Source organism: Macaca nemestrina, chromosome 6, assembly GCF_043159975.1.
Source record: "Macaca nemestrina isolate mMacNem1 chromosome 6, mMacNem.hap1, whole genome shotgun sequence".
NCBI lineage: Eukaryota > Metazoa > Chordata > Mammalia > Primates > Cercopithecidae > Macaca > Macaca nemestrina.
In genome coordinates, this window is record NC_092130.1 from 62,722,797 (window position 1) to 62,866,975 (window position 144,179).

At 35.0% G+C, this 144,179-nt stretch overlaps 1 protein-coding gene across 9 annotated transcripts; it reads right to left on the minus strand.

Annotated features, from left to right (window-relative positions):
• Positions 1-28,963: 28,963 nt before the first annotated feature.
• On the minus strand, positions 28,964-78,182 carry LOC139363791 (uncharacterized). 9 transcript variants are annotated; one of them, XR_011624759.1, is made up of 4 exons: positions 78,078-78,182; positions 77,537-77,749; positions 53,227-53,302; positions 49,072-52,373 (listed from the first exon to the last, which is right to left on the minus strand). XR_011624759.1 is itself a non-coding variant. In XM_071098572.1 (4 exons), exons 1-3 carry the CDS (start codon positions 78,003-78,005, stop codon positions 53,272-53,274), a joined length of 327 nt encoding a protein of 108 aa, XP_070954673.1. In that variant the 5' UTR covers positions 78,006-78,035; the 3' UTR covers positions 49,072-52,373; positions 53,227-53,271. The 9 variants fall into 9 exon arrangements, 8 of the variants coding, with proteins under 8 accessions (XP_070954675.1, XP_070954672.1, XP_070954673.1 ...); XM_071098572.1 differs by lacking the exon at positions 78,078-78,182 and adding an exon at positions 77,923-78,035; XM_071098574.1 differs by lacking the exons at positions 49,072-52,373; positions 53,227-53,302 and adding an exon at positions 28,964-29,226 and having other exon boundaries at positions 78,078-78,181.
• Positions 78,183-144,179: the final 65,997 nt, after the last annotated feature.

Here is a 144,179-nt window from a genome sequence, read left to right on the forward strand (position 1 = left end):
TTCCCAACATAGGCAGTTTTTAAAGACTGATCATATATCTGCTTTCATTAAAAAAAAAAAAAATTAAAAAAACTTTTAATTTTTAATTTTTTAATTTTTTTTTTTTTTTGAGACGGAGTTTTGCTTTTGTTGCCCAGCTGGAGTGCAATGGCGTGCTATTCTCTGCCTCCCAAGTTCAAGCGATTCTCCTGCCTCAGCCTCCCGAGTAGCCAGGATTACAGGCATGCGCCATCACGCCCGGCTAATTTTGTATATTTAGTAGAGAGGAGGTTTCTCCATGTTGGTCAGGCTGGTCTCAAACTCCTGACCTCAGGGAATCCGACCACCTCGGCCTCCCAAAGTGCTGGGATTACAGGTGTGAGCCACTGTGCCTGGTCCACAAAATATTTTAGAGGTAACGACTCAGAAAATAGTTGTGAGGAACTAGAAAATAGCAATGCATTTCACTATCACACTTTCATGTATTTTAATAGTTCAAGTATCTTTACTTTGTATTACCTCCTACATGTTATAATCATTTACTGGAAAACCTCTTTCTTTTTTTCACTAGGAGTCTATTTTCCTTGAAGCTGAACAAATGTGTTTAATCCACTTGAATACCATCAAATGGGATCTCCTAAATACTGGATCTAGGAAAAACTTAACGAAAAAATGCATTACTATTTTGTGTATTATTACTATCATAATTGCCATCCAAATTGTAAAAAAAAAGTCAGCATCTAAAGAAATTTCTCCATTTACTTTGCCTTATGTTAATCTTTTATTCATTTTTAAGGCTTTCTATCAACCCACATCTGCATATCTATTATTTCTTTCCAGCTTGCAATTCTTCATTTTTCCTCTCCCCAGTTTGTCTTCCTTTTCTTAATCCTCTCATTCTGTATTTTTAACTTTTCACAAGTTCCAGTGCCTGAGATAGAATCTGTTATGTCGTTAAAGCAAAAAATGTCAATATCATTGTTAAAGAAAATCCCACTAACACAATGTTACCAGTTTGACATTTTTAATCTGTTGGATACTCCCTGAAATTAGCATTCAGGGTATTGTGTAATTTAGTAATTTCTTTTTCTTTCTTCTGTCTCCTATTTTTTTGAGGTGATCATATTTAAAGTTACAAACAAGTAGCACTAAAAGACCTGATAAATGTAAATATTGTTGAATTAGAAGACCATATATGCTATTTATAGTGAGAATATGGAATATACCAAAAAAAAAAGTAATGGCAAGAAATGAAAGTTTCAAAGGCAAAGCAATATCAAATTAGGAAAGGATTTTTTTGGCATGAAATAATTCATTCTTACATGACAAATTAAGCTATTTATTGATATTGGCTTCCATTTCATCTTTGACTTAATTCTGCATCCAAGAAATTTAGCATCTGCAGCCCCAGTCCTCTAGTACAATTGCTAGTATAAATCACAAAGAAGCAAAACAGTTTCTTGAAGAAAATCTACCACAAATCTGCAGCTATGTGTTGTAATTGACAAGAAGAGATAAAGAAAAGGGATATTTTCCTATTGAATTGCATTGCTCTACTGAAGATATTTTAACTGTGCCTAGCTAAATCAGGAGTAGCAGAGGATTAAAAACCTAAAATGTTATCTCACATTATTACTCTTGATTCTCTGATGGGAAAAGATAACTTCAAAGGTAATGTTTCCTAGGGACACAAACACTTCTCTAAAATCTGTTAATGTTAAAGCAAATATATATATATACACTGTCACGTGCCACATAATGTTTCCATCAATGATGAACTGCATATATCATGATGCTCCCATAATATAATGGAGCGAATAGATTTCTGTTGTCTAGTGATACCTTGATGATCCTGACCCTGTAAAAGCCTACGCTTATGTGTGTGTGTCTTAGTTACAGCATTGTTCTAAGTCTAAAAGTTATACATCTTTAATGTATTAAAGTTTGTTTAGAGTCAAGATTGTATCCTTTACATTTTATACTTCCCACTTCCAACTTGACAAATGCAATAACCTTACAATGGTAGGATTCCATTAACCCATTTCCTGAACCCTTGTGCTATTGTTTTCATATCTTGATATTTATAATATTAAATATTTGTTGCTCTAAAATAAGTTGTATTTTATGGAAGTTATGAAAAGAAAAAAAAGTTATTTATATTTACCCATTTATGTATAATTTCTAGAGCTCTTCATTCTTTCCCATATAGTCATATTTTCAACAAACATCAAATCTTTCATCCTGAAGCACATCATCTAGCATTTCTTAACTTGCAAATTTTATTTTATTTTGAGACAGAGTCTTGCTCTGTCACCCAGGCTGGAGTGCAGTGGTGCTATCTTGGCTCACTACAACCTCCACCTCTTGAGTTCAAGCAATTCTCCAATCTTAACCTCCCAATTAGCTGGAAAAACAGGTGTGCACCACCATGCTCAGTTAATTTTTTGCATTTTTAGTACAGACAAGATTTCTCCATGTTGCCCAGGCTGTTCTCAAACTCCTAGCCTCAGGTGATAACACCCATCTGGGACTCCCAAAGTGCTGGGATTACAGGCATGAGCCACCGTGCCTGGCTTTGACTGGTAGATTTATTGGAAAGTATTTCTCCCAGCTTCTATCTCAAAATGTCTTTATTTTACTGTTGGTATTGAAGTATAACTTTGATGTGTGTGGAATTCTCAATTGATTCTTTCATCACTTCAAAGATGTTTCCTTTTCTTCAGGCCTTCCAGTTTCTTACATAAAGTCATTCATCATGCATGCCATTGTTCCTTTCTTTATAGTGTTTTTTCTTTGTTTCATTGGGTTTCTTTTTTCTTTGCATGCTTTAAAGATTTTTCCTTTTTCTTTGGTATGTAGAAGTTCAACTATAATGTTTCCAAACACGGTTTCCTATCTGTTTATCTTGCTTGAATTTCTCTTACAGGAAAGTAAGAGTAACTCAGAAAGTAAGTAACAAATCATTTCATTAAACTGGGAACATTTTAACCATTTCTTTTTTCGATATTTGTTCTACTATATTCTCATGCTTTTCTCTTTTGGGGTATAAATTTACATGAATACTAGATTGCTTGATATTGTGCCATACAGCTCTGTAACTTGATTTATTTTTCTTCAGTTTTTATTCTTATTCCTTCGTTTTGGATATTTTTGATGATCTGTCAAATATACTGAGCCTCTTTTCTGCCATTCCCAATAAGCTGGTAAGTGCTTTTTCAGTGATTATTTATTTATTTATTTACTTATTTTAGAGACGGTGTCTTGCTCTGTCACCTAACCTGGAGTGCAGTGATGTTAATCATGGCTCACTGGAGCTCCAAACTCCTGGGCTCAGGCTATCCTCCCACCTCAGTCTCTTCTATAGCTGGAACTACAGGTGTAGGCCACCATGCCTGGCTAATTTTTTTTTTTATTTTTATTTTTGTAGAGACAGAGTCTCACTATGTTGCTCAGGCCAGATTCAAACTCCTGGGCTCATGTGATTCTCCCACCTTGGCCTGCTAAAGCACTGGGATTACAGCTGTGCCTGGCCCAGTTATTGTGATTTTAAATCTAGAATTTCCATTTGTTTTCTTTTCATAATTTTCATTTTTCTGCTGAGGTTTTCTGTCTGTTCACATATTAAGACTTATTAAGGCTTCCTTAAGTACTTTATCATAGAAAACAGTTATTATATTTTATTATGTTATATCTGACATCTGGGAGATGTCAGGGTTATTTTATATTAATTGCATTTTTCCATGGATATGGATCACATTTTCCTATTTCTTTGATCATCTAGTACTTTTTATTGTATGGTGAACATACGAGGAAAGAATTGTGAAGAATCTACATTCCATTATTGTCCTCTAGAGAATGTTAATTTTTATTTATTTAGTTTGCTCATGTAAAAGTTGATCACCTTATTTAGGCTTGTTTTTATGTTTTTTTAAGGCAGAATGATGGCAAGCCCAGGGAGTCCTCCTTTCTCTCTAACTTGGCAGATTCAATCTCTGGTTCTCTCATGGGATCTTACCAGGGCTTGGTTTCAGGGATTTTAGGGGGAGTTCAGGGTTTGTTTGTTTGTTTGTTTGCTTTTTGCTAGATGTTGGGGGTTATTAGGTCAAGACTAGATCTTATTCCAGTACATGGACTGGCAAACTACAGCCTGTATAGTGCCAAATCAAGCCTGACTCTTGATTTTGTAAATGTGGTTTCAATGAAACAAAGTCTCATATTTGTTAATGTATTATCTATGACTATTTTGTTCTACAGAGCAGAGTTGAGTAAACACAGCACAGACCACATGGCCTACAAAGCTTAAAATGTTTACTCTCTCACCATATCCTGAAAAATTGCTGGCTCTTTTATAGGACATTTTTCTTACACCTAAGTTGGGTATTTTATTGCTTCAGATGGATCTCCAGAACTTTCAGAAAATTCTGTCCTCTTTGGCTGAACTGGAGCTCCAATGTCTCTCACCACTATTAATATCTCTGTTCAGCTCTCAACTGTGAAGCAGCTACTCCCTGGTAAACCTACCAGTCTTATTCTGTACTTGTGCGCCCAAGCCTACAGTCAACGACTTAGAAAAAAGACTCCCATAAGTATCTGAGTACTGTATCTGTTTAGTTTCCTCCTCTCCGGTGCCCGTTTCTGAATTCTGATCTCTGCCCCTTCATTCAATAAGATCATCATACTTTGTGTTAGAGCTCCTTCAGTGTGTTAGAGCACTCTGGTCAGGAGGTATTACCCAAGCAAAGAGTGACATTGTCTGTGGATAAATCTTTCTAAGGTTTCCAATGCCAAATAATTATAATTTTTAATGGCTGTTGTTTATTGCCTGAAAACCAACACCTAATGTATTTGTCAAGTTTTATAGCTGACAGAAAGAGAGCAAGTTCAGAACCAGTTACTTCTTCATGATCTGAAGTGGGATTCCTACCATTCATTTAAATATTGATAATTCTGAAATCAATATATCTTGATAAATCCTCTTTGCTAGGTTTTTAGTACATATAGCCACCTTTCTTTTGGTCAACTATATGATATCCCATATTGAGTTAGCACAAATTCAAAATGCCATACAAAAATTCATTCCCTTTTACTTCACCCTTCTTTCCCTTCATTATTTGTATCAGTAAATACTATTACCAACTTCTGAGACAAATATGTGAATTTTAATCTACAACTCAATCTTTCCTTTATCATGGTGGTAGACAGAATAATTCTCCCCCACCAAATGTCACATTCTAACCTCTGGAACCTATGAATACATTATCTTACATGGCATGAGGGATTAGGTTAAGGATCTTGAGTTGAAGCGATTATCCTGGATTATAAAGGTGGGCCCAGTGGAATCACAGAATTCTTACAAGAGAGAGGCAAAGTCGGGAAGCAGAGTTCAGAGGGAAAGAGTTTGGAAGGCAATATGCTGCTAGCTTTGAAGATGGAGGAAGGATCTACAGGCCAAGGCATGCAGGTGATCTCTAGAAACTGGAAAAAGCAAGAAAAAAGATTATTCTTAGAGCCTGTAGAAGAAACCCTTGCTGTCACTTCGATTTATCTCAATGAAACTGATTTCAGATGTCTAATCTGCAGAAGTGTAACATAGCAAATTTATATTATTTTAAGCCAGTAAGCTTGTAATTATTTGTCACAGCAGCAAAAGGAAACTAATGCAATCATCAGAAACCCAGTTCTGTGAGAACTCCCTCATCTTGTTCATTGCTGGTCATTCCTTATCCCATGTCACTGACTTTTATGTGCTTCATCTCCAGGCCTGCTTGACTATCCTCCCATCTTGTCCTCCTATTTTCAACCAACAGTTTACTTCAAAATAACCCTACTCAATAAGTCTTCTCCTATCTGAGCTTCATGATGGTGCTAGAGTAATAGTTCTCAGACAATAATCAATTTATGATTTTTAAATGGATTACAATACTTTCAGGGCAAAATCATATCTTCAGACATTGGCACACAAGGCCCTTCAGCTTTCCACTGCTTCCTATTCACTGTTCTCAGTGCCCACAGTGCACTTTCACCACTCAATTCCTCTCCTATCTGGACTAGCATCGCTGTATGTCACATCTCATAATTTGCCCATAAATGAGCTATCCTTTCCTCTCCTCCTCTATTTGGGACATTCAGTATGTATCTGTTGAGTGAATGACTAAATACGATTTCTGTATCAACATGAGCACCAAATTAATTTAATCTTATGAGCTTGATATTCCGACTAATGCACATAAATAGATTTGCTTTTTTAAACCACATATTTCTTTACACAAGGCAAAATTATTGTTTACCCACACTTAGCATTCTAATACATTCTCCTCAGCATTCTAATGCATATTTTCATTGGATAAAAAGAGCATGTTTTCAAAATGAAATAAATAATCATGTAAGATTCTTTTATAGCAGTGTTCATTTGCAGACCTGCTCCGGAAATATTTATTAACTTAACTACATGCTACCAAGCTGGAAGTGTGAGAGTATGGCCCTTGTCACTGCCTACATACTGACTTGACTTAAACCCTTTCAAAAATGTAGCTGCTGGTTCTTTCATTAAAATCTAAAAAATTGATGATTTCCTAGTCTTCTTTAAAATTATATCCTGAAAATTCTTACATTGTATGTGATATATAAAGAAAATAAAATCAACAATTACTAGTCCTATAAAAATTATGCAAACACACAGAGAGAGAGATAACTCAGACTAGGATAAGGGTAAGAAGAATGTGGGAAAGAATGCATAAAGCAACAAGACATGAATTTAGTTTGTAGTTGGATTAAGAAAAAATCCTATGGCAATCACAACAAAGGGAATTTAAATAAATAAGTGTATATAAACATGAAACACTAATATGCATTCAGAGACCTTTCCTTCTGTTTAAGCAGCAAGAGAAAACAGAGACCTTTCCATTGTTTAATTTTACTGGAGCGTGGTGTGTGTGTGTGTGTGTGTGTGTGTGTGTGTGTGTGTGTGTGCCTGTGTGCAAAGGATGAAGATAGTCTGGGCAAATAAGAAACTAGTGAAGGAAGGAGGCATTTGGAAGTGCCTTATGAATGTATGAAACTGTATTTATCTTGTAATAAACAGTTGTGATTGTTCACAAGGGTATGGCATAATCAAATGTGCCCTTTAGATAATAGTCAACAGGATATGGATGGATGAGAGTATGAGAATTTTGACACTAAAAACAATAAAATCTGCTAAAAAAAACATTTTGTACTAATGGAGATGAGATGATGAGATGACTGAGGGATATGGCACTGGGGATGGAAAAGATGGGTTACACTGCAGAGATACTTAATAATCAATATAGTATGGTATAGTGGAAAGAGTGTGGGCCAATCCCCAGTTCGGTCACTTACTAACAATGTAATCTAAACAAATTAATGCAACTTGATGAATCTTAGATGGGGATAATAATACCCACCTAAAATTGTGTTCATGAAATGAGATACCCAAGAATCAGAGATCAAGTAACTTGCACAGTTTATAACCACAGATGCTCAGTAAATGATAGCTGTTTGAATGATTCGTATTGTAAACCTGTAAGATTTGGTCATCTGGAAGTATAAAAGTAGTAGAAATCTAGGATGAGTCTATGTTCTCTGGCCTGTATTAGAAGATTATTATTGGTCACATTTACTAAGATAGGTAATAAGAGGTAGAAGCAGCATTTTTTTTTTGCAAGAAAAAAAGTTTATAAAAATATTTCATTTTAACTAAATCGATATTGATTTAGGATTTCTTCATAGTCACCTTTTTACAGCCTTGGTTTACTTTTCAGTAGCAATATGGTTAGCAACCAAAAATATAAATTCTGCAGTTAAAATGCCTGGGTTCAAATCTCAAATTCTTTGTTTACTATATGAGCCGTGTGATCTTGGTCAAGTTTCTAAACTTCATTGTGATTCGAATTTCTCATTTGTAAAATGGGAATACTGTAATAATGTGTACATCTCAGAGAGTGGCGGTGAAAATAAAGGAACATTTTGTAAATTGCTTAAAACAGTGTCTCCTTCTAAGAGCTATAGAAGTGTAAGATATTTTCTTATTTTCATTAGTTGTTTGTTACCCCATAAGGCAAGTTTTCTCAATTCCCTTCCTCTTTTTACATCTTTCTCTAATCCTTTTGATAAAAAAAAAAAAAAAAAAAGCAAAAGCTCAGTTGGGAACTTAAAAGTCCCTGACATTAAGTTAATATAACAGGTCAAGAGACGTGATTATTTTACTAAGTAGACTAGATCCAATGTGTGCAGAGCATCATACATTCACTGTGAGGGTGTTGTAGCCTCTACTCTTGACAAATGAAATCTCCTCATATGCACAGGAAATTTACAAGGTAAATGTTGCTGAGATTTACAACTGTCAAAAGCCTCAAAAATAAAACTTTCTCTTCCAGAAGTTTGTCTTTACTTTATTTAAAATATCTAATAAAAGGAAATTTTTGTATGCCTAAATCAAAATGTCAGCACATTAACAAAGGTCTGTAAATGATGTAGGTTGGCAAAGAAGCATCTATATAAATTTTTCAACACCTAAATATATAATATTTTAACTTTGGGTAAGTACAGTTGCATTAGTGAAGAGAGTTGTATGTTTTTAAAAATTATGATAGCTAGTAGTTTTAGAAACCCTGTAATTCACTGCTTCACAGAATATAACTTTTAAAGAATACTACCTACTATAGTTTATGTGGAGAAAAAGCAGATTTGGAGGTCAATTTTGTAATTTATAGTAAGAGAGTAAATTACTTATTATCATAAGATTTCTCCTTTTAATTCTAAGCATACCTTTTCTAGACACCTGGGGACAGAATTATAGTTCAGAGAGAGCCATGGTTAATTACACCTCTCTGCTCTCAGCAAGAATGTTCACATTTTGACAATAGAATAACCTGTAATATATTCCAAAGCCCAGCTCCTACATCTTTGGCACAAAAATTTTCCCAAATATATCCGTTGAACTGCATGAGGTTCTCTAGAGCACATTTTATAGGTGGTATAAAGTTTAATATTTTAATTATGTATCACAATTACCATTAGTAGAGCAGTTTGAAATGAGAATGTGCACAAGTAGAAACTTCCATTTTTTAGATATTTACAAGAAAAAAACATGAACCTAAAAAATTATATATATACCTGTGTGCGCTGCTAAGAATAAAAGAATCATAAGACTTTCCTCAAATCTGATTTACAGAAGAAATCGAACATTACAAATAAAGTCAATCTTTTTCTCCCTTTGTCTATCCTATTGTTTCTCTTCTGCCCAGAGGGGTTTCTACAATAAAAAAAAATTCCATATGGAAACTTCTGAGTCACTTTAAAAATTTTAGACATATGCATACACACATTCAATATAGTTTGTTTCAAAAGTATTACGTGTATGTAAATTCTGTTAGAACACATATAGTTTTTCACTGTTGGATTGCTTTTCATGTCAACAGTGCGTTCCTGAGAACTATTCAAACTGATATATATCTCATTCATTTAAACTCCTATAATGTTGTTTCTTTTAAAACATCTACGCATTACCTACAAAGGATTGACAATTTGGATAACAGATTTTTTCATCTGAAGCCATACAGGCCACAAGGATGCAGCATATGTTTATCAAATACTGAAGGAAAATAACTGTCAAAAATCATTATTTGTAATGTCTACCCATAGTTCATGATTTTATCACATAAGTGGATGTGTTTCTGAATTCTATGTCATCTATCTGTCATTTTTTCTGTTTTAATATAGCACAAGTTTAATTACCTTGTTTTAGAAAAAGAGCTGATATCTAGAAATCAGTATTTCCTTCCTTGTTTTTAACAAGGGATATTTTGGGCATTTATGCCTTCACATAAGTTTTATAACCAATTTCTTAATTTCTACCAATGCTTGTTGGAGCTTAAACAGTTATCTCTTTAAGACAGTGAGTCTTCATTTGGATGAAAATATCATCTTCCCTTTAATTGAGGATACTTTTGTGGGATTCAATAATCTTTATTTTTAAAGAGTTTTATACTTATTTATTTAAATTTATTTCTAGAAACCATAAATCTGTTGTTTTTCCAATGAGCCTCAGTTTGTAATTTCTTTCATTATATGAATATCTCTTACATATTAAATATGATTTCAATATTTTAAGATGTGTATATTTCACACAAAACAAACCCTCGCTGCCAGAAAAGTAGATCACCTACCTCTCCATCAAAAAAGCAGGGTTTTATTACAATGCACAGGAAAAATGAGCAACAATGCACCAGTATTCACTATAGAACCTTCATAAGGATCAAGAAATGTTTGAGGGTTATTTTTATTGTACCGATGATATTAGCCCTAGAAATATAACCCAGTCTTAAATGTGACTTCATTGTATTAAATCTAGGATTAATATATATTTTATCTAAGAATTTAATTATGAAAAGAGCATCTTGCCTAATTTTAAAGTAATGGAGGAAGTGAGGAAACAATTGTAAAATTCTCACGTGAATACTTTAATATTTAGTGCAATAGTGTTGTGGGGCTTTTTGGCGACCTTCGAAAAAGTGTGTTATACTCACATTCTTCAAATTTCCAAATGTATGCAGCCGTCAATGGGGAAGACTTACTTCAACTATAGCAAATAAAAGACCTTTTTACCATTTGAGAACATGGAAGAAATAGTTTCAGCTTTTCCAAAGAATAATCCCAGTAGTTTTTAGGCCATCAATCAAGATTTCCTAATCAACTTATGTAGAAGAAACTGGCATTGCTATACTCTGCTTTGTACCCCTTTAAATCTGTGAATTTTTAACAAGACAAAATTGACTTAATATCTCCTTTCCTAACCCACTGTACACATAAATTAAAAACTACCTTAATGTATTTCTAGTAGCTGGGTGTGTGGGGTTACTTATCCAAGCCATTTTTTTTTTTTTTTGACATTGCTATTTCAAAAAATCTGACTCTAATGATATTATCTATGTCCTGTGGAGAGGTGCCATTTACATAGCCTGGGTCTTTGTTCCAAGTACAGTGTTTAATTTATTTTACTAGTTTAAGAGCTAAAGAAAGAGTTAGTATTTAGGTATAGGAGTTACCAAATTGACTGCTACAACCATCTCTTTTTTTAGAAAAACAAGTGTAACCAATTTTATCCTTCAATATTTTTCCACATGGTTGCCAATATCTTCTCCTATACTGGATTAGAGTCTATTTTTGATGTTTAATTTCCCCTCTTGGTGATAACCTCTTATGAAATAAAGATGCTGGGAAGAATAATGTACAGTAATATGGAAAGAAAAACAGAAGCAAAGAGAAATAAGTAACTACTTGGGAGTATTTATTCAGTGCCTAGTAACCTCATTAATCGTTAAAAGAAATCCTGGAACACTGTTTCTGTTTTGCAGAAGAGTAAATTAAGACCTTGAATTAATTTTATCAGGTCCACACAACCAAGAGGGATAGGATAAGGGATTAAAACCAAGACTCTCTAACTCAAAGATCTAAGTTCATTTCATTTTAAGAGTGTTTTTTATAACCCTGTTGCAAATGGCCCTAGGGACATTTTTAGAAATCTGTGAGGGCATTTTTGATTATCCAAATGTTTGTGATTCACTGCTGGCATTTAGTGTAGTGTCCAGGGATAGTGTCTCAAATAATATTGAGATGATTTTAGGCATAAATTACTTGTGTGCTATGAGACTTTTGAAATTTTCACTAGAGATTATCAAAGAAAGCTACCTGTTAATAATTTCACAAGCCTCAAATCTAATTCTTCTTTCCATATAAAAAGAAGGATTTGTGTAAGTTTTAATATATGTTGATTTTTCCAGAAATAGAACACTGGGTAAGTCAATAGAAGATTATAATTTGTTTTGTTTGGAAATTTTTCCAAAGTTGTTCACCATTTCAAAGATCTCTTTGCTCAAGGCATTGCTACTCATGGTATTTAACTTGCCATAACCATTTAAGTCATCTGTGTCAATCTTCAATCGTAGCTGACATAGTCATGTGCTTATACAGTCCTCATAATAAAATGTCAACTATAAAGAAAAGAAGTCAAAATATTCTATTGGTTATTCTTTTTCTTCCCCTAAAAACAACTTTATTCATCATAAAATGCTGTCAAGCATCTGGCTACTTCATTATGTCAACTAGGGTAGTTATTCCTATATGTTTGAAAAATAAAACATTATTTTACTATAAATTATTTTTCTTCAATTATTAGAAAATTATATTGAAACTTTAAACTGATATAAGAAGGTGGGATAAAGAATTGTAGATTTCATTCAAGACATTGAAGGGATCATTGGTTCTGAAGGAATCGAGAATCACTGCTTTATATCATGATGTAAACTGTGATATGGTTTGTGCTGAGAAATTTCTAGATGTAAAAATGTGACTTTAAGTATGGACCACAAGTTAACAGTATCCACCGGAAAGCACCAAAATGGCTTGGGTGTTGAAAGTGATTCTCTAACATCTATTCTATCCTCCCTGCATTGTTAAATAGCTTAAAGGTTGAAGACTACTCCATTCTGGCCTATTACTTGAACTGGAATTAAGAAAATATCATTTCCTTAATAGAATAAGCATGAAGACACTTCTGACAAATAATATAAAAGGATAAAATAGCTGTAGAGTTGTGAGAATGTCTTCTTCAATCCTTAAAGAGAGAATTGAGAAAACTCTCTCTTGTGCTGGTCATTTTTTTTAGTTTATTTTTATTTTTATTCATTTTCAATGGCTTATTAGGATATAATTGACATATAAAATGGCGTATGTGTAAAGTGTACAACTTTTTGTTTTGATATATGTATACATTATAAAATGATCACCATATTCCACCTAATTAACATACCTATCATCTCTGCATAGTTACCATTTATGTGTGTGTATGTGTATGTGTGTATGTGTGTGGTGAGACTTAAGATGTATCCTCTTAATAAATTTCAAGTATACAATACAGTATTTTTAACTATTGTCACCATGCACAGCATTACATATCCAGAAATTATTCACCTTGCATAACTAAAGCTTTACATCCTTTGGCCAATATCAGTCTATTCCTCTCCACCCCTTAACCTGGAAACCATAATTCTACTTTCTTCTTTATTACTATACTCTTTTAGATTCCATATATTAAGTGAGATTGTACAGTATTTCCTCCCATGTCTTACCTTTTCTGTTTAGCATAATGTCCTCCCGCTCCATCTATACTGTTGCAAATGGCAGGATTTCCACCCGTTTTAAAGGCTGAATAATATATATATACATATACACACACACACACAGTTTTTTTCTTTGTTTGTTTTGTTTTGTTTTTTTTCTGCATTCATCCATCAGAGGATATTTAGAATGTTTCCATATCTTGGCTATTGTGAATAATGATGCAACAAACATGAAAATGCAGATAACTCTTTCAGATAGTGCCATTACTTCCATTGGATATACCCAGAAGTGGAATTGCTAAATCATATGGTAGTTCTATTTATAATTTTTTGAGGACACTTCATATTTTTTTCATAAATGCTGTACTAATTTACATTCTCATCAACAGTATGCAAGGGTTCCCTTTTCTCTGCATCCTCACCAACACTTGATACATTTGTTTTGTAATAGTGATTCTAACAGCTATGAGGTGACATCTCATTATGGATTTGGTTTGCATTTCCATGATGATTAGAGATATTAAGTACCTTTCAGTATGCCAGTTGTCCATCTAAATTTCTTCTTTTAAGAAGCCTGTGTAGGTCATTTGCACATGTTTAAGTTGGGTTATTTGTATTATCTGTATTAAGTTGTATGAGTTCTTATATATTTGGATATTAGTCCCTTACCAGATATATTATTTGCAAATACTTTTTGCAAATATTCAGTATGTTGTCTTTTCATTTTGTTGATTTCCTTTGCTATTCAGAAGATTTTTAACATAATCCCATTTGTCTAGTTTTGCTTTTGTTACCTGTGCTTTCGGTGTCATATCCAAATGGTGATTACCAAGACTAATGTCAAGAAAGTTTATCCTAATTTTTTTTGTTTGTTTGTTTTTGGAATTCTACAGTTTCAAGTTTTATATGTAAGTGTTCAATCCATTTTAAGTTGATTTTTGTATATAGTGTGAGATAGAGTCCAATTTCATATTTCAGCATGTGGATATCCAGTTGTCCCAACACCATTTGTTGAAGAGACTATTCTTTCTTCTATTGTGTGTTCTTGGCAACCTGTGAATGATCAATGTGGATATTTTGATAATATTAATTGTGTTCAATTCATGAACATGAAATGTCTTTTCACTTATTTGTATCTTTAAAAAATGTGTAAATGTTTTATAATTTCATTTATAAATGTCTACTTTTTGAGAATATTTTTTCATTAAACAATGTTGAATTTTGTCAAATGCTCTTTGTGCATCTTTGAGATAATCATGTGGTTTTTGTCTTTCATTCTGTTACTATGGTATATCATATTGATTGATTTTCTCATGTTGAAACAACCTTGCATCCCAATGATGAATCCCACTTAAACATAATGCCTCATTCTTTTGACGTGCTGTTGAATTTGGTTTGCTAGGATTTTTGCATCTTTATTCATCAAGGATATTTACCAACAGTTTTTATGTGTGTCGTTTCTGTCTGGCTTCAGAATCAGCATGGTGCTGTTCTCATAAAATGAGTTGGAAGTGTTCTCTCTTTATCTATTTTGTTGGAAATGTTTAAGGAGGGTTGATATTAATTATCCTTTGAATATTTGGTGGAATTCAGGGGGGAAGCTATCTGGTCTTGGAATTTTCTTTGTTGGGAGGATTTTTATTACTGATTCAACTCCTTGCTTGTTTTGGTCTATTCAGGCTTTCTGTTTCTACTTGATTTATTCGTGATAGGTTGTATGTTTTTTAGGATTTGTCATTTTTTAAATTTGCCTAATATTTTGGCGTATGGTTGTTTATGATATTCTCTTATTATTCTTTTCATTTCTCTGTCATTAATTGTAATATCTTTTTATTTCTGATTTTAAATAATTAATTTGTTTTCTTTATAGCCTATCTAATGGTTTGTCAATATTATTTTTTTTTAAACTACACTTAGTTTTATTGATTTTTTCTATTGCTTTTCTAGCCTCTATTTCATTTATTTTTGCTCTAATCTTCAATATTTCTTTAACGTGTTCTTTTTCTAGTTCTTTAAGTTATAAAGTTAGTTTTTTTTTAATTTAGATTTTTTCTCTTTATTAATCTAGTTCTTAACACTATAAACTTCCCTCTTAGTACTGCTTTTGCTGCACCCCATAAGTTTTGGTAAGCTGTATTTTTATTTTAGAATCAAGGGTTTTTTTTGGATATTCTTTTTATTTTTTCATTTATCCAGTGGTTGTTCAAGAGTGTGTTGTTTAGTTTCTACATGTTTTTAAATTTTTCTGTTTTATTTCTGTTACAGATATGTGAAGATAGTTGGTACAATATCTTATAGTTAAGACTTGTGATATAACATGTAATCTATCCTGGAGAATGTGCCATATGAAATTGAGAAGAATGTGTATTCTGCTGATGTTGGCTGGAAATTTCTTTATGTATCTGTTAGGTCCATTTGGATATGTGAACATTCTTGTTGAGTATATATCTAACGGAATTTCTAGGTCATGGTTTTTCATATGTGTGGTGGCTTTATAAAGTCCTGCCATGTGAGTTGTACAAATTTACACTTTTATCAGTTGGGTATAAAAGTTGTAGTTGCTCCACAATGCCACCAACATTTAGATTTTTCAATTTATTTATTTTATCCATTCCAATGCATTTATATTTGTATCTCACTATGATTTTAATTTACATTTTCCTAATGACTGATGAAGTATAACATATTTTCATACTTTTTGATCACATATATACATTTTTGCAAGGTTTGGGCCTTCTGCCTATTTTTCTGTTTGGGTGTCTATCATTTTTTCTATTGACTTATAGAGATTTTTGCATATTCTTGATACCAGTTTTTTTATTAGTTGTACGTATTACAAATATTTTTAATTTAAAAAAATTTACTTGTATAAATTTATGGGGTACAAATGTAATTTTGTTACATGACTGTAGTGCGTAGTGGTGATGTCAGGACTTTTTGTGTGTCCAACACCAGAATAATTTCTTTACGCAAAAACATGAAACTGGACTCTTATCTCTCACCATATACAAAACCCAACTCAAGATGCATTAATGACTTAACTGTAAGACCTGAAACTATAAAAATATTAGAGGAAACTCATTTGGATAATAGTCTAGGCAAGGAATTCATGAGTAAGACCTCAAAAGCACAGGCAGATGTCTTTGATTTTTGATGTCATTGTTGAAACACTGTATGTAGCAGTGTTGTGCTATAAATACTTAACAATTGGCTCTATAGATGTAAAGGAAGCCCTAATTTACATTGTTTGATAATTTTTGTGGTGGAAATACTCCCTGCATGGCTGATTTAAGGTAACAACCTTGATGTCACTAAGCAGAGTTGGGCAAAGATGTGGAGTAGAACATTATATGGTATTTTCATCATAGAACTTAGATGTAAATAACCTCAAGAATATAAACAATAGTATACTAATTAGAAAATAATGAGTTATATTTATGACCCTTAATTTTAACATAATTTTATATAATTTGATTTTTGGCAATGACTGCGTTTAACAGCCAGCTTACAAAACTCCAGAAGATTAGCTGTTAATTCTCACAAGCCCGTGCAAGCCATCTTTAACACACCACTGGAGTCTACTTACCATGAAGCCATCCTTTCTGTGAATTTCCTCCTAAGTAAGCAAGTATATCTTCTTCTTATTATTGTATTAAATAATATTTTATTGATGCATAACACACAACTTAAATGTGTACATTCACTGTGTACAGCTGAATGTATTTTCGCAAAGTAAACACAGTCATGTAACTACTACCCAGACTGAGATATAGAATATTACCACCCCCCACTGCAGAAGTATCCTGCATTTCTGCTGTCACGAACTAACCCACAAAAGTAATCACTAATTTGACTCCTATTACCATGATTAGAGTGTTTTTGAACTTCACATAAGTGGACTTCCTTTTACCTTTTTTTACTGTATAAAAAAGTTACTGTCTATATTTTATATCATATTGTATACTTTACAGATGACATAATACTGCACATCAGCAAGGCAGAAGGTCCCCAAATATGTGACTTACTACAGCGATGGTACATTGACTGTAGTCAGTAATACAAGTACATTACTAAAAAATGGTGAAAAGGTTACTCCTTTTTAATTTTTGTTCTTTCTAAGAATTCTTTGTAAGTATTAAGATTGCTTTTTTATTCTCTCAGTTTACATCAGAGGCAAGTCTACGCCTGTTACTATTAAGTCGTTAACATTTAACACTTGCTTATGTGCTTTCTGACAATTGGGAATCAGGCATTAAATTAGCTTCAGCTGGCGAAGGTTTCAAGCTGAAATTTAATTACATTATTTTGTTTTTATTATTGTTTTACCTTTATATTTATCTTTCATTTGTGAAAAATACTAATTTCAGATGTATAGTAGTAATTAAAATGTCCCTTTTAAATAAATGACTTAAATACAAAAATTAGCCAATTTTGTGAAATTTATAACATATTACAATTGATAACTTGAATATGGTAAACATTTGGCAGTACACTAATGAGTAAGTTTGAGACACTGTGATTGTAACATCTACTGTCTCAAGAGCAATGACACAGAATAATTACTTTCTGGAAAATCAGAAGGAGTAAATGAAGCATTTTGATTTTGTAAAGCCACATTTAGAGGGACCACGAAGACAGAGGATTTGTGGAATTTCTATGTCAAGGGCTTCAGCATCACTCGAATTAATTGAGGAAAGTTTCCTGGAGGAAGTAGGTTTCAAGACTATCTGACAGGCTAAGTGCAGTGGTTCATGTCTGTAATCCCAGCATTTTGGAAGGCCACGGCAGGCAGATTGCTTGAGGCCAGGAGTTCAAGACCAGCCTGGCCAACATGGCTAACCCCCGTCTCTACTAAAAACACAAAAATTCACTGAGTGTTTTGGTGTGTGCCTGTAATCCCAGAAACGTGGGAGGCTGAGGCATGAGAATTGCTTGAACCCAGGAGGCAGAGGTTGCAGTGAGTCTAGATCACACCACTACATCCCAGACTGGGCGAAAGAGTGAGACTCTGTCTCAGAACAAAAACAAAAACAAAAACAAAGAGGAGTGTCTGACAGATTTGGTGGTCCCGATAAGTTCTGGAAAGATTTGCAAACAGAATATCACCTGTCAACACTGTTACTGTCATTAGAAATATTTAACTAGGTTATATTTCCAATAGCATGTATAAAGCTGTCCCGTATTTTAAATATATGTGCAATATGTTTTATTGAGTATATCTAACAAATATGTAGAAAATATATTGGATTCATTCCCATAAGGAATACACAATGCCAACTTACTCAATCTATACCATAATTACAGCATAGGGATGAGATTATGACTGTGGGGTATGTGTTAACTATCTGAATTTATAAGAAAATTTCTCCCAGAATAAATCCTCTGGTGCATCTGTTATGTATTTAGGCTTTTAAAAATGTAGTTTAGTGTGAGCCAAGCAGGTGTGCAGTTCTCTTTCCCATGAGATCACATAAAATGAAAAGATCATGACTGTCCACAAGCTCGGAAAAACAAGGATCAAGGACAGGTACACCTCTTCACTCACGCCAACTGAGTTTCAAATCCTTGGCTCTTGTAAGGAATTAACAAGTGGACTAGTGAACCTGAAACAAGAAAGCACAATTTGGCACAACAGTTCTGTTTTATCTCGCAATATTTTGACATTGAAAACACAATCAGAGCACTAATTTTGGTTATTGATAGTGAAGTAAAAACATTTAAAAGTAACTGACATTCCCTCATTGGGAATGTGAGCCTGAATGTTTGTGTGCCTCTATGTGTGCGTAAGTGTGTGTATCACAAATGTGTGGGCTAAATCCAGCTTTGATTAATCAAGTAGAGGCATTGTTTCATTTTCCTCAAATATTTGTATTTTTCTCCACTTTTTGATCCCTTCCTTACTGTTCTAAAAATTACATGCTACTATTTCATTGTGACCAAGGCTTTTACTCTCTTCCTCCTCTCATGTTGATGTCTGTTCTCCTATCTCCAGCTCAGCAATTTGCTTATAAATTCAGTCACTTCAATCAGCACAAACACTGCTCTCCCAAGAGAACAGAAGTTCCAAGCCATTGGAGTCTAGAAAGAAGAAACACCCCCCTAAAATTTGAAATTTCTTGTCACTTTTTCCTGACTCTGTGCTTTTAGTATCCTCATCACAAAAGTGGAAATTTCCAGGATAACAGTATAATTAGAAAAGAGTATATGTCTGTGTTTGTAAGTGTATATGTACAAGAAAAATGCATCTCAGAATATAGGAGTAAAAGAGTGAATCCCTAATGCACTCCCAGCCATAATAATGACCTACATAGCCAGCAGAAAATAGCTACTAAGGGGCTTAGGGGGTTGCAGGGAAACACAGAGGAAATCAAGGGTCGCCCCTTCTTTGTGCCTTTGCTCCACTCTCCTCTATTTAGACTGCTTTCTGAGTTGTTATCTGCTCAATAAATCTTTTGCCAGAAACTGTCTTATTTTCTCTTCTAAGAAGAGAGATGTCTATTTAAATTATTTTAATACATGACAGTTGTTAGATACAGAACTGCTTTGTGACCTCTTAAGTGCTAAACTCAATTGTTAAAGCAATGGTAGGAAATGGTAAAATTGGTTGTTCTGCTGTTTTGACTTAGCGTAATCTACAGCTGGTTTTTCTTCTTCCTAATAGCTACGTGTGGGATGAATAACACCCAGTTTGCTTTTACTTTGCAGTCACCATTGGCTCATTAGGCTTCCGGTATGTGAAATAACAGTCTCTGATTTACTTGAGGCAGCATATAAGTAAACACCCTCTATTACACCAACTCCCAGAGCACTTTCCAAACATCTGTAAAGAAATGTTTTAAACAGTGACTCATGTAGCTATATCTGGGGAAGACCTCAGTCAAAGTTTAATAGTATATAATCATCACAGGCAAATTCATTTGGAAACTGGGATAAGAACTAGAGAGAAATATCAAATTTTATATCTTTGTAGAAATTAAAAGTATGTGCTATGTTTTAAAATCAAGATTACCACAATCATATTTATCTGGAAATCAAGAATCTCTGATTGATTCTGGTATCTGAAGAAGATCCAATGTGATAAAAAGAGAGCAGTCATCTCTAGTAATTTTGGGCTATTGGTTTTATTTGTTGGGAAGAATATGTTCAGCAGGTACTCCTATTGCCTTCACATTTGTAATCCTGGCTTCAGAATTAGATTTCAAAGCTATAGACATATTTATGTATAATTGTTAAAGAAACATAAGATAAAGGAACTTCAGAGATAACTCACTCACTTTGCCTCTTACCATACTGACCATTTGCTACCATAAGTAAAAGGAAAATGGCAAAACCAGTTAATATTTGATTATTATTTTAATTACCAGAAAAATGTATCTTTTGTTTCTATTTAGCATAATGTTCTTTACATGATGATTTAAACAGAGTCTTTCCCTTCAGAGGATTAACAATTAAAAAACACTGGAACATTCAACAAATATTTTAAAAAGCAATGGAAATAAATTTTTTTAAAAAATTTAAACATGCCAGTTATTCGTTATTTGAGAATCTGGGTTTCAAGAATGCCTTCAAAAATAATTTAAACACCAAATAACATACTAAAAGCCCTTAGATTTATATCATTTTAATTCACATTTCTTATATTTGTCTCTCTATTTTCTCTTATTTATTTCTTCATTCATAAATTGAGATAGTAAGATTGACCCCCATACAACAATAAATAGCCCTGACTTTAAGGGCTTTTAAACTGGACTAAGAATAGGAGACATTCAGAGAAGAACAAAAAGAAAGCAAACAATTTACATAGGGTAGGAGGGCAAAGTTGCATGAAAATTTAAAAAAATAAAAAAAAGAACACACAGCACGACATCAACAATTGAATTTTTATGTTTTCCATGATCAGAAGTTGAAATGTTTCCTAATAAGGAAAGAGATGGACAGGGAGTGAAAGAGAGAGAGAGGCAGAGAGAGAGGAGCAGACTATTGACAAAACAAAGTGAAAGTGTCCCTTTCACACAGAAGAGGATGGAAGGGGAAAAAAAAAGAAAAAGGCTGCTATATATATATATATATATATATATTTTTTTTTTATATATAATAATATATATAAATATATATATTTTATATAATAATATATATATTTATTTATTATATATTTATATATTCTTATATATAAATATATATGTTTATATATATTTATTATATATAATTATATATATATATATATATTTTTTTTTTCTTTGAGATGGGAGTTTCACTCTTGTTGCCCAAGCTGGAGTACAATGGCACGATGTCAGCTCACTGCAACCTCCGCCTCTCGGGTTCAAGCAATTTTCACGCCCGGCTAATTTTTTTGTATTTTTAGCAAAAACTAGGTTTCAGCATGTTGGCCAGGCTGGTCTTGAACTCCTGGCCTCAGGTGATCCACTCACCTTGGCCTCTCAAAGTGCTGGGATTACAGGTGTGAGCCACCTTGCCTGGCCAGCTGCATTATATCTTAAACCAGATAGCTGTTGGTTATAAAGTTAGCTCCTAGGAAAATGTTCAGTGAAAATGACTGAAGATGGAAGACTAAGAGCTTTTTGGGTCTTGCCTGGTCGTGATTACTATACAGCACTTTGGAAGAAAAATATTGTGTAAATTGACAAAATAAATAAAACTTTGGCAGTATACTTAAATTGTGTTGAAAACCAAAGCACTTCAGGACACTGAGTAGTATTAAATCCATAAAGTGAACTTTTCTACGTAAAAATATATTCTATTCACATCGGTCATTACCCATACTGCACAATGATATTCTGATTAATATTGCGTGGAGTAGATCTCCCAGATGCCCGCCAGATGTTCAAAGAAAACTAATGTTGTTTGACTTAAAGAAAAAAGTATAAATCACATGTACTTTGACATACATAGTGGAACAAATGGAAAGCCTCCCCATGTGAATTCCATACTTATTTCATAAGTGTATTTCAATTAAAAATGAAAGAGAAAATGCTAAGTAGATTCTAGGCCCACATATAAAATAGAAGAGAAAAAATGCTAGGCAAGTATAGTAAACAAACATACATGGCTAAATATACCTGTTACAATTTAACACTAGTACTAGTTTTTGTTGTTTCGTTAATACTTTCATTCTAAAAGGTAATCATATTATGCATTCCATCACTGTTTGAAGACTACTCCAAAAGTTCAATTTAACAAGGAGGGAATAATAGAAAGACAAATTCAATCTCCAAATGAAATGAGTCTACAAGCCCAGATAGGAAGGAATGTTTTCCAAATTTCCCATTATCAAAGGCTGTAAAGTTCATCAGAGTTTGGGTATGAAAATACAATGTATCAAAATATATACTTGAATTGGGTATTAAAACTAACATGTTTTCCTCTTACTTACAGTTACTACAAATGGTAAGAAATAAAGATGTTTCGTTTCCAAAATAAATCTGTAAATCTCCATTTTTGCAGGCCTGCTGGATCCCATGATTATTTGTGGCTTAGAGTTTATAACAGAAGTAGTTAAAACATCACCATGTTTTGTTGTTGTTGTTGTTGTTTCTTCAGTAAAAATGGGAAGCAATAGAAAAGACAATACGGATCACCAGGTCAGGATATCGAGACCATCCTGGCTAACACAGTGAAACCCCCACTCTACTAAAAATACAAAAACAAAATTAGCCGGGCGTGGCGGCGGGCGCCTCTAGTCCCAGTTACTAGGGAGGCTGAGGCAGGAGAATGGCGTGAACCCGGGAAGGCGGAGCTTGCAGTGAGCCGAGATTGCGCCACTGCACTCCAGTCTGGGCGACAGAGCAAGATTCTGTCTCAAAAAAAAAAAAAGGCCGGGCGCGGTGGCTCAAGCCTGTAATCCCAGCACTTTGGGAGGCCGAGACGGGCGGATCACGAGGTCAGGAGATCGAGACCATCCTGGCTAACACGGTGAAACCCCGTCTCTACTAAAAAAAATACAAAAAACTAGCCGGGCGCGGTGGCGGGCGCCTGTAGTCCCAACTACTCGGGAGGCTGAGGCAGGAGAATGGCGTGAACCCGGGAGGCGGAGCTTGCAGTGAGCTGAGATCCGGCCACTGCACTCCAGCCTGGGCGGCAGAGCGAGACTCCGTCTCAAAAAAAAAAAAAAAAAAAAAAAAAAAAAAAAAAAAAAAAAAGAAGAAGAAGAAGAAAGAGAGAAAAAGAAAGGAAAACCGGTGGTAGACTGGTATACTTAACATGCTTGGCTATCACAGGAGCCGAGGGCGGGGCGGGGGAGGAGAGAAAAAAAGCCTGATTCATGGGGTTTGCCAATTTCCATAGTATAAATATTTCCTCCACGGTCAATTTCAAGCTACCAGTGTTGTGTCAGTTAACATAGAGTGTGAAAAAGTTGTGCAAAACTTGGCTCTTGTGAACACCGTCTCTAGAACGCTACTGAAAAACCATCTTGGTTGCCCACAGAATAGAGCTAGCAATCTTTTAAGGGTCAAGATTTCTTGCAGATAGCAGGGTGAGTAGGTAGCTGGAACATATGTATATAATCAAGTGTGATGTGCTTCATTTGATTCTAAAACAATGAATATTGTAGGGCATAATGTTACCATGATTGTGATGAGGAAATATGTTGTAGTGTGCTAACGAAAAATGAAAGGCTGAATAAAAACATGCCTCAGTGTTGAAAAAGTTTTATCATCTGGCCCAAAAAGTAGAATTTAGCAGACTGATGTTAGGTTTGCAGATAAATTGATCAGAATCAGTCATTAATTTAGTGAGCCTAAATTTTCATTTTTTAAAATATTTCTGTAGTTACAAGCAATAATGTAAGGTAGGACAGTGTTTATGCTATTAAATATAGATGGATTTAACTGAAAGTGTTTGAGAAGGTCTTGTGATCTACTCAATTTTACACTATACTGTGCTGTGCTATTCTATATGTATATACTGTGAGTCTAATGATGTGTCCAAATTTTTCTATTCAGTATGGAGTATGAAACATAGATACTGTCACTTTCTTCTAAAAACTTACAATAAATTATTATGTAATAAGTACTCAAAGAAACAAATAGGGTAGTTTTCATTAAACTTTAAAATATCATGTCATATTTTATCTATTAAATGAAACTAGATCTTATTTCTCTTCTTCATGGTGACTGTATGCTCACCACTTGGGTCATAAATTGAAATACAAGGTTGTAAGGTTTGAATATTTTCAAATAATTTTAAAAATTATACATCCCTCTATTGACATTTTTTAACTAAGCCTTATATATCATAACATTTTCTCAGTTACATTTAGCATGAAAATTAGACTTTCAATAAGTGAAAAACAAATATGGCTTACCTTCAATTATATCTTTTGACAGATATCATGGCTTTTTACCGTAAAGCTAGATTTAATAGGTAAAAGAGAAGGAAATAAGTGTAAAATCTGGGATAGTCATCATTTTGCTCTAACATTAGTTTCTGCAGAATGAACTCCTCAGGCTTAGCCCCTTTTCTTCCTGAAGATTTATAACATTTCATACCACGGTATGAATTACAAATCAAGATGTACTACAGAGACAGCACAGTATTGATTTCCTAAAACTATAAGCATCAATCTCACTCACAACGACTTTCAGAAATAACCTGATTCTTTTCCTCTAGCCTGTTTAAATGTGAATGAACTCGTGTCATGACCTCTCTTTATAACTGTTTGTATATTTTTCCTCACAATACACCAGTGTTATTTGATTTAACCTATCTCATCACAAAACACTGCATTATTGTAATATTTCTCGTCGCTGTCTTGAAGGTTCCTTTGGCTCACATATTTTGCCACAAAGTGCAATAAATCTGTGTCAAGGATGTCTAGCTATAATACACAAAGCTGACATTAAAAATTACTCGTGAATTTTATTTTCATAATAACAAACTAATTTGCTATATTAAATGATGAAGTCACAGGTGAACTAGGTACTGGATTCAGATCTCCATAGAACAATAGTTCCTGTGGCTAAAATACAATGCTTTCAATAGAAGAGGCCCATTAAGAAAGTTGTGAAGGCAAAAATTAAGGCATATAGTTAAAAATATGTATCTGGGGAAGACCTCAGATAGTAACTGTATCCAAGCCACCATTTTTACATTGTAGATTTGGGGATTTGCTCCTAAGACGAATAGTCAAGGTGGAGGCGTTCAGCCTCCCTAACCCAAACATTGTTCTCTGGACTGTATTGACTCTCTCATACTCTCCTTGCAACGTCTGAGTAGCTATACAGGAGACACACCTTGAAGAAGCCAAGGATTTCTTTACTCACTTCTAGAAATCGTATGCTTACAGAGTTAGCTGAGCCTACCTAGTACTTCTTAGACTGGAAAACAGAAATGCAAGTGGGATTTTTTTACTCTCTTGGGGTTACTTCTCTGTTCCTTTCGACTTAGTACTGACTCCCAAAATGTTTAGTATTTTTAGAGAAAATGTTTTTAATTTGACCATCACATTGGTTTCTTGTTCTCACACACAAAAAATTGAGATTATCAAGGATCACTGATAATCTGATCATCACTGATTATCAAAGCATTCACAAAATAGACAAAATTCTACATTTTGATTTGAATCTTCCTATTGGCTATTTATGGTACTGGAAATTACCTTGTGCACAACTTGGAAATTTTGGGTATGACCTTGGGCCTGTTACTTAAACTTTCTCAGACTCTTTTGTTTCTCATTCATAATATGTAGCCATAAAAAAATAGCCACTTTACAGGGTTATTGTATATATTAAATGAGATAAAGTGTATAAAGCTATATAAAGAGTTCCAGGAACACATCTACTTTCATACATACCTCAGTGATTATGATAATAAAGACAGATATGCCAATACCTGAAATAAAGTGTACATAATGAAATGGTCTTAATTCCCACATATAACGGGGATCATGTTTGTCAATAAATTTCCATGATTGGGTTTTCTATGACTATCTGTGTTAATATACACAAAGAGTTGAACTAGGCTAACTTTTAAAAGTGAAATTGTGCAACTAAATGTTTATGTCAATTAGCCCTTCCTGCACCCTAATAATTATATTGATAAATAAAAGTATCAATAACTTTTTCTCTGCGTATATTACTGCTAACTTATAAATCAATTATGTTTTGTTTTTGAGGGCGGAATTTGTCCCACAGCAGGTAATACAACTCCTTTTCCCAAAGCTCTTAAACACATTAAACACAGAATGCAAAGGAGAAAACATGTCTCAAAAGCAGCCTACACCTAGTCAATTTTCTGTGCTTCTTCCCCACCCCTCGAGCAACCTGGCCCTGACCCAGTGAAAAATTTAGCAAAGCAACTCAAAATTGATAGTCAAATGAGACAAAAAAACAAACTTATGTTCGCAATAGGAAACTAAAGTTTTGAAAAGGTTACCAGTAAATTATTTCATTCTCTATTGCTCTGAGTTTCTGAAAACATATTTATTGTTCTCAATAGCAGCAGCCTTGGCCAGAAACTTGAAAGTTTCTTCAGGGATTTAGATTACCATGTGCAAATATTTCAAGCCAGACCAACAATCTTGCATTCCTTCTCAAAGATCCAAATCATATCCCAAGAGACAAAGCAAACTATGTAGTTGAAAGGATAGTTGTGATTCCTAAAGAATGGATGCAGTAATAAAGCTATTTCTTCCCAGTATACACGTAATACTTCCTGCTCAAAGGGACACCCTCAAGGTTGTTAGGCTTAAAAATGGACTTGCCTTACACAGTGGTCTCTGTGGTCTTGTGTCCTGATTTTAAGCAATGTGCTTTATTTTAAAACTATTCTTGTCATAAAAGAGAAAAAGCAATGTATCCCAGTAGAAATTCTCAAATCAGGTCAACAGGTACTCCTAAGCACTTATTAAATACACAGGGCTCTACCAAGAGCTATTATCTGTAGTGAGATGCTGTACTCACATAACTCCTTTTAATTCACCAAATTGCCCAATCTGGTGGAACAACCAAGGGTCATGATTTAATATACCTTTAATAAAATGTAAACTGTATCAAAGAAAACTGATAATTTGCTTAACACACTTTTAAGTAGTTTCTATTTTAAAGCATTTTTCACTTTTTTTTTTCCCTCATTTGCCCTTTCAATCATTTTCAGATCTCAACTCTTTTTTTGGCCAGTGTATTTAAAGTTCTACCTCTCTTTAAACCTGTCATTTTCTAATTTTTTCAATGGAAGTTATACTCATATAAAATTACCTTATTTAATTATTTTGATCTTAACTTCCTTTCTTTTTCTGTATTTGCTTTTTCTTTTTTTTTTCAATGTTTAAAACTCCATAAGCACCATGAAAACAGTTGAGCTTTTTTTCACCGCTATATCTCAGCATCCAGAAGAGTGTCTAGCAGATGCTGAATAACTACATATTTGCAGTCCTCCTGAGATTACTTGGGTTCAGTATGCATGTCTACTAAATTCAGCTTCCCAAGATTATTTTCTGCTTTTTCCAGGATATACAGACAAATTCAAGATCTTAGAATAAAAACAAAAGGTGTTTAATATTCTAATAAAACTGCAAATTTTTATTCTAATGCATAAAACCAGTTCAAATAAGTTCTTGCCATTTATATTTGTGTTCACTGCCACAGCAAATTTACTACTATAGAAAAAGAGAAGTCATAACAGCAAATCCCACAGTAAAGAGATTTTCTTTAAAAATAATAACTTTTTTCAAGTATGTCAAGCATGTTTACTGACGTCTGTCAGAGAGAAAAAAAAATGAAGAAAAGAAATAGCTGTAAAACATTATTTGGAGGACTAAAGTTCTGAATTTTGGTTGTCTGATGAAAAATATCTGTTGCATTTATAATTGATTTGTAGCAGAATCAGAGACAAACTGTAGTATCTTAGTTTTCAAGATCTTCCACCAATCTGATTTTGTATCATTATCATCAACATATCAGTAAACATGTATTTAAAGCCTATCCTGCTATCCACTCTGCTAAGGTTTGGAATTGCCAAGAGAGTCCCTATCCTTGCACATAAAGATTAAACTACTTCCTAAAATAAATATGGTAACTTATGACAAAAGGTAAAAAACAAAAAACAAAAAAAAAAAAAACAAACTGGAAACATATAAAGGGTAACAATTAACTCTGCTTTTAAAAGAGAGATAATTCATTTGTATGTTAAATTACTTGTAAATATTTATTGTGTCAACACCATATATTAGACACTGTATTACCCGGTAAGATCTCAGTCTTAAAGAATATATATTGAAATTACAGGCTAGAAAGGAACTGAGAATTTACAGTATAGTTATTATAAGTACTAATACACAGACATACAGGAGAATACTTAAGAATAATTCTTCATCCATACCGGAAAAACAGGAAAGCTTCTGAAAACGGTATGATTTCTAATCTGAGAGAAGAAGAATGAGTTAGAATTACAAAATAATAATGAGATACGGGATGAGATGTGGTGGAAAAAGAACGCATTGTAGACAGAGGAAACAGTAATTTCAATTATACAGAAAAGAGAATTTAGCATGTTTTAGAAACATAAGTAAGTTCAGCATACATGGAGCATATCATATCACTGAGACGTTGATGAGAATGAAGTTGGGAAATGAGCAGAGGCTATATGATAAAGCACTTTGAAAGTCATGTTAAGATGACAAAGAGCGAATCTGAGTTTAGAAAGAGAGAATGGGTGAGAATGCATTGTGCAAACACACAGAACTATGAAAACCTTATTTAGAAAATAACAATAGGATAATGGTCTGGAGTTTAGTGACTGATGAATAAGCATGGAAAGGACAAGAGACATAAGCACTAAGTCTTACCTACTACTTCAGGTCTAAAAGAACTCTCACATGTGAACACCTTTATCATTTATTGTCAAATATTTGTTACACATTAAAATCATATAACCTTTCTTTCTGTGTTGCCCTTTATGTGAATCTTCTCATTTATTATAACGTGTCGGCAGTCCTTAGAGACAGGGATTGCCTAATATTGGGCCATGCCACCTAATGTATATTTACTGATTTTCTGACATAGTAGATGGTGAAAATCTAATATTGAAGATAGTATTCTTGAACTTCTCTGATAATTTTCAGTTGTTGGTATTTCTTAAAAACAACAGACACAACCTAGGGAAAAGTAAAAAAAAAATAAAATTATAACCACCAGATAACTGTCCTTGTGAAGAACACCCATTAAGAAATAAATATTAAGAATAGAGTTTTATTCCATTACTGAATTTCCAATGATGTGCATGTGAGTATAACTAAAATTTCCCATGCAGCATGTCTATACATTTTACACTATTGAATATTGAGAGATGGGCTAAAGTGAAGCAAAGAGGAACATGTAAAGTATTTATTATCTAGTTAATTCCATCTTCTAACTACATAGTAAATAGTGTCTCTATTTCATAAATTGTTTTACATATTGCACTGCATCTTTAAGGTGACTGCATTTACTGTCTATACCTGTTTTACTTGAGATCTGTGTACCTAAAATGTATGAAGGATGGTTTTTAAAAATCACTTTTATTATCTTGAATTAATATAAATTATTACAAGATCAATTTGTCATAGTTGTTGCTGTTACTCTTAGCAGAGGCCAAAATAATCTGAATTACCAGGCTTCATTCCTTATCGGTGACCACATATAGACTTCATCCTTTCCTCATCTTAATTAAAACTATTTTCCCTTTCTCTTTTCAAATTTCTCAATGATATTCTAATCCAATTTACATAAAACATTTCTCATCTGTTAAAGATACCTCAGCCAACAGATGGTGCTATGTATAACATTTTTATGATAGTGCATAGTATTTAAAGATATATATTACTGAGCTTCAAGTTTAATTACATTGTTAGGATATATATATATAAATACATATATATAAAATTTTCTGAAAATATGTGTTTCATAAAGTGTGAAAGACTTGAGAAAAAATTGCAAAGTCACTGAAGAATGTTAAAGTTGAGTCAGGGGTCACAAGTTACTCAATTATGCATGCAAACTTGTCAGAGTTTGAGAAGGTTCATGTTTATAAAAATGAAGTTTAACATTTTATTTGATGTGGGGAATCTGGAAGTGATCAACAGGCCTCCTCTGATGCCAAATCTCTGTTCTGAAAATATCTTTTTCTGAAATCTTATTTCTGCCTCCAACACACTGCGTCTCCAATCTATCCTAATGTGAGTACCATACTGATCTTTCCAGGCTCTCTGTTCACATTTAGCAACGGGGAACAATTAATGATTTTTGAGCAGTTGAGTGCAAGAATTCAAAGTTTTGATATCTTAGTCTGGGCTTCAATTCTTTAACTCCATCCTACTTTTCAAGCCTTTGGTTCATCAGTTCCCTGAAAAAAAAAAAAAAAAAAAAAAAAAAAAAAATGATTGTATAGCTCAATCATATTGATCTTATAAGATGCTGTGGCTAACTCACTTTGTTGAGAGTCTTCCTTATACAATCTGGATATGCAGCCAATAATCCACAGCAGCCTTTTATGCAACTTTTTATTTGATGGTTTTCTGATCACAAAGGCCATAGGTATTTTTGTCCAATTATGAACTCTTCCAACACTTAATATTACTGTATTTAATTTGATCTCACATTGCTTTTTGCTATATTATTCCTTAAAAGAAACAATTGAATTTATTCTGTTTCTGGGTTATTGAGTGAACTGGAAACTTGGTAGGAAGTACAGCTGGTAACACCAACACGTGAAATTGATGGACTCTAGTAACCATTTTCAATTAGGTTTTGTTCTTTTAGCAGCAAACTGATACACATCCATCAATGGAGTATCAATCTTATCCTGAAAAAATGCATAACATATTAATTTTATCTTTTCTTTTTTACTTGGATTGAGTGAAAACTTGTTACATTTGCTTTCATTAGTCTTTTTTTTTTCCTCCAAAATTTGCCAGGATGAGTTACTTATTGCTCTTGAGCAAGTGAGTATTGTATTGGGTGGAGGAGGAAAAAAGGGATCAGAAAATTCCAGGACCTATTTTTTCAGAAAGAAAGCACCAACTTTTGTTAAATGCTATACACAGCATTAGACACCTATTGAGAAAAAAATATATATGTATCTAAAATGAATTCAAGTTGTAACATCCGGAGAACTTGAAAATGTCTGAATTCACACACTTTGAGCTTTTCAATAGTTATGCTAACCTTGATAATCACATTGTGAGCACTCCCATTGGGTTCATTTTTATAATTTGTTTCTCTTTGTGGATATTACTTATTTGTTGAGTTATTATTGTCATACTTTCCTTTAAATCTTTAAATATCATTGTTTTTAGCTCTTTGAAAATACTAGCTCATTTGCAGTCATTACTAAATCTAGTATCTGTGGACAATTAATGGTAGTTTCTATTGACTGGTTTTGTTTTCAGTTTTGCTGAATGTCACGTTTCTTTCTTTTTTTTCAGGTCTCTTAAGATTTTGTGGAATATTGGACATTTTTTACTATAGGTTTTAGTAGCTTTGGATTCTGATATTTTTATTAAGGATTGTTATTGTGTTTTGCTTGTTTGCTTGCTTAGTAACTTCCCTGGATTAAATCTGTGAAATTTCTTTTCCCTACAGTGTGAACTTGCAGTTTTTGTTTTCTTTTTGTTGCAGTTTTTATTTTTAATTCTGGCTCCTCAGGGGTTTCTCCTGTGTCTGAATATCTTGGTGTTAAGCAAAACATTTGTCAAAAGTCATGTTTAGCCAGGTTCCCTTCCATTCTCTGCTGATAAATCTCTGTGTGGCCTGGGGAACACACTCAAATTTTAGGCCATTTTCAAGTCTGCTTTGGTTCTTACTTTATGCCAGGCCCTTTTTTTTTTTTTTTTTTTTTTTTTTTTTGAGACGGAGTCTCGCTCTGTCACCCAAGCTGGAGTGCAGTGGCCTGATCTCAGCTCACTGCAAGCTCCGCCGCCCGGGTTCACGCCATTCTCCTGCCTCAGCCTCCCGAGTAGCTGGGACTACAGGCGCCCGCCACCTTGCCCGGCTAGTTTTTTTGTATTTTTTAGTAGAGACGGGGTTTCACCGTGTTAGCCAGGATGGTCTTGATCTCCTGACCTCGTGATCCGCCCGTCTCGGCCTCCCAAAGTGCTGGGATTACAGGCTTGAGCCACCGCGCCCGGCCTATGCCAGGCCCTTTCACATATCCTCTGCATGTGTTTTTATCTTCCCTTAGCCAGTGATATATGGGGAGCTTGGGTCTCCTTCAGTCTCTGTTGTGCATGAGCTGAGCCTTGGGCCAACCCAGGATACATAGAGATTTGATCAAGCCTGCTACAGCTACCTTACATCCTGGAACTCCCTGGAAATTCCCTGGCTGTCAACTTGCTGTGTGTCCCAAACAGGATTTCAATCTCAGGCTAATATAGCTGCTGACCCCTCATGTTCATGTGTCACTGAGATCATCACTTTTACTGACAGTGCTTTACATCAGTGAGCCCCCACTAGCAGCAGCAATCAGACTGTTAATTTTCAAGGTTGGCTCTTCCTGGTTGAACTCCTTTGCCAAAAAAGATGAGGTGTGGATAGGAATATCACCAATAAAAATGCCACATGCTCTCACTATTATTATTCAAAGTTTAGCCATTTTTATGAATAAACACTCCTTGATTTGTTATGTGCATCTTTTATAATTCCCAAATGTTTAAATGATTGTTTTTTACAGTTTCATACAGCTTTGTAGCCACTTTTTATAGTGTGAATTTCTCAGCCTCCCCCTTCATCATGGCAAAAGTGAATCAGTTTCACTTTATTTTCCTTAAGAACCATGCCTATAAAATTCATCAATAGGCAGTTTGTCTAATAACTGACTTAGTATTTTTTCTTTCAGTTTTGCCATGGAATTCTACACATAGAGTATTTTCACTGTTGAGATAAAATCATTGACATAGTGTTTAAGAATTTTTGATCATTATCCGTGGTTCTGTATTTGATTTTAAGCAAGGAATATTCACACATTTGCTGCTTTGAAATTTATATTTCTCTTTTCTGAGCTCATTTATAATTTATATAAACTTTTCTCCTGGTTAGAAATATAATAATCCAAATCTTTTATATGTTTCTATCATCACAATTTGCAAAAAGAAATTAAAATATATTACATACCATCTCACACCAGTTAGAATGGCAATATTAAAAAGTCAGGAAACAACAGGTGCTGGAGAGGATGTGGAGAAATAGGAACACTTTTACACTGTTGGTGGGATTGTAAACTAGTTCAACCATTATAGAAAACAGTATGGCGATTCCTCAAGGATCTAGAACTAGATGTACCATATGACACAGCCATCCCATTACTGGGTATATACCCAAAGGATTATAAATCATGCTGCTCTAAAGACACACGCACACGTATGTTTATTGCGGCACTATTCACAATAGCAAAGACTTGGAATCAACCCAAATGTCCATCAGTGACAGACTGGATTAAGAAAATGTGGCACATATACACCATGGAATACTATGCAGCCATAAAAAAGGATGAGTTTGTGTCCTTTGTAGGGACATGGATGCAGCTGGAAACCATCATTCTCAGCAAACTATCGCAAGAACAGAAAACCAAACACCGCATGTTCTCACTCATAGGTGGGAACTGAACAATGAGATCACTTGGACTTGGGAAGGGGACCATCACACACCAGGGCCTATCACAGGGAGTGGGGAGGGGGGAGGGATTGCATTGGGAGTTATACCTGATGTAAATGACGAGTTGATGGGTGCTGACGAGTTGATGGGTGCAGCACGCCAACATGGCACAAATATACATATGTAACAAACCTGCACGTTATCCACATGTACCCTAGAACTTAAAGTATAGTAAAAAAAAAAAAAAAAAAAAAAAAAAAAGAAAGCAAATGGGAGACCATAGTACTTTAGGAAGCATTATAATTTATCACTCTGCCCTTTCCCTTTCTGAGGTTTAAAATTTATAGAGGTTTTCTATTATTTTTTCCTTTTTAAGGAGGGGAGTGAAGGATAGTCAGAATATTTTTGGGTATAGATTGAAGGTAATTTATTCAAGTCTTTACATCATTTCTTGAGACAGAAAATTGTATGGTGACAACTACCACCGCTGAAATTAGTGTACCATTCTGCTTACATCTACTAAAATCAATTTTATTGGAGTCAGAGGCTCCAAATGTAATTTCAATAATACTGTATAGTCATTCAGAGTTCTAGCTAATTTTTAATTTTTAATTTCGGGTTTGTGCATATTTTTAAAGTAGTTAGATAATAACTATAGCAATTTAAGAGGAATTGCATGAAAAAAGATCTGTTTATTAAATAAGTGCTTTTTATTACTATTATCTTAATGCAAAACAATATATGTTTTCTAATGACATAATTCACTAATTGCTACTTAACCTACTTCATAGCAAAAGATTAGGAAGAGAAATAAAAAAATGAGAAACATTTCTTAAATTATATACAATAATTTTTATTGATTTAGAGTAAAAAGTTATTTTATTCAAAATAAGAATGTGAAAGGCCAAATAATATTCTTGCAAACTTCAATTTTAATTTTTTAAAAAACTTTATAATAGATTGTGTCAAATAATACAAGTAGAATTCTGATTTACTTTAACTAAAATAGTTAAGTATATTATGCATTGAAATTTATTAAAAATATATATTATTATTTTTATTCAATAATTTCAATATATTCAATAACACATTATTGAAAATATATGTATATTAACAAATAATGTTATATATTAATGTATACAATGTATATGGTATAAAAATATGTATATACACACATAATTAGTAGCTCAGTACAGGGTTGACATGTGTCTTTCAAATGACATCAAATTATGATTTTAAAAATGAGAGAGATTTTATGACATAGCAAATAGTTTTGGCTGAGATGTCAATGATAACCTTTCTGATTCAATATAAATCACCATTTACCCATTAGATTTTGTTTTTTCCTCAGGATTTTTATAAACATTTGCTCTAGAATAGGATTTTTACAGGAAATTATAATCCTGCTGGCTATCCAGCATATTTGAAGCATTTATTCCACTGATCTTAAATTTGCACTTTTCACCAAGTCAGATTTACACGTCAAACTTTACAAATACCTCTATAAAAATTTTCTTTTAACTTAAAATAGTAGCACTACATGAGTTGTTTAAAAATAAATGACTTGTGAATTTACTAACAAAGAAAAAGTGGACTTAATATTTTATAAGTGCAATTATTTCTAATAAAGCCAGTTCATACTCCTTTTGCACTGAACTTGGCTCCCAGAGCCCTTTGGACAATTGGAAGTGTTAAATCTACCATCAGAGGACAAAGAGCTAGAATCATTAAGGATATTCAAAAGCATATGCCAAGACACTAAAGCCAATTCAATACAAATTTCAAAACCTTAGACATTGGTATTGCTTTGGTTCTGCAACACTCTTTCAGATATGTACATATAATACATTTTTAATGAACCCATTTCTACATTTTAATGTCCTGCATTTAAGGTGTAAGAATTAATCAGCATGAAATACTTGGAAAGTAAATGGTGGCTGGAATATTTGATACTTGAGTCCATGGCAATATGTGTCCGGGAAGAATTTTATAATATAGAGCAAGCGATGTACCATCTGTCTTTAAAAACAAAATTTTTCTTTTACATGTCAAAAGTAAATGGAGTATTAGGAAGTGATTATTATGTATTTTTTTGTGTTACTGTTGTTTCTTTTCGAAAGAGGAAAGAAGGTCTGGAAAAAAATGCTGATGCTAACGAATATTTGACAATTAAAAGTATACACAATATAGTGTCTGAAAATGAAAAGATACTTGCTACAACCACTTTACCATTAACAAACTATTGCTTTCATCACCCCAAAGCATCAACATAAAACTGAGCATCAACAAAAAGTGGAATAAAAGCTGCCCAAAGATTATTCTAATTCCCCAACTGTTAATTCATTGTTGCCATTTATTCTTCAGTAATTTGCTCTGCTGTGCGTTTTTATCACTAGTATGAGTTTGAAATGAGCTTCAAAGTACAATTTAATAATCTATTAACTTAAAGTTTGAAATAAAAGTCATAGGATGAAATAAACTAATATAAAAAGATATTGCAGCATAGCAAAAACTTTTAAAAGGCTTCACTTTTAGGGTTGTGCCTATAAGAATTTATTAGCAAATATTCTATACCATATGGTAACTTTGATTTATAAACTGCAGGTGTTTAATTCCTTTTTTCCAATTATTTAATAAAAATATTTTTATAGCAAGGATTTTCCCTTGTTCTCTCCCAGCGCATTTTACCTAACTGGTCGTTACCTCATGTAGCCACTTTTGTTCAAATGAGTTTTGAAAAATCGTCTGCAGAGATGTTCATTCAGTCCTGTTTAGAAGTGGGGAGAGAGGCCTGAATAGAGGGCTTTCTTCAGTGTAGTGGTTCTATAAACTTATCCATTTGTGTGGATCTATATAAATACTCTTGAAGAAAATGTCTAAGCAGAAGCCCTTTAGTACATTTCTTGGTCATTTTCTCATGGATTATTATTACAAGAGGAGCTTCTTGCCCAAGCACTCCTCTGCCCTCCCACCACCTTTCTCTCCTTGGTGCTGGCAAAGGCAAGCCTGCCTTGTTTTCTGGAGGGTGTGCTATCCTGTTTCTCTGATGTTAGACGGAAGTGGCAGAAAGTTAGCTGAGCTCAGTGAAAGAGACAGGAGAGTTTTGCCAGCTGCTCTCTTGCTCCACACCAAAAGCCATAATTTCATAATTTCTTTTTTTTTTTTTTTTTTTTTTTTTTTTTTTTTTTTTTTTTGAGACGGAGTCTCGCTCTGTCGCCCAGGCTGGAGTGCAGTGGCCTGATCTCAGCTCACTGCAAGCTCCACCTCCCGGGTTCACGCCATTCTCCGGCCTCAGCCTCCCGAGTAGCTGGGACTACAGGCGCCCGCCACCGCGCCCGGCTAGTTTTTTGTATTTCTTAATAGAGACGGGGTTTCACCGTGTTAGCCAGGATGGTTTCGATCTCCTGACCTCGTGATCCGCCCGTCTCGGCCTCCCAAAGTGCTGGGATTACAGGCTTGAGCCACCGCGCCCGGCCCAAAAGCCATAATTTCTTTATTGACATAACCATCACTTCAAGAGGATGACTGTTCAAGAGCCAACTAGAGACAGTAGATGGAAGAGGTTTTTAAACTGCAACTTTGAAGCTACTCATGGAATTATAGCTTGCAACAGTCTGGAAGTGGCCCAAACCAGAAGGAATTTCTGGACACAAATTGCCAGTACACACAGCCTCACAGAGCCTTGAGGGGTGGAGGAGAACAACACTACGTCTTTTAGACAACAAGTTGGCCAGGTCCCTGTAAAGCTCTATTAAAGGATACTCTCTTTAGAGTTGCAACTTGGATTCAAAACATGTATTGGGAGTGAAAGAAAGCTCATATCTCTTCTGTCTACAGAAGATTAGACCAAATAGACCCAGTATTCTCGGCCTACAAAAGCAAGATCTGAGGCTGGGCTGCATTAGGGTGGCTTATTGAGGAGAAAGTATAGGGTGTTAATGATATCAATTACATGCAGAGACGTCGGTGCGAGTTGTGAATTTTTACCTTAACATGATATTAAAATGGTGACAGGTAACATTTATTGAGCACTAAATATGTGTCAGCCATTATGTTAACAGCTTATTGTGTTACTTAAGAAAATGCCATATGGCCAGATGTTGGCACTTTCCTCTGGTTCGGCACAATTTATTATTTCATTTAATGTTCACAATAATTTTGTGAGTAAATATCATACCAGTCTTACATATAAAGATATGAGTATTTGTTAACTTATGTTGAACAGACATTGTTTTAAGCACTTGATAAGAATTAAGTCATTTAATTATCTCAATGACCCAATAAGGTAGATGATCTCCAGTCAAAATCTAAATTCAGATGGGGAAGCAGAAGCACAGAGAAGTAAAGTACATCGTCTAAGTTTGCATGGGTAGTAAGGGGATAAAGCTAGAATGTGAACCCAGGCAATAGAAATCCAGAATTAATACATTCAGATGCAGAAAGATCAGGTGACTTTTATAGCATCATACAGTTGGGAAGGTATATAGCCAGAATTCAGCCCAGACTTTTCTGATTTTTACCGATTATACTCTTTTTTTTTTTTTTTTTTTTTTTTTTTTTTTGAGATGGAGTCTCGCTCTGTCGCCCAGGCTGGAGTGCAGTGGTGCGATCTCAGCTCACTGCAAGCTCTACCTCCCGGGTTCACGCCATTCTCCTGCCTCAGCCTCCCGAGTAGCTGGGACTACAGGTGCCTGCCACTAAGCCTGGCTAATTTTTTTTTTTTTTGTACTTTTAGTAGAGATGGGGTTTCACTGTGTTAGCCAGGATGGTCTCGATCTCCTGACCTTGTGATCCACCAATGTCGGCCTCCCAAAGTGCTGGGATTAAGGCGTGAGCCACCGCTCCCAGCCCACAGATTATACTCTTAACCACATGATTCTATGCTGTGATTGAGAATTTAACAAAGTTGGCTAATGCTTTGCAGGCATTTGATAATAGGGATGAATTATTCGGACTTCATTTCATGACAGAAACTAACATTTGTTAAATGTTTATTACATAATAGACACTAGGATAGTAATTAACATAACTTATCTACTTCCATCTTCCTGAATGGAATTATTATCCCAGTTTTAATGATAAAAAAATACATTGAGAGAAGTTAAGTAACTTGTTCATATTGGCAAAATAGGTGTTCAAACCCAAGTCTGTCTCATTCTAATATTTTGATGCGGTGGTAAGAGCAGGAGCTCGGACAGCTGTTGAAATATTGAATCTGAAATTGTGCTGATAGAGCTCGCTTAGAACTTGCTTAGAGCTACAGTGGAGACAGAAGATCGTCAGGAGTCTGCACATGCCTGGAGAGTTAGACATTTCGGTATTTTGCAAGATGAAGCAAGGAGTGATCCAAAGCTTACTCATCATTTCAAGCTGTGCAAAGGTTAGAGTCACAACTTTCGTAAAGCCTCTAGTGCCCTCTCTTCTGGAGGAATCTTTGCCTTGCCATACCAGGATCAAAGGTGGTCTCCACAGGCTTTTCTACACAGATTGTTATCAAGAAAGTAAATAATCTAAAGTCACAAACACTGATCTGGAGGAGGGAAGAAAGATAAGAGACTTGACTGCCCTTGCTTATTGCAAGCAAGACAGGTTGGGCTACAGCTGGTGCATGGGAAACTCATTACGGTCACTTGAAGCCTTGGCAAGTACAGTGGGTAACCTGAGAGCCCAGCAAGGAGTCTCTTGGCCCAGTAGTCAATCAATCTGCTGTCAGGTTGAAGCAGACAGTGTAAACCAAAGCAAGGCAGCAGATTAGGCCTCAGTAGTGCACGTGGTCAGCTAAGTGGGAAAACAGGACTGGATCATGATCAGCAGTGAAGGTAAAAGCAGCTCAGAATAGAATTTTTTTCTTTCCCTAAAGTGAAAAGAGGGTTTGACAAATGACTGCTGAGAGAAGGGTGGCTCTATTATTATTAATATTAGTCAGGACCCTGCCAATAAACAGAATCTCGATCAGGTGAATTCGCTGAAGTTATTTTAATGAAGGGACAGCATAGAGTAGTGAGATCAGGTTTCTGAAAACCCAAAGAATACTGTGGAGTTATCCAAAGTTTAGTAACAGCCTAAAAGGGAAAGGGGAGAATATTAAGCTGCTAGAGACCAGTAATAGTTCAGGGGAGCTGTTATTACAGAGGGATGCAGCCACTTTCACAGCTGTGATGCTGAAACTGGGAGAGAGTGGAGAAAATATTCCCCAACTTGTTTTTCCTCCTGCCCTCTGATTTCTTGCCAATGGCTCCCATTGGTGAGAACAACCTGAAGCCACAGTGGAAAAGGTGCCCAAGAGATGCCATCTGTGCACATCAGCTGCTCAGGGCACAGAGCAGAATAGAGATGGGCAAATGATGTTTCCAATTACGCAAACACATTAACCATCTACCTTGGGAAGGGGTCCCGGTCTTTAGAATTATGGTCTCACATACAAATATCTGCGGCGGACAGACAAGTATGCAAATAGAAAGAGGGAGCAACATGAGTGAATGAGAGACTGTTGACTATGTCCCCATCTAAAAAGGGTATGAACACCACACATGTAACTTCCTTCCAGCCTTGAGGTAATGTGAATCCATCAAGGATAGAAGATTCATTTTAGGAAGTGAAGCAAATCAGCTACTTGGGAGGCTGAGGTGGAAGGACCACTAGAGCCCAGGAGTTTGAGTTTTGCAGTGATCTATAATCCAGATAGCTATGTGACATCACCTTCATTTTAGAGATTAAAACTTAATTGGCAAAACAATTGGATTTCATGATGGCTAAACAAAACACATCTATGAGAGACTCGTCTCATTTTTGGAGGTGAAGCACAACATTTGGGTTATTATATGAATTCTACTGATTTTTAAATATTGACAATTAACTGGAAAAAAAATTCCTGCAACAACCAAACAAAATACATCTGCCAGAGGTGTTCATTCCCCCACCACCTGGCTGAGTGTATTGGATAGCTCTTGCTTTTCAACTTACATCGTCTACACCCTACAATATTCTGGATGTTGCTGAGGAAATCAACCCCTCTGAGGGGAACCTGATGTACTTCTGTTCAGCAACACTGAGTAGATTTCACTTTTTCATCGAGGGCTTTTCTGAACCCTCAGCAAGCTACACTTAAGCAGTCACCCAGTGTCAGAGTCTGTGTAGTTGGAAATGCAAGTGGAGCACACATTGGCCATTGCGGTACCTAAGCTACTCAATAATCACTCTCCTTTCTGTGTCGTTGGTGGAATGATCTCAAAGCTCACATACATGGATCATGTACAAACAACCACAGTGGTGGAAAAAGGCTGAGAACACATCCTTATATTGGCTTTCTCTCCCTTCTGATTTAATTTTCCTGAGCTTCACTGCTGTAAAGAAATCGGAAAAACAAAACAAAACAACAACAACAACAAAAAACAAAATCTTCCTTGGGCTCTGCTTTCAAAAGAGATTCCTCCTAAGGTTCTACCATTTTGCAAATTCTGCTTTTAGGAAAATATTTAAAAGGCCTCTCTAATTTTTCTGAGGGATATTTTATGTTCACATAAGACTGAATATTTATAGCAGAAGATCCCAACCAACTCTAACTTTTTTTTTTTTTTTTTTTTTTAGACGGAGTTTTGCTCTTGTTGCCCAGGCTGGAGTGCAATGGCGCCATCTCGGCTCGCAATCTCCACCTCCAGGGTTCAAGCAATTCTCCTGCTTCAGTCTCCTAAGTAGCTGGGATTACAGGCATGTGCCACCATGCCTGGCTAATTTTTTGTATTTTTAGTAGAGACGAGGTGTCTCCATGTTGGTCAGGCTGGTCTCAAACTCTCAACCTCAGGTGATCCACCCACCTCGGCCTCCCAAAGTGCTGAGATTACAGGCCAACTCTGATTTTTAAATATCTAAATGAATACACTAAAGCTGGGAGAGAGGGCAGGAGAAAACATTGTACATTTGTGGCCAGGGATTGCCCCAAGTTAGAAAATACTCTCTGTGAATAAACATGAATTTTTGGTTACATGTTGACATCTAACCCCTTAGAAAATCAATAGAAAGTGATCTTTAAATATTTAGTTTTTAAATGTATTTAACTGTTGCTTCTTAAAGTGGTTTTGAACTTTTTTAGAGAAGGCAGCATACATATACATATTAATATCCCTCATAATAACATATATGAGGTTACAGTGTAGAATCTGGCAAATATGCATGTGAGTCATGAAAATAAGACACAATGTCAAGTTATTTATATTTATAAGCCATATATTAATTAGGCAAATCAATTCATCTAATTACTCATCTAGTGAATACATATTTATTATGTGTTTTGTATATGCCAGGCACTTGTACACCCTCAGGTTACCACAGTGAAGCCAAAACGTCTATCCCTGGTCTCCAAAGTTCACAGGCCACTTGGTAGGAAAATAAATTAAACATGTACAAATAGTACATTAGTAAATATATAAGCTTGTCATAGAAGTACAAAGCATTCTGGGATTGCATCAGATGTACTCCTAACCCCAAATTTAGGGGATGAAGAAGAAAATTAATTTTCAGCTGAGATCATAAGGACCAGTCAGAGTTAACTGACTGAGGTGTAAAAGAAGAGAAAGACTGTTTATAGCAGAAGAAACAAAGGGGCTATGAGAGAGCATTCTGGAATGAAAGGATTATGGGGGAGAGTGATGCAGGTTTTTCACAGGACAGGCAGGAAGCAGGTCATGATGGCCATATAATGAGTGTTAAAGAAATGGCATCTGACTTTGAGGTGGGAAGGAGCAGGAACTCCCAGGTCCTCTGAGCTGTCTGCATGGGAAGCCATGGCAAAACACAGCATCCACAGTTGGCCCTCTGCAGAGAGAGGCAGAGACTAGCTGCTAGAAACCAAAGCACACAGACAGTATAATGAACTGGGAAGACAGAATAGTTGAGAGTGGGTGGTTACACCGTAAGAATACAAAGGAACCCAAAGGTATCTGGATGAAATAGACATTATTTACATCACTGGCACTCACCAAGTACAAATATGTTAGTCATTATAGCTCTATCAATAAACTAAAATTATTTTGCAATGACTTATAAACAATGTCATCTAATGATTTACATTTATTTACAATTATTTAAAAATATTTAAAAATAATGAAAGTTCTTCCTTCCATAGAACAAACCTGGAATTCCCACAGTAAGATAGTCCATAGTTACTCAAAGTTGAAAGTTTAGACCAACCACCATGGGAATCTCTGTCTTCGTATTTCAGGTCTCCTTAAAAGACAACATGAATTAATCCCCTCTAGATTTCATTGTCTCCCTCACCTTCTCTGCCCCGGTAGCAAAGATCTTTCCTGAACTACAACTGTGGGATACCTAAACACACAGACAAACAAGCTGCTAACCAACCAGTTAAATTTACTGAGCAGCCTGCTTGCACCAGTGCATAGTAGGGCCTGTGACAACATACAGAAGGAAAACATGCACCTGCAAGCCTCTCCCTGTCTTTCAAAACTGTCATATTCTCTTTCCATCTCCACATCAGCTTTTCACTTCCATTTACAGTGTGCCCTAGACTCATTCATTATTAGCTCCAGTGCTGCCCTTTTATATTGTAGGCTCAGGGGGAAAAAGGTGCCTAGGGTGCAAACATTAGGAAGCCTTTACTTTTAGGTCCATGTCTGTGCTAACTCTGTCTTTGCACTAGCCTCAGAGTGAGTGTCTGAACTCTGCACTCTAGATGTCTCATTCCTCTACCCCTGGGCAGAGTGCCAGCTCCGCTTAGGCACATTCAAGAAATAGTACAAAAAAAAAAAAGAATACTGTCTCCATTTTGGCCAGAAAGAATTGATCCTTCCTCCCATTCCTTTTCACATCCAACGATGTGTTTTGGATTATCAACACATTCAAATTCAAATGCATAAACTCCAAAGATAAAACAACATAGAGTACAATCACAGTGTCATGAACAGTGCAGAAGTGTGGTAGAATTCACACCTAGTCATAACACAGGCACACATGTAAAGAGCAGGAGGATTCAGTTCTTTGCCTTCCTGTGATGTTACACCATTAATTTGGACACCTTAGAAGGTCTTTAGAAAAGTACTCAGCAGTGTTTGTGCCATTCCTTTCTTCATTCACATAGCAAAAATTTTTTAGCCCTTACCACATGCTAAGCACTATACCTTGTGCTGGGGACACAGAGGTGAATGAGATACAGTGTGGATCTCATTTCCAACAAATTTCATCCATTCTCCAGTCACTGTAGAGATAACAGACTGCTGTGACAGAGGGTTCATAAAGGAGGGGAAAAGACTCTTTCTCTAATACAATCCATGTTTTAACTGACCTTTTGGCATCACAACTCTGAGAACTGAACTGACTAAAGAGCAATTTTCAAGTGGCACATTGAAAACGAGACATGACATGTATAGTTTGAATGCAAAAGTACTGATAACCACTTGCTAAGTTTTAATAATAACTAGCAGTAGGAACAATTAAATCAGTTCCGGGGGAATTTGTAGGTAGCATAATAAACTTTTCTTGAAGGAATTGAAAGAATTCTTCCACTTGTACATGGGCATTCCCTGGCTTCAGTGTGATCATTAAATTTCAAGTAATTTAAATGCAAAATGTCAAAATGGCCAAACTTAGTGGTTAGGAGCAGAAACTCTGGAAACAGACTGGAATTGCTGCTCAGCTTGACCACCTGCTGCTTACTGCACCTGGAACATGTTACTTAACCCTCTACCTCTCAGTTTCCTCATCTGTAAAATGGCTAAAGTAATAATAATTACTCTTTCATAGGATTCTTATGAGTAGGAAATAGTTAAGAATGGTAAAGTTCTTAAATCAGTGCCTGGAAATGTGTAGCACTAAATAAAATTTCTTGACATGTTTAGTACTGCTTGGAAAATATAAATAATATATTCTTCAATTTTCTTGTAGAATTACCACATTTAATCAAGTAGATATAAAGTTTTTATATAAAGAAAGATATAAGTTAAAATGAACTAAGTATAAAATTTTTTAAATTTTTAAAATATGTTTTATTGTGGTTATATATATTGTAAAATGCCACTTAAAACATTTTTAAGCATACAATTTGGTGGTATTACATTCACAGTGTTATTCAACCATCACCATTATCTATTTTCAAAATGTTTTCATCACCTGTAACAGAAACTGTAACCATTAAGAAATTATTCCTTGTTCCCCACCTCCTCCCTAACCCTGGTAACCTCTAACTTACTTTCTGTCTTTACATGTACCTACTCTAGATATTTCATTTAAGTGCAATCACACAATATTGTCCTATTGTGCCCAGCTTATTCCACTTAATATAATGATTTCAAGATCCATCTATATTATAGCATGTATCAGAACTTCAATCCTTTTAATGGGTGAATAATATTTCATTGTATGGATACATACTACATTTTGTTTATGCATTAATCTGTTGATAGACACTGGGCTTTTTACCTTTTGACTATTGTGAATAATTCTGCAATAAACATTAGTATAAAAGTATCTGTTTGAGTCCCTGTTTTCAATTACAGTGGGCATTATACCTAGTAGTGATATTGCTATGTCACATGGTAATTCTGTTTAGCTTTGTTTTAGTTCTTACTACTGTAATAAAAATACCATAAACTTGATGACCTAAAAAATAAACATTTATTTCTTACAGTTCTAGAGTCTGTGAAGTCCAAGATCAAGGCTCTGGTAGATTAGGTACCTGGTGAGGCACCACTTCCTGATTTGTAGATAGCTGTCTTTGCACTGCGCCCTTACATGGTAAGGGGCTTCCCTGGGGTCTCTTTGATAAGGGCACTAATCCCATTAATGAGGGCTTTAACCTCCTAGCCTAATGACCTCCCAAACGCCCTACCTCCAAATACCATCACAGTGAGTGTGAACTTGGCAGTGGATGCAGGTGGACACATCAAGTCCATAACAAGCTTTTTGAAGAACTCATACTGCTTGTCCCAGTGGTGGTGCCATTTTGCCTTCCTATCAGCCATTTCTCCATATCCTCACCAACATTTGTTATTTTTCTGATTATTAGTATTCTTATTATTCTTTTGTTTTGTTTTGAGAAGGAGTCTCACTGTGTCACCCAGGCTGGAATGCAGTGGCATGATCTCGGCTCACTCCAACCTCTGCCTCCTGGGTTCAAGCAATTCTCCTGCCTCGGTCTCCTGAGCAGCTGGGATTACAGGTGCCCACCACAACGCCCAGCCAATATTTGTATTTTTAGTAGAGACAAGGTTTCACCATGTTGGTCAGGCTGGTCTGGAACTCCTGACCTCAGGTGATCCACCTGCCTTGGCCTCCCAAAGTGATGGGATTACAGACGTGGGCCACCGTGCCCACCCTATTATTATTATTATTACTATATTAATATATTTGAACTGGTATTTCATTATGGTTTTGATCTGTATTTACCTTATGATTAATGATTTTGAGTATATTTTCATGTGCTTGTTGGCTGTTTGTATATCTTTTCTAGAGAAATATCTACTCAAGTCCTCTACCAACTTTTTAATTGGGTTGTCTGTCTTTTTGTTGCTGAGTTGTAGGAAATCTTTACATATTATGGATCCTGCTCCCCCACCAAACATATGATTTGCAAATATCTTCTCCCATTCTTCCAGAGACCCTTTCAATTTCTTGATAATGTTCTTTGATGCACTGAAGTTTTTAATATTTGTGAAGACATTTTTTTTTTTTACTTTTTCTTTTGTTGCCAAGATCATTAAAATTTATCCCTATGGTTTATTCTAATGATTTTATGATTTTAGTTTGAATTAAATATAGTAAATTGTTTTTAAATTAAAACATATTACATTCTATTACTAGTAAGCTTTTCACCCAGAACTGTCCATGTCATAATTCTCAGCTCTCATGAGTTGGCACAGGGATACTGTATGTAGCTGTAGCCTCCATTTTGACCTTTAATTACTTTTGCAGCTCTCCCAGAGACTCATGCAGATATAGTTGATCAGCTTTTGATAAAATAAGGCTACAACAAAGAATTGGTGCTTCTGATATCAAATGTTAATGATAAGCAGACTTCAACCCTGAAGATGCATTTGAGAAAAATTTAACTAAATCTTTGATTTAAAAAAACAAAAAATGGCTATAATTCCATAGTATTTATAATTCAATATAGAAATTTTCAAAGTCATGCAAAAACTTAATAATTTAGTATTTCCTTTTGTTAAATAAGCCTTTAGTTACCAATAAATTTATGCTAGAGGTCTATTTAAATAAAAATTTATTTAATGAATTTTAAAATATCTTGGTGTTAAAATAATTATCAGTACAAGCATATCTCAGATATATTTAGTTCCAGATCAGCACAATAAGACAAATATTGCAATAAAGTAAGTCACACAAATTTTCTGGTTTCCCCAGTGTATATAAAAGTTGTGTTTACACTTTACTGTATTCTGAATGTGCAAAAACATTGTCTAAAACAACAATGTATATAGTTTAATTTAAAAATGTTTTATTGCTAAAAAAATGCTAAAATCATTTGAGCCTTCATTGAGTTGGGATCTTTTTGCTGGTGTACAGTCTTGTCTCCATGTTGATGACTACCGTTTGGTGGTTGCTGAAGGTTGAACTGGCTGTTGCAATTTCTGAAAACTAGACAATAATGAAGTCTGCTGTATCAATTGACTTTTCCTTTCACGAAATATTTTTCTGTAAGTTGTAATACTGGTTTATGCCATTTTACCCACAGAATTTCGTTTTTCAAAATTGGAGTCACTGTTATCAAACTGCCACTGCTTTATCAACTAAGTTTGCATAATATTTTGAATCCTTTGTCTTTATTCCAACAATGTTCACAACATATCCACTGAGTGTATTCCAACTCAGGAAACCACTTTCTTTGCTCATCTCTAAGAAGCAACTCCTCATCCATTCAAGTTTTACCATGAGATTGCAGCTATTCAGTCTCTTCTTTAGAATCTACTTATAATTATAGCTGTCTTACTATTTCCACCACATGCAGTTACTTCCTCCACTGATGTATTGAATTCCACAAATGCATCTATGAGGCTTCGGATCTACTTCTTCCAAATTCCTATTAGTGTTGATATTTTGGCCTCCTCTCATGAATTGTGAATGTTCTTAGTGGTAGGTAGAAGAGTGAATCCTTTCGAGAAGGTTTTTTTAATTTACTTTGCCTAGATCCATCAGCTATAGCCTTACAAAATATATTTCTTAAATAATAAGACTTGAAAGTGGAATGTATTCCTTGACCCAAGGGCTGCAGAATGGAAGCTGTCTTAGCAGGTATGAAAGTAACATTAACTACCTGGTACATCTCCATCAGTCTTCTTGGTTAAGCATGTGCATTGTCAATGGGCAGTAATATTTTAAAAGAAATATTTCTTTTCCTGAGTAGTAGGTCTCAACAGTGGGCTTAAAATATTTCAGTAAACCATGCTGTAAACAGATATGGTGTGATTCAGGCTTTGTTGTTCCACTTACAGAACACAGGCAGAGTAGATTTAGCCTAATTCTTAGCAGTCCTAACATTGTCAGAATGGTAAATGACCATTGGCTTCAACTTAAAGTCACCAGCTGCATTTGTTCCTAACAAGAGAGTCAGTCTGTCCTTTAAAGCTTTGAAGCCAGGCATTCATTTCTCCTCTCTCACTATCAAAGTCCTAGATGGCATCTTCTTCCAATAGAAGAATGTTTCATCTACATTGAAAATCTGTTTTTTAGTGTAGCCACCTTCATCAGTTATCTTAGCTAGATCTTCTGGATAACTTGTAGCCACTGTATCAGCAGCTATTGTTTCACTTTGCACTTTTATGTTATGGAGATGGCTTCTTTTCTTAACCCTCATGAACCAACCTGTGCTAGCTTCAGACTTTTCTTCTGCAGCTTCATCACCTCTCTCAGCCTTCATAGAATTCAAGAGAATTAGGATCTTGCTCTGGATTAGGCTTTGGCTTGAAGACATTTTGTGACTGGTTTGATCTTCTATTCAGACTACTCAAATTTTGTCCCATGTCAGCAGTAAGGCTGTTTTGCATTCTTATGATTAATGTTTTCACTAGAGTAGCACTTTTAACTTACTTCACAAATTTTTCCTTTGCATCACAACTCGGCTAAATGGCACAAGAAGCCCAGTTTTCAGCCTGTCCTGACTTTCGACGTGACTTCCCCACTAAGCTTAATCATTTCTAGCTTTTAATTAAAATTAAAGATGTGCAATTCTTTCTTTCGGTTGAAGACTTAGAGGTTGTTGTGGTGTTATTAATTGTCCCAATTTCAATATTGCTATATTTCAGGAAATAAAGAGCCTCTCCTTAAAGGAGAAGGGGCAAGATGGGAAAACAGCAAGTCAATGGAGCAGTGAGAACACACAAAACGTGTATTGATTAAGTTTGAGATCTTACATGGATGCAGTTTATGGCATACAGAAGCAATTACAACAGTAACATAAAAGATCATGGATTACAGATCCCCAGAACAGATATAATAATAATACTAATAATGTTTCAACTATTGCAGTAATTAACAAATGTGACGCAGAGACAAAGAGGGCATATGCTGTTGGAAAATGGCACCAATAGACGTGCTGGATACAGATTGCTACAAACTTTCAATTTGTAAAAACATAGAATCTAGAAGGTACAATAAACTGAAGCACAATAAAGTGAGATATGCCTATAAGGCTGTTAGGAATTAAAATGTTTCGCAAAATCAGGTACAATTGCATTAGAAAAAAATACTTTAATTTATCCAACTTAAAGCAAGGTATAACATAACTATATTCTAAGTGCTATCAGTTTAATTATCAAAATGAGTAATGTGCACAAAATGAGCTACTAGAGTTTGTCTCATAATATTTCCTTGGTGACGGTAATGAAGGTCTTAAAATTACACAATGACTTTTAATGTTGAATAGCATTTGGCTTTTTAGCTCTTTATAAGCATTTGGAGGATAAGACCATCAAAAACATATGTTTTTATACCTGAATTTTACAGTATAATTCCTTTCACACACTAGGCATTCAAGAAGCATTTGTTGAACAAAATATATTGCCATAGTTATAGTTGGCAGTTAATAAATATTTGAGGATTGAATTAAAAAGCATATTAAAACAAATACATTGTAGGAAACAGAAGTAACAACCAATTAAAAAGCTCAGGAAAAGAGGATAAAATGACACTAATTTCATTGAGATTTTAATATATGTTAATGGTCTGTGCATTAATGTAAAGTTATTTTCTATATATTAGCTAGAGAAATGAAGATAATGTAGCCATGAAAAAAGTGATGCAACTTAGGTAAAACTCATCAAAGGCATGTACTAAGTTTTTTACATGGTATCTTGTATTTACTGTATAGTTTGCTTAAACTCCTAAGAAGGAATGGTAATCTGGGTGAGGAAAAAATAAAAGCTTTGCAGAACTGTCATTATAACCTCAACCTCAGAGAATGAGCTTTGGAATCATACAGAGTTAGTCCCATGAAAGTGGAACAGGCAAAGTTCAAAGCTCAAAGACTGGAACTGGTGTTGAGTCTCAAAAGATACTGCCTCTTTCCTCCACCGGATTATTTTTTCAAAGTGTATTTTACCTACACTATGAAGATTTATACTTATTTCATAATTATCCACAGCAGCACTATCTTTTGTCAGATAAACAAGTAAATCTATGACTGGAATTAGAATAAAAGTGAGACAATGGACAAAATATTTTAGTTTAACCAGTTATTTCAACAAAACATCAATCCCTTCAATGTAGTAAATGGTTTCACTTAATTCTATTATTATCTTTTTAGTAAAAGGTTAATCATTCCTTTCATTTAACAGATATTATGGGATGTATGTTCTTGAGCTTCTTTAGAAAACCCTGGGACAAGAAAGTAGTCCACTACTTTGGCACGTAAGGGAAAGAGAAAAAACATCTCTTTGAGTTGATTTTATTTTTCTGTAAGACAGAATCTCTTATCATATTGAGTCTATCAACCTTATTCCTTCTTTAAGAAATAAGTATCTTTTAAAGATGACAAAAGCTGTCTCTTCAACACCTTTAACAGGCTTAACTATGTTGAAGCAGTGTCCCCAGTTACTACTACGAAAATGGAGAGGAAGTTTCAGATTGTAACGGGAGTTTTTATTGAATTACATCCTTCCTGAACTGGTAAAATACATTGAAAAATGAAAATAAGGAATAACAGTACCAGTTATTCAACACTTTAGAGATGTATTTTTAAAATATCCATAAAAGTCTATATGGTTCAGAAACTATTCTCATTTTAACAATATTATGCCTCTGTAGACCTCATAATAGAAATAAATATTTGCAATGAAAGCTCACTTTGTATAGTATGGAACAATTAGATTTTTAAAATATTGTGTCTTAATGTCACTTTTGCCTTGCCTCAGTGAGTGACTTGGATTACATTGTATATACAGTGCATACTTGAATAATGAAATTTCCCATCAGTTTTCTTTAAAATCTTGACATGAACTGCAACTACAAAATAATTGTGTGCATGGCAAGTGATCTTTAAAGTCATTTTCCAAGACTGTTCTGCTTTTAGCAGAACCTTTTCACTTTTGATTAATACTCTTTCCTGCTTTCTGGTTCAGAACATTGCTTCCTAGACTTACAAATTCAGTTTATGGAATGCCTTTGACTTGCACTCTATTGGGTAAAAATAAGTGTTAATCCAATGAAATCTGAGTTTCTGTTTCTTCAGCATCTTCAGGTTATCATGGACAATGCAGGGGAGCTGTAAAGTTACATTTGTGTGTGCATGCACAAAGTGCCAATAAAGAGAGTTAAAATAACATTTTATAAATCTTACTGTGTTTCCTCTAATTCAGCCCATAGGATAGTTTTGGAAGAAATACACATAATGACAAGAGCTCAAGGGTTCACCCCAAGTTCTTCATAAAATAAAACAACCTGCAAATTCATTATAAAGGCCTATAGATTTATGTTCATTTATGTAACCCTTTATGGTTATTACTTAGATTTTAATAACATCAAAAATACTTTATCTTTTCTCCCTCACTCCTTTCCTTAATATTTCCTTACCATATTATAAATTGGTGTTAAAAGAAACAATTAGAGCCAAAAGATTCCAGTTTATGAGTGATAGTCATCGATACTGAGAAACACACCACTTTCATAGTCACAGAACACATGTGACAAAATCAGAAGTTAGAAAACGGAATCAAGTTTCTTTATTTTTTCAAATCCACTACTTGTATTCAGTTCTGTGACTCCTTCCTCATACAAATGCCATGACTCCCTGCCCAGCCACCCATGTACAACCCTGCACACTGTACAAAATTATTTCTCAGAGCTGGGTTAAGAAAAGTAATTGGAAAGACAGGAGTGGATGAGCTGTGGGAAATACTGTAGGATAGTTTTCAAAACCTAAAATGCATGGTATGAATTTAAATTGTTCAGAAACATAAAATAAGATCATATTTTCCTATCTCTGATAAGCCATAAATAGAGCAATATTTTTCAATACCTCAAAGGGTCTCAACACCCTTGTTAAAAGTGGAAGAGCTACCAAAAGTTAATGGTGACAGTAAAACATACTGATAAGAATATGGATTTGAGTCCTGGGTTTTTATGTTGATTGCTCAAGTGACGGGCTCCATGTCCAGGGAGAAGTCTCTCAAAAAATTTCCAAGTTATAATTACCCTCCTTACTTCCAAGATGCAGAAACTGAAACAGAAAGTTTAAGTCCAAGTTAGCATGAGACATAGCCAAGAATTGAATTCGGGTATATCTGAATACAAAATTCATGCTGTTTTAAATTATTGTGCCATGACTATCTCTCCAATATTTTACAAAATATATTTTGCTCATATATTTAGTTTAGAGTCTCATGCATGTCAAATGCTCAGTAAATGTTGTCTATTAAGGCTATGTTCAATGAAATTGGTCGGGCAAGGCAGTTTGGTTTGAGATGTGGAATAGCAGGAGATGGGGAGAAAGAAATGTTGGCATCGGGTAATGTGAACAGATCTCCTTGTGCAAAATTCAAAAGATTAATTAGCCTGATGTAATGATTTTTGAAAACTCTTAGCCAAGCTGCCATAAATATGTCCAAGTATGTAGCTTCTCTGTATGTTTATGTAATTTCACCCGAAAGATGAGCAATTATTATTCATGTACATAGACTGTATTTAGGTGCAAGTGAGGTTTCCATGATTTAGCAAGTGTCCAAGGTAATCATTGTTTTGGGTGAACACAGGCCTGGGAGGCAGAGTCTTGGCAACTGCAGCTGAAGTGAAAGAGAGAATTTCAATCTCTCATAGCAGACTTGTCCCAGCAGGGGCTGGGACCACGACAATAAAAAGAAAAGCACAACGTACTTCATGGACAAGGATTCAAATCACATTATATTAAATTAGAGATGTCATGTAAAAAAGTAGTTTTCTCTTGAGAAGGAGAAGAGCTTTATATGAAGCTGCAACCTATTTATTTCTTCAGCACTCTTGCTTGTTACAAAGAATTTTGTTAATATCTCTAACTTCATCTATGGTGTGTCTGCTATGAAATTATAAAAACTTACACTTTCAAACTTTTTTATTTTATTTTGTTTCTGTTTTGCAGTTCTTTAGAATGCATCAATCACTTTAACATTGTTGCTAGAAAAATAACAAATCATGATGAGAATATTGCAATATTTTTAGAAGTACAATTTATAATTTATTTTACAATGAATGATTATGTGTGATATGACCTAGTTAAATGAACAAGAATAGAGTCATTTAAAAGACCAATAAGTAATTTTACATAACTAAATCACTTAATGATTATTTATGTTGCCTTGGTTTCCTCCAAGTAGAAAATTGCCCAATTGATATTTATTCCCATTACTTCCACTGTTAACATTATGAAAACTAATACATAATTTTTATGACCTGGAAAAGAATGGCAAACCTATAATATTTGTACCTTTTTAAAACTATATTCTCAAATAAATACTATTGACTAACTTCTTAGCCTTTCTTATTAAAAGACTTCTTATAAAGCTGAAGATGGTATAAAATTAGTGTAAGATATAAAGCTTTCACTATCTTGACACAAAGGGCTCAAATAAAATCATAAACTAACCATAAAAGTAATTATATATTAAGATGATTAACTTGTGATATATAGATTTAAAGTTATGGGTGTTTCTAGATAACTGAATGAGTAAGTCAACTAGAGCAGGAAAAAACAATGTACTAGATTGCACCCCCCTTTGTTTATAACAGTTTGTGATAAGACTCCTTCTAGAAACCTATGTAAAATGTAAACAAATGTTGACATTTGGAAAATGCTTGTATTTTATTTCAATAGCAGTGTGTCATCTCTAGTTCAATAGGTGTGGGAAATCTCTCAAGACATTGTTTTTGAATGCACTAGTATAAAAATTAATTTGTAGGGGAAATACTCAACAGAGTGAATAAGGTAGCATTTATGCAAAATTCAAAAAGCCAAATTGTGTCTACTGTAGTCTTTTATAAATATGTATAATACTAATTACAGAAATTTGTCCTAGTTTGCTAGAAAGTGGGCTAACCAAATCTCATTAGAAAAAGAGAAAATTCAGTAGGTAGAATCTTATTGTATCTATAAACTAAGACTCAGATAATATTCAAATGGCTTACCTTAAGCATCCTTAAATACATTATCTGAGAGTATTAACTGAAAATTTTTTTAAAAATGCATAAAAGCAGATATAAACACTTATTCCAAATATTTTAGAATACTAAGCCAGTCATTTCAATGATCCTTGACCAAGGTACAACCATTAAATACCATGTAATCTACTTGTCTCTAATTTATGTTATATGATATTAGAAGTGGAACCAGAATACTTCTTCCTCCAATTAACCAGTTAATTGTTTAGATTCATGCAACTATTTGAAGAAATTGGTGATTTTTAAAATATGACATATATCCCTTGTGCTTTGAAGAACATCCTTGAGTAAAAAGACCACCCATAGAATGGGAGAAGACATTTATAAATCATATATTTGGTAAGGGATTTGTACCTAGAATACATAAAGAATGCTTACAACTAAATTACAAAAAGTTGCATCACACAATTTAAAAATGGAAAAGGATTTGAATAGCTGTTTCTCCAAAGACAGTTTTATTGTTTACTCTCTAAATATTCTAAGAAAATAATAAATTTTATACTTTAAACAGGGGAGTTTTGTGGTATATAAATTATGCCCCAATATAGCTATCAAAAGTGTGTTATTTTCTTTTGGCATGTATATGATCTTTACTTTAGATTCTTTGATTATTCTTTTTTGTTGTTGTTTAGTGTTTTTGATTTTTTAATATGGTTTCATTTTTGTATGAAAATAAGTCATTCCAAACCTGCTATTGGATGAAAGTCATTTGCAGTTAGTACAATCCACCAGAATCATATCTACAGAAAAAAAAAAACCTATAACGAATAACAGGTTTGTAATTCTATATTGCCCTAGGAAATAACAGTTTTCCAGATTCATGTTAGACGTGTGATCAATCGTTTGTATATGCCACATCTAAAAATCTTTAAATGTGTGTGATTTAGGAAAAATAGATGTTAAACTAAAATTCTAGACTTCAAACATTCAGAAAGAATAGCTATTATAAGCTTGAAATCTTGCTAAGCTTATGGCTTAAAAAGCTAGTGAAAATAACAAGGGGATCCTTGAATATCTGAACAACCTTTTGATAAAATTCATCTATTGAAGTCACAGAAAGAGAAAATTAATGGAAATTAATAAATGGGTACAAGTCAAAACACAGAAATATATTTTAGGTATTTTTCTTAGGAGAGAAAGAATGGAGTTAAAATAGGGAAGAATTAAAACTAAAGAAAAAGAGCCATTAGATGACGGATTTTCCTACCTGCCAAATGATAAAAGTAATTTGAGATGATTTTTCCATACTAAATGAGAAACTACTAGAAAAGAAAAGACACTACGTGACCAGCAGTTATGATATGTGTATTCTAGTCTGGGATATGTAGTAGAGCATGCAGATTAAAAACAGCCTCGGAAATGCGGCCATCTATGTTGAATCCTACCTCCCTTACTAACAGTAACTTGGGGGCGTTATTTAGCTTCCCTTTTCCTTGGTTTCCACAGGTGGCTATCATGGAGTAGTGTCTTTAAGTGTTATTAAGATATGATATGAATCCTACCTCCTTTACTAACAGTAACTTGGTGAAGTTATTTAGCTTCCCTTTTCCTTGGTTCCCACAGGTAGCTATCATGGAGTAGTGTCTTTAAGTGTTATTAAGAGATGATATGATTAGGCCATTCGATGTGACTCTATTACTAACTAGCACTATAACAATGAGAAAATAAGCACAGTAATGTTTACAATTTCTTCTAGTTCTCAAATTTTATGCCATCATCAATTTTTGAGGGATTTTTTGCTTGTTTTTTGTTTTGTTTTTAATTTAGCATCTAGGTATAATAGTTTGATCTATAGACTTGTCTGCAAAAGATCACGATTCAGACCTCTGAATTCTGCTCTCACAACTGCAATGATCAGAGGAATCCCTGATAGACATCCACTGAGAAAAATGTCTCAGAAAAACATCCAGACCTGTTTATGATGACTTTTTTAATGTGTCAAATTGGCAACACAAAATATGAGGGCAGAAGGAAGTACAGCAGCCATTTTGTAGCATACATACATCTTTTTCCAGTCTTTCAATCAAATGCTAACTTAGGTACTGGCTGTGAAGGTATTTTGTTGATGTAATTAAAATTGTAATCAAATAAAGTACAAGGTCTATCCTCATGAGCCTGACTTAATCAGTGTAAGCCTTTTTAGAAAGACTTAGGCATTGCCCTTAGCCATGCTCTGATATTTTTTGGTCTACAGTTTGTTTTTCCTTCATGGAACCTTCCCTTCCTCGTTACCTGTGACAATAGGTAACGTCATGAAGCTTCAGAGTTTCAGTCTGATTGTGATCTTCATTTCCTGACTTCATGCTCTGTGGATTCAAATTACTTCCCCACAATCATGTAAACCAATTCCTTCTGATAGCTCAGATAATGGAAAGATAAATAGATAGATTGATGGATTGATTGATAAGTATATTTGTATCTTTATTAGTATATCAATATATGTATATTGACTGCTTTTTTCCCTCAACAAAACATTTCTAAGAGGTCTGGAAAATGATTCTTTTCCTCTTTTCCATCCAGTTGCCTAATTAAACTGCTGATGGCATGCATATTCTTCCCAGCAGTACAAATACCCAGACTTAGCTTGTTGTAGCAGCCCAGCTAATACAATTCTAATGGAAAAAATAAGTACAAAAAGATGGCCTAATAAAAGAACACACACTAACACACACAATCCAACAGACACAAATCCAAATTTCCTTATTAACCTAAATTTTCACACTTAGATACATATCCTTGGCCTTTACTCATAATATCACTGTACTTTGGGACAAGTATGGGCAGCGGAAAGATGAGGCCTTATATTTTCCATATAATTTGGAGTATGCTATTAACACTAAAGAAGGATCTACTGCTTAGAATACACATGTTGTATCAGGAATAGAGAAGGACTAGAAATAATACAAGTAGCATCTCCTTGGAATGACTAAAATTTCTAAAAATATCAATATTATTTCAACTTCTCTTCAGCATTTATTTGCATTTAAGTTTTCTAGTCTACTACTTCTACGGATAAATAGTGTAAAAGGAAAATGTTAAAACCGAAAGGGTTGCATGTCTTTATCTAAAGGAGAATTTCTAATGGTCACAGTCCCTGTACTAAATGGGAGCCTTATTAGCTTCCATGTGTATAGTTACTATCTTTTCTTGGCCATAGGTTACCTGGGAGCCATAGTAATGCACTGGAGATGCCTGGTCACCAGGGGCAACTAAAAAGAAAATGGGATTGATGTGTTTAGAACCACAATAGTGCAACATCATTTCTAAAATAATGACCCATTCAGGGTCAGTTTATAATCTTTCTCCATTGTATGTATTATACCAAATGTCTATGGATTTCTAAATTCAAGTTGATTATAGCAGTTAAACTCAGTGGAGCCAGGCTCTATTTTGAGTTGCTGGAGTTAAGTCATAGTGATCAATTTAAAGTACTCTGATGTGTAATTAAGTGGCTAAATTTACATACTTAAATTGTAATAAAAGTAACCATTGGATATTCTCTCTTGCACATTTAATTCATTATATTAACCATATTTGGAGCACATAGAAGAGTTTTCAGTAGAGAATGTTCTGAAAAATATGTGACTCTAAAGGTCTACTAAATTGCCTATGGAAAAAATGTTCTTTTTTGTAATCAATCAAAACAAAATGTTCTGAATCTTCACCTAGAAAAGCATTATGCAATCTACAACTTATAGGAGTAGGATAGTGTTCAGAGAAGAGTTACAAAGACGATTAACATGTTAGACTATAAGAGCAATTTTAGAGGCTAAAGGGACAGAGATTGTTTAGCCTGGAGGAGGATGGCTTGTTGATGGTCTTCAAATATATGAGTGGTTTCTCTGCAAAGGATGGTAACCTGCTGTTTTCCATCTTTTCTGAAGACAAGACAAAAGGAAATAGACTTACATTTAGTAACTTAGATTAAAAACAAATAAAACTGTCTTGGTAGTGAACATTGTTAATCACTGAAATGATTCAGGCTATAGGCTCTTCTTCTATAAAGACTCATAAAAAATAAATGGTTTGGGTCAAACTAGAGACAAGGTCATGAAAGATGATCTCTTATGACTCCTATTAAGGTTCATTAATAGAAAACAACAACTTAAACGCATAATGAAGATTTCTACATATTTCTTCAAAATAACTTTTGTAAACTGAACCTCATGACAACAATTGACTGACAAGTGTTTCAAGGCTAGGAAGGTATATTTTTTGTTCAACTCATTTAATGAACGAAGCTCAAATTTATGAACTCATGATTTGCTATAGATAAAGTTTTGGGAAGCTCTTTAAAAGTATTCCAAATTAATAGGTGTATATTATATATACATACATATATATTATATACACACAATACATATAAAACATACACATATATGTATGTATATATGTACATATATGTGTGTATATGTATTTGTGTATACATATATGAAAAAGTAAGTGTCTAATGTAACCTTACACTGTAAGTATCAATGTAAGAACACTGGACACTTACATTATGGAAAGCATTAACAATTTCTATATTTTAAAAATCATTTTCAAAATTTGAACTTGTCAGATTGTTGCAAATAGAATAAATACCATTAGAAAATCAATCCAGTAATAGCAAGGTTTAAAAGAAAGATATAACTCTTCTACTTCAGAATTCAAAATCCAAGAGCATATTAGATTAGCAAATACTTAATTGTATCCTGAAGCAAAAATAATAACAATAATAATAATAATAATAATAATAATAATAATAATGCCAGAAAGATACAACTAGTTGTAGGTGCATAGAAGATAGAGTTATAGACTCTGCTTGAAAAAACAGTATTTGAACTGGGTAAAATTCGACATCCCTTCATGATAAAAACTCTCAACAAATTGGATACAGAAGGAACATATTTCAACATGATAAAGGCCATATATGACAGATCCACAGCTAGTATCATACTGAATGGGGGAGAAACTGAAATCTTTTTCTCTATAATCTGAAACATGAGAAGGATGCCCCTTTCACCATTGTTATTCAATACAATACTGGAAGTCTTAGCTAGAGCAATTAGATAAGAGAAAGAAAGAAAAGAAATCCAAATTGGAAAGGAAGAAGTCAAGCTATCTTTATTTGCATATTATATACTCTTTTATTGAGAAACACCAAAAGACTCCACACAAAAAATTTAGAACTGATAAATCAATTTAGTAAAGTTGTAGGTTACAAAATCAACATGCAAAAATCAGTAGCATTTCTGTGTCAACAGCAAACAATCTGAAAAATAAACCAAGAAAGGAATCTCATGCACAGTAGCTAAAATAAAATAAAATAAAATAAAATAAAATAAAATAAAATACCTAGAATTCAACCACCAATCAAGTGAAAGATTAAACATTGATGAAATATATTAGAGGGAACACAAAATCAGAAAGATATCTGTATCGCATGTTCATGGATTGAAAGAGTCATCATTGTTAAAATGTTCATACTACTCAATGTTATCTACAGATTCAATGCAATCTCTGTCAAAATATCAATGACATTCTTCACAAAAATAGAAAAAGCAATACTAAAATTTATGTAAAACCATAAAAGATCCAGAAGAGTCAAATAAATCCTGAGCAAAAAAAAACTAAAGCTGGAAGTATCACATTACCTGACTTCAAATTATACTACAAAGCTATACTAACTAAAGCAACATGTTAATAGCAGTAAAATACACACACACACACACACACACACACACACACACACACACACAGAACCTAGAAATGAATTCACACATTACAGTCAACTGATATCTCACAAAAGTGCCAATAACATACACTGGGGAAAAGATAGTCTCTTCAACAAATGGTGCTGGGAAAACTGGTTATCCATATGCCAAAGAATGAAATTAGAGCTCTATCTCTCACTATATAGAAAAACTAAGTCAAAATAGATTAAATACATATATTTAAGACCTGAATCTATGAAACCACTGGAATACAACATTGAGAAAATACTTCAAGACATTGCTCTGGGAGAAAATTTCTTGAGTAAGAACTGAAAAGCACAGACGACTGAAGGAAAAATGGACAAATGGGGTCACATCAAGTTTAAAAGCTTCTGCACAGCAAAGGAAACAATCAACAAAGGGAAGAGACTAACTACAGAATGGGAGAAAATATTTTCAAACAATTTGACTGACAAAAGGTTAATAATCAGAACAAATAAATAACCCAAATAACTTAATAGCAAAACAATAATAATAAAAATCTGATTTTAAAATGGGCCAAAATTTGAACAGATATTTCTTAAAAGAAGACATACAAATGACCAATAGTTATATGAAAAATGCTCAACATCACTAATCATTACAGAAATGTAAATACAAACCAAAGGGAGATATTGATATCATACCACCCATTAAAATGGCTTCTACCAAAAAGACAATAATGAATGCTGGTGAGAAAGTGGAGAAAGGGGAACATTTGGACACTGTTGGTGGTATTGTAAATTGGTGTAGGTACTATGGAAAACAGTATGGAGATTTCTCAAAATACTAAAAATAGAACCACTGTTCAATCAAGCAATCTCATTGCTGAGTATATATCCAAAAGAAAGGAAATTGGTATATCAAAGAGATAGCTACACTCCCATATTTACTGCTGCACTATTCACAATAGCTAAGATATGGAATCAACCAAACTTCCATGAACCCAGATGAATAGATAAATAAATTGTGGCACATATACACAATGGGACATTATTCGGCCATATAAAAATAATAGAACTCTGTCTTCTACAGCAATATGGATGGAATTAGAGGACATTAGGTTAAGTGAAATAAGTCAGGCACATTAAGACAAATATTGCATATTATTGCTCATACACGGAAGCTCAAAATATTGGTCTCATGAAGGTAGAGAGTAGAATGATGGTTCTCAGAGGGTGGGAAGGGTAGTGGGGGAGAAGGGGATAAATAGAAGTTGGTTAATGGATATGCACAATGAGAAGGAATATGAACTAGTATTCTATGGCAGATGAGGACAACTATAGTTAGCAATAGTGCATTGTATATTTCAAAATAACTACAGTGTATTTGGAAGGTTACCAACACCAGAAAAAAGATACATGTTTGAGGTCATGAATATCCCAATTACCCTGATTTGATCATCATGTATTATATTATTATCAAAATATCACATGTATTCCATAAAAATGTGCAATTGTTATATATACCTAAAAATTTAATATACATATGTAAATAAAAAGTATATCTAAGCATGCTTCTTATGAAAAAATAATGATCAAGAGTTTTTTAAACATAAAAGGGCAATGGTAGACTAGGCAGAGAAAACCACAAGGGCATGGAGGAACTGGAGAGTATGCATGCCAAAATACATGAACAGTTCAGTGTAAAGTGATCAAACAGGAGCAGTAGAATATCTGTTAGAGCCAGACTGTAAAGATGTTAGTTAAGGTATCTGGACTCCAAGCTGTTCAGTGAAAATGCATGTGCAAAATAATGTCTTTGGCCTCCGTCCAAGAGTTCTGATTTATAAGGTTATTTTGCCACAACCTTTCTAAGGATCAGTTTAAGAACCAGAGTACAGGGGGCGGAGCAAGATGGCCGAATAGGAGCAGCTCCAGTCTCCAACTCCCAGCGCGAGCGACACAGAAGACCGGTGATTTCTGCATTTTCAACTGAGGTACGGGGTTCATCTCACTGGGGAGTGCCGGACGATCGGTGCTGGTCAGCTGCTGCAGCCTGACCAGCGAGAGCTGAAGCAGGGCGAGGCATTGCCTCACCTGGGAAGCGCAAGGGGGAAGGGAGTCCCTTTTCCTAGCCAGGGGAACTGAGACACACAACACCTGGAAAATCGGGTAACTCCCACCCCAATACTGCGCTTTAAACAGGCACACCAGGAGATCATATCCCACACCTGGCCGGGAGGGTCCCACACCCACGGAGCCTCCCTCATTGCTAGCGCAGCAGTCTGTGATCTACCGGCAAGGCAGCAGCGAGGCTGGGGGAGGGGGGCCCGCCATTGCTGAGGCTTAAGTAGGTAAACAAAGCTGCTGGGAAGCTCGAACTGGGTGGAGCTCACAGCAGCTCAAGGAAACCTGCCTGTCTCTGTAGACTACACCTCTGGGGACAGGGCACAGTAAACTAAACAAACGCAGCAGACACCTCTGCAGACGCAAACGACTCTGTCTGACAGCTTTGAAGAGAGCAGTGGATCTCCCAACACGGAGGTTGAGATCTGAGAAGGGACAGACTCCCTGCTCAAGTGGGTCCCTGACCCCTGAGTAGCCTAACTGGGAGACATCCCCCACTAGGGGCAGTCTGACACCCCACACCTCACAGGGAGGAGTACACCCCTGAGAGGAAGCTTCCAAAGCAAGAATCAGACAGGTACACTTGCTGTTCAGAAATATTTTATCTTCTGCAGCCTCTGTTGCTGATACCCAGGCAAACAGGGTCTGGAGTGGACCTCAAGCAATCTCCAACAGACCTACAGCTGAGGGTCCTGACTGTTAGAAGGAAAACTATCAAACAGGAAGGACACCTACACCAAAACCCCATCAGTACATCACCATCATCAAAGACCAGAGGCAGATAAAACCACAAAGATGGGGAAAAAGCAGGGCAGAAAAGCTGGAAATTCCAAAAATAAGAGCGCATCTCCCCCGGCAAAGGAGCACAGCTCATCGCCAGCAACGGATCAAAGCTGGACGGAGAATGACTTTGACGAGATGAGAGAAGAAGGCTTCAGTCCATCAAATTTCTCAGAGCTAAAGGAGGAATTACGTACCCAGCGCAAAGAAACTAAAAATCTTGAAAAAAAAGTGGAAGAATTGATGGCTAGAGTAATTAATGCAGAGAAGGTCCTAAACGAAATGAAAGAGATGAAAACCATGACACGAGAAATACGTGACAAATGCACAAGCTTCAGTAACCGACTCGATCAACTGGAAGAAAGAGTATCAGCGATTGAGGATCAAATGAATGAAATGAAGCGAGAAGAGAAACCAAAAGAAAAAAGAAGAAAAAGAAATGAACAAAGCCTGCAAGAAGTATGGGATTATGTAAAAAGACCAAATCTACGTCTGATTGGGGTGCCTGAAAGTGAGGGGGAAAATGGAACCAAGTTGGAAAACACTCTTCAGGATATCATCCAGAAGAACTTCCCCAACCTAGTAGGGCAGGCCAACATTCAAATCCAGGAAATACAGAGAACGCCACAAAGATACTCCTCGAGAAGAGCAACTCCAAGACACATAATTGCCAGATTCACCAAAGTTGAAATGAAGGAAAAACTCTTAAGGGCAGCCAGAGAGAAAGGTCGGGTTACCCACAAAGGGAAGCCCATCAGACTAACAGCAGATCTCTCAGCAGAAACTCTCCAAGCCAGAAGAGAGTGGGGGCCAATATTCAACATTCTTAAAGAAAAGAATTTTAAACCCAGAATTTCATATCCAGCCAAACTAAGTTTCATAAGTGAAGGAGAAATAAAATCCTTTACAGATAAGCAAATGCTTAGAGATTTTGTCACACTAGGCCTGCCTTACAAGAGACCCTGAAGGAAGCACTAAACATGGAAAGGAACAACCGGTACCAGCCATTGCAAAAACATGCCAAAATGTAAAGACCATCGAGGCTAGGAAGAAACTGCATCAACTAACGAGCAAAATAACCAGTTAATATCATAATGGCAGGATCAAGTTCACACATAACAATCTTAACCTTAAATGTAAATGGACTAAATGCTCCAATTAAAAGACACAGACTGGCAAATTGGATAAAGAGTCAAGACCCATCAGTCTGCTGTATTCAGGAGACCCATCTCACACGCAGAGACATACATAGGCTCAAAATAAAGGCATGGAGGAAGATTTACCAAGCAAATGGAGAACAAAAAAAAGCAGGGGTTGCAATACTAGTCTCTGATAAAACAGACTTTAAACCGTCAAAGATCAAAAGAGACAAAGAAGGCCATTACATAATGGTAAAGGGATCAATTCAACAGGAAGAGCTAACTATCCTAAATATATATGCACCCAATACAGGAGCACCCAGATTCATCAAGCAAGTCCTTAGAGACTTACAAAGAGACTTAGACTCCCATACAATAATAATGGGAGACTTCAACACTCCACTGTCAACATTAGACAGATCAACGAGACAGAAAGTTAATAAGGATATCCAGGAATTGAACTCATCTCTGCAGCAAGCAGACCTAATAGACATCTATAGAACTCTCCACCCCAAATCAACAGAATATACATTCTTCTCAGCACCACATCGTACTTACTCCAAAATGGACCACGTAATTGGAAGTAAAGCACTCCTCAGCAAATGTACAAGAACAGAAATTATAACAAACTGTCTCTCAGACCACAGTGCAATCAAACTAGAACTCAGGACTAAGAAACTCAATCAAAACCGCTCAACTACATGGAAACTGAACAACCTGCTCCTGAATGACTACTGGGTACATAACGAAATGAAGGCAGAAATAAAGATGTTCTTTGAAACCAATGAGAACAAAGATACAACATACCAGAATCTCTGGGACACATTTAAAGCAGTGTGTAGAGGGAAATTTATAGCACTAAATGCCCACAAGAGAAAGCAGGAAAGATCTAAAATTGACACTCTAACATCGCAATTAAAAGAACTAGAGAAGCAAGAGCAAACACATTCGAAAGCTAGCAGAAGGCAAGAAATAACTAAGATCAGAGCAGAACTGAAGGAGATAGAGACACAAAAAACCCTCCAAAAAATCAATGAATCCAGGAGTTGGTTTTTTGAAAAGATCAACAAAATTGACAGACCACTAGCCAGACTAATAAAGAAGAAAAGAGAGAAGAATCAAATCGACGTAATTAAAAATGATAAAGGGGATATCACCACCGACCCCACAGAAATACAAACTACCATCAGAGAATACTATAAACACCTCTACGCAAATAAACTGGAAAATCTAGAAGAAATGGATAATTTCCTGGACACTTACACTCTTCCAAGACTAAACCAGGAAGAAGTTGAATCCCTGAATAGACCAATAGCAGGCTCTGAAATTGAGGCAACAATTAATAGCCTACCAACCAAAAAAAGTCCAGGACCAGATGGATTCACAGCTGAATTCTACCAGAGGTACAAGGAGGGGTTGGTACCATTCCTTCTGAAACTATTCCAATCAATAGAAAAAGAGGGAATCCTCCCTAACTCATTTTATGAGGCCAATATCATCCTGATACCAAAGCCTGGCAGAGACACAACAAAAAAAGAGAATTTTAGACCAATATCCCTGATGAACATCGATGCAAAAATCCTCAATAAAATACTGGCAAACCGGATTCAGCAACACATCAAAAAGCTTATCCACCATGATCAAGTGGGCTTCATCCCTGGGATGCAAGGCTGGTTCAACATTCGCAAATCAATAAACATAATCCAGCATATAAACAGAACCAAAGACAAGAACCACATGATTATCTCAATAGATGCAGAAAAGGCTTTTGACAAAATTCAACAGCCCTTCATGCTAAAAACGCTCAATAAATTCGGTATTGATGGAACGTACCTCAAAATAATAAGAGCTATTTATGACAAACCCACAGCCAATATCATACTGAATGGGCAAAAACTGGAAAAATTCCCTTTGAAAACTGGCACAAGACAGGGATGCCCTCTCTCACCACTCCTATTCAACATAGTGTTGGAAGTTCTGGCTAGGGCAATCAGGCAAGAGAAAGAAATCAAGGGTATTCAGTTAGGAAAAGAAGAAGTCAAATTGTCCCTGTTTGCAGATGACATGATTGTATATTTAGAAAACCCCATTGTCTCAGCCCAAAATCTCCTTAAGCTGATAAGCAACTTCAGCAAAGTCTCAGGATACAAAATTAATGTGCAAAAATCACAAGCATTCTTATACACCAGTAACAGACAAACAGAGAGCCAAATCAGGAATGAACTTCCATTCACAATTGCTTCAAAGAGAATAAAATACCTAGGAATCCAACTGACAAGGGATGTAAAGGACCTCTTCAAGGAGAACTACAAACCACTGCTCAGTGAAATAAAAGAGGACACAAACAAATGGAAGAATATACCATGCTCATGGATAGGAAGAATCAATATTGTGAAAATGGCCATACTGCCCAAGGTAATTTATAGATTCAATGCCATCCCCATCAAGCTACCAATGAGTTTCTTCACAGAATTGGAAAAAACTGCTTTAAAGTTCATATGGAACCAAAAAAGAGCCCGCATCTCCAAGACAATCCTAAGTCAAAAGAACAAAGCTGGAGGCATCACGCTACCTGACTTCAAACTATACTACAAGGCTACAGTAACCAAAACAGCATGGTACTGGTACCAAAACAGAGATATAGACCAATGGAACAGAACAGAGTCCTCAGAAATAATACCACACATCTACAGCCATTTGATCTTTGACAAACCTGAGAGAAACAAGAAATGGGGAAAGGATTCCCTATTTAATAAATGGTGCTGGGAAAATTGGCTAGCCATAAGTAGAAAGCTGAAACTGGATCCTTTCCTTACTCCTTATACGAAAATTAATTCAAGATGGATTAGAGACTTAAATGTTAGACCTAATACCATAAAAATCCTAGAGGAAAACCTAGGTAGTACCATTCAGGACATAGGCATGGGCAAAGATTTCATGTCTAAAACACCAAAAGCAACGGCAGCAAAAGCCAAAATTGACAAATGGGATCTCATTAAACTAAAGAGCTTCTGCACAGCAAAAGACACTACCATCAGAGTGAACAGGCAACCTACAGAATGGGAGAAATTTTTTGCAATCTACTCATCTGACAAAGGGCTAATATCCAGAACCTACAAAGAACTCAAACAAATTTACAAGAAAAAAACAAACAACCCCATCAAAAAGTGGGCAAAGGATATGAACAGACATTTCTCAAAAGAAGACATTCATACAGCCAACAGACACATGAAAAAATGCTCATCATCACTGGCCATCAGAGAAATGCAAATCAAAACCACAATGAGATACCATCTCACACCAGTTAGAATGGCAATCATTCAAAAGTCAGGAAACAACAGGTGCTGGAGAGGATGTGGAGAAATAGGAACACTTTTACACTGTTGGTGGGATTGTAAACTAGTTCAACCATTATGGAAAACAGTATGGCGATTCCTCAAGGATCTAGAACTAGATGTACCATATGACCCAGCCATCCCATTACTGGGTATATACCCAAAGGATTATAAATTATGCTTCTATAAAGACACATGCATACGTATGTTTATTGCAGCACTATTCACAATAGGAAAGACTTGGAATCAACCCAAATGTCCATCAGTGACAGATTGGATTAAGAAATTGTGGCACATATACACCATGGAATACTATGCAGCCATCAAAAAGGATGAGTTTGTGTCCTTTGTAGGGACTTGGATGCAGCTGGAATCCATCATTCTTAGCAAACTATCACAAGAACAGAAAACCAAACACCGCATGTTCTCACTCATAGGTGGGAACTGAACAATGAGATCACTCGGACTCAGGAAGGGGAACATCACACACCGGGGCCTATCATGGGGAGGGCGGAGGGGGGAGGGATTGCATTGGGAGTTATACCTGATGTAAATGACGAGTTGATGGGTGCAGCACACCAACATGGCACAAGTATGCATATGTAACAAACCTGCACGTTATGCACATGTACCCTACAACTTAAAGTATAATAATAATAAATAAATTAAAAAAAAAAAAAAAAAGAACCAGAGTACAAGGTAAGGACACCAGTGAAGTACACTCTGTGTCTTTGTGTCCTGAGCAACTGAATGAACCCACAAAAAATTTTTGTGAGAAAGGCCAGTTGCAGCACTTCTGTTTATTCATAAATGGCTTTGCAAAGTGTTCAAGAAGATAATAATGGCAACTATCCAGCTATATTGGAGAAGAAAGCAGTCAAATCTACAAAAATCTTCCAAGTCTACATTCATTGCACAGTGCTTTGGAAATGGCTAGATATTTTTTTCAATCCCTAAGAAACAGAAGATGTATTTGGGCAGATACGTAAGGTTGATTAATTTACATGCACAGCTGCCTTCCAGGCGACTGTCATCCACTTGACAGGATGGAGCAGCCTGAAATTCCAAACATGAATATTTCATAACAAAACCATGAGTCTTACCAATAAAAGGGATAGGGAGTTGGCGAGGAGGGCAGTGAGACATGTTTATAGTCATGTTGCCACTGGATAAATATCCCTAAGCCTACTGCTAACTTTGAATGACAAAACGCTTCAGAAGAAATACATGATACCAGGCTTTCAACATATCAAAGATATTTAAGACCTTACTTTCCAAATAATCACTAGTTTTCTTTAACTTTTAAAAAGTAACGTGGAAAACTGTTAAAGATTATGTGAATGATCTTCTATTGCTAATGTGATAAAATAAAGGCTGCACATTTTAGGAGTACATTCAATGTTATGGATTTAGGAAACAATGACCTTCGGGAGCAGAGATCACTAACCTGCTTTATTTGTGTGCAGAACATGTACTAATAAAAGACTAGGAGTAGATAATTATAGGGATATGCTTGAGGGTAGAAATAAAAAGTATTTTGCCTCTAGGATAAACTTTCAGTTATCTGCCTTATGAAGTAAATGTGATGATTCTTTTTGGAGCCATACCTAATTGATATAAATAGTATCACAAAAATAAAAATCTTTTTGAACCTTCTGCTGGTATGGAGGAATAAAAAGCAAAACTCTTACAAATCAGCAGACTTACAGAGGGAGCAGACTATTTCAGGCATGTCCTTTGTATCCAAAGGTCAGGATTCCTGAACTGAATTGAAGAATACTTTCAGAATTTTTACCTTTTCATTGCAGTTATATTTGTTTTTCAAAGAATTATAAATTCCTAGAGTATCTTGAATTCATATGTATGTGTAAATAAAAAGTCATCAATTATCTACTTTAAGTATTATGTACTAAAATATAATCTAGTATTTTAGCATTTATTTTGAGAAAAATATGAAAACAATAGAAAAGGGAAAATTCTCAGGTATTATGGAAGAGAAAATATATGATTGTAATGCTAATATTTTTACATATAAACATATAAAAACATTTTATTTTGTGTGAGTATTGGCACAATAAATCCAGACCATTCATATAAAATGCATGCACATATATATACATATATACACTCATTTTCTAACTCTTTTCTGATTTCAAAGCATGGGATACTCACCTATTATTATAGCTGCAAAGTGTACTGTCTTCAAATTATCATTTTGATTCAATAAAGGTATTTGTTGTTCTCAATTTTCTAAGTAATTATCTTAATTCATTGATTTTCTAGATTATGTGTAAAATAAGTGTAGATGTAGTACATATTCCTTCATCAGCGAGACAGAAGAGACCCGTTTACTTTCAATAGTATCATATAAAATGAAACTTCCTTTTCTGGATCATTTTTTGATCATTGATCATTTTTGATGATTTGATCATTGAACACAACCTACTTCTTGTGAGCACAATACCATTTAAAATGTTAATGCCCAAATTTTAGAGACACAAGGCACAGCAGAAAATTAAATTTTGCCTATGTGAATATAATGATCCTTTATTTCTTTATCTGGGCTTCAGCGCTCCTTTGACCTAAATTTATTTCTTTCTAAAAACGCTAACTGCTTTTTATATAGTTTGAGCCATTAGTAAATTGTTATTATTATAGTGAAGAGCACAGGGTATTTACCTTTGTAAAATATCAACAATATTTTTTAAAGAATATGTAATTTGAAATATATTACTCATTGTTAAAATTATGGGATGAAAGTAATTTCCAGACAAATAAACTCCTTAAAGACTATGTCCTGTAGCATTCAACTTTGCTTATTTTCTAAGTGTTTTCCAACGAATCATCAAGAAACAGCTGGCTTGAATTTACTGAATTTAGCATTTCTGGACTTGCGATGGGAAGGATCCCTTGGCATTCAGGTCTATATAGACTCTAAATAACAGGGTAGACATAGTTCCCTAAGAATGTTCTTTGATATAATTGAATTATTCTGGACAAAATTCTACATTACTCATATCTGGTGCAGTTCATTCCCATAATCTATTTCTGTGTCCATCACCTCAAAGTGCAAATCTACAATCTAATTATTGGCAAATAATAACAGGATTTCCTTATACTAGAAGTTTTTCTTTTCTAGTCTGAAATAAAGACGGTATTGTCTACTATTCCTATTACTGAGGATATTTCCTTCAGTGGAATCTTGTTTCACAACTAACTCCATGAGGTTCTTATTTTATAAAAGCAGAAAACAAATGAATTGGCTTTGCTTTTTGTTGGAGTAAATGGATTATAAAACAAAAATTATCAAAAATAGAGCAATATAAATTTTAGTTGGCTATAATGAAAGTTCTCAATATGTTGACCATGTTACATGTCCCTGCTCAGTTCCCTTATTGTCCCCTTTATCCTGCTGAACACCATCAAGCTTCTAGTCAGAGGGAGAGACAACCAGTGCTACAAGGCTCCTACCTGACCACAGATCAGCCCAGTTCCTTTTTGTGCTTGAATCCCAGCTATTTTTAAATTAGTTAGTGTGCACTTGAAAAATCAAAAGTGATCTCTACGTTCATTTCATTGCAATGGAAAATTAGTCAGATGTAGTCTTCAATTAACTGGTCAAATTGTGATCTAAAAGTTTCCCCTTCATTTGTATCACTAATCCTCTCAATATGCACAGGAATATATGCTATGCAAAATAGGCAGTGTCAAGACTGAGCACATCTCTAATAGTTTTCGTGGAAAGATATCAGTTGAGAAACAGAAACCTGACTTACATTTTCCCAAGAAATAGGTAAATATTACATGCAATGATTTAGCATCCATGGTGCAGGTTGCATGGGATTCTCATTTTTATTGAGAATATAATATTGTCAGCATATGAACACCTTTACACTTCTTGGTGAAGATATTAGAGAGAGATTTTATATAGAATTACATTGTCTTGGAAGTCAGAGTTTCTCCACCATTTTGAACTTTTCAATTTTGTGTCTCTTACCTTCTTTATTATTATTATTATTATTATTATTATTATTATACTTTAAGCTCTAGGGTACATGTGCATAACATGCAGGTTTGTTACATATGTATACTTGTGCCATGTTGGCATGCTGCACCCATCAACTTGTCAGCACCCATCACCTCTTCATTTACATCAGGTATAACTCCCAATGCCATTCCATTCCCCTCCCCCCTCCCCGTGATAGGCCCCGGTGTGTGATGTTCCCCTTCCCGAGTCCAAGTGATCTCATTGTTCAGTTCCCATCTATGAGTGAGAACATGCGGTGTTTGGTTTTCTGTTCTTGCAATAGTTTGCTGAGAATTGCGGCACTATTCACAATAGCAAAGACTTGGAATCAACCCAAATGTCCATCAGTGACAGACTGAATTAAGAAAATGTGGCACATATACACCATGAAATACTATGCAGCCGTAAAAAAGGATGAGTTTGTGTCCTTTGTAGGGACATGGATGCAGCTGGAAACCATCATTCTCAGCAAACTATGGCAAGAACAGAAAATCTTACCTTCTTAATAGTATTCTGATTGGATAATTCACTTCCAATATCAATGACCTTTGAATAATAAATTTTTCCTACATCACTTCTCCCAACTGGCCACTGTAGAAACCTCCAAAACTTTTTTTGGCTACTATTTGTGAGAATGGCTATTATAGGGTTATAACTACATATATCTCATAAAAATAAATGTAAGTAAAGACTTCTGGTATGAACATGGTTGTCTATATCGACTTCTCCTGCCAACCTGTTCTTCCTGGAAATTATATAAAAGCAATAAAGATCTTTTCCACACACCCCATTTAAAATGAAACTAGGAAAAATATATAGAAGCTGCACAAGAACAAGAAGAAGAAGAAAAAAGAGAGTGAAGCAAGACCCAGCAGTGGCAGCACTTCAAAGGCACCAGAAAAATATACTTCCTAAAGATGAGGAGTCATTCATTCAGTAGTGCAAAAATTATGACTTGTATCAGAGTGGCAGCAGAAGATTCCTAGACAAGGTTTAGAAAGAAAGTAGAAATTCAATTACCTAACAAACCATTGCATGGCCAAAAGGTAAGAAAACATAAGCAAAGTCAAACATATAAACTTAAATATATTTCCAATATATAACTCATCTACGTACTTGCTGTATCTCAAGTATCTGGAACACTACCTGCCACATAATAAATATTTATTGAATGACTGCATAAATCCAATTGAAAAATTTGGCAAAGAACACAGTTTGTAAAAAATAAAGTAAAAATGGCTTTTACACATATTTAAAGATGTTCTCTCATCAGTCATAAGATAAATTATAACATTTTTATCTATTAGATTGGCAAAAACTCAAGTGCTAAAACTTCCTATTGGCAAAGTTCTGAGGAAACAGTTATCATCATATATAGCTGATGGGTATGTAATTTGTACAAGATTTATGAAAAGCAAGTTGGCAATATCTACGAAAAGTACAAAGGCACATACCTCTTGGCACAGAAATTCCAGTTTGGGTAGTATCGTAGAGACGTATGTATGTGCATAATGAAGTATGTACAAGGTTATTCATAGTAGCCTTATTATTAAATGTAAAATAATGGAATAATCCTGTATGCATTGATGGGGACAATAATTGGCTATGTTAATTATAATATATCTAGTCAATGAAAATATGATATAGTTATAGAAATAATGAGGATTCTCCTAAGATATCCAGGATGTATGACTGATGAAAGAAAAAATCTAAGTCAATACAGCTTTTATATTATGAAACCTCAGTGCTTAAAAATAGGTAGAAAATAAAAATATTTATTTTTAGTCATTTTTATATAGACAAACTTTGGAAGTGCTATAAGAAGCTAAAAACAGTTGTTCCCCTGTTTGAGTGATGAAACTAAAGCGACAAGAAAGAGAGAGTGGAGAAAGATATGAATATACTGCTTTTTATAGCTTCAATTTTTTGAGGTGTGCAAATAAATTTCTGATTCACAAAATTAAAATTTAATTAAGAAAGAAATTGTAGAGGAAAAACAAGCAAATAAAAATAAAGTTTACCAGTGTCCAAATTCATCACAAAATAACACTATCAGATTTATAGCAGTGGAGGGGGGGAAAAACTCACTCATTAATTCATCAAATAAATGTTGATTGAATTACTTCGATGATTTAAGATGCTGGAGATGCAAGATGATGATTCCCCTGAAGCTTCTATTATTTCCATGAAATAGAAAATAAAAAACTGACAAGTTAAAGATTAAAAAGAAAAAACAGAAAAACAGTTAAGTGTTATTACTAAAACAAAATAGGATGATACTATACAGATAGTGACTTGGGAGCTTTTATTTTTTTGCTGAGTGGTCTGAGAAAGTCTCTTTCAAAATTAAAATCGACGGAGGTGATATTTGAACTATGATTTGAGTGACAAAAAGGAGGCAGTTGTACACATATCAAAAAGACAAGCATTTTATGCAGAGTCCAGAAAGAGTAAAGGCTTGGGGTAAGAACAAATTTTTCATGCTTTATGGACAGAAAAAAAGTGCCCTGTGAGTACAGAGAAAGGAAGAAGAACTAGAATGGCATGAATTGAGACGTAAGTGTAGCTTCATTATGTGTAACTATCTGGACCTTGGATGACCAGGGCAAGAGATTTGGATTGCATTCTACATGGGTTGAGAAGACATTGGAAAGCTTTACACAGAAGGATCATGTGATTTGATCTATGGAAGTAAAAGGGTTGACTCTGCTATCTGGTTGCATATTTTAGGGGGCAAGAGTTGAAGCAGGGTGACCAGATTGTCATTCTTTTGGTATCCTAGGCAGACAATAATGGTGTTTCAGCTAGTATGGAGTTGGGGAAAAATGGAAGTAATATGAAAGTCTTTATTGATGATTAGAGGTGAAGTTGAGGGAAAGAATGGAATCAAACCAATGCTAGATTTTGACTTACAAAAATAGGTGTAGATCTATTTTCTAACATGAGATAGAGTGGGGAAAACAGGTTTAGAGAATAGAATCAAAAATTCTACTTTAGACATCTTAAGTTTGAGATAAACGTGTAAGTAGAGACGAAGAGTAACTGGTTGAACATGTGTGTGAAACTCAGGGGAGAAGTAGAGTCTGAGCATAAAAATATAAATATCATCTGCATATAAATGATATTTGAAGCCAAAGGGGTGACATGCAAGTGAAATCACCTACAAATGACAACAGATATAGAAGAGATGATACATACAGAACTCATTCATGTGAATGCCAAACTCTAGAAGTGAGGAAGAGCAGAGATTAAAAAATACAAAGAAATTATTGATAGGATAACATGAACATATACAAAATAATAAAAATTCCATACAAACGAACGTGCCTAAGATAAAAATAATGTTAGGAACACATTTGCATCAGACATGATTTCCAAAGTGTTTATATTGTGATTATCATAGTATTTTTGGAGTCTTACTTTTCATATTAAATAAGGTAAAGGATATGAACAAACAGTTTATATAAGCAAAGATTATAAAAACATGGAAAATGTGCATTCTGTCCATTATTGAAGAAATAAAAAATAATTTTTTTTCAGGACACACTATATTCTTCTATGGATAAAACTATTGCTTAAATAAAAACACTCAAAGTTCGTGAGATTGTGGTGAAACTAACACAGTTGAACACCGCTGTTTGCTTTATAATAAACAATATATAGTAAAAGATAAAATGTTTATCCAATTTGAGTCAGTAATTCCACCTTTGGGAATATATATCCTAGAGTCATAATTCCACAGAAGAGGACTACTTATATGCAGAACTAGATTTTTATTGCAATACATGTTATCTTTAAAGAATTGAAGAAAATCAATATGGCCACAAATATAGAAATGATCAAATCAAACATAATCTATTTAGGCTAGATGAATATTTTAAAACTACTAACAATTGTCATTAAAAGTCATATATCAAAACTCATGAAAATGTGTATAACATAAATGGATTATTATCAAAGAAGATTAAATAAATGACATTTGTATTGCTTAGTCTGTCCCATTCTTATGACCAATTGACAACTTTTTCTCTTTTTTTTACTTTCACATTTCTAAAATGTAAAATCCCATTGGACTTGCTTTCTACTCCATCCCCCAGTATAATTTTATTCAATTGATTATTTTGTTGGCATGAACTTTAGGGATGTGGCTGTGAGTTAGCAATGACATAACTACTGATGTATCTTTTGGGATAGGCCTTATTCAGAACAAGACGTTGAGATCTCATGAGGATCCAATAAGTCAGAGATGGAGAGGGTCAGCCAGAGATAAGCTGTAGAGTGGAGCTGAAACTGACAACAGGGACATGTTTATAACAGAAGCATGTGGATGTATGAAAAGAAGATAGGTTTGGATTTTAGTCCAGAATCCTAAAATATGAAGAGTCTGAAAATGTAAGAAAAAGAATTTAATGCATGCCCCAATGCATAATAATGGACTAAATATAGAATCCTTAGAGAAGATGCATTGATCTGAATAGTGTTTGGTTGGTGGTTTCAACAGAAAGACCTAAAATATCTGTTTTTCCACTTAAAGGCTTTTTGGACATTCAAAGAAAGTCACTTAAAGCTTCAACACTAGCCTCCTGGAAACCAAAATTTATGTTGAAGAAAATGATTTTAATGAAAAATGTAAGACAATGTTGTGAGCAGGTTAAGGGAATATTTCACTTCAGGGGCTTTTTCAAAACGTCCCCTAAATTACAAAACAAAAGATAGCCTTGTCTCAGAATTCTGTTTCTCCTGGGCTGGAGATGCACGCCTAAGAGTAATTTCGGCACTTAAGGAAGGACTTTTCAGACTAGAGAGGAATAAATGACCATTCTCATCTTACAAGAGCATCGGCATGTCTCTGTAAGTGCACCTCTGTCTTCTGGGACATTGATTACATTGAAACTTGATTCTCTTAAGATCCACTGAATCCCAAAAAGAAATTAGGTTATATACATTTCATTATCCCATTTGCAAAGTGAATGATTTTTTTTTAATCCAAAAAAGCAGCATCAAAATCAGGCCACTAAGAAGAAAGGTAAATCTTGCGCTGAAGGAATATGCTCCTTATTCCTCAATGGTGTACGGAAGTTTATGATTCTGTTGAAAAAAGTCGTAACTCTGCTTCATTCTCTTGAGATGCAGAGTAAATGGAGAAAATAGTGTTACTGGTTTTATCAAAATTCTGCTTTTTCAGGATGGCTGAGTTGAGATGTCAGATGACAATTCTCCTCAGAAAGAACCAAAGTTACAGGTGAATAATCGTAAGTTGAATAGAAGATTAAGGAGAGAGTGCCAGAACCTACTGGAGAACTCACAGAAAGAAGCTACGGCACAGAAAAAAGAAGGAAGCAAGAGTGTGGCAGAGATTGAATCCCAAGAAACTTGGAGTCTGGTGGAAAAGGTAGGTGCGGTGTTTTGGGTTCCACTCACAGTTGTGGCAGACTGGGTTTCCGAACTGTAGGAGAGCTCCTTTGGTCGCCCTAGCCCAAGGGCCGGTGTGGGTGGTGATTTATTAATTTACTGAGGGCATTGCACCAGGCTACCAGCTTGTATAATTTGCTTACCCTCTCCCCAGACCTGAGCTGCTGTGGTATGCGCCATACCGAGTGTGCATCATTGCGGTCCTCTGTCCTGCCCAGATAATCTCAGCCTTCGTGTCTCCACATCACCAGATCCCCCGCAGATATTCCCTAGCACCTGCTCAGATTGCAGCAGCCACACATGGGGCCAGATGTACCCGAGGTAGCTGCAGAATTCCCAGTGGTCTGACCCTCAGGGTATGTTGCTCCTAGGGGAAGGGAGAGTGCTGTGTCCCTGGGGAGTGCCTCTTGGGACAAAGGAAGCCAGAGCGTATGCTCTCCTGTGCACAAGAGTTTCCTGCTTGGGGACTGAGGGTGACAGCACACTTTCCAGCAGAGAAACGGGCACCATGCTCAGTGCTCTGGGGGGAAGGGTTTTTTATCCCCAGTGGTCAGGCAGCCCCAGTGCTCAGGCACAGTAGTAGAGAGGACTTCTCCTTCCCGACTGCTTACTGCTGCAGACAAAGCCGTGGATGCCTGTGGACAGCCAATCTAGGACTATTAGGAGCAGCTACACTGACATTGGTGGTGTGCCTACCTGCCGAGCCCGACCTTCCTTGCACCATAGGTAGAATCCCCCTTCCTGTCTCCACACTGAGTGGCAGCGTCCTGGCAGTGGAGAACAGATGACCAGCAGAGCTGTCTGTTTTGTGCTGAGGGAAGAGGCTCCTCCCTGAAACCACGGTACAAGTGTTTTCTGTGGTTCTCAGCTTCATTGCAGCTTGAAGATAGATGGCAGTGTCTGTTTGAACTGAGACACATGAGATCCGTTACAGCAGTATGATAGGGAAATGGATTACATTGCTGCCTGTCCAGGATGACAAGCTGGCGCAAACCCCTACCACCTCTGGAGAGACCTCGGCACATTTCACCAGTTTGCCCTGCTACCCTCATCAGCACTGGTGCTTTTGCTCACTGGAGTACCTGAGGGTCAGACTGGCTGTCCAGCTCCGCCCAGCTTTGACCCCTGCTCCAGGGCTGAGCAGGTAATTCATGGCACCGGACATCCCACCGACCAGTCCATCGCTTGAGGCAACAGAGAGCTCCTCCTAGATAATAAAGATTAAGCCTGTACTTACCTGTTTCCGCCATAGCCGGTTCTTACTAGTGCCACCTACTGGCCGGGTGGTTGAACTGCATAAACCAATACAAAATCTGACACCAGAGCATAGGGCATGGAAATGAGATAAGCTTCTTGAGGCTTCCACCTCTGTGTCTCTATAGGAGACTGAACATTTACTCACATGCCCAGTATATCACTACTACAACCACCATTTGAGAAAATCACCACACCAAGGAAAAGACCTGCCCGCATGATTCAGTTACCTCCTACTGGGTTCCTCCCATGACACGTGGGAATTATGGGATCTACATTTCAAGATGAGATATGAGTGGGGACACAGCCAAGCCATATCAGGACTTAAATGTAAGACCTCAATCTATAAAAATTCTAGAATAAAACCTAAGAAAAACTCTTCTGGACATTGGCCTGGACAAATAATTTATGACTAAGACATCAAAAGCAAATGCAACAAAAACAAGAATAGACAAATGGGACTTAATTGAACTAAAAAGCATCTGCACAGCAAAATAAATACTCAACATTGTAAACAGACAACCTACAGAGTGGAAGAAAATATTTGCAAACTATGCATCCCACAAAAGTCTAATATCAGAAATGTATAACTTAAACAAACAAACAAAATTTCCATTAAGAAGCGAGTAAAGGAAATTAACAGACACTTTCTAAAAGAAGACATACAAGCATCCAACAGACATATGAAAAAATACTCAACATCACTAACCATCAGAAAAATGCAAATTAAAACCACACTGAAATACCATCTCACACTAATCAAAATGGCTTTTACTAAAAAAGTCAAAAAAATAGCAGATGTTGGAGAGGATGCAGAGAAAAGGGAATGCTTACACAATGTTGGTATGAATGTAAATTATTACAACCTCTACGAAAAACAGTGTAGAAACTTCCCAAATAAGTAAAATTTGAACTATCCTTCAATCCAACAATCCCACTATTGGATATCTGCCCAAAGGAAAAGAGCTTAATATATCAGAAAGATACTTGCACTTCTATGTTTTTCAGAGCACTGTCCACGTTAGCAAAGATGTGAAATGACTTAAATGTCCATCGACAGATTATTGGACAGAAAAACTGTGGTATATACATACCATAGAATACTATTCAGCCACTCAAAATTATGAAATTACATCCTTCGTTGCAACATGGGTGGAACTGAAGCCCATTATCTTAAGTGAAATAACTCAGAAACAAAAAGTTAAATACATGTTCTCCCTTATAAATAAGAGCTAAACAATGTGTACATATGGATATACAGAGTGGAATAATAGACTTTGGAGACTACAAAAGGTGGGACAGTGGGAGAGGGGTAAGGGATGAGAAAATATCTAATGGGTACAATGTACATTATTTGGGTGATGGTTACACTAAAACTCAGACTTCACTGCTCGCAGTATATCCATGTAACAAAAATGCATGTATGCCCCTAAAATCTATAAAAATTAAATAAATAAATAAATGATACAATAAAATCTCATTGAGTAGCCAGTAGAATTGCCTAAAAATAATGATTAGAAAATTAATGCATATATTAAATTTCTTAGTGTGCTCTTAGGCATTTGCTTTATCATTTAACATATTAAATGTAACAAATTTTTATTATAATATTTTATAAAAATACAAATTTTGCACGTAATTTTCTGTGTAGAAAGTACACATCAGAACTGCCACAATGATACTGCAATGAATCTCACATACTGGGCATCTTTTGACTTAGCCTGGTTTCCCCAGAAATTGGAGCTTGAGGCAAAGGCTTATGTGCTACTACTGTTTTAGGAAATGTAATCCCAGAGAGCTGACCTGAGAGACAAAGGGAGAGAAACAGTATTTAAAAAGTAGAGTATACTATAAAAATGTGCTATTGAATTAGTGGTGATTGCTTGATCTCAAAGAAGCATTCTCTAAGAAGGCAAAACACTCCATCCAGAGGGGAAAAGTGATAAAAAATGTTTTCCCCAGTGTCTCCCATGTATCAAAGATTGTCTCTAGGGATACTGGAAAATTTTTATCCTTCCAGATTGCATATGTATGGTAGTAAACTAAATCCCATAGCATTTTGTGCCTTTGGCATCCAAAGATAGCCTTAGGGCAGGAGGCAAGAGGTTCAGGGCACATGCATGAGGCATGGTACTGTTAGGTTGCATTTGTTGGAGCCCATGCAGAGCAGATGACCACAGCAGTGGCTGGAACAAAGCATAATGAAGCTACAAATGATGTAAAGTGATGCATACGATAAGTGGTTTTCCAATTGTTGCAGGCATCAGAAGCACCTGGGGAACTTGTCACAACACACATTGCTGGGTGCCATCCCCAGAGTTTTTGATTCAGTAGGTCTGAGATGGGCCCAAAAATGCATTTTTAGCAAGTTTGTAGGTGATGCAATGCTACTGACCCCAGACTACACTTTGATAAATCCTGCATAAGTCTACAGTCCAGTACTCCTTCCACACATATTCCCCCAGGTCTAGGTCGGCTAGTGTATATTAGTGTACTCCTAAAATTTCTTCAGGGTATGATCTATTTCCTCCAGACCACAGACTACACTTTTCTGAATGGCTTAAACTGAAAGTGGACTCTGCTTATCCATCTAGAGACAATAAAAATGGTTGGGGAGCGTCTTGAGGAGAAAAGATGCTATCTTCTGAGCTATGTTCCTCAAATGGCGCTTTTGTAAAGATTGCTGGGATGAGGTTGCTCATGTCTGGCGAGGGGAAAGAGTAATTTTTGTCAGCCCAGAGGGTTCAACAAAAGCTGGAAGACTAATATTCTTATCGCTAGAATCCTCAACCAAAAACTTCTTTTCTGTGGTTATTCATTTTTCCCATTCATCTAGACAGAGTGTTATATTTTATGAGAAGATGGGAATAAGGTAAATCTAAAAATTATTTTAAGAAGTTTACTTTCAGTTTACTAAGCTCCATGTAATAACTATTGTGTATCTGTAATTTAGACTTTTGAAAGAAGAAAAATATTTGATGAAGGTGTTAATTGAGCAATAAGTATATCTAGAGTTATGAATACTTGGTATAAAATGTAAGATCCAACTATACAGATCTATTGTAAAAAGTTGACTATAGATAGAGACATGATTCTTTGCTTTTCTAAAGATTATCTGCTATGAGATTTTTTTTTTAGTTCCCTCAAAACAATTACTATAGGTGTGAAAATCACAAAATCACCAAAATCACAACATATTATCCATTAGGAACATGCCTGCAAAATAAGAAATGAGGTTTATAAGTACAGAGAAACATCAGCAATCACATCCCATTACAGCTAATTTACAAGTGATTGCTCTTGCTGACCTTGTAGTTATAGAGGAGAAGCCCTTCCTGTGGCCCCAAGGGAGCTAATGTTTAATTGAGTTAATAATTTAATAATAGAAACTATTAGAGGATCTGTGATGTAAAAGTAAAGGATGAAAAGATTGTACAGAAAGCAGAACATTTGGACAATTTCCACTCAGTCATTCAATATTTATTGAACACCTGTCTTACACTGAGATCCTTGCTAATGACAGCAAAGTGCAAAGACTTTAAAAAATACGTTTGCCCTCTAGAAAATCATATACTACTATAAGAGATAATGGGTAAAAAATAGCAAACATCTGTGAAAATGAATTTTTTTTGAATTTGGGACAAGTGTGATGGAATTCCTTGAAGAAATGCTGTTTCTGAAGTACGTAAGCCAGAATTTAATTTCTGGAAAAGTAAACCCTATAATATACATGGTAAATTTAATATTTTAATCAAATAATGGCATATATTTACTTTAATGCATTTCACATACACACAACTTCAAGAAACACAGATAATTCATAGTGTACTCTCTCTGTCTACTTTTTCTGAACCTGACCTTGGGCCAGCCTGTCTCATGTTTGACATAGGGCTGACATTACTGTGAAAATATGGTAAAGAAAGAAGGAAAGAAGGAAGGAAGGAAGGAAGGAAGGAAGGAAGGAAGGAAGGAAGGAAAAAGAAAGAAAGAAAGAAAGAAAGAAAGAAAGAAAGAAAGAAAGAAAGAAAGAAAGAAAGAAAGAAAGAAAGAAAGGAAGGAAGGAAGGAAGGAAGGAAGGAAGGAAGGAAGGAAGGAAGGAAGGAAGGAAGGAAGGAGAAAGAGAAGGAAGGAAGGAAGGAAGGAAGGAAGGAAGGAAGGAAGGACTTTTATAATTGGAAGTGTGTTTCTATGTCACTAAATGTAACTCTAATTCATAGCACTTGTTAAGAATTTGCTATTTGGATAAATGGAGTAGTGGGATTTCTGAACTGACCTGTGTTCAGACCATTTCTTAGCCACTCCTTCTACAAAGTAAAAATCACACCACAGATACTCTGTAAGAAAGCATGTAAATAGAATGCAAAATATAAAGACAATAAACTCCCCAAAGGGACTTTTTTGTATGGAATAATTTCTTTATTTTATTTAATCAAAATATGCATTAGGTTAATATTAAATTTCAAAAATTAACCCTTAAATATTAAATCCTATTAGCTTTTAAAAGAATAAAATTTATTACAAGGAAGTATCAAATATTCTAAATAAGATTTGAAAGTACCAAATATTATTGGATATGGGTCATACCTTGTGAGTTATAAAGAGAAAGAAAGAAAGCATAAAACATTTTTGCTCTTCTTTTTCTTCTCCTCTCCTTCTCTCCCTTTATTGTCTTTCTCCTCCTTTCCTTTCTCTCCTTACCTGTCTTCCTTCTACTCCTTCTTTATTAAATATAAAAAACCTTGGCTTCATCAAATAACAGCCAAATGATATGGGAGCTCAGAATATGGAGATGTTTTGCTAAGTGAAGTGATGTGAACTTTGCCTTCGAGAAGGAGGAGTTCATCACTCCTTGTTGTCCGGATAAGAAAGAAAGAAAAAAAAAAAAAAAAAAAGCCCAGATAAGAAGTAAAAAGGATTTGGGACAAAGGCTGATATGGCCTGCCATGCATGGTAGTTACAGATATTTTGATTAATATTCCTTTTTAACCTTTTGACAGAATTAAAAAGGTGATGCATCAATCATAACCAATTAAACTGAATCAGATGCCTTCCCTGTTTACACCTATCTGAGATGCCAACTAAGGGAGACTTAGAGCATGAGTTCTGAACGGAAAATGCAAGAGAGAATGTTCCTCTTTATTTCAAATGCCTTATTTTGACATCTTCCCATGATTTAGCCTGAACCCATAATAAGGAGACTATCTCTTCTTCTTTTTTCTGCTTGACTGTATATCTCTCCTCATCCTTTCCCCAAAGCCAATTTAAGACTCAGCAACAGCACTGTCCCAATTAATATTCCAGTTGTTAAATGAATACTAAAACTGCTTTAACAGGTATATCTGGGACTCCATTTAGTTTATGATATTGTTTCCATAAGAAAATGCATTCCAGATTAATGAAACAGTAACTTTACAATAGTTTGGGTTAGAAAAAGTCATTGATATGTTGAGCACTTACTTGTGTAAGAAGTTGAAGGACATGGAATTCAACAGTGGCAATGTTAGCCCCCTGATTTGGATTTTTCATGTCCTGTGTGACTGGGCAAGGACAGTTGGGAGGTAAACACTGCTTCAATCTTTTATTTATTTTTTTAAATTTTACAGTATACAATGCCAAAAGGTAGATGGCTATTTTAAATGTCATCTTTTGTTGATTGGTTTATAGTGTAATCTTTTTATAAAGGTCTACCAAAAAGTAATGAAATGGTATTTGATTTCACACTGACAGGAAACTGTGCAGCATAAATAATTACGAAAGAATGTAAAAATGTTTATAGTCCATGAGAAGCATAAAACTATACTAAAAGAACAATATGAATGCATTGAATCCACTCTCTTTGATCTTTTGAATTAGAAGTTTCAAGTACCTTTGATACTTGGTAAGAAGGTGAGATTGCAATTGTTTTACTTCTAAAAATGTATTTGAGATTTCATCAAGCTTCATCTATTTTTCTCAGAATTTTATGATCTAAATCTAACCTCTCAGCTGGCTTCTGTCACCTTTTTGCATTACCACTTTACCTCCAATATTCTCATAGTCACCCAATGACATCTCCCTTATTGAGGACAAAGCTATTATTTTTTTCTTAGTAATGCATCCCTAAACTCTCTTTTGTTAAAGATTACGTCTTATTACCACTTCAAAATGACTTCTTTTCCCATTTTTCTAAGTATATCAAAATGAATAAAACAGTAATTTAAAAAAGTAGTTCTGTGGAAATTTCCACACTTTTCCTTTCTTTAAGCAATGTATCTTTCATCTAGAGGTGAAAGTACTTTTGATAACTAATACTATTGTTCAAGATATATCTTTATTGCAGAGAAAATAAACACTTCTAATTCTTTATTTTATTTTTATGTTGTGAAGCTAAGTAAGGTGAAAACAAAGCAACCAGAAATTTTAAAAGTATGTATTCTGATTAGTTGAAAAGTAGCACATTGAGTTTTCTACTATGAGGATAATATGGCTTTAGGTTTATTGGAACTTTGAGAAAGCAAACTTTGAATGAAGCAACTCTAGCACTTGGAAAGCTTTCCAAAGGCCCAAAACCCCCTGCCAGTAGAGTGAAGAAAGCACAGGAAACAGCGGGAGAAATTATTTCTTAAGTGTAAATTAATAAAAATATTGTTTCTTATTTCTAAAAGTACTTAACTCAGTATCATCATTGCCCTATGTAAGCATCACATATAAAATATATACTAGCTTTTTTCCATGAAACTTAAATGTACATAGAAGAAATGTTCCATCCCAACATCCCCATGCCAATCCTTGAGTATACTGAAAGATTAGGCAGATACTCTGCCAATGGTCTGAGATTTCAGCTCAGTCTTAAGTTTAGCCAGGAGAAGATAAGCAGCCAATTCTTCTATGAATCACACAGAAGGACTGTCTTACAAATCCCAGATGGAGGGAATTTAGTCACTTACTTTCCATGCCAAAGCTTCAGTTATATCAGACCCTTTTGCACACCATCCCACATCATTCTCAGACTCACCTGGTTCTGTAAATAGTTTCTGATAAGACTGGACTTAGTTATATTGACAGTGCCTTGGTTCAAACATTTTTTGCATGAATTTTTCTTTCTTCCTGGGCTTTTCTAAGTCCTGATATGGAGCAGTGTTGAGAGACTGTATGGCATGCATACACACACAGTTCAAGAGTATAAGATATTACTTGCATTTCAAGATAAGTGTGTCATGCGCTTTTTGCTTAGAGATCTTTTGTGGAAAATTTGAGAAACATTTTATTTACTCCTCAGAAGGACTTAAAGAGATCTATCTCCAACTGATGCATCCACTGAGCAATCCGATAATGTATGTTCGGATGTACTCTTTTTCCTTTGCTGCCCACTCTTGCTGGAAACTCATTTAGCTCTCTAAATTGAGTTTCCATCGCTTTCTAAATAAACCACCTATGTACAAATCCTTTACAGTCTCTGTTTTTGGTGAAAAACCAAGCTAAATTCGAGATGAATCTAAATCCTATTTAGAATACTCATAGTGGTTTTGAGGTAGAACTATCAATTTTCTAAACCTGCACAGCCAACAAGACTCATCCAGAAATGCATGTGTAGGCACAAGAGAGTGGAATTGAATTAAGATTTTATTCAGTATTACACAAAGCTTACTACATGATGCTACTTACAATCAGTGAAAATTGTTCCTACTTTTACCATTCTAATAGTTTTCTCTTTTTTTAACTACCTTGATAAATCTTCAACGTACAAAGGTCTCTCTCATTTTCCCTTATCAAGGTGTCCTGCCTTAAAGGGTTGCACTCTCCAGTATCTTATCCAAACATTTTCAAGACCAGCTATCTACTTTAGGCTATTCTTTATTATAAGATTTGGAAGTGACATTAAAATCTAATTACCTCATGAGTCTGATGAAAAACACTGAGGCTCATAATTGGCATAATAGCTGACCCAAGGTACCACAAATCTTTCATAGCCTAGACAAATCACTTTGTCCATTGGCTTTATTTCAAATGGATACACAGAACTAAAATTATTTCCATTAAAGAAGTAGACATGATATTAATAAAATATTTCCTCCATGATGTATATTCATAGTATTTTGCTTTACTCTTTTCACAAAAATATAGTAATTCATGTGCTTTATTACGTTAATCACACTTGTTTAAAACATTATATTTCATCCTCCAATTAGCTACATAGACTCTCACAAAAAACTCACTAGAATATTTACAGAAATGCAATGAGTCAAATGTTATATTTCATAATACATTTAATATTATTAAAGTAAAAAAGTTTTATAAGCAGCATACTCTGATTTGTAAGATGATGTATATGCACAGTACTGTAATACAAGTGGAAAAAGATAATGTCATATATCCAGTCTTTTGTGTTTGGTTGTTTGTTTGTCAATACCTTTTGGATTTCAGGTACAAAGGACAAAGTTTATCATACCGTCTATTGCACATAATCAACTTTATTTAATGAAAGTTTCCTTTCTTGCTTTATTCATTTATCTTTAATTCATTCATTTATATTAATATATATTACTTTCCTTTGCTTCTTCCTCAGGCAACAATTATAATGTATTTAATTTTATTTGAAATTCTTTTAGAAAATGCAAATTGCATAATGTGAAGATACTTCAATTTACTTAAATGGTATTATCTATGTCATTATAGTTCCTATTTCTTTTGCTAAGCTTTATTCCTAAAAACCAATCAGAATTTTACTTCTGTTAAGAATATAGAAAGCCATAAGAGAACGCAGATCCCACCCAACAATAAGTAAAACAAAGAAAATATTCGGAACCAGAGTTATTGGGGTTGTGTTTGTTTGCTTGCTTGTTTGCTTTCTTTTCAATTCTTCAATGAATTGAAATCCCAAGGCAATGAGGTACTTTGATTTTCAAAGGGTAACAAATTCCTCTAAGGAAAGACAGGACAGGCCATGCTAAGTATTTTGCCCTGGCAAAGCACAACATCAAACAGAGATGACACTCTTTAAAGTGAGTAAGAAAAAAAAAAAAAACTTCAATGTTAACAAACATGTAAACAGAGGGTGTGGGCTAGTGGGACAGATTAAAATTCTTGAGAGTTCTAAATACAAAAGTAGTCTTCACCCACTTGCCAGATCTTTCTCATGAACCTCCACCAGGTGTCTATAGAGTGGACTCAAAAAAGGACACCTGAGAAAGTCTCCCTTAATGATGAAACATTGAGGTGAGTTGCTACTATAGAACAGGTGTGAAACCCACGATTAACTCTTCTCTCATATAAAGCAAAAACTGTCTTCCTCTAGGTAAGGGGCAAGAAATCTTTCAGCTTAGATTCCAGACATAAGTAAGCTGCCTCTGGAGAAAAAATAGGGGAAAATCTATCTGTCGTTTAGAGAAAATCTTTCTTCTTTTTATCCCAAGCAAAGGCTGGCTACTGCTGGAGAAAGTTTAAATTCTCTGTTGTTTCAAGGCTCCTACGCAAATACAAAGCACTATGCTGTTGCTACTGGAGGAGAAGTAAAAAAACTGTTTATGTTCAAGACCACCTGGACAAGACTTCTTAACTATGAAAGGCAGTTTTGTTGCTGTGGAGGAAAAGACAACAGTACTGAGAATAGGCTCTCTCCCCATTCTCTGAGACTCAGGGTTAAAGAGACTAATAGAAGTCTCAATTCCCCAGACAACCTGACAGAAGCAGAGGCATACCAATTCCCAGGAGTTAACACTGTTTACTTTAGTCTCTATTGTTCTTTTGCATACAATACGTAAATCTAATTTTAAAGATTTCAAGAAACTTGAATAAGCATGAAAAAAAAGAACTCATCATCAAGGGAGAAAGCAGTCAACAGAACCAGACCCAGAAATGAACACATTTTGAAACTATTTGACTAGGACTTTTAAATAATTATAATGAATATGTTCATTAATCTATGGAAAATAAGAACAGTATGGAACAGATGGAGAATTTTAGCAGTAAGATAGAAATTATAAATGAAATCCAGTGAAATGACAGATTAACAAAACATGATATCAAAGTTGAAATTTTTTTTCACATGCTTATTTGCAGACTAAAGGCATTACAGAAAGTTAGCAGTAAATTAGAATATATTTTGATTAAAGTTTTCCAAAATATAATATGTATGTGGGAGTGTGTGTGTGTGCATAGAGAGAATGAAATATAGTGAAAAAATAAAATATCCAAGACCATTAATAAATGATCAAATATATGTGTATTTGCATTCCCAGCCTTAGACAAGAGAGACAAAGATAATAGGGTTGTAGAATCATTTGAAAAGATAATGGGGGAGAACTTTACAAAATTAATGAAAGACTAAATAAACCACAGCTCTAATAAATTCAGAGAACTCAAGTCTGGATACATATAAAGAATAACATACATAGGCATGTCATAGTCAAACTGCTGAAAACCAAAGATGAGTAAAAAGTAATGAAGGTTGGACAAGCTAGAAACATACTTTATATGAGGGAACAGAGGTAACAATTACATCATATATATCATTTAAAAGTACACAGTCCAAAGAAAAGGAGGTAATATACAGTACTCAAACAAAAACAGCCAAACCAAAAGTTTAAAATAAATGTTAAAAGTAGCTATTTAAGCAGAAATAATATAACAGATACATTTATAAATACACAAAAAAATGAGGTATAGCAATAATATAAGAAAATGTATAAACTATATTTTTCCTTATTTTAAATCTCTTTAAAATTAAAATGTGTAAACCAAAATAGTTACAGTGTATTTTGGTGGTTATAATATATGTAACAGTAAAATGAATGACATAAATAGCACAAAGCAAGATGAGGAGAAAACAAATGTATATTCTGGGTTCTTACACTACTTGTAACGTAGTGTAATATTATTTGGATATTATAAGCTAAAGACACACATACACAGAGAGAGAGAGAGAGAGAGACATAGGTATATAAAACCCTATAACAATCACTAAAAAAAAAAAAAAGAAAGAAAAAATAAGTGTAACCAATAAATAATTAGTGGAGATAACATGAAATAATAAAAATAATCCAAGAAGGCATGGAAAGAGGAAAATTAGGACAAAGAACAGATATTACAAATTGAAAACAAAAGTAAAAATAAATATTTGAACCCAAACATATTAATTATTATTTTAAATGTAATTGTTTTAAACACTCCAATAAAAGACAAAGATTATCAATTTGGATAACAAAGCCATACTGAATTGCATGCTGTTTACAAAATATACATGTAAAGATACCTATAGAAAAAGCAAAAGGATGGGAAGAGATACGCCATTAAAATAAAAATGAAAAGGAAACTGTAGTGGCTATTTAAATATGATACAAAGTGTAATTCAAAACAAGACATTTTACCAGGGAGTAAAATCAACTAATTGATATTTAAATAACTTTCAACTTAACAGCAGAATGGACATTAGTTTCAAGTGGACATGAAACATTTAATAAGAGAGACTAGGGGGTGGTTCCAAGATGGCCAAATAGGAACAGCTCCAGTCTCCAGCTCCCAGTGTGAGTGTTGCCGAAGGTGGGTGATCTCTGCATTCCCAACTGAGGTACTGGGTTCATCTCATTGGGACTTGCCAGACAAGTGAATGCAGCCCACAGAAGCAAGGTGGGGCATCGCCTCACCTGGGAAGCCCAGGGGGTCAGGGAATTCCCTTTCCTAGCAAGGGAAGCCGTGAGAGACAGCACCTGGAAAATCAGGACACTCCCACCCTATTACTGAGTTTTTCCAAAGGCATACCAGGAGATTATACCCTGTGCCTGGCTGGGAGGGTCCCACGCCCATGGAGCAGTCTGAGATCTAACTGCAAGGCAGCAGCAAGGCTGAGGGAGGGGCGTCCACCATTGCTGAGGCTTGAGTAGGTAAACAAAGCTGCTGGGAAGTTCAAACTGGGTGGAGCCCACCGCAGTTCAAGGAGGCCTGCCTGCCTCTGTAGACTATACCTCTAGGAGCAGGGCATAGCTGAAAAAAAGGCAAGAGAAACTTCTGCAGAATTAAACGCCTGTCTGACAGCTTTGAAGAGAGGAGTGATTCTCCCAGCACAGAGTTTGAGATCTGAGAAGGAACAGACTGCCTACTCAAGTGGGTCCCTGACCCCCGAGTAGCCTAATTGGGAGGCACCTCCCAGTACGGGGGGCGACTGACAACTCGTAAGTTCGGGTGCCCCTCTGAGACAAAACTTCCAGAGGAAGGATTAGGCAGCAACATTTGCTGTTCTGCAGCCTCTGCTGGTGATTCCCAGGCAAACAGGGTCTGGAGTGGACCTCCAGCAAACTCCAACAGACCTGCAGCTGAGGGTCCTGACTGTTAGAAGGAAAACTAACAAACAGAAAGGACATCCATACCAAAACCGCATCTGTACGTCACCATCGTCAAAGACCAAACATAGATAAAACCACAAAGATGGGTAGAAACCAGAGCAGAAAAGCTGAAAATTCTAAAAATCAGAGCACCTCTTCTCCTCCAAAGGAGCGGAGCTCCTCGCCGGCAACAGAACAAAGCTGAACGGAGAATGACTTTGACGAGTCGAGACAAGGCTTCAGACAATTGGTAATAACAGACTTCCCCGAGCTAAAGGAGGATGTCTGAACCCATCGCAAAGAAGCTAAAAACCTTGAAAAAAGAGTAGACGAACAGCTAACTAGAATAAACTGTGTAGAGAAGTCCTTAAATGACCCGATGGAGCTGAAAACCATGGCCTGAGAACTACGTAACTCATGCACAAGCTTCAATAGTTGATTTGATCAAATGGCAGAAAGGGTAGCAGTGATTGAAGATCAAATGAATGAAATGAAGTGAGAAGAGAAGTTTAGAGAAAGAAGAATAAAAAGAAATGAACAAAGCCTCTGAGAAATATGGGACTATGTGAAAAGACCAAATCTGTGTCCAATTGGTGTACCTGAAAGTGACAGGGCAACAGAATCAAGTTGGAAAACACTCTTCAGGATATCATCCAGGAGAACTTCCCCAACCTAACAAGGCAGGCCAACATTCAAATTCAGGAAATACAGACAACACCACAAAGATACTCCTCAAGAAGAGCAACTCCAAGACACATAATTGTCAGATTTGCCAAAGTTGAAATGAAGGAAAAAATCTTAAGGGCAGCCAGAGAGAAAGGTCGGGTTACCTACAAAGGGAAGCCCATCAAACTCACAGTGGATCTCTCCGCAGAAACTCTACAAGCCAGAAGAGAGTGGGGGCCAATATTCAACATTCTTAAAGAAAAGAATTTTCAACCCAGAATTTCATATCCAGCCAAACTAAGCTTCATAAGTGATGGAGAAATAAAATACTTTACAGACAAACAAATGCTGAGAGATTTTGTGATCACCAGGCCTGCCTTACAAGAGTTCCTGAAGGAAGCACTAAACATGGAAAGGAACAACCAGTGCCAGCCACTGCAAAAACATGCCAAATTGTAAAGACCATCAATACTAGGAAGAAACTGCATCAATTAATGAGCAAAATAACCAGCTAATATCATAATGACAGGATTAAGTTCATACATAACAATATTAACCTTAAATGTAAATGGTCTAAAGGCTCCAATTAAAAGACAGAGTCTGGCAAATTGGATAAAGAGTCAAGACCCATCAGTGTGCTGTATTCAGAATGATCTCATGTGCAGAGACACATATAGGCTCAAAATAAAGGAATGTAGGAAGATCTACCAAGCAAATGGAAAGAAAAAAAAAAAAAGGCAGGGGTTGCAATCCTAGTCTCTGATAAAACAGACTTTAAACCAACAAAGCTCAAAAGAGACCAAGAAGGACATTACATAATGGTAAAGGGATCAATTCAACAAGAAGAGCTAACTTTCCTAAATATATATGCACCCAATACAGGAGCACCCAGATTTATAAAGCAAGTCCTGAGCGACCTAAAAAGAGACTTAGACTCCTTAGACCCTCACACAGTAATAATGGGAGACTTTAACACCTCACTGTCAACATTAGACAGATCAACGAGACAGAAAGTTAACAAGGATATCCAGGAATTGAACTCAACTCTGCACCAAGCGGACCTAGCACACATCTACAGAACTCTCCACCCCAAAGCAACAGAATATACATTCTTCTCAGCACCACAACACACTTATTCCAAAATTGACCACATAGTTGGAAATAAAGCACTCTTCAGCAAATGTAAAATAACAGAAATTATAACAAGCTGTCTCTCAGACCACAGGGCAATCAAACTAGAGCTCAGTATTAAGAAACTCACTCAAAACTACACAACTACATGGAAACTGAACAACCTGCTCCTGAATGACAACTGGCTACATAATGAAATGAAGGCAGAAATAAAGATGTTCTTTGAAACCAATGAGAACAAGGACACAACATACCAGAATCTCTGGGACACATTTAAAGCAGTGTGTAGAGGGAAATTTATAGCACTAAATACCCACAAGAGAAAGCCCGAGAGATCTAAAATTGACACCCTAACATCACAATTAAAAGAACTAGAGAAGCAAGAGCAAATACATTCAAAAGTTAGCAGAGGGCAAGAAATAACTAAGATCAGAGCAGAACTGAAGGAGATAGAGACACACAAAAAAAACACCCTTCAAAAAATCAATGAATCCAGGACATGGTTTTTTGAAAAGATCAACAAAGTTGATAAACCACTAGCAAGACTAATACAGAAGAAAAGAAAGAAGAATCAAATAGACACAATAAAAAAATGATGAAGGGGATGTCACCACTGATCCCACAGAAATACAAACTACCATCAGAGAATACTATAAACACCTCTATGCAAATAAACTAGAAAATCTAGAAGTAATGGATGAATTCCTGGACACATACACCCTCCCAAGACTAAACAAGGAAGAAGTTGAATCCCTGAATAGACAAATAACAGGTTCTGAAATTGAGGCAATAATTAGTAGCCTACCAACCAAAAAAAGTCCAGGACCAGACAGATTCACAGCCGAATTCTACCAATGGTTCAAGGAGGAGCTGGTTCCATTCCTTCTGAAATTATTCCTATCAATAGAAAAAGAGGGAATCCTCCCTAATTCATTTTATGAGGCCAACATCATCCTGATACCAAAGCCTGGCAGAGATACAGCAAAGAGAATTTTAGACCAATATCCCTGATGAACATCAATGCAAAAATCCTCAATAAAATACTGGCAAACGGAATGTAGCAGCACATCAAAAAGCCTATCCACCATGATCAAGTGGGCTTCATCCCTGGGATGCAAGGCTGGTTCAGCATACACAAATCAATAAACATAATCCAGCATATAAACAGATCAAAGACAAAAGCCACATGATTATTTCAGTAGATGAAGAAAAGACCTTTGACAAAATTCAATAGCCCCTCATGCTAAAAACTCTCAATAAACTAGGTATTGATGGGATGTATCTCAAAATAATGAGAGCTATTTATGACAAACCCACAGCTAATATCATACCGAATGGGCAAAAACTGGAAGCATTCCCTCTGAAAACGGGCACAAGACAGGGATGCCCTCTCTCACCACTCCTATTCAACATAGTGTTGGAAGTTCTGGCCAGGGCAATCAGGCAAGAGAAAGAAATAAAGCGTATTCAGTTAGGAAAAGAAGAAGTCAAATTGTCCCCGTTTGCAGATGACATGATTGTATATTTAGAAAATCCCATCATCTCAGTCCAAAATCTCCTTAAGCTGATAAGCAACTTTAGGAAAGTCTCAGTATACAAAATCAATGTGCAAAAGTCACAAGCATTCTTATACATCAGTAACAGACAAACAGAGAGCCAAATCATGAATGAACTCCCCTTCACAATAGCTTCAAAGAGAAAAAAATACCTAGGAATCTAACTTACAAGGGATGTAAAGGACCTCTTCAAGGAGAACTACAAACCACTGCTCAGTGAAATAAAAGAGGACACAAACAAATGGAAGAACATTCCATGCTATGGATAGGAAGAATCAATATTGTGAAAATGGCCATACTGCCCAAGGTAATTTATATATTCAATGCCATCCCCATCAAGCTACCAATGACTTTCTTCACAGAATTGGAAAAAACTACTTTAAAGTTCATATGGAACCAAAAAAGACCCCGCATTGCCAAGACAATCCTAAGCCAAAAGAACAAAGCTGGAGGCATCGTGCTACCTGACTTCAAACTATACTACAAGGCTACAGTAACCAAAATAGCATGGTACTGGTACGAAAACAGAGATATAGACCAATGCAACAGAATAGAGCCTTCGGAAATAATACCACACATCTACAGCCATCTGATCTTTGACAAACCTGACAAAAACAGGAATACATGGTGCTTGGAAAACTGGCTAACCATATGTAGAAAGCTGAAACTGGATCCCGTCCTTACCCCTTTTACAAAAATCAATTCAAGATGGATTAAAGACTTAAATGTTAGACAACTATAAAAACCCTAGAAGAAAACCTAAGCAATACCATTCAGGCCAAAAGTATGGGCAAGGACTTCATGAATAAAACACCAAAAGCAAACAACAAAAGCCAAAATTGACAAATGGGGTCTAATTAAACTAAAGAGCTTCTTCACAGCAAAAGAAACTATCATTAGAGTTAACAGGCAACCTACAGAACGGGAGAAAATTTTTACAATCTACCCATCTGACAAAGGACTAATATCCAGAATCTACAAAGAACTTAAACAAATTAATCAGAAAAAATCAAACAACCCCATCAAAAAGTGGGCAAAGGATATGAATAGACACTTCTCAAAAGAAGACATTTATGCAGCCAACAGACACATGAAAAAATGCTCATCACACTTAACATCAGAAAAATTCAAACCAAAACCACAATGGAATACCATCTCACACCAGTTAGAATGGCGATCATTAAAAAGTCAGGAAACAATAGGTGCTGGAGAGGATGTGGAGAAATAGGAATGCTTTTACACATTGGTGGGACTGTAAACCAGTTCAACCATTGTGGAAGATAGTGTGACGATTTTTCAAGGATCTAGAACTAGAAATACCATTTGACCCAGCCATCCCATTACTGGGTTACAATCCCAAAGGATTATAAATCATGCTACTATAAAGACACATGCACACGTATGTTTTTATTGTGGCGGTATTCACAATAGCAAAGACTTGGAACCAACCCAAATGTCCATCAAGATAGACTGGATTAAGAAAATGTGGCACATATACACCGTGGAATACTATGCAGCCATAAAAAAGGTTGAGTTCATGTCCTTTGTAGGGACATGGATGCAGCTGGAAACCATCATTCTGAGCAAACTATCACAAAGACAAAATCAAATGCTGCATGTTCTCACTCATAGATGGGAATTGAACAATGAGAACACATGGACGTAGGGTGGGGAACATCACACACCGGGGCCTGCTGAGGGGGTGGGGGAAGAGGGTAGGGATAGCATTAGGAGATATACCTAATGTAAATGATGAGTTATCGGGTGCAGCACACCAACATGGCACATGTATACATATGTAACAAACCTGCATGTTGTGCACATGTACCCTAGAACTTAAAGTATAATAACAATAAAAAAAGAAAAATAAATAAAGATATTATTTTCCTCATCAAAAAATAAATAAATGACAACAGAGACTATAATTTGAGCCACAGAGCAAAATCAATAAATTTAAAAGAATTAAAATTATACAACATGTGTTTTCTGACCATAATAGAATTAAACTATATATTAACACACATATATTTTATATATATCACATATATTTATATATCAAATATATATATATATAAAACAGCAATATGTATGGAAAATTCTCAAGTAATTACAAAGCAAACAACACATTTCTATGTAGCCCATGGTTCAAAGAAAGCAAAGGCAAATTAGACAACATTTTGAACTAAATAAAATTGCTAATGGTATATCAAAGTTTGCGGAATGTAGCTAGAACAATGTTTTGAAAGAAATTTATAGCATTAAATACTTATAATACAAGAAAAGTCTCAAATAGTGGTATTAGCTTCTAATATAATAAACTGGATAGAGAAGAAAATCTCAAATCAAGTAGAAGAAATGAAATAATAAATGTAAGAGCAAAAGTTAATTTAAAAAAACAGAAAAAAACTAAAGTAAAAGCAAATAAAAGCAGATTTTTTAAAAAGATTGATGAAACTGATATAACTCTAGGTAGATTGATCAATATCAGGAAGGAGATATATATATATAATATATAATATATACAAATGTTATATATATTTATTTATATATCCATTTTGCCATAAATACATCTAATTCACTGTTTTCAACCACTGAAAGATTTATCATGATATACATTTACTTACATTTACTCACATTTTCTGGTGATGTCACCCAAATTGCCTGTAACACCTGACCATCATAAACATTGTTGTAATTAACACCTTCTCACATGGGTATGAGAATTGCTATGAAACATGTGCCTGTGCATATTAGGACAGCATTGCTGAAAACTCATTTGCCCTCTCAACTGCCCTTGTATGTCTTTAGTGCATCTATCTATCTGAGAGGTTATAGAGACTTATGTGCGAACATCAGGCTCTGCCCTAGGTGTCATCCCATGCCCTTAGCTTCATAAGCTACCCGATATATTTTCAGAAATTGTTTTTTTTCATCTCTGATTGTTCTCATCTGATTGGTCCATAGTCATTGCTTTTTAAATCATCTTCCTATCTTATGTTCTCTGAAACTAGTCTTCATCAGTAACGCTGTTTCACAGCAGTGTTTCGAGTCCGCCTTTTAATTAATTTAAGTTTTCTCTTCTATCCCATTCAGGCTTGCTGGTTCTCTGAGAGACTGTCTCTTCTCAGATTTCAGTTTGATTTTAACATTTTTCTTATGTGCTCTGACCCATTCTTATTTCCAAAGATAAACAACAAAACCCAGGTAGATGCCCAGATTTTCAATAATCTGTTATCTTGAAAAACTCATACACTCAACTTCACCCTAACCTCATCTTCATCACAGTTGGAAAGATGAATTGAGTGATTAATATCTGTAGTTTGAATACATTTGGATGTGGGATTAGAAGTTGTGGGCTCAAGCTGGTTTTTTGTTTGTTTGTTTTGTTTTATTTTTATGAGCAAAACTAAAGACATTGCCTTTAAAAAATTTGCAGTTACATAAACAATTAGATTATCTATAATACACCACTACATTTGTGACAATTCTGAAGTGCCTTTTTCAATAAAGTATCAAATTAATCATGGATTTTTCTCTCAGCTGCTTGATTTATATCCTGAATTCAATTTCCTGCATTGCAAGTCACAGGCATAAAATAATATTTTTCTGCTTTTCTGTAATTAAACACAAAGGAGTAATTGTGGTATTTATATTTACCATAAAATCTAAGTGACATGTAAGAATTTTCATTAAAAGGACACTATAGAACTGTTATTTTTATGATTTATGGAAAAGACAATTCCAGTGTACTAGATTACACCTTAATGAAGTGAATAATCCCTAACTTGCAAAAAGAACAGGAAGAGAAATCTAAGGAGTAGTTACTACGTGATGTACAAGAGACTAAGGAGTATGCAAACTGTAGAGAGTCCTAACTGGTTGTTCAAAATGAGCATTCTAGGCACAGTTGTGTCTTATACACCTCTTCCTCACATCCTCAGAACCTTCCTGCACTCCAGCCATTGCTGTGGCAAGTAGTTGGAGTAACATGGTAGCACTGTACCATAAAGGTAGCATCACTTGTCTCCACCTCAACCCTGGAGTTTCTCTGTCACCACCTCATGGGATGTATTAAGAAACCTGTTCAGCCATCCTGATTTGTACACAAACTTGAAAGTACTTACCAAAATGATAAAGCAAAACCATAAAGAGAGTGGAATAGTCCATTGAAAGATAATATGTACAACATAACACTTAAAGACCCACAGGATTGTAAGGTTAATTGGATAATTTATTGTATTTCTTTGCCTTAAAACAATGCACAGATAGTTGACTTTTTTCTCAGACACTATTAAATCTTTAATGCCATTCAACTCACTACATTTTATATATTTCCCAGGCAGCTGCCAAAAGGAAAAGAAACAAAAGTCAATCTAATTAGAAGAATGAAGTCCTATTAGTACTTTTCCAACAAGAACTTGCCTTCTCCTCTTAATGTGGATACATGAAGATAAGTATTTACTTAACGTTTTTAAATTCACTGTACTATCAACGAAGCAAAAACCTTTTTATAGCACCAGAGATATCTTATTAACAGAAGTTATAATCTAACTCTTACTAACATTCCCACATTAAATCCAGTAGATAAAACTTTCAGCGTCTTCTTTTTTAATATTTGCATGGTTCCCAAAGAGATTCATCAGTTTCATCTATCCAAAGTAACATGTGCAGTTATTTGTATAAGTCAAACATATATATGTAAGCAGACTCCCCAACACATTCACACATAAGCTGATTATGTTCTTTAGTTTGCTAATGAATTATATCATTCCGTCAGTAGATGTCATTCTGTCAGTAGAGCCATAAAGTTGGTATCATGCATGGCTTCTGGAAATAAGGGAGGTAAGCTAGCTACTCTGAAAGGTCTTTTGGCTACAATATGACTAAAATCTGGATAAAACATACTTTGAAAGACATTGAGGTCAAGGTTCACAACAAATAAGGAAAATCTCCAAAGAGTAAAAAATTAAGCCAAAAGCACCACCACCACCACAACAAAACGATGAACTTCAATGAGAGAAAGTAGCTGTGAATGGTACATAATTGCCCTGGAAACTAATATCACTGGTGATGCTGTAATTAGAGCCAAGGCCTTGGGAATACCAGTGGAAGAGCTGGACCTAAAATCACTGGATTAAGATTGAAACACTGAGGAGGTTAAAGTGGCTTCAGATTAATAGCAGGTTCTGGGATCCAGCAGGAACAAATAAAAATTCTCTTTGGAGGTTAACATCGCTGAGTCAGACCCAGTTTTTTACAAACTAAGTTCAACCAAGTATAGCTAATATATTTTAATCATAAAAACAAACCTAGCTGGGCACAGTGGCTCATGCTTGTAATCCCAGCACTTCGGGAGGCTGAAACTGGCAGATCACGAGGTCAGGAGACAGATACCATCCTGGCTAACACGGTGAAACCCTGTCTCTACTAAAAATACAAAATCAAAAATTAGCCAGGTGTGGTGGCAGGCGCTTGTAGTCCCAACGGACTCAGGAGGCTGAGGCAGGAGTATGGCCTGAACCCAGGAGGTGGAGCTTGCAGTGAGCCCAGATGGTGCCAGTGCACTCCAGCCTGGGTGACTGAGCGAGACTCCATCTCAAAAACAAACAAATAAACCTAGAAAACACAGTAACATGAGATAGAGTAAGCAGAAACTAAAAAGGCAACAACTTTAGGCCTCTAAAAGACTACAGATAATATAGTTATCGGAAAAAATATAAAATCATGTAATATATTCAAGAGAAAAAGAAGAAAGTTTTTGTTTGTTTTTTTGTTTTGTTTTGTTTAAGTGAACAACCAAAAATAAACTATTACAATTACAATACTTATCTGGAAAAGAATAAAGTGAAATTCTAGATCAAAAATTTACAATTAATGTTTAGGTAAGAGAGCAGCCAAAGCTTATAAAAGAATTGGAAGATAGATGTGGAGCATCATAAACATCATAGTTTAAAGATACAAGAAAATGGGAAATATGAAAGAATGTTAAAAGAACTAAGGGATAAACTACAAGATCTGCTTTCTACTTGTAATCTCAAGAGAGAATAGAAAAATTCAATGTGGCTAATGGTTTCTATGCAAAGAAGAAGAAAACTTTATTAAAAGATATTTATAACCTGGGCAACAAAGTAAGACCCCAAATGTATAAAAAAATAAAAATTAAAAAATTAACCAAGCATGTTGGCATGTACCTGTAGTTCCAGCTACTCAAGAAGCTGAGGTGGGAGGATAGGACTCCCAAACAGGAGTTTGGGACTGATCATAACACTGCGTTCCAGATTGGGCAGCAGAGCAAGACTCTGTCTCTGGAAGAAGAAAAAAAAGGAGAAAGATTTAAAGGCTTAAATAATTGGAATGATATACCATATTCATATACTAAAAGACTCCTTATTGTAAATATCTACCAAGCTATTGTTTAAAATTTATATCTTGGTATAAATCACAGTAAAATATTTGAACAATATTTTAGAGGAAATTGTACATATGTATACCAGGAAAGACATAATGTTCATAACAGTATTGTTCACAGAATTGAAAAAAAACAGAAATGATGCATTGACTAGAATGTGGGTAAATAAATTTTGCAATAATCACAGTGGGATATTTTGAAAGAATAAGAAGAATAAATTGCAACTGCATAAAACAACATGGATAAATGTGAGAAATATAATGAGAAAGAAATGCAATTCATAGTGGATAATATAATTTTGATAATTCATAATGCTCAAAACCAAGAAAACTAAGCAACATATTGTTTAACACTTAAATACACAGTAGTACTATATTAAAAAACTACAACAAACAAAAGATAAGCACAAAATTAAGAGTAGTTTTTTTTCTAGTAGGGAAGTTAGAAATGAAATAGGGGAAGAACAGACAATAGATATTAATATTACTAGTATTTTAATAGTTTATAAGTTTGATAGTGAGGTCATAGTTAATGTTTCAATTAAGTTTTAAATTTACTTAAATGTTACATATATTGCCTAATATCTATCAAATATTATATTAAAAATGTATCTTGCACTTTATACACAGGTCTAAGATTGCTTACTCAAACCTTATTTTTATTTTATGCAAAATTTCAAAAAGGTACTTATCCATAGTCCTAGGCCACAAAAAATTAGAAGCAGCACATTGAAAGTTAGAAGAAAAAGTTTGGAAGTGGTGAATATAAACTGATATATATATATACAGTGAATAGGTAATTTAAAAATCTATAAAAATTGGGCTCAAGAACCTTGAAAAATTATTGCCATTAGACGTAGAAGTTATTTAATATAGTAAGAAATAGGCTAGCCCATTCCCAGATTTTAGCGCCATTGTGGAGTGTAATAATAGACTTTCCTTTGACAATCATGAGGCAACATACTCTCAAGCCTCTGTTAAGTTGCCAAAGCAGTATCCGGCACAATTCAGAAGAAATCCTAACTCAAGTTGTTCAAATAATTGCTGAGTATTCAGTGTCTGAGGGTGATGCCCCTTTTAGTGCACATAATCCTTTGTTAGAATAATCCTTCCTGCTTCACATAAAGTTCCCCTGCCTGGTTTCTAAAGGCATTTGAATTTTTAAAACCACAGATTAGCAACCTTTACAAGGTTTGGTTTAAAGCTGTTGACCCTACTTTGTTGGTATGGGCAAATAAAAGAAAACTCTCTGGGAAGTAGGATTTTCCAGGTAGATAGAGAGGATCTTACTCCATTTCTGTGTTGCTGTAAAGGAATGAGGCTGGGTAATTTATAAAGAAAAGGTGTTTATTTGGCTCACCATTCTGCAGACTGTACAAGAAGCAACGTGCCAGCATCTGCCTCTGATGAGGTCCTCTGGCTGGTTCCACTCATGGCAGAAGGGAAAGGAAGCATCCTGTGTAGAGATTAAATGGTGAGAGAGGAAGGAAGAGATGGAGGGTGGATATTCCAGGCATTTTTATCCATCAGCTCTCTTGGGAACAAACAGAGTGAGAACTCACTCATTACTTGGAGAAGGACTCCAAGCCATTCAAGAGAAATCCTTACTCATTACCCAAACAATTCCTGTTAGGTCCTGCCTCCAACACTGGGGATCAAATTTCCATATGAGATTTGGAGGGGTCAAACACACCAAACTATAGCATAGGGAGAAAGGAGGGTTTCCCAGGGAAATAAAAAATAGTGCGAGGAAAGACAAAGTTGTCATTTCTAATTCTTGATCCCTCACGGTCCAAACTGCTTATCATTTATTTGAGATATTGTCTGTCTGTTTCTGTTATAGCACCACATGAAATCCAGTACCAAGTCATTGGGAAAAATGAACAAGTAGCTGAAGTATCTGTGGTATATTTTCCTCCCTTTTGGCGCTATTCCTAGTTGCTTTATCTTGCATTTACCCTACCGCATCCTCTGAAACCTAAAACTTACCAAGTTTATTCCACACAAACCACCTGGAGCGGGGGGCGGGCGAGGGGCGGGGGGCAACAAAATCAAATCTTTCCATTCCTGAATTCCTTCACTATGCCAACCCAAAATTAAGTAATTCAACAATTAATGGTGACCAATAAAATACATCCCTGTCCCTTCCATGCAATTAAACTCAGCTAGTAGTAAAAGGAGAGTAATTAAATTATTCAACTAAAGTAAACCACCCTGAGGAGTGAATGACTCATTTATCGTAGAGTAATTCTCTCGAGGGGTTTCCACAACACTTTTGGTGGAGTATTTGGGAAAGACGTTTTTGAGTGCCCTTTTCAGCAACAATAGACAAAATTACAAAGTGTATCATTAAAAAGATATATTAATCTTGTATCACTTTCATATAATGCTATAAATTATGTAAGAGTTATGAACAGTAGCTATAAGATGGCATATAGTACAAAATGTGCACACAAATTTCATATTTTTATGGGATAAAAATGTCTTAATGGTTCTGAGTCAGTAGATTATAGTCTCAGTTCGTGTTTTGCCATTAGGTAGATGAGTGACCTCAGTTAATGAACTTGCTTGGCCTGGATTTTCTATTTGTTGCTCTTGTTTTCCATCAGAAATGCAGCACAATATTGTTTAAGGGGTAGATACCGACCAGAGTTTGACTCTCTCTTCCACCAATAAGTTTATTTAATTAATGATGAAGTGTCAGTTTCATCATTCCTACAATAGAAGTAATGTTAATAGTATCAAACTTAAATGATTGTTGAGATGGTTGAACTGACACCTGCAAAACCCTTCACATGATACCTACTTACAACATGGTAAGCACTCAAGAGAATTGTTTCTTTTTTAACTGAGAAGACATAAATAAATGTGTACAATTAAAGACTTGTATTTTTTTATCTCTGATTTTTCTGTTTGTTTATTCTGTAATTATAATCTTGATATTCCCTATTTTTCAAAATAGTTACTCTACATCTTCTCAAAGTCATTGGTATAAAATAGTAAATTGGATAAATGTCTCATGCAGCTCTGAAAACATGACACTGAAGTTAATAAGATTTTAATTCTCATATTTTAAAATAGTTATGTCTCTAGTATAAATCCCTTCAGATCTAGGCTGGTTTATGTTGGGCTGTTACATCTCTAATGACTAGGATAAAATGCCTGTTATAAGATGGGAAGTGTGAGTCTTTTTCCTAAAAATGCTTGAGTGATTAGAGAATAGGACTGTGATAAGTGACAGCTTTAACATTTATTCAGTGGATGCTGCCTACTTTGGTCTTGAAAGAGTTTCTGCAATTTTGATGCTATGAAGAAATAATTGAAAGAATTTTATATAATTGATAATTTAACAAACATCCTTTTAGACCACAGGGACTGCTTTATATGGAAATACTGAGCTTTCTTTTATATTTTCTAAGAGTTTTATATAAATGTTACTGTGTTACAAGTGTGTATTTGGATACTGAGAGAAATGATAAAACTCCTTATTTGCCCTGGGAAAAGGAACTGAGCCAAAAGTGTACTTCTGAAAAGGAATGTTTTCTACCACCCATTAGAAATGTCCTACAAAGATTCCAAAGTTTCTGCAGTGACAGGATGATGTTCAGCAGGAACATTCTCTTGTTTGGGTTTGGAGAATGTAGTCAAGGATAATTCAGAGGAACTAAAACTACAGATGCACAAGAGCCTTGGAAGGTGAAAACATATCTCATTCGTTATATAAACAAGAGTGAAGGGTGTTGAGGTAAATGGGCTAGAATTTGTTGCAACCAAAATCTTCACAACTTTGCTAAAAAAAATCCAGTTCCTTCATGCAAATGTGTCTATTCTACAGCTCCCCCTGCTCCTTTGGACTCTATAACATTGACAAAATTTACATCCATACAATGGAATCAAAATAAGGTTCTGTACATTCTTTGAACACTGCTCAACATAATCCCATTTGGTTTGCGGATAGTCTGTAAAGAAGTCAATATATTTCTGTAATTTATTGAGATGCCAGCTCCACAAACTTTGTTGGAGCCTTGAGAGACAAGCTACATCTTTTTACTTTTTATAAAGATGCATTGACCTCATGCAGGGAACACTTTAAGGAGTTTTTTTGTGTGTGATCAATACATTTCTATATTTATAAGCCTAATCAGAGCCCATCTGCTTTTCTGCTATAGTACTGCTCAAAGAGAGAGTCACATAATCAAAATTATAAACTTTATTGCATCGATTTTTTTGTTCTACTTGTTACTCTGACCACAAAAAATAATTAAATATTTTCCTTTTAATAACTACAACCTGACACAAAATCATTTCTTTTGGAAATATTTCCCTAATGTCAAGACTATGGCATGTTTTACTCACAGTCCTGCCATTTCTCATTCTAATTATTGGATTTTAACAGGTCCTAGACTTGTTTTAAATGCTCTAGTCTCAAAATTTAACAGCTGTTCCCCAGGTCATATATAGAAAGCCAGTCAGCTGCCCTGAACTGACCTCAGTGGCACAGTCACACAGAGCCAGGTCTCCATTGTAGAGATTCCAGCCTCACATTATAAATATTGCAGTGTCATCTATAAATATGTGCATTTCACCACATTTCAGCTGCTGTTGTTTTGCTGAGGCAAGTGCCTGCTACCTTTATTCATGTAGCAGCAAGCACCTTTGAGACTTAAATCATATTTATTCCATTTAGAGGTGGGGATAACAGAGCTAGTGAATGTTTGACTCCATCAAAGTGTGGGAAGAGGGTTTAATAAATTAAAATACAGAGAACCAGCTTGGAGGAAATATATATAAAATAAAGAGAAATTGCATCACACAGTGAAGGCAGGCTATATTTTAATTTGCTGATGTGTTAAGAAAATACACCTTTCTGCATTATATGGCTAATCATTTCACTTCCCAGTGACCCACGCACATTTATTACATGGTTTGTAGAGGAGTACGTGGGTGTGTAAACAGCTCATTTCTGCCTGCCACATCCAAGCCCCCGTGTCTGCTGCCAGGTATTTTCTTCATCATAGCAGCTTTTCCATTTAGGGGAATGAACAGGAGCTGAAGGCACTTAAATGTTTAGCATTTTCACTTTGTATTTGAATATACTCAGATTAATTTAGGCCATGTTGTGTCAACAACAAACGTGCTCTTTTTGAATGTTAGGCTTTCTCAGTTATAGGATTCCTGAATCACAGCCTGCAGTCAGCCTGCAGTTTTAGCTAGCTCTCTTCAACTCTCCAAAGGCTAAAATCAATTACCATTCCTTTACTCATGATCAAATCACCAGTCTGTAGAAAATCAATAGTAGGTGCTGAAAATAATTATCTCAGTTCTTATTTTTAATAGAAAAAAATGAGTCATAAATGCATTGTAACTTTACTTAAGCATCTTTGTCATTTTAGTGGAGACATATAAAACAGTAGTTTTTTCTACCCCAAAATTTGCAAAGATTTTACGTGTATCTTTCCAAGTCAACATTCACTGTATCTTATATTACACCAACATGTAAAATGCATATAAAATGTACTTGCTATTGTAAGTAAATTTATGAATGGTGAACAAACGTATAAGCTAAAAATTAACTGTAAGATTTCCAGACGTCAAAAAGTACCTTATTTATTTTTCCTTAAAGATGTGTGTGGTTTGTGCTAAAATGTTCCAAAAATTCAGTCTTTGAGGACCTAAAAGAGTAAAACAAAGTTAATTCAGGTAAGAGAACACTGTAACAGTGAGTTTCCAGGAAATTTAGCTAAAAGTCTGATTATAAAGACATGCCTAAATATAGATAGCATAGACTTTGAAGCTTAATATAAAAATATTATTTTCTAAAAATAAGGAAAATATAATTTCTAAAAAGTCTTTTTGTACAAAGCATTGCCTTCAAACTGTGGCCTTATTTGGTCATGCATTTTAACAAAGAATGTGGTGACCTCTGAGACAACCAAAAGTCTGAATGGTCACTTAGGTCAAAATGTATATTTATAATTTTTTCTAATTTATCTTTAGTTTCTACAACACTTGACAGGATTATATTAAGATAACGCCAGTATCTCCTAAGACAGTTCATTTCATATGAGTTAGTTTTCCCTGTGCAATGTAATATCAATCTGGAATTTATCTTGGTAGTAGAGTTATTGGTCCTAGGTGCCCATAGATTCTTTGTAGTCAAGTACACCCCCCTTTCAAGTGAACAGACATGATATGTGCCCCAGCTTTGCATGTCCCTTAGGTTTTAGGAGAATTTCTTGCACTCAGAGAAATAGATCTGGGATTGGTATACAGAGTAGTAGAAGTTGAAGTTCTATGAATTAATGAGTTCTCGAAGATAGAGCATTGAACAAGAATGAAAAATACCATATTGTCACATTCTGGAATGTTCTGTGGGCTATAACTAAATATCTTAGCATCATTTAACCATCCTGCATATAATACATTTTTACCTTAAGAATCCCAAGCCAGGCACGGTGGCTCACGCCTGTAATCCCAGCACTTTGGGAGGCCCAGGCGGGTGGAGGGCTTGAAGTCAAAGGACTTGAGTCCAGCCTGGCCAACATGGTGAAACCTGTCTCTACCAAAAATACAAAAATTAGCCAGGCATGGTGGTGCATGCCTGTAGTCCCAGCTACTTGGAAGGCTGAGTCAGGAGACTCACTTGAACTCTGGAGGCAGAGTTTGCAGTGAGCTGAGACCCCACTACTGCACTCCAGCTTGGGTGACAGAGCCAGACTCCGTCTCAAAAAAAAAAAAATATATATATATATATATATATATATGTGTGTGTGTGTGTGTGTGTGTGTGTGTGTGTGTGTGTGTGTGTGTGTATTACTAGGCAAATTATTTACATGCTTTTTCAACTTTTAGTGCCATTATAACTTGGTGTGTCAACTGCTGAAATGTATAGATATGTCCAGAAATAAAGCATGTCCCATGCCTACAGCTCTCTTTCTATTCCAGTATATAATTAATGGTTAAATTTCACCTAATTGTATCATCTTTTTTTTTCTGATTTGGCCTCTCCTATAGTAGAAGGTGCTACTTTAAGCTGCTATAACATGAGAACAAGAACTGGAGCAGCTGGCATACAATCAAAGTACATTAAGTCTTCACTAAACATTAATAGGTTCTTGGAAGCTGTGACTGTAAGCAAAACCATATATAACAAAACCAATTTTTACCATAAGCAAGTTGATACAAACAAGGGATAAATTCCAATGGCATATTTCTGGTTACAATGCATCATCAAACTTCTAAGAAAAAAAAAGACCAAAACACTTCTAATCTTAAACATTAAAGTAAATATAAGCTTTACATATATTTGAGAAATAATAATAAGTAAGATAATTATTTACCCAATTATTCCAGTTAAGGGTTATGGGTGACTAGACCCTATCCTGGAAGCTCAGGTGCAAGGTGGGACCTTGACCACCTGGGACAGGATGCTATATACCCTCACAGGGTGCACTCATACCCATACACATTCAGTCACACTGAGACAACTGAGACACACCAATTCACCCTAACATGGACATCTTTGGAATGTGGAAGAAAACCAGAGTACCTAGAGAAAACCCACACAGGCATGAGGAGAATGAGCACACTCCACACAGAGAGTTGGCCCAGGCAGGATTATTTTTATTTGTTTTCTTACCAACCTAATGACGAAGGAACTTTGAATGAAATGATGTTATTGGAGGACCTGCTGTAGATCTGTTTTATATTAACCTTCTGGCCAGTCTAGGCTGAAAGGACAGCTCTGCTTCATGTCATTCAGGGACCTAGGTTTCATCTACTTTGTCACTCTGTCATAACTTATAGTACATTGTCCTCATCCACGAGTTTTAAAGTGGCTCACCAATACCACATCTACATGCCAAGCACAGGATGGGTAAAGAAAAAACGGAGTTAGATTGCAAGCTACATGACTTTAATTGGCATGGCTCAGAAATTGGACTCATTAGTTTTATTCACATACATTGGTCAGTAGTTCATACTATGTGTACATCTAACTGTGAAGTCAGCTAGGAAAGTAGTTTTTCTCTTATATGTTTACATAGTCAATTAAAGTTGACGGTATGGGTGGGGAAGAAAAAAGGAGCTATGGAGCTATATTATTTGAATTAAAAAGAGAATAACTATCCATGAAGAAGAGTTAGGAAATGCTTCCATATTTCCCTTGGAACATTTAGATTAATTCCAACTTCTTTTTCTGTTAATATTCATCCAAAAACCAAATATTATTTTTTATTGAAGCACTGATTATATGCAAACCAAAATAGAAAAATTGAGGCAATTATAAGTAAAGAAAACTTTTATTTTGAACAAAGAAAAATTTTCATCCTGAAATAAAATTCTTATATTTAAATGTTTGTGTACATAAATAATGTCTTAATTATTTCCTTAAAACAAAAATCTCAGAAGCGTAATTGCTATGTCAAAGACAATATAATCTTAAGGCTTTTGATACATATTACTAAAATATCCTCCAAAACTCTGTACTAATTTATACTCCAATAGAAAATGCACTAGGATATGTTTATTTCAATCTTTTTGTAAAGAGCTTTATTGAGGTGTAATTTATATACCATAAAAGTCACACATTGACGTTTATATTTCAATGGCTTTTAGTAGATTTACACAGTTGTGTAAGCATCATTGTAACATTAAAACATTTCCATCACCCTATAAAGTTCCCTCTTGTCCATTTGCAGTCAGTCCCTACTCCCATTTCTTAGGCCTAGGCAAGCATTGCTCTCTGTCTCTTAGAGATTTGTCTCTTTTAGAAATTTTATATAGATGAAATCATCCAATACATAGTCTTTTGTGTCTGGTTTCTTTCACTATTTTATAATGCTTTTGAGGTTTATTCATATCCGTAGTCTGTTCATTATTATGTATAAATTACACTCCATTGTATAAATATGATGCATTTTGTTTACCATTTCAGCAGTTGACGGATATTTGGATTGTTACCCAGTTTTTTGCAATTATAAATAATACCACCATAAAAATGTTTAAGTCTTTGCATGGACATAGATTTTTAATGTTTCCCTAAATGTTGCTAGAACCGTCTTAATACATCAATTTTAAATGTGAGAATACACATGTGTATGTTTATATATATATATGTGCATTCACTTGTTATATGAAAAAAAATTTCAATATTGCTAGGAGTAGCAGTTTTTCCATAAAAGGTATTAATTTAAAGTGACAGTTCACATTCCAAAGCCGTTTCTATGCCATAAATTTTTCCTGATTATATTCTGCTAGGAAGACAGATGCTCCATTTTTTGGATTAAGATATATTCTTTCCTAAATTTTTGGCACACACTAAATTATTCAACAACATATTGGAAAATATTGCATTCTGGTTTGAATATGCTAAATGCATTTTCTTTTTATATTAGAAATTCATGTATCTACTCAACAAATGTTTATTGACAACCTGTAATGATGTACCAAGCACTGTTTTTGAAACTAAGGGAAAAAAGTAGAATAGAATTTTGCCTTTGCCTTTGTGGAGCTTTGCAAACTACAAAGGCAAACCCAGTATAATGTTGTATGAGTAGATACTATGTAATCTATAGAACAACAAATTCAACTGGCTGCCAGAAGAAGCTAAAACCTGGAGGATACGATGAGTTAGCTAAGAAAAATGAGTCAAACATGAGACAGTAACATATTCAAAGGGCTTATGCCAATAGAACCTGGTCTCTTTGGGAAACTATAGATAATTTTTATGGCCTAAGCAAAGCTTCCGAAAGGAAAATGACAGAAAGATGTGGAAAAGCCAGAAGGGACAAAATTATAAAATGATTCATTCATAGCCACATTAAAGACTTGCAAGTCAAATCTACTTCTGCTGAAGTTTCATTTGTAATTTCTATTCATATTATCAGGCTCAGTTAAAACAATTCCCCTAAGGAAACAATTTCTGGGTCTTTAAACCATGAGGGCACAAGATACATGATTTCATTGCTTCAACAGCACCCTAAAATCTAGTTAGATATAGACACAGATCTGTTAGATATAAAGTTAGACATAAATAGTAGATCTGTCTACTCTATTAGAATATAAGCTCTTTAAGACAGTATATTGAAAGTGTTTCATTTACCATTCACTGTTTCATCACACTGTAACTTTCATATAAAATGTTCCCAACAAATACATGCTGAGTAAAAGAAGAAAGGAGTTGTTCTTTATTATATAGATATTGAATAGGTCCAAGTGAGTTTTAAGCACATTTGTTACTTGACGAGGCCACTGTACGGTGGAGAATAGCCTAAAGAAAGAAGGCAACACTGGACATAACAGAAGAACTAATAGTATGGACTACTTACTCAGAGCCAGACTATGTCCTAAGCACATCATGTATTTTATACCTCTTAATTGTCATAACTTTGTGAAGTAGATCTTATCACTATTTTATGTAAATCAGAAACTGAGGCTCAGATTAGATAAGAAAATTGCCCAAGATCACACAAAGTGTGTATGTGGTAGAAGCAGGATTCAAAAAGTGAATTTTCTGTCCTAAATATTATATTCCTGATTACTATGCTCTACTGCCTGTAATAAGTCAGGTAAATAGTAAAGTTGACCTGAATTAAAACAGTTTTCCTTTAGGGGTAGGAGAGGAGTAGATAGAGGAAAGTTCCAGACAAAGAGAAAGTCAGCTAAAAAAAAAAAATATGTGTGTGTATATATATATCTGCACTGGAAGAGAGGTGCATGTGCATGGTAGACTCAAGATTCAGGAAACTAAACTGGGTACCTTGGGAGCTCACAAAGTGAAACAAGGACTATAGTATGATCAGGCAGGCAAGATAAAGAGAAGCAAGAATGTGTGGTCTCCTTCTTACAAGCCATAGTTGGGAGCTTGGCCCTCATCTGAAAAGCAATGGGAAGCTACTGAAGGGTTTTAGTAAGACTGTATAACCATCAAATGTGTAGTTGAACAAGAACATTATGAATTCACTTGGACACTATCAATGAAAGTTGAAGAATTAATTTGTGGAGATTGGGGGAAATTGTCACAACTGGAGATATGCAGATTTGTTATGAAGTTATTCCAATTACCAAAGAAAATATTGTTGATATTCTGGACAACAATGACAGTGATGTAGGTCAAAAGAAGAGAATATATCTGGAATTTGTTAGAAGAAATATTTAGCTGCTAAGGCCATGAAGTTATGGCTCCGAAGAGCAAAAAGAAATTACTTGGATAACAGAGAATGCCTTTCTCAAAGAAAAGAACCATTTCTGTTTTTTTCTTAAAGAAAAGAGGAGAAGCTTTGATATGGATATAAGTAAATAAGGATATTGTGGCAGAAAATTTAAATTTTGTGGATTTTATTTAGTCCATGAAACAGAAGGTTAGGTCATCTGCTGATAGGAAAGGGCAGATAAAGTTCATCACGAATCAGAAAGGTCAAGAACAGAAGGCGAATTTTCTCACAATATATTGTTTGAAACATACCTAACCAATTATATGGCAATGAGGTAAGAAAATAACAAACTATGCTAAAGAGTAAGCCATTCAATATGCCGTTCCTAGAGGAAGACTCAGTATCACAACCCTATCAACGCTTCTACTAAATTTCAATTAATAAAACCACAATAAAAATACCAACAGGACTTTGATTTTAGATCCAGATAAGAAAGATCCAAAGTCATGTGGTAAAATAAAGACGCAAAACTAGGAGAAAATATTTTATTAGATTACAAAATATATTTAAAATGGTATGAAATATATCAATAACATAGAAATACAAATAGAACAAAGAGTACAGGTGGTGTTATATATGTATAAATACATATATTAATATATATGTGTAAATGTATTACATGATAAAGTAATTCTGAAAATAAATAGTGAAGATTGATTTTCAATCAATGATTTTATAATAGTTGTATGATCAATCATCATTTTGGAAAAAAATATATTGGACCACTGTATTACCCACACTGAAAAAAATCAAAATGGATGACAAATATAAATGCATACAAAAATTATATGGACTAAAAACAAAAAACAATTAGAAAATGTATGATTTTCTAAGTATGAAATAAACCCCCAAACCAAAAAAGCCTAACATATTAGACCATGTTAAATTTAAAAATGCCAGCTCACAAGATGGCCGAACAGGAACAGCTCCAGCCTCCAGCTCCCAGCGTGAGCAACACAGAAGCACAGAAGATGGGTGATTTCTGCATTTTCAACTGAGGTACTGGGTTCATCTCACTGGGGCATGTCGGACAGTTGGCACTGGTCCGTGGGTGCAGCCCGACCAGTGAGAGCTGAAGCTGGGCGAGGCATTGCCTCACCTGGGAAGTGCAAGGGGGAAGGGAATTCTTTTGCCTTGCCAAAGGAAATTGAGACACACACACCTGGAAAATCAAGTAATTCCCACCCTAATACTGCGCTTTACCAAGGGTCTTAGCAAATGGCACACCAGAAGATTATATCCCACACCTGGCCCAGAGGGTCCCATGCCCATGGAGCCTCCCTCATTGCTAGCACAGCAGTCTGAGATCTAACAGCAAGGTGGCAGCAAGGCTGGGGGAGGGGCGCCCGCCATTGCTGAGGCTTAAGTAGGTAAACAAAGCTGCCCGGGAAGGTTGAATTGGGTGGAGCCCACCATAGCTCAAGGAGGCCTGCCTGCCTCTGTAGACTCCACCTCTGGGGACAGGGCATAGCTAAACAAAAAGCAGCAGAAACCTCAGCAGAGATAAATGTCCCTGTATGACAGCTTTGAAGAGAGCAGTGGATCTCCCAGCATGGAGATTGAGATCTGAGAATGGACAGACTGCCTGCTCAAGTGGGTCCCTGACCCCTGAGTAGCCTAACTGGGAGACATCCCCCACTAGGTGCAGACCAACACCTCACACCTCACAGGGTGGGGTACACCCCTGAGATGGAACTTCCAGAGCAAGAATCAGACAGCAACACTCGCTGTTCAACAATATTCTATCTTCTGCAGCTTCAGCTGCTGATACCCAGGCAAACAGGGTCTGGAGTAGACCTCAAGCAAACTCCAACAGACCTACAGCTGAGGGTCCTGACTGTTAGAAGGAAAACTAACAAACAGAAGGGACACCCACACCAAAACCCCATCAGTACATCACCATCATCAAAGACCAGAGGCAGATAAAACCACAAAGATGGGGAAAAAACAGTGCAGAAAAGCTGGAAATTCAAAAAATCAGAGCGCATCTCCCCCTCCAAAGGAATGCAGCTCATTGCCAGCAACGGATCAAAGCTGGACGGAGAATGACTTTGACGAGTTGAGAGAAGAAGACTTCAGTCGATCAAACTTCTCAGAGCTAAAGTAGGAACTACATAACCAGTGCAAAGAAACTAAAAACCTTGAAAAATAATGGATGAATGGATAACTAGAATAATCAATGCAGAGAAGACCTTAAAAGAACTGATAGAGATGAAAACCATAACACGAGAACTATGTGACAAATGCACAAGCTTCAGTAACTGACTTCATCAACTGGAAGAAAGAGTATCAGTGACTGAAGATCAAATGAATGAAATGAAGTGAGAAGAGAAGTGTAGAGAAAAAAGAGTAAGAAGAAATGAACAAAGCCTCCAAGAAATTTGGGATTATGCAAAAAGACCAAATGTCTGATTGCAGTGCCTGAAAGTGACGGGGAAAATGGAACCAAGTTGGAAACACTCTGCAGGATATCATCCAGGAGAACTTCCCCAACCTAGTAAGGCAGGCCAACATTCAAATTCAGGAAATACAGAGAATGCCACAAAGATACTCCTCGAGAAGAGCAACTCCAAGACACATAATTGTCAGATTCACCAAAGTTGAAATGAAGGAAAAAATGTTAAGGGCAGCCAGAGAGAAAGGTTGGGTTACACACAAAGGGAAGCCCATCAGACTAACAGCAGATCTCTCATCAGAAACTCTACAAGCCAGAAGAAAGTGGGGGCCGAAAGTCAACATTCTTAAAGAAAACAATTTTCAACCCAGAATTTCATATCCAGCCAAACTAAGTTTCATAAGTGAAGGAGAAATAAAATCCTTTACACACAAGCAAATGCTTGGAGATTTGGTCACCACCAGGCCTGCCCTACAAGAGATCCTGAAGGAAGTACTAAACATGGAAAGGAACAACAGGTACCAGCCATTGCAAAAACATGCCAAAATGAAAGTCCATCGATGCTAGGAAGAAACTGCATCAACAAGCGAACAAAATAACCAGCTAATATCATAATGACAGGATCAAATTCACACATAACAATATTAACCTTAAATGTAAATGGGCTAAATGGTCCAATTAAAAGATACAGACTGGCAAATTGGATAAAGAGTCAAGAACCATCAGTTTTCTGTATTCAGGAGACACATCTCACATGCAGAGACATACATAGGCTCAAAATAAAGGGATGGAGGAAGATCTACCAAGCAAATGGAAAAAAAAAAAAAAAAAAAAAAAAAACAGGGATTGCAGTCCTAGTCTCTGATAAAACAGACTTTAAACCATCAAAGATCAAAAGAGACAAAGAAGGCCATTATGTACTGGTAAAGGGATCAATTCACAGGAAGAGTTAACTATCCTAAATATATATGCAGCCAACAGAGGAGCACCCAGATTCATAAAGCATGTCTTAGAGTCTTACAAAGAGACTTAGACTCCCATACAATAATAATGGGAGACTTTAACACCCCACTATCAACATTAGACAGATCAACGAGACAGAAAGTTAACAAGGATATCCAGGAATCGAACTCAACTCTGCACCAAGCGGACCTAATAGACATCTGCAGAACTCTCTACTCCAAATCAACTGAATATACATTCTTCTAAGCACCACATCACACTTATTCCAAAATTGACCACATAGTTGGAAGTAAAGCACTCCTCAGCAAATGTAAAATAACAGAAATTATAACAAACTGTCTCTCAGACCACAGTGCAATCAAACTAGAACTCAGGACTAAGAAACTCAATCAAAACCACTCAACTACATGGAAAAACTGAAAAACCTGCTCCTGAATGACTACTGGGTACATATCGAAATGAAGGCAGAAATAAAGATGTTCTTTGAAACCAACGAGAACAAAGATACAACATACCAGAATCTCTGGGACACATTTAAAGTAGTGTGTAGAGGGAAATTTATAGCACTAAATACCCACAAGAGAAAGCTGGAGAGTTCTAAAATTGACACTCTAACATCACAATTAGAAGAACTAGAGAAGCAAGAGCAAACACATTCAAAAGCTAGCAGAAGGCAAGAAATAACTAAGATCAGAGCAGAACTGAAGGAGATAGAGAAACAAAAAGCCCTCCAAAAAATCAATGAATCCAGGAGCTGATTTTTTGAAAAAATCAACAAAATTGATAGACTGTTAGGAAGACTAATAAAGAAGAAAAGAGAGAAGAATCAAATCAATGCAATAAAAAATGATAAAGGGGATATCACCACCAACCCCACAGAAATATAAACTACTATCAGAGAATACTATAAACACCTCTATGCAAACAAACTAGAAAACCTAAAAGAAATGGATAATTTCCCGGACACTTACACTCTCCCAAGGCTAAACCAGGAAGAAGTTGAATCCCTGAATAGACCAACAGCAGGCTCTGAAATTGAGGCAATAATTAATACCCTACCAACCAAAAAAAGTCCAGGACCAGACAGATTCACAGCCAAATTCTACCAGAGGTACAAGGAGGAGTTAGTTCCATTCCTTCTGAAACTATTCCAATCAACAGAAAAAGAGGGAATCCTCCCTAACTCATTTTACAAGGCCAACATCATCCTGATACAAAAGCCTGGCAGAGATACAACAAAAAAAGAGAATTTTAGAGCAATATCCCTGATGAACATGGATGCAAAAATCCTCAATAAAATACTGGCAAATCAAATCCAGCAGCACATCAAAAAGCTTATCCACCATGGTCAAGTGGGCTTCATCGCTGGGATGCAAGGCTGGTTCAGCATACACAAATCAATAAACATAATCCAGCATATAAACAGATCAAAGACAAAAGCCACATGATTATTTCAGTAGATGCAGAAAAGACCTTTGACAAAATTCAATAGCCCCTCATGCTAAAAACTCTCAATAAACTAGGTATTGATGGAATGTATCTCAAAATAATGAGAGCTATTTATGACAAACCCACAGCTAATATCATACCGAATGGGCAAAAACTGGAAGCATTCCCTCTGAAAACGGGCACAAGACAGGGATGCCCTCTCTCACCACTCCTATTCAACATAGTGTTGGAAGTTCTGGCTAGGGCAATCAGGCAAGAGAAAGAAATCAAGGGTATTCAGTTAGGAAAAGAAGAAGTCAAATTGTCCCCGTTTGCAGATGACATGTTTGTATATTTAGAAAACCCCATTGTCTCAGCCCAAAATCTCCTTAAGCTGATAAGCAACTTCAGCAAAGTCTCAGGATACAAAATTAATGTGCAAAAATCACAAGCATTCTTATACACCAGTAACAGACAAACAGAGAGCCAAATCAGGAATGAACTTCCATTCACAATTGCTTCAAAGAGAATAAAATACCTAGGAATCCAACTTACAAGGGATGTAAAGGACCTCTTCAAGGAGAACTACAAACCACTGCTCAGTGAAATAAAAGAGGACACAAACAAATGGAAGAACATACCATGCTCATGGATAGGAAGAATCAATATCGTGAAAATGGCCATACTGCCCAAGGTAATTTATAGATTCAATGCCATCCCCATTAAGCTACCAATGCCTTTCTTCACAGAACTTGAAAAAACTGCTTTAAAGTTCATATGGAACCAAAAAAGACCCCACATTGCCAAGACAATCCTAAGCCAAAAGAACAAAGCTTGAGGCATCATGCTACCTGATTTCAAACTATACTACAAGGCTACAGTAACCAAAACAGCATGGTACTGGTACCAAAACAGAGATATAGACCAATGGAACAGAACAGAGCCCTCAGAAATAATACCACACCTACAACCATCTGACCTTTGACAAACCTGAGAGAAACAAGAAATGGGGAAAGGATTCCCTATTTAATAAATGGTGCTGGGAAAATTGGCTAGCCATATGTAGAAAGCTGAAACTGGATCCTTTCCTTACTCCTTATAGGAAAATTAATTCAAAATGGATTAGAGACTTAAATATTAGACCTAAAACCATAAAAACCCTCGAAGAAAACCTAGGTAATACCATTCAAGGCATAGGCATGGGCAGAGATTTCATGTCTAAAACACCAAAAGCAATGGCAACAAAAGCCAAAATTGGCAAATGACTTTTAATTAAACTAAAGAGCTTCTGCACAACAAAAGAAACTACCATCAGAGTGAACAGGCAAGCTACAGAATGGGAGAAAACTTTTGCAGTCTACTCTTCTGACAAAGGGCTAATATCCAGAACCTATAAAGAACTCAATCAAATTTACAATAAAAAAACAAACAACCCCATCAAAAGGTGGGGAAAGGATATGAACAGACACTTCTCAAAAGAAGACATTCATACAGCCAACAGACACATGAAAAAATGCTCATCATCACTGGCCATCAGAGAAATGCAAATCAAAACCACAATGAGATACCATCTCACACCAGTTAGAATGGTGATCGTTAAAAAACCAGGAAACCACAGGTGCTGGAGAGGATGTAGAGAAATAGGAACACTTTTACACCGTTGGTGGGATTGTAAACTAGTTCAACCATTGTGGAAAACAGTGTGACGATTCCTCAGGAATCTAGAACTAGAAATACCATTTGACCCAGCCATCCCATTACTGGGGATATATCCAAAGGATTATAAGTCATGCTACTATGAAGACACATGCATACGTATGTTTATTGCAGCACTATTCACAATAGCAAAGACTTGGAATCAACCCAAATATCCATCAGTGACAGACTGGATTAAGAAAATGTGGCACATGTACACTATGGAATACTACGCAGCCATAAAAATGGATGAGTTCGTGTCCTTTGTGGGACATGGATGCAGCTGGAAACCATCATTCTCAGCAAACTATCAAAAGAACAGAAAACCAAACACCGCATGTTCTCATTCATAGGTGGGAATTGAACAGCGAGATCACTTGGACACAGGAAGGGGAACATCACACACCAGGTCCTATTGTGGGGAGGGGGTAGTGGGGAGAGATAGCATTAGGAGATACACCTAATGCAAATGACGAGTTAATGGGTGCAGCACACCAACATGGCACATATATAGATATGTAACAAACCTGCATGTTGTGCACATGTACCCTAGAACTTAAAGCAAAAAAAAAAAAAAAATTTAAAAATGCCTGAATGGCAAAATCAAACCATAAATTATGTCCAAAGGGAAAAAAAAAACACTAAGAAAAAAATATTTTCATATCATTACAAATAAATATTTTTTAGTACACAGAAAGCTCTATCAATATAATATCTCAAAAAATATGCATTGTAGAAAAATAGATAAACAACATTGTACACAGTTACACTTAAAAATAAGATACAAAGAGTCCTTAAATAAATGAAACGGTACTTAATCTCACCCATGCAAAACAGAAGATAAATGCTACTACAGGTATAATTATACTGCATTTTTATCTATTAGTGTTGGAAATTTGTAGGAAAAAGAGAATTGTAATCTATTATTGGTGGAAATATAATTCAGTACAACTTCAAAGGAAAGAAATTTGGCAATGTCAATATTTTAAGTGTACACTTTCTACCCCTAGGTTTAATCCTAAAAGTATATTGTTGTGTGCAAATACATATGCATGTGCACTTCTACAAACATATAATATGTTCCTTGTGGAATTTTTGTGATAGTAAATCATTGGAAACAAGTCAATTGACCGCCATCAGATTACTGGCTAAATAAAAGATGGCATATTTTCAAAGTAAAATACTAAACGGCTACTTTAAAAATGAGATAGAACTGGGCACAGCGGCTCATAACTGTAATCTTATTGCCTGGGGAGGCTGAGGTGAGAGGATCACTTGAGACCAGGAGTTGACATCTCAGTGAGCTATGATTGTGCCACTACACTCTAGCCTGGGCAACAGAACACAATCCCTTGTCTCTAAAATAAATAAATAAAGACAGATACAGAAAAAGCTCCAAGTAGTTTTTAAGTGAAGCTTTATTTTGTGCATATTGAATTTCCACTTGTGTAAAGATTTTTTAAATCTATCTATCATCTGTCTGTACATCCATTTATTTATCAAAATCTTTGTAAATGAACCGACAATTTCTGGAAGAGAACACAAGAAAGAAACTTAAAGGTGTTCACTTCCAAGAGGGGAAAATGAATGCTTAGATGATATAGGTGGAAGCTAGAGTTTCTTTTCCTCATAAACTTAATTGTATTTTTAAATAATATTTTCCAACATTCAAATTGGATTTTCCTCTCTAGATAACTTTTTAAAATTAAGTAAATCCCAACTCAAATACATGAAACATTAAACTATTTGGCAGAGAAACTTTTGCACTTGGCATGATATTTGGCTTCCAATGAGGCATTATAAGGTTAAGGTATTGAGCACATACTTTTGAATACTGTTGTTTTGGTCAAGATCCCTGCAGAAAACAGATGGTGCAATAAAGTTAGTAAAATTTAAGGCATATCTAATAAAAAGACTTTTTTCAAAGGTGTTGGCAAGGTGTTGGGAAACCATGGGGGACAGTGCAGTATTCTATAGCCAGAAATAGCAGGGCTAAGATACCTCTCTTAGGTTTAAAAAGACAAGATAAGAAAGTGTTATTAGAAAATGGAAATAAGAGGACTGTCACAGAAGCTGAAGCCATATAACAAGAAGCCAAACTATAGCAACACTGCAGGAAGAGAGCTGAGAGAATAATACTCTGCTGTTCCCCTCCCCCCGAACCCCCGATGGCTTGCTGGTACTCCCCACTGACTAACAGAGGACAAATGAATTCACTGATTTAGTCAGCCTCTCATGGCACCAAGAAAGATGGAGGGAGATAGAGAGCAGATCTGCAGGCCTTAATGGATAATAATCTGCACAAAAGTAAAACTGGTTTTAATTCTAAGCCCTACAAGTCATTCATTTTGTGACATTTAGTCAATTTTCTAACACTTAGATGTTGTATGTGCCATCACTTAGGGTCCAATCAAGAGACAGAAACTTCATCAGTAATATGAACAAATGAATTTTATATAAAAAATTTTTATATATAAAGAGTTGTAAGCTAGTTAAAATGCAGGTAACTACTAAACTACTAAACCAAGTGAGGGATTCTAAAGTGTGTAGAAGTAGCAAAAGCAAAGCTACTACATCAAAAGTTGTCAGACAGTAAGCAATGAAGAAACTAAAACGTTAACAAGAGCCCCTATCCCCAAAACTGAAATTCAAACATCTTTGGAGAGGTTGTGGCCATCACAGGAATAAGCAGTCTGCCGACTGCAAAGAAACTATCCAGAGGGTATGAGCAAGACCTGGTTCATGAGAGAAGATATCTGCTGACTCTGCACCAAAGAGACCACACACTGAAGCAGTACTCTCTACTGACAGAGTCTAACATTGAGCCACATGAAAAAAGAAATCTATTGGGGCCAGCAACAGTATCAAAAGCATGACAAATAAGGTGGATTCAAACTTGAGAGGCAATAAATTAGCAACTGGCATTTGTAAAATGGGTATAACAAAAATAATTTATTTGCTGTCATTTAATAAATGATTACTAAGAAGCATACATTTTCCTAAGAATTTCATAATCATTATTGCATTATTTCTCACTAAAACCATATAATGTATTTACTATTATTATACACATTTTATAGATGAAGAAAGTAAGAAAAATTTTTGAGACAGTGTCTTGCTCTGTTGCCCAGGCTGGAATGCAGTGGCACAATCTCTGCTCACTGCAACCTCCAACTCCTGGGTTCAAGTGATTCTCCTGCCACAACCACCCGAGTAGCTGGGATTACAGGCACCCGCTACCATGCTCAGCTAATTGTTGTATTTTTAGTAGAAACAGGGTTTTGCCATGTTGGCCAGGCTGGTCTTGAACTCCTGATGTGAGGTGATTTGCCTGCCTCTGCCTCCCAAAGTGCTGAGATTACAGGCATGAACCACTGTACCCAGCTGAGAATAAGGAAAAATAATATTAATACCACAGTTCTATTGCTTTGCAAAAGTTCAGAGATATTATATCTAAATTGCATAGAAATCTGACTAGAATATACATTTTGATCAATAAATCGGAAAGTAGTTGAAGTGACAAGACAGAGAGGGAGAGATTACAGTATCCAATTTCATATTTGTATGATGCACTTTAAACGTTTTTAGAAATGTATTTGTAAATTTGCATTAATTATATCTGTCCCATAGAGAAAAAACAAGACTAGCTCTGTATATAGGACCCACAGGTTATTAGAGACCAAAGTGATTTGATACAATAGAGGCCAAAAGACATGGAAACAGTATATTTAAATAACTAAATAAACAAATAAAAAAGTCAATTAAACTCCCTAGTCAATAAACTGTCTTTCAAAATTGAAGCTAATATCTCACTATACATATTGCAAAATTTGATAATACCAAAGAGGGAGATCAATCCACAATCACACTGGAAATTTCAGAAACAGATAGAATATAGGTATTTATTATTTGAACCACAATATTAATCACCTTGGCCTAACTGACTTTCATCAAATGCAGCATCCAACAACTGCAGAGTACATGTTCTTCTCAAGTGTGCATGAAATATTCACCAAGTTATACCACACGCTAGGCCATCAAAATAAATTGTAATACTTTTTAAACGACTGAAATATTACTATCATTAGATCAAAATGTAATTCAATTAGAATTCAATAATAAAAAGTTATTAGAAATATCCCAAATATTTAGAATTTCAATAGTTCTTCTTTAGAAAGCTCATGACTCAAAATAAAAATGTAATGGTAAATTAGAAAATATTTCATACTGAATAATTATACAGGTATCACGTGATATAGAATGCAGCTAAAACAGTACTTAGAAGCTTAGAAGAAAAAATATTTTAAAAAGCCTAAGTTTTCTCTGAATAAGCAGGGAAAAGAGAACAAATTAATCTCAAAGTAAATATAAAGAAATAATTAAAAGAGCAAAAGGCAATAAAAGTAAAATGCATACTAGAAAGATTATTAAAGCTAAAAATTAATTCTTTAAATAATTGATAAAATTAACAGGCTATTAACAAGATTTAACACATAAAAAAAAGAAAAGACAAATTCCCAATACAAGTATTAAAGGGTGCATATTAGTTGGATCATATTCATTAATAAAGAGTATTATGAATAATTTATACTGATACATTTGACAGAATATATAAAGTACAAAAGTCTTTTAAAATACAATTATTAAAAACTAACAGAAAAAATGACACAAAACCATAATAGATATCCCTCTGAAATCAAATTTTTGTGTAGATCTTAAACTGGTTGCATAATCTTACACAAACTTTTTCAGGAAATATAAGGTGAATAACGGTTTCCAGGTCATTTTATAATTCTAGTATTAACCCAAGATCAGAGCCTGCAAAGGACATTACTCATGAACATTGACAGATAAATATCTAACCAAATATTAGCAGGACAGATGATATCTGCTGGCTCCAAATTGAATTTTATGTGTTGAATCTAGCAATACATAAAAGACATAATACATCATTAAAAAGTGAGTTCTATCTCAAGAGCGCAAGGTTGGTTCATTATTCAACAATATAATTCAATCAATATAATTTACTGTTTTTATGTATATATTCTATATATACATACCTTAGGCCAATTGTTGGTACAGAGATAGCCTATAAAAATTATAATAATAAGAAGAAACAAACACAATAACCTAAAACAGAAAACCTTGAGGAAGGGGGAAATCTGATTTTGGAAGTTATCACATTATTACATTCAAATGTTATTTTTTAAATAAAGAAACAGAAGGCATACAAAGAAACAGGAAGGTCTCACAATTTCAAATAATAATTATCAACAGAACTCTCCCTGAGAAAGACCTAATGTCAGAACTACTAGAAAAAGACTTTAAAACAACTGTCTTAAAGATGCTCAAAGAACTAAAAAAAGATGTGGAAGAAGTTCAACAACAATAAAAATATTAACAACAATAAAAAATCCAAAGAGAAGCAAACAAAAAATTATAGACCTGAAAAGTACAATATGTGACATTACAAATTCATTAGGTGGATTCAAAGGCGTATTTGACTGGACAGAGAAAATGATGAGCAAACAATAATAAGAAAATGCAAATTACTGAGTCTGAGGAACAGAAAGAAAAAAATTTGAAGAAAAGTTAATAGTACTAGAGGGACGAATGGAACACCATCAAGTGGACCAACATGCATATTATGTGAATCCCCAAAGGAGAAGAGATAGAGAAAGAGGAAGAGATAATATCTGAAGGATTAAAACTTCCAAATTTGATGAAATACATAAATACAAATATCCAAGAAGCTCAAGGCACTCCAAGTAAGATGAACTCAAATAGATACATACCAAGACACATTATAATCACATTTTTCAAAACCAAAGAAAAAAAGAATATATTGGAATCAGCAAGAGAGAAGTAACTCATTACATGCAAGTGATCTTCAGTTGGATTGTCTGCAAATTTTTCATCAGAGTCTTTAGAGACTAGAAGGCAGTGAACTAATATATTCAAAGTGCTAAAAGAAAAAAAACTGTCAACTAAGAATCTAATATCCAACAAAAGTGTTCTTCAAAAGTAAGAGAGAAATTAAGATATTCCAAGATAAACAAAAGCTCAGGGCGTTTATTACCAGTAGACCTTCTCTGCAAGAAATACTCAAAGGACTCCTCCAAGGAAAAATTAAGGACACTAAATAGAAAGATGAGACAAAATAAAGAAGTATTTTGTTAAAATTAAATACAAGAGCAGTTATAGAAGCAAATTAGATAACCTAGAAAAAATGTGCAAATTCCTGGAAATACAAAACCTGCTAAGACCAAGTCATAAAGAAAAATAATGTCTAGTCAGGTGCAGTGGTTCATACTTGTAATCCCAGAAATTTGGAAAGCCAAGGCAGGAGGATCCTTTGAGCTCAGGAGATTGAGACCAACCTGGGCAGCATAGTGATATCTTGTCTCTACAAAAAACTTGAAAAATTAGCCAGGCATGGGTGGCATGTTCCTATTGTTCCAGCTTTGTGGGAGGCTGAGGTGGGAGAATCACTTGAGCCTATACATCAAGGCTGCTGTGAGCTGTGATTGGGCCACTGCACTTCAAACTGGGTGACGAAGCAAGATCCTGTCTCAAAGAAAAAAAAAAGAAAATCCAATAGACTCTAACTAATAAAGAGATTAAAATAGCAACCAAAAAGATAAAAAAGTAGGAATTAACTAATGAGATAAAAGACTTGTACAATGAAAACTATAAAAGTTGTTGAAAGAGATTTATATAAAATCTTCTAAAATTGATATAAAATCTTGAGAAACCTCAAATAGTCAAAGCAATTTTATAAAAGAATAAAGCTACAGGACTCACACTTCCTGATTTGAAACTTACTTTTTTTTTTTTTTTTTTTTTTGAGACAGAGTCTCATTCTGTCAACCAGGTTGGAGTGCAGTGGCATGATCGCGACTCACTACAACCTCTGCCTCCCAGGTTCGTGCCATTCTCCTGCCTCAGCCTCCTAAGTAGCTGAGACTACAGGCACCTGCCACCATGCCCAGCTAATTTTTTTTTTTTTTTTTTTTTAAGTAGAGGCAGGGTTTCACTGTGTTAGCCAGGATGGTCTCAATCTCCTGACCTCATGATCTGCCTGCCTTGGCCTCCCAAAGTGCTGGAGAAATTCACTATTATACGAAGCTACAGTAATTAAAGCAGTGTGCTACTGGCATAAAGACAAACATATAGAACAATGAAATACTATAGAAAGTTTATATATAAGCCTTCATATGTATAATCCAATAATTTTTGATGAGGCACCAAGACCTTTCAATGGGGAAAGGACAGTCTTTTCAAGAAACAGTAGTAGGAAAACTGGATATCCACATGCAAAAGTATGAAGTTGGACTATTACCTAACACCAAATACAAAGAATTAACTGAAAATGGATCAAAGACCTAAATGTAAAATCTAAAATTATAAAACTGATAGCTTTAAACAAAAAATAAAATCCTCATGCCATTGGATTTGACAGTTATTTCTTAGACATAACACCAAAGATCAAATGACAAAAGATAAAAATAGAGAAATTGAACTTCATAAAAATTATAAAAATTTGCACTTTAAAAGATACTATTTTCCCAGAGTAAAACAGCAACCTACAGAGTGGAAGAAAGTATTTGCATATTACATATATGATAATGGAACAATATCTAAAATGTATACAGGACACTTAAAACTCGACAACAAAAAAACCAAACAACCCAATTCAAATCCAGGCAAAGGACTTGAATAGCCATTTCTCCAAAACAGATGAACAAAACCCATAAAAAGATGATAAACATCACTAAGCATTAAAGAAATGCAAATAAAAACTATAGTGTGATACCACCTATGCCCATTAGAATGACTATCACTAAAAAAACCAAAAAATAACAAGTGCTGGTCAGGATACGGAAAAATTGCAACCCTTGTACACTGTTGGTTGTAATGTAAAATGGTACAATCACTGTGGAAAACATTAGTGCAGTTCCTCAAAAAATCAAAAATAGAATTATCACACCATCCAGCAATTCCATGTCTTAGTATATATCCCAAAATTGAAAGTGAGGTGCCAGACAGATATTTGCACATTCATGTTCATAGCAGCATTATTCACAATAGCTAAAATGTGAAAGTAACCCAAGTGTACATATATAGATAAATAAATAACCAAAATGTGGCATATACATGCAATGAAATATTTTTCAGCCCTAATAAGTATGGAAATTCTGACCTATACTAAAACATGAATGAAACTTGAGAACATTAGACTAAGTCACAAAAAGACAAATACTATATGATTTCAGTTATATAAGGTACCTAGGATAGTCCAAATAATTGGGATAGAAAGTAAAAAGCTACTTTTCAGGGCCTGGGTAGAGGGAGAAACAGAAAGTTATATTTTAATGCATATAAAGTTTGTTTTACAAGATTAAAGAGTTCTGGAGATGGATGGTGCTGACAGTTGTGCTGCATTATGAATGTGTCTAATACCACTGAATTGTATATTTTATATGGTTAAGATGGTAAATTTTATATGTATATTATCACAATAAAAAAATGCAAAAACAAGTAAAACCCAACCAAAAATCCCTTTCCTCAAGTAAATGGCAGTTCTCATTAGTACTCTGTACATTTGATCTGCCATTGAATCACAATGGCATTCTAAAACTTTTGTAATAGATTTTATTAATAGGTCATTTTATTCCAAATTGCTTTTACTTTGTGACTTATTGCTGCTGTGATATTTAATACAGTTTTATGATTCATGTGTTTGCTAACACACTTTTCTCAAAAAAATGTGATTTTATATCATGAAATATTTTTCTTTCATGTATAGTATGTGATACCAACATTACTCTCGCTGGTTTTCTTATCTTCCTATTTATCTGATATATCTTCATCACAAAATGAAGAGGTTTTTTTGACATAAATAAGTTCATTCTAAAATGCTTTGTTATGTTATTAGAGAATTCTTCTCATTCAAATTTATTGTCATATTGCTATAATGGGTATTTCTCTTATTTTATGATTTTAAAAAATATTTCTTATTGCCTTATTGTTTTCCCTTTTACCACTCACGCTATTTCATTTGATTTTTTTCTTCCTACATGTTTTGAAGAAAAACGTGGCTATTTTTAAATTTTTATGGTGAATAATTAATGTTCTTCAAAATTATTTATTTTAGGCTTACTAAATTATTAAAGTCATGGATAAAACCTTTGATAACATTTCTAGAGCAATGAGTTGATCTCTTGCCATAGACTTTTTTCACAGTAGAATGAAAAGCATGCATGGCCTTCTTCCTGTTTTAGCAAGTAGATGAGATTGGTTGGGTGACAGCAAATGTAAGCCAAGGGAGGTAAAAAGCTCTTTTAGAACCCAATTAATAACTATATGTCAAAAACTACAAAGAGTTGCTATATCCTTTGTGACTACAGGATAAAACTATTTCACTCATTTTGGGCCCAGAAAGGTTTAAAATATGACAAATATCTCTACTTGCATCCAATGCAGGTTTTCCTCACTTGTCATCTAGCATGACTATACATCCTAAGACAAAAAAAACGTAATTAGAAACAATTTAATATTTGCTAATGAAACACATAGTCAAAACTGATGCAGCCAGTTATTTTCATTTAGCTTTAATCACAGTGACATATTTGCCTTAAAGGGTAATTTTAAAAAATCCTTTGAGTGAGTTATCTGTAAAGTTATCATAAGTATTGTTTATGGAAAGCAATGACTTTAATAGTCATTTAAGGCTTGATGATCAATGAAGTCCATAAAGCCAAAGATAAACAGGTTAATTAGAAAAGAAAAATGTTTTTTCTTGACCATTTTAAGAACAGTCTTGAAATTGTTTATCAGGTCATAATTGAGTTGATAATGTGCAAATTCATGTGGTTTTCTTATTCGTTAGAGTTGATGGATTTGGAGTAGAAATGAGGAGTTGCTTGCAGTAATAGAATCAGAGTACATTGCGATTGGAAGACACACTAAGTTCATTAGTCCAAATATCCATAAGGGGCTTACTCCATATGAGAATATCATGTACTTGCCCAAAGGCCAAAAGATAATGGGCATTTTTTTAAAGACTTTCTTATAAACATGCACTCCCCTGCTTGATCTCGATATTGAGTTCTTAACTTATTCTTAAAGGCTATGCTCATTAGATTTTTGAGTTTGAAAAGGACAATAAACTTGGAGGTTTGGATATCTGACTATCTGTTTATGTGATTTTAATTAGCCATGGACTCCAGCCTAAATATTTATTAGTTTTCTAACCTTTTGTTGGATTGCTACCATTAAACATCCTCTGACTGTGGTATTGATGTAAAGATAATATGGGCTGATTGAATGGTTTTCCAGGACTTTTATTTTAGGATGTGAAGGTTAATGTCCAGCTGCTGTTCAGATAAAATTTCTCTCTATAATTAAAATCAGCATATGCCTCCACATAAATCAAGAGAGGTTTGTTTTAATAAAATTAAATTTGAATTTGAGAATTTTTCCTCAGTGATAACAATTAGCAACAAGCAAAATGAGCATTTAAACGAAATACCTGAGCAAATCTAAATAATATATAAGTGAAGCTATGAGCTAGATTGTTCACTGTTGCAAATATTTAGAAAATTTAAAGAAAAATAGACACTAAGAAGTAAGTATTTTTCAATCTAATAGATACTACTTTTTGGCTTGAGCATCTAAGTTAGGAAAGTGGAACTTAAACTACACTAAATTATGTACTAATCAATGAACAGATTTATTATATTTTTTTTCCTTTTATTCATTCATGCTCTGCCACAAATGCAGTATCATAGACACTGATTAAAAGCATTTTATAAAATGACTTCATGCATGGCATTTATGTGAATTCAAAATGAGAGAAAGTAGTTTCAAAGCCTGTTACTCATTTAACTCTATATTTTAGAACCTATTTTCACAGATGTTTGAAGAAATAGCACATGTGCTGGATTTAATTGTAGATGCCTTATTTGGAGAACCAGAAATGCACACTTGCCCTTCATGAGTTTCTAGGGAAATTCTTGTCCAAACAGGTGAAGCTCAGCCAGATCGCCTGCCTGTTCTCTTCATAAATGGAGCTCTATGTGGTATGTCTGCCATTAAGCGACCTTGCCTTAATCCTCCTGCTAGACCACTAGAACATTTGACTTGCTGAGTTTTAATAGTCACACAATCTGTTTGGATTGTAATTTAATAGCGTTTCTTTGATTAGCTAAAATTGTGCATTTAAACATTCATATTTTCTGAATAAAAATTAGCATGTAAATAAATAATTTAAGTTGCCATTTTCATAATTATTCTGACTTATGAGCAAAATATTGAGAAGAAATCATGCTAGTTCATAAATGATAATTTTAAGACAATGGAATAGGTGTTTATTTATGAATTTTAGAACACTGATCATGAATGAAGGATTCTCACCTCTGGGGCATTTTACAAATTAATGTACATGAAAGCACTTCATTTACTATATGCTTTATTGTTATTACAATGATTTGAGGATTTGAAGCACTGTCTGTATTTTATAAAATGTATTTTCTGCATCATTTCTTTTAGGAATCAAAAAAGGCAACAAACTCATACACTAACTAGAAATGAAGAGGGAAAAACAAACCTATTTAAAATACCATCATATGCTATTTTTAAAATGTTGTCCTAGTTTCACGCTCCACTGAAACAGCTCTTACTAAAGTCAACAGTAATCTCATTTTTACTAAATACAACAGTCCTCATTTTACCTGAATTTGCAGCACCATCTAACATTATTGACCAATTTTTATAATACTCTCTTTTCTTGACTTTCATCATGCAATACTCCCTGATTTTGCTTCTATATCCCTTCTCTATCACTCCTTTTACATTGTAAGCACTTTGTTTAAATAGAAAAACTTTTTAAAGTTTTAACTCAAAGTCTCTTCTTCTCTTGTCATTCTTTCTTCTTCCACCACCTCATTTATAAACACTAAATTACACCATATACAAAAAAATTCACAACCGTATATCCAAGTCCAGATTTCTATTTTGAGTTTCAGACTTCTCTATCCAATTAGCATCTTGATATCTACTTGATGTCTCAAAGGTGACTCAAAGTCAACATGTCCAAAAATACACTTACAACTTCATTCAAAACACTGGATTTCTGCCAAGGTTTTCTCTCAGTGAAAGGTATTGCCATCAATTCAGCCATTCTATCAGAAACCTGGGAGTCAAGCTTGATACCTCTCTCTAATTCACCTCTACAACGAATCTATTACCATGTTCTGTCAATTTTGTTTAATATAAATATAGATATATGTAGATATAAATAAGTAGATGTCTAAACTCTCTAGAGTTGGCAGAGATGCTTTCAGAATAGAAACTAAGCAACATTCTGGACCTAACTCTCTCAAGAACAATTGCATCAGCATACAGTATTCAGTAGAACTTAGCTTAAATGCCAGTAGAACTTAGCTTAAATGGGCTGCTTAATACAGAAGTTCCTCCCAACTCTAAAATTCTCAAACAGTTTACCAATTTTAGACCACAGCACCTTCATTTGTAAAGAAAAATGTTTTTAGAAATTCAAAAACTCTCTTTTATCAAGTCATAATTAGCTAGATTATGGTTGTTCAAACTGCGTCAGAATCTCCATGATTTGAAATGGTATGGCTTATTTTAAATCTCTGCTTTGTGTCTATCTTGGATGGCTGAGAATTCTGTTATGCATAGTTCATAACAAAACATTGTTCATATCCTGGAGCCAAGCAGATACAGCAGCCATGACTGGGTATATTATCAGAGACACAGATAACTCTAGATCAATAATCAAAAGAATATTCTGTCTCAGCTGTCAAATATTATGGCCCAGAAGTCACATGCATCACTCCTGTTCAGAGCTCATTGTCCAGCCATATTTAGTCACGCGTCCATCCCTCTCATAAGAGAGCCAGGGAGTGCCTAGTAGGCAAAAAGATGAGAACATTTGATGAGCCATATTAGTGACTTCCACATTACCCAAAAGAATTGTTATATTAAAACATGATTTACTAAGCAAAAGCTAAAGCTTTAAATTATTTGGATGGCTAATCATATGTTTCCCAAATCAGTTTTGGATCTGCAATATTGTATAAGGAAGTCAGTATTGTCCCACATTTTCAATTAAATTATTATTTTAATAATACTTCTATTTTGTTAGCTCTTCAAATAGTAAACGTTCAACAAATGACACCCCATTCCTTAGTGAAACTTTATGAAAAGCAGAGATTATCCAAAAGTGACACATCTTTCTTGGCTTCTGATCTTTAACTGTCTCCTTTAGAACAGAGAAAGTCCTACTTCTTTGGAAATAAGGTCCGTTGAAATGTCCTTAATTCTCACCAGTCTCTGATAGCATATTCTCACTTGGTAGTTGGAGAAAGAAATGTGACAAACTCTGAAGGTCTATTGGAGTTCTCTAGTGCTAACTATGCTAACTACTTTGCTTTACATTCACTCTTGGTTGTTTTGTTGTTGTTGTTGTTAATTTCTATTACCCTTTTTAGTGAGTAGCTACAAGCAAAAAAACTGTATTTCCTCAAAGAAATATGATTTTCTTAGAAATCCAACACATCTGAAAGAAGAAATGATGCACAACATTTCAAAAGTAGTTCTGCTGTCATGAAATTTCTCATCCCCTTCTCAGGCTAACAGGGAGCAACTAAGTCAAATATATCCTGCTTCTGGCAAAATCTTTATGTGATACTATGGATGCCGTCATCTGGAACTTGGTTTCCAAACTGTCTCAGAAAAATATTTCCTTTCCATTCAACATCAAGGACCATTCTTTCCAGCCATGTGAGTCTCCTGACAAGAAAATTTTTAATGCTGTCTTTAAATGGAACAGCAAGTGACTGCAATTCCATTATTGGAGTGTAATATGCCTGATTGGCCAAGGCTACAGGAACTTTATTTAAATTCTTCAATAGGGTAAAAGAGGCACTCAGATCGCTTTTTTCACAGCTATGGCTAAGTCATATAATATGATTTGGTAAGTGTAGATGACATCCCATTAGAGTATTTCTAGGTGGCAAGTCCTGTAAGAAACTGTCATGAGCTCGTATATCAACCTGTTAAAATGTTCACATTCTTTTTAATGAAAGAACAAATGAGAATTCAAAGTGCAAAATAATAGGTGCTCAACCTTGTGAACTCCATGGTCACATTTAGCTTCATATAAAGCACCCATCTGATTTTCAAGCCCTGCAAACTATCATTGAGGCTTTCAGAAACTTTTATAAAATTAACATGGATATATTTTCTTTTTGAGTTGCATGTCCCCAAGATGTGTCATATATATAGCTCTTAAGTTTTGACTGATAACCCTAACAGAAAAGGTAAAATTTCATCCAGGGGTTATTCTAAAACATTGCATATTTTGCAGAACAATATGGTGCCCAGAGTAATGAATTAACAGTTGAGACGTAAATGTGCTGTCCATCAACAGTGATTGATCACTAGCTGGTATATACAGAATATATGTATAGTATGTGTGTTCTTGCTCTCTTCTTTTGTTTCATTTTTTTAAAATTGCAGTTTAGTTGACAAAGGGATTTGGCTCCAAAGTAGTAATAGCGGGCAGAGGAAAATATCAAGAAAAGCTTCTCAGCTAAGTGCTGGTAACTACTAATACATCAATTATGTGTTATTTACCTTTTATAGAAAATTGTAATTGTTATTGTGTTTTATAGATTACCAAAAAGATTTCACCTCTTACTCTGATGAAATGTTAAAATGTAGAGGAGGGGAAAATAATATATTTGATATCCAATATCTCTAGCTGGGTTTACAAATATTAAGACTCTGTATAAACTCTCTTCACTGACTCAGATTCTGGAGCAGCCTTGTTATAATTCACTGTTATTATCTGTCTAATCAGGGGATAAAGGCAGAGTGATTTGTGCCTTTAGGCAAACTTCCTTACACTCACTATTCTGTTTTCATTTGCAGTAATTTAGTATTCTGCCCTAGTTTCTGGTTTCTTAAAGACTGACAATTTCAAGCCAAAACTCATCTTTCCTGGGTGTCCATCAGTACTGTTTAAACCTATTGTGCCATATAAATAGCACTCAGGAGCCTTCCATAAGAAACTCTGCCATGTGGCATATTCTATCCACCTCCTTAAATCTTGATAGCTCTCACAGTTGCTGACACCACAACAAGTCATTGAGTGAGCCTCGCAGGTGCTGTGTGTGGTATCAGAACCGATTATTATTGACATTATTTTCTTATGAAAATATTACTAGCTACGTAATCTGAAAATATTTACAAAATTATATTGCAGAATGGGATATAATTTTGATAGATCATCAAGTCTTCAGGGAGTATTGTACCGTTGGGGGACCTTTTTGTGTTTCCTTACATTTTAAAGATTCCTAAAATCCAGCCATTAATGCTAAAGTTCTCTACAAATATATCTCTTGCATATATATTAACAGTGATGGAGATAGTAGAACTGAAAACACTGATTAAAAAAGTAACTTGTAAATATTGTACAAGAAATATCCACAAGAAAACCAGAAGAAACCAAAGACCGAAATGATAAAAGAAATGAAAAATAGATATATCTACTAGCAAAGAAATATTAAGTTTTTGAGGCTTACATATTGCCTCCCTCTAAACAATTAAGTGGTGATTTCAACCATGCCCATAAAAATGTTACCTAATTGTGAACAACTGTTTTTCATTTGCACTAGAAGGGATCTTTTAGCAAAAGCAGGTTTATTACCTGAGTTATCTCAATAATTGCCTGAACACTGTAATTTGTCTGTGGAACACAAGCCAAAAGGAAGAAATAAACCTAAATTGATTGCTAGGCATTAAGGATATCATCCTTCCTATAAACACTGAGGCTTACGGCCTGCTGCTAACAAAGGAATGTGAGGACTAACAGACTTTATTAAGAGGATCCTCTCCATTCTTTAGAGATGATTAAGCATAATATTATCTAAAAACAGGAAGTTGAGCAAGAAGGGCATTGCATTTGCTTCTGATTTCGTTCTTTCATTTATTCACTGAATTAATTCATGAAATGTGTTCTTGTCCTGTATTTCCTTGTTAGACAAGAAGGCCGTGATAAGACCCTAGTGAGATATAGAGAAAAGATACAGATCCTGTTTTCAAGGCGTTTCCAGGGATTTCATTGAGCTGAAATGCAAAAAGATGGAAGGACTCATTCAGGACAACTGAACATCTTGAGCAAAGGCAAAGCTGGGCACAGAATGCAACACAATCCCAATCAAAGGATTAGCACAACAAGAAGAGCATGGGCCACTGAGTACCAAGGATTTTTGGTTGGAACTCAACTCCATACTCCAATTTCAAGTAACAAGCCTAGAAATAATTTAGGAGGTGAAAGAGTGAAGAGAGTAGGTTTATGAAAAATTCCTCCTCTCAGATAGAGTATTCTTTCATAAATGAAATGACATTTGAAGCCCAGCCATTTGAAACTATTCTTTTTTTTTTTTTTTAATGTTTTCAGAAGCCACAATCCTCATAAATTTAAAGCTACACTATTTTTTCTATGGAGAAAGTTCCAGGACGCTTTCATTTGCAAGGTAGTATTTTCACCATATTACTAGGAATCAAATAAAATTTCAACACATTATTTTTATTTTTAAAAATAAACGATAAGTTCTGGTTTCTAGGATATGTTATTAATGTGGGCAGGAGAGAGGGAAAGGTAATAGCAGTCTGGTTTATTTCAGTGAAAATTTTCTGCTGATACTTCATTGCCAACATATATAGTCTTAAGTTACAATACTATGATTCATGAGTGTATATCTGAATAACCTTTCCTATTCAACAAACATTTAATGAGCATCTACAATGTGCCAGTATTTGTCTGGATGCTGAGGAAGGAACAAAACAGGAAAAAAATTCTGCTTTCATGAAGCTCACATTCTAAATGGGACAGGGTATATAAAATTCCAATGTGTAAGTAATGCACAATGCATGCATATCTGATTTTGATTGTCAGAGAGATTGAGTAACTTCTAGAGAACTGAAGCAGTTTCATGAATTCCTTAGTGTGAAGCAAGAAACTCACTGCTAAACACATTCAGCCTGTCTTAGACTTTTCTTGAATTCATTATGTTTACCCAATTTAGGGGAAGATGCTATGAGCTATTGAATACACCCTGTAACTCAGATATAGCAATATTACTCAATATAGTAATATTACTCAGCAAGTAAAGACAGCTTGTTGCCCCAATTTGAAAAAAAAAAAAAAGTGAAATGTTGAAAATATTGAAAAAGTGAGATGTTGAATACTGTACCAAAATAAGTTGAAAATGAATAAAACAATTTTATACAATTGAATTTAAGAGTTGAAAGAAATATTGGAGAACACGCAGTCCAAACTTCCCCTTTTTTATATTAAAATTCAAATACATAAGCAAAAAAGAAAAAACAAACAAAACAACAACAAAAATAGCTAACCAAAGTCCACAAGGTTTTAGGTCAAGTGGACATTAATATAAGACTGAAAATTAGAGATCATGATTGCTATAAATTAGTGATCCCCAGGGTGATTCAGGATTCCATAGGATTCTAAGATCTATTCATGGAAACCACAAAGGCAAATCTATTCTCTTAACAGTAATAGAACTTACTATCTTTTTTACTTTATACTCTCATAGTGAACCATCAAGATATGTGATGCTACACCAGATGGAGTACAGACACAGATATGAGTACTAGCTGTCTTCTAGTAAACAGATGATATTTGCAAAGGTATAACAGCTAATGGATTTATTATTATTTTAATAAATTCATAAATATATATGTTGACAATTTCTTTGCCTTAACTTCTACTTTCAATGGATATAACCCATACAAAAATAGCTCTTCGAGTCATTAATAACTTTTAGGGATACAAAGAAAATCTGAGACCTAAACCTATGTAGCAATTGACTCATCTTGTTAATATCTCATTGCTGAATTTGTATAGTGTATAGACTTTTAACAGTTATTAAAAATCGTCAAAAACATTAGTGTTTACAATTTATTGGGCGACCAATATATGCCAGTGTACATACAGAATTTAGCAACAATTGTACAAGCCAAGTATTTTATTTCCATTTGATAGAGGAGAAAACTGAGAATAAGTAAGTTTACATTGTCAGTGGTCAAACACCTAGTGGCTGACGCAGTCCATATTCATACCTACTTCTCAGAAACTACCACTTTTCTTCTCAATAGTTCCAGGCTAGTTAGAACTCAGTTAAGCAGAGTCTAAGCCCCGCCTATTCTCCTATCATCATTCTTCTCTGCCTCAGATTCATAAATTACACACACACACACACACATACAAAAAACAAAACCAATAACAACAATAAAACAGCAAAAGAGCCTGGGCACGGTGGCTCACGCCTATAAAACCGGCACTTTGGGAGGCTGAGGTGGGCAGATCAGGAGGTCACGAGTTTGAGACCAGCCTGGCCAACATGGTGAAACCCTGTCTCTACTAAAAACACAAATATTAGCTAGGCATGATGGCGGGTGCCTGTAATCCCAGCTACTCAGGAGGCTGAGGCAGGAGAATTGCTGGAACCCAGGAGGCAGAGGTTGGAGTGAGCCGAGATCATGCCACTGCACTCCAGGCTGGGTGACAGAGCAAGACTCCATCTTGGAAATTTAAAAAAAAAAAAAAGAGCCAATCTGTAGAGATATATGAGGTCGTGGAATTCAAATTAGGAAGTTATAAGCCAAATATATATATGTGGAAAGAGAGTACATAGAAGACTGAATGAGAATAAAATATATAAATGTAAGCAGATAAGCACAATGTGATCAAGCAGAAATGAAGACACAGAAAAAAAATGATGGAGTCAAAAGGGAAATAAACTCTTAAACAACCAACCTCATAAAAAGTGAGCAAAGGATATGAGCAGATACTTCTTAAAAGAAAACATGCATACGGCCAACAAGCATATGAGAAAAAAGCTGAACATCACTTATCATTAGAGAATGCAAATCAAAACCAAAAGGAGATACCATTTCTCACCAGTCAGAATGGCTATTATTAAAAAGTCAAAAAACAACAGATGCTGGCAAGGTTGTGGAGAAAAAGGAATGCTTATACACTGTTGGTGGGGGTATAAATTAGTTCAACAATTGTGGAAGACAGTGCGGCAAATCCTTAAAGACCTAAAGAAAGAAATACAATGTGATCTATAATATTGTTGACCCAACAATCCCATTACTGGGCATATATCCAAAGGAATATAAATCGTTCTCTTATAAAGACACATGCATGTGTGTGTTCATTGCAGCACTATTCAGATAGCAAAGACCTGGAATCAGCCTAAATGTCCATCAATGGTAGACTGAATAAAGGAAATGTAGTAGATAAACACCATGGAACACTATGCAGAAAAAAAAAAAAGAATGTGATCGTGTCCTATGCAGAAACATGGATGGAGCTGGAGGCCATCATCCACAGGAAACTAAGACAGGAAAAACAACAACAACAAAACCACATGTTCTCACTTATAAGCAGGAGTTAAATGATGAGAACACATGGACACATAGAAGGGAATAACACACACTGAGGCCTATCAGGGTGGAGAGTCGAAGGAGGGAGAGGATCAGGAATAACTAGTGGGTACTAAGCTTAGTACATGGGTGATGAAATAATCTGTACAACAAATTCCCATAACACAATTTTACCTATATAACAAACCTGCACATGTACCTCTGAACTTAAAAGTTGGCCAGGTTCGGTGGCTCACGCTTGTAATCCCAGCACTTTGGGGGGCCAAGACCGGTGGATCACTTGAGGTCAGGAGTTCGAGACCAACCTGGCCAACATGGCGAAACCTCGTCTCTACTAAAACTGCAAAAATTAGCAGGGTGTGATGGCGCATGCCTGTGTGCCTGTAATCCCAGCTACTTGGAAGGCTGAGGCAGAAGAATCGCTTGAACCAGAAGGCGGAAGTTGCAGTGAGCAAAGACTGCGCCACTACACTCCAGCCTGGATGACAGAGTAAGACTCTGTCTCAAAAAAATAAAATAATAAAATAATTAGATTGAAGTTAAGCAAAAACAAAAACTCTCAAAAATGTGTTTCTTGAAAGCAGAGAAAGTAGAATAAAAGCTCAAGTTTGTTTAAACGAAAACGGTAATATGTCAAAGGTGGGAGGGAATAGAATGGCAAGCCAAAAAATATTATGTTCCGAGATATATGCAAAATTTAAAAAGAAGGAAGAGGAGAGGGGCAACAGAAAAATTTGTAAGTATATGTTAGAAAGATTCATAATGAATAAGAAATGAAATGAAATGAGTATAGTTGGCATTATCTTAGACATAATTAAAAAGGTAAAAATGTAGAACATGTGTAGAGAATGTTTTAAATAAAGTAAGTTAAATATTAGAACTGGACCCAAAACTAGCCAAATAGTATAATAACAAGGGTTCTATTTACGTGTATGAGGTTACGATGATTTTTGTGAGCAACACATCTGCCGAAGGAATTACTTTCTGGCAATACTAAATTGTTAATACAGTTAAACAGATGTATTTGATGGAATATTTTTCTCAAATTGACTTATAATAAATTGTTCAAATTTGCTTTCTCTACATATCATAAAAAGGATAGCAATCTTGAAATTTGCCTCTGTTTCATATCCCTTTATATCCTCTAAAATAGATTTTTCTTCTTTTCCTGCCATAATTGATTAGGGAGTAGATAAAAGAAAATGGTTTAAACACAAAATATATACTTTCCCAGTGAGAATAGTTAACAAAGACATGTGGATGATAACTGTGAAGTCCATGAACTCCAGAAAGCTGCATAGATAAACTGTAAGTATTTCTACCCTAAAAGTAGGGTGCCCAGGAGGCCACTCTTTTCCAGCTGAGGATCAGCCATTACTGTGAGAGCCAAAGGGCAGGGATAGTGACCTGGTCACAGCAAGTACTGGTAGCATTTCCTCTCTGAAGAATGTGCTAGGATCAGTTTCAGATCTGTGATTTTTCTTTCTTTCTTTGATCTACTATTGAATAGTTATGGAGGGATAACGATGGAAAACTATCTTCAAATGCCACTGAGTACAGTCAAAATTATTTTTGTGTCTCAGTTAAAATTCAGGAGATGAAACAAATGAGCTGGAGCAGAAAAGGTACTTATTCTAAAGTTGACTTTGAATTTCTGCATCTCACAAATCAATACCTTTGCTCAGTCAACTTCCACAATTTGAATGTATTTTTAGGAATATTAATATTTGCTATTAAAACATGCTCTCTCCAAGTACCATGATAAGTGGCTTTCCAAAACTATTACAGATATTTTATTACCATCATTTCATTTTAAAAATCAAATAATTCTCACGGAAATTAAGTAACTTGTCCAAGCCTATTCAACTAGTTAATTGCATAGCGAAGAATAAATCTGGATATTAATGACTATGCCTTTGTTTTTAACCTCCCACATAAAGCTGTCTTAGGAGTGGGGCTCATATTTCTAAAAATATCCTGGTACACAACCAGGGCAAGTAATCATTACCTTATACCCACAATGTGTGGAAACAGATCTACAACAGTCTTGGATATATGAATCATCATCTAAATGAATATGTTTAGAAAACAAAATTGAAATAAAACAAAAATTCACCTCATTATCTGGACCCTGAACTCAAATCAACCTGTCTCAAAATGCTGTAAATGAACCTGGTTACATAGTTCAGCTGGTTCATTAATAGTCTGCAAGTATCAATGTAGACAGGACTTAAGGGAACAGTTAGATAGTAGTCCCTTCTCTCCCCTTCCACCCATTTGTTTAAATGCCTTGTGTCTCCAACTCAGGGCCAATAAAACAATAAAAGGGAAAAAAATGTGTTTGAAATCAGAACATGCTATAAAATAAAAAGTAAATAAAAACGAGGAGGAAATACAAGTCATGAGTGGAGAAAAGAATCATGGTAGGTCTAGAGTTATCATACAGGCATTTCAGCCTTCACCCCCAGCCCCCTTCTCTTCGTTTTGTCCACATGCATGGCATAGGTGTTATCTGCAAGCGTTGTAAAGCAGATCTTTAATTTTTGGCAGTAATTCAGAACTGAGCAACTTTATGGCATGTGAGGAATTTTGTCTTATTGGAAAAAAAGTCAGAAAAATGATACAAATAAAATTATAGTAACCAGTAAAATAGGGAAAATAAGGTTGGGCTAGAAAAGCAGTGGTGCATGAAAGTATATCACGAAAAGAATTTAAATTATCAATGAAAAATATGATATTACTGAGCTAGAAGAAAATGTCATTTTCACATTACTGAAAAGAGATGATTGAGCGCTTTTGCTCAGCAAATTTAATAATTTATACAAGCTTAATCAAGTAAAAACAAAAGTAACAACCACTCATAGAGTGAGGCACTGTGTTAAGCATTTACATTTATTTAATTTGTATAATAATTGTATAAATAAATATCACTCACATTTTATTGAGGAAAATTGAGACTCAGAGAAATTAAGTAATTGTTTTGAAGTTACCTATTAAAAATGGCAGCAGAGCCAAGATTGGAACAAAGTTATCTAGAATCTTATAAAGTGAATGAAGACCTCATAAATAACACCGATAGGGTTATTAGAAGGAAGGGAGTGTGTGGACTAAAGTAGACAGGAACGTTCCACTCAATATTTAATGATATATGCTGAGTAACTGCTTTATCACAGTCTCTCAGTAAACATGATCCCTTTTAGGTCATTACAATTGATGTAGAATAGGCTGTTAGACACATGGATAAATCAGAAAGCACTGTAATGTAATCTTTCAAAATGAACTGAAATACTTTTTTTAAAATTATTTGAATGACAACATAAGGAAGAGTGGAAAAAATTTAGAACTGAGATTATAGAACTAGGAAAGATTTAGAAAAATTATTTAGAATTGAAGACTAAACTAGGAAAAACACAAGAACATGTAAGCATAACAGATCATGACTGAGAAGGACAAAGGTAAAGAGAAGGAAATATTTTTAAATAAACAAAAAATAAAAAATGCTACATAAAAATATGAGAAATGGCAACAGATGTAGGAGATAGATAAAAATGATTCAAGATACATGTTATGATTCCCTGAAATAAAAAGGTACGTCAGAGAATGAAAAATAATAAAAGTTATAATGCAAGAAAATTCCTAAAATTAAAAAAAAAAATTTTAACTTAAAAGAGCAAATAAAAGAGTACAACACAAACATAGACAAATAGACCCAGAATAACCAATAATGAGGTTTAGTCAAATAAAATTACTAAAATTACAACCAAAAGTCCATTGGACATCTAAGCAAAAACATAAAAATACTTACTAGGGAAAGAAAATTAGATTATCATGAGACGTTTCAATAACAGTATTTTATAGCAGAAAGTGAGGGATACCTAAGGGAAGATGAGGGATAAAAGAATACCTAAGAAAATGAACTATGAACTAGGATTTGATCCAAGCAAACTGAATTTCAACTATAAAGTATTTAGGTAAACTTTATGACAATCAAATACTTGGAAAATTCTGTTTCTGTTAGCACTTTATAAAGAATTTGCTAGAGAATGGACTTTAGACAATCAAAATGAATGCAGAAACCACAAGAGGATTGGTGGTGAGCATTTAATATATAGGATTAGGAATAAACATGGTTATAAGGCATGGATTATAACATGAAGCGGCTGTATGTTTTAATGGTGTAGATATGGTAACCTATCAGAAATAGGAAAGAATGAAAATATATAATTGTATAATTACAAAGTTTAGTATGATTGTGAAACAACATTAAGGGAAGAGAAATCCCTAAAAATTAAATATAAAAATGAATCAAATAAATCAAATGTGTATCCTATTGGCAGCATATTCATTTCAAGAGAAATTATTTCAAATGACTGTAAAAAACAGTAATTAGAGTATACGTCCCTAATAGGATATGACTTAAGAGCACAAAGAACTTAAAAAAAACACCAACCATGTAAACGGTTTTCAGTAGTTAGATCCTGTTCTTGTGTCAGCATTGTGATTTTGAGACAATTAATGTGTATAATGTGGGATAAAAAACAAATGAAGAATCAAGTGATATTCCAACTCTATCATTGCTGAGATTCTCAATGTGGAAAAAATTGTGGCGAGATATAAGATTGAAGAAGTTACATAAATTCACTGATTTTTAATTTTAATTTATTGGATAAGTAGAAAGTAATTCATAAAAGTATTCTATCCTCAAATAATAAAAACAAAGCAAAAATGTAAGCAAACAACTATATACATATATACACATACATACTATGCATATTATACATATGACTATGCATGTATGTGTGTACATATATATACACACATATACACATACACATATATGTACATATATATACTCATATATCAGAAAGTCTCGAGTTTACAATGGTTCCACATAACAAATTTTCAGACTTTCTGATGATGTGGAAGCAGTATGCATTCAGTAGAAATTATACTTTCAGTACCCATACAACTATTTATTTTTCATTTTCAATATAGTATTCAATAAATTATATGCGATATTGAACACTTTACTATAACATATGCTTTGTCTTATACGATTTTGCTCAACCATAAGCTAATATAGGTATTGTGAACACATTTAAAGGAGGTTAGGCAAAGCTATGATGTTTGGTAGATTGGATGCATTAAATGCATTTTTGACTTATGATATTTTTGACTTATGATATTTCAACTTTGGTGGGTTTATTAGGATGTAACCCCATCGTGAGTTGAGGAGCATCTGTACTGCTATTGTTTGCTTGGTTTTATCTTTATTCTGTTTTGTTTTGTTTTGTTTTTATAACTTTTTAGTTCCATCTGCTGAAAAGTCTAGAAGCAATAACCAGCTCAGAAGCAATGAGCACTGCAAATGCCCAGATGGTAGTTTTGGAATACCAGTTTCCATGAAAAAAGAAAAAAAAAATGGGACAGTTCAGTGAAATGTTTCATTTTAGATCTGGAACAGGAAATATACAACATGAGACTACAACATAGCCATGAAGCTCTCAAGAAGAGGTATGTGAATAAGCCTAAGTATTAGGTTTCCATACTTAGGTTTGTATCTAAAGATGAAACAATATTTGAATATTAATGAGGTTAAACCTGTCAGGGATGGAACTTCATTGAATATGTTCAAATGTATACAGTCATATATATCCATTTGAGGGGATTCTAGACAATTAAATTTTTATTTTGAAAACTGACATGTGAAAGAAAAGAACCTGGCATGTATCCAGTCTTTCCTTTAAAGAGTGTACAACTAGGTAACCAAATGATAAATGAGGAAATCTGTTTCGGAAATATTCTAGCCAATAAATCAAAAAGTTACAATGAAAGAGGATAATCACCACTTTGCAACCCATAATTAATTAATGGATCTAGGCATAAATCATCAATGACTGTTAACTTCACAAATCAGATATGACGGGCTTCCTGAACAGCACAACTTCACCTCTGAAACAATCTTACCAAAATATTCTAGATCCACCTAACAGTTCACAGACAAAAATAGAGGACAGAAGATCATGCTAAATGGTAATGCAGGGATGTAATCGGCAAAATCCACAGTGTGGAAAATTCTACAGGAAAAAATATGTGAGTTTCTTCTACACATAAATATCAAAGATTTAAAAAAAAATAACAAAGAAAAAAGTGGAACCTACAGATTAGAAACTAAGTAAGAGAAGACTTCTGATTTCCGTCTGAGAAGAGAGTTTCAAAGTCATCACTCACATTCTTGCAATAAGAAAAAGTTGAAAATAATAAAAATGAATGACTTTTTTACGAAACTATCAGAGAAAAAACATGGTAGAGAGAAAAAACCTCTCTAAAATTTGAAGACAGATGTATCCCAAGCAACACAGTCCAAATCTGCTTACCTGAAATGAAAGAAGCCTCTGAAACTCTAGTTAAATTGTAACTTTAATGAATTGCTTGAGGCTGAGTGTGGACTAGTACCAGTGAGAAAGTCTGGGAGGTTGTGGTTTTAGGGGAGCCCAATATTTTCTTAGGGTTTGTCTCCAGGTTCTCACAGTGAAGATCTGACAAAGATTCCATCATGGGTTTTGAAGTGGAAAAAGGCTAATCATTTGAAATATCATTGAAGCCTTCTCCATATTTGGGTCTATCCTCCAGGGAAAAAACTTTGCCAGAGCCTTCTTTTACCTTGGGGAAAAGCATCTCTCTGAACCCTCTAGCCTTGTCTCTTGTGTAAGGAAGTTAAAAAAAAAAAAAAAAAAAGAAAGAAAACATAGTCAACAGGGGTCAGGCTTTCAAGGAAACAGACTGGCAATGCTGCAGCAGGGAAGGAAGTAAAAGGTAGGGTTA

What these genes read in the sequence shown, in the direction of transcription:
- LOC139363791 (XM_071098567.1), bottom strand. Translation starts at nt 78,005, where the DNA reads ATGTCCGGTGCCATGAATTACCTGCTCAGCCCTGGAGCAGGGGTCAAA. An exon ending in ACAGCCAGTCTGACCCTCAG is followed by an intron (nt 77,750 to 77,922) that starts GTACTCCAGTGA and finishes CATGTGTCTCAG; the next exon opens with TTCAAACAGACACTGCCATC. An exon ending in AGGAAGGTCGGGCTCGGCAG is followed by an intron (nt 52,374 to 77,536) that starts GTAGGCACACCA and finishes TTTCTGTTTCAG; the next exon opens with TTTCTGCATCTTGGAAGTAA.